The 144,179-nt window shown below is 35.1% G+C and overlaps 6 protein-coding genes, 1 long non-coding RNA gene and 1 pseudogene across 9 annotated transcripts; 4 read left to right on the forward strand and 4 right to left on the reverse strand.

The window, feature by feature from the left end:
- Nucleotides 1-363: 363 nt before the first annotated feature.
- LOC132642336 (uncharacterized) lies at nucleotides 364-2,857 on the reverse strand. The gene is made up of 3 exons (XR_009583110.1): nucleotides 2,656-2,857; nucleotides 1,697-1,762; nucleotides 364-763 (listed from the first exon to the last, which is right to left on the reverse strand). It is a non-coding gene; the product is annotated as an uncharacterized LOC132642336 (long non-coding RNA).
- Nucleotides 2,858-4,708: 1,851 nt separating this feature from the next.
- LOC132642337 (mitogen-activated protein kinase kinase kinase 18-like) lies at nucleotides 4,709-6,383 on the forward strand. Its single transcript, XM_060359570.1, has one exon. It carries the CDS (start codon nucleotides 4,831-4,833, stop codon nucleotides 6,034-6,036), a length of 1,206 nt encoding a protein of 401 aa, XP_060215553.1. The 5' UTR covers nucleotides 4,709-4,830; the 3' UTR covers nucleotides 6,037-6,383.
- Nucleotides 6,384-17,767: 11,384 nt separating this feature from the next.
- Nucleotides 17,768-19,236, forward strand: LOC132642339 (mitogen-activated protein kinase kinase kinase 17-like). The gene has a single exon (XM_060359571.1). The coding sequence runs from the start codon at nucleotides 17,800-17,802 to the stop codon at nucleotides 18,910-18,912; it is 1,113 nt and encodes a 370-aa protein (XP_060215554.1). The 5' UTR covers nucleotides 17,768-17,799; the 3' UTR covers nucleotides 18,913-19,236.
- Nucleotides 19,237-22,059: 2,823 nt separating this feature from the next.
- On the reverse strand, nucleotides 22,060-28,867 carry LOC132640572 (uncharacterized). The gene is made up of 2 exons (XM_060357201.1): nucleotides 28,449-28,867; nucleotides 22,060-22,951 (listed from the first exon to the last, which is right to left on the reverse strand). Exons 1-2 carry the CDS (start codon nucleotides 28,804-28,806, stop codon nucleotides 22,443-22,445), a joined length of 867 nt encoding a protein of 288 aa, XP_060213184.1. The 5' UTR covers nucleotides 28,807-28,867; the 3' UTR covers nucleotides 22,060-22,442.
- Nucleotides 28,868-37,772: 8,905 nt separating this feature from the next.
- On the reverse strand, nucleotides 37,773-49,558 carry LOC132640573 (DNA repair protein RAD16). 2 transcript variants are annotated; one of them, XM_060357203.1, is made up of 16 exons: nucleotides 49,275-49,558; nucleotides 47,714-47,809; nucleotides 46,389-47,566; nucleotides 45,391-45,513; nucleotides 45,228-45,301; nucleotides 44,939-44,999; nucleotides 44,692-44,838; nucleotides 44,521-44,606; nucleotides 43,955-44,024; nucleotides 40,980-41,105; nucleotides 40,235-40,462; nucleotides 39,599-39,703; nucleotides 39,352-39,504; nucleotides 39,020-39,108; nucleotides 38,870-38,950; nucleotides 37,773-38,074 (listed from the first exon to the last, which is right to left on the reverse strand). In XM_060357203.1, the coding sequence occupies exons 1-16, from the start codon at nucleotides 49,312-49,314 to the stop codon at nucleotides 38,002-38,004; spliced, it is 2,730 nt and encodes a 909-aa protein (XP_060213186.1). In that variant the 5' UTR covers nucleotides 49,315-49,558; the 3' UTR covers nucleotides 37,773-38,001. The 2 variants fall into 2 exon arrangements, with proteins under 2 accessions (XP_060213186.1, XP_060213187.1); XM_060357204.1 differs by having other exon boundaries at nucleotides 47,714-47,806; nucleotides 49,275-49,465.
- On the forward strand, nucleotides 43,289-43,629 carry LOC132640574 (large ribosomal subunit protein uL14x/uL14z/uL14y-like; annotated as a pseudogene).
- Nucleotides 49,559-55,051: 5,493 nt separating the features above from the next.
- On the forward strand, nucleotides 55,052-58,195 carry LOC132642340 (toMV resistance protein Tm-2(2)-like). Its single transcript, XM_060359572.1, has 2 exons — nucleotides 55,052-57,826; nucleotides 57,935-58,195. Exon 1 carries the CDS (start codon nucleotides 55,201-55,203, stop codon nucleotides 57,805-57,807), a length of 2,607 nt encoding a protein of 868 aa, XP_060215555.1. The 5' UTR covers nucleotides 55,052-55,200; the 3' UTR covers nucleotides 57,808-57,826; nucleotides 57,935-58,195.
- An 862-nt stretch (nucleotides 58,196-59,057) lies between these two features.
- Nucleotides 59,058-77,480, reverse strand: LOC132640575 (uncharacterized). 2 transcript variants are annotated; one of them, XM_060357206.1, is made up of 21 exons: nucleotides 77,305-77,480; nucleotides 75,080-75,150; nucleotides 73,058-74,594; nucleotides 72,437-72,748; nucleotides 72,193-72,351; nucleotides 71,968-72,058; nucleotides 71,715-71,875; nucleotides 70,956-71,589; nucleotides 70,117-70,181; nucleotides 69,864-69,965; nucleotides 69,495-69,637; nucleotides 69,230-69,285; nucleotides 67,572-68,233; nucleotides 67,294-67,484; nucleotides 66,838-67,138; nucleotides 63,823-64,092; nucleotides 63,632-63,741; nucleotides 61,373-61,679; nucleotides 60,076-60,483; nucleotides 59,386-59,626; nucleotides 59,058-59,299 (listed from the first exon to the last, which is right to left on the reverse strand). In XM_060357206.1, the coding sequence occupies exons 3-21, from the start codon at nucleotides 74,531-74,533 to the stop codon at nucleotides 59,274-59,276; spliced, it is 5,715 nt and encodes a 1,904-aa protein (XP_060213189.1). In that variant the 5' UTR covers nucleotides 74,534-74,594; nucleotides 75,080-75,150; nucleotides 77,305-77,480; the 3' UTR covers nucleotides 59,058-59,273. The 2 variants fall into 2 exon arrangements, with proteins under 2 accessions (XP_060213189.1, XP_060213188.1); XM_060357205.1 differs by lacking the exon at nucleotides 75,080-75,150 and having other exon boundaries at nucleotides 77,305-77,479.
- Nucleotides 77,481-144,179: the final 66,699 nt, after the last annotated feature.

Genomic DNA, 144,179 nt, shown 5'->3' on the forward strand with positions numbered 1-144,179 from the left:
TTATATTTTATGTGCTAAATTTTATAATTCCTCGATGGGATATAATAGGATTACAAAGAGCTATATTGTTCCGACTCTTCAGAAATATTACCACACTCATGTTGAGCCCTCCAGAAAATGTAATTGTTCTTGTTAAATTCTGGTTAATGCTAAATCTATGAGAAACTCATCAACTGACAGCCGCTGGCTGTTCATTGCAAACAGAATTAATAGGTAGGAAATGTCACGACCCAACCCCGTAGGCCGTGACTGGTGCCCTAATTGGGCACCCTGACATACCTATCCATATCGAATCACATACAAATAACATATACGGCCATAAATACTATCTGTCGTCTCAAATTATATCAAACTACTGCAAACACATTTTTAACATAACCATAGGCGTATACATATATCAAAAGTCGACAAGGCTATCAAATGGCACGACGACCCCAAAACATATACCAAGTGCACGCCGACAAGGCTGCCATAACCAAAACATATACAAAATGCACGCCGACGAGGCTGCCATAACGAATAGGCTCATACTAACACATTTGAGCAGAGGTAGGCACACACACCCACGAATACGTCTACAGACCTCTAAACAGACCAAACGAATCATATGGCGGGACAGGGCCCCGCCGTACCCCTGAATGAATAGATGCATACATAGCGAACAAAATATATACCGAAAGATATGCTCTGAAAGGAGAAGAGCACTCCAACAACAAAAAGGGGATGACCTAAACCGGTGGATCACCAAACTGTGCGTCTGTACCTGCGGGCATGAAACGCAGCCCCCCGAAGAAAGGGGGTCAGTACGAAATATGTACTGAGTATGCAAAGCAGAATGTACAGAAAGTAAATCTGAGACATAAACGAAATGGAAGTATCAAACATAAGTGCAAATCCAACATATCAAAATTTGTTTGCTTTCAGAAATATGCAAGTCATGCATCGGGTACAGAAGAATATGGTCACCCGCCCGTCGATGGCGCCATAACACAGCATAACACCAGAAAGTCTCAAATCTCCGTATCCCCTTCACATATCACATCACAACATAACGCCATACACAGCATAACACCAAGTATAGGTGGAACCCGACCCTCTTTTGCGAGTAGCTCGGTGAACCATAAACACAGCATAACTTCGGAGTATATAAAATGCGCACGATAACAGAACCGGCCCGGGACTCGGCGAAGGAAATAACAAGGTGCACGAATAGAGTCGTGAGTAGTCATATGCATAAAATCATTATCATAAATTCAAACATAAGTAAAATGATCATGTTTGAAAATCGAAATAATAGTCTTAACAAATTCTTTCAAAAGTTCCCGAATTACATAAAGGGAGTCGCGGGACCCACGGATGGGATTGTTTTACCCAAGTCGGGCCCGCTTATGGAAAAACATACTCGTTATGCGTAATGCAAACTTTTATAAAAATATATTGGAGCAATCCGAGCATTTTTGTGAAAGATATGACATTCGGATATTTCGAAGTTCTTTAAAGTGAAACCTTTTTGTGCAAAGTTCGAAAAGCGATTTTTCAAATACATAAAGGTTCATATTTCGTCAAATCATACATACGAGTGCCAAAGAACATATACGGATCATAACATGCTCGGATTTGGAAATTTTCCTTAAGGCTCTAATTTAGCCTATGAAAACTAAGACATGCCAAAAAGAAAGGAAGTTGCCTTACATACCTTGTACGCACTCCAAAATAGCCAATCTAAAGTAAATCTCAATCTACGCCTCGGGCTCCCCAAGGTCTACAAATATGCCAACGAATATCCAATATTAAACATAGGCACTTAAGCGATTTATTCCAAACTAACTCTAAATTATACAGAAAATTCGGCAGCATTTCCCCTGTAAATAGGCCAACCCGAGAATTTAACTCGCTCAAAATCAACAACAACAACCACAATAACCAACCTAGAAACATCGATAATCAATTCGAAAGGCAATATTACATTAATACTCTCTTTTTCATCATTCAATAACCTTCATAATAATTTATTCGACTGCTTACATTCAAGCCACATTATCGCTTATACATTCAATTATCAACCCGAATCCTTACCAACAATATTCAAGGACATTCTAAACAATTCACATAATATTTCCAATAATCCAACAACTTCTCCAAGTTGGCCGAAAACAGTCCCAACCGAGAACAGCCCCTTTTAACACATTCCTCATTTTCAATTCATGATTTGTATCGACAATTTACAATATAACGATATCATTTTCATGGATATACAAATTACGCCAAACGCACAATAAGCCTCAAATCAGCCCGCAACAATTCACCATATCACTTTGGGACATTAAACTTTCATTTCCAAACTAGAAGTCATCACAACAACCATTAAAACGCTATGCGACATTAGTGTGTTCTTGGGCATATAGCATGACCCATATTCATCTATCACTACACATATACATATATTGATGATTCTTGGCCATCCTACACACTACAACAATTTAACATGCTACAAGGAATTTATTCAATAACCCAATCACAATACCCATTTACACGGCTAGCACACCCATCACACAACCCACTTCCAACATACTATATCTCATGATTTTCATCCATATTAACATACTACAATGTGCACAAAACATTCACAACTCATAAAACAAGAGAAATTCTTACCTTTCTTCTTTACTCCACAATTAGGCTAGGGTTTGAAATCCACAAAATTGATGGCTTGATCGCTCCAACCACGCTTCCACGTTACTTAGGGACCTCAAAATAGTTGATTTATACCAAGGAAATAATTTTGGAAGGCTTGAAGTTGGATTTGATTTTCCATGGAGCTTGGCTGTGAGCTTCTTGGAGAAGCTCTTCAACTTGTGGCTTTATTTTGCTAAGTATAGAAATGAGGAAAGATGACTTGAAAGTCATCTTTTAGTCCCACAAAAATATCTCCACTTGTATATGGCCCACACATGTGTTGGACCAATTAAAATTGGCCACAACAATGTGTGGGACCATTCCAAGTCCACATGGCCAAGGGCCCATTTTGTGCAAGATTTTCAATTCCAAATTTAAGAATTGTGGTCCTAATTTTTCCTAAGTGTTCAATGCCAACAATTTCATGTATAACTTATGTCTCAAAATACAATCAAAGGTCAAAAGTCCCGACTTCAAATCCCGGAATGGTCTTGGCCTTAAATTATCATAGTTAATCCGGGTTGTCCCAATGTATAAAAATACGGGACATAACAGGAAATCAATGCAAAATTATTCTCATTTGAGTAAAATTCAGATACATTATGTTTGGTACATGCATTGAAATAAAGTTAGGTATATTCCGTTGTTAAAAATTGTAAATTGTAAAAGCAGAGAAATACAATGGTAGTGAAACTGACCAATCAGCTCTTTACTGCATACACCAACCCAATATATACATGAATCTGCAATTTGTAATAGTTCAAATACAAGGGATTATAATTATTAATGATGTGCCTCTTACTGACTTATAGAAGGGAAAAGGAAAAGAGAAGACAGCTGAAGTCACCATCTGGTAGATATATTAGTGAATAGGTGAAAAGACAGAAAACAATACAAGATGATTTTTTTTCCATTTGCATAAATTTTGATGAGCAAAATTATGAAGCATGTATTGATGAGAGATAACAGGTATTCGTTTGAACAGTCAGGTGCAATCAAGCAGAGGCGGACCTACACACATTACGAGTAAGGCAAAACCCACTACCTTCAGTCCAAATTTTTTATTTGCGTTAAAAACATCACTTCATAGGTGTAGATTATTTATCTCGAACCCAATTTTTATCACATTCTAGAATTCAAAACCCATAAACCTAAATTTATGAATCCGTATGTGTACCCAAATTGGATCGAACACGATTGTTATTAAAAAATAAAAGATATGAGGGTATGATTTGGAAGAACTTTTGCAAAACACTTTGCCACATTGAAGGATTTCCAGTCTTGATTTAGAAGTTATGGACCACTACTAAGAGTCCCTTTGTTCACTCTCTTGGAATGGTTTAAGCCTCAAGGTTTTCCAAGTATGATTCTTGCTTTGGCATGATGACAAGCAATTCTCATATTGGTTTGTTCTTTCTAGAAGGTAAGTAATTAAGGTGATCATGGATCTTGAATTAGCATTAACAAAGTAATTATCGTGTCATAATCAGCATTTTATCTTGTCATCTGATGCCTTTCTTTGTCTACACTTAAACCAAATAGACCTTGAACCATCTTCTTAATTGGAAAAAATAAATTGATTCTAAATATGCTCAAGATGAAAAATCTCTTCTTCTTTTGATAAAATTTCATTAGTAGCTTCTTGAATTCAGTGCCTACCAAAAAGTGAAATATACATGGGAAGAGAAAAAATAATTAGCAGTCATATTTTGTTGGGTCAAATATCAACCCACTCACTCACCTTCCCTAACTCCCAAATTTAATCTTCAAAAGTCGTTACCCCACCATACAAAACAAAGCATCCAAAACTTAATATACTCATCCAAAATTCCAACTTGTTTTTAAAAAATTCCATTGAAATTAAGTTACCGATTTTCACTTCCTCATTCTACAGTTTGCTACGTGGCAGCAATCCAATTCGCCAAGTAATTGATGTCCTCCGACCTCCAGCCTACTCAAAGCTGACAAAAGGCCCACAGGCATTTGTCCACGTTAAAGTGATCGTCAAACTTGTAAGTCTTTAAGAGAAAAAGAGGCCACCTAAGCCTTACCAAACTTATTTGGACATTCACTATATAAATTAAACATCTGTGTAACAGAACATGTCCAAAACTTTTTTCACTTACTAGCTAGCTCCTACCAAATTTCTCCAAAATGAACTGGACCAGAGGCCACAATATAGGCCACGGCTCTACAGCTGTCGTCTCAATCGCCATGTCACACTGCTCCGGTGAGATTTTTGCTGTCAAGTCCTCTGAGCTGTCTCGGTCCGGATTCTTGCAAAAGGAGCACAAAATTCTGTCAACATTGAACTCCCCTTACGTAGTTGACTACAAGGGGTACGATGTAACCAGAGAGAACAACAGCGTCATGTTCAATCTTATGATGGAGTACATGCCCGATGGGACACTCATCGATGAAATTCGTAAGCAAGGTGGTCGACTCAACGAGCAGTTGACCGGGTATTGCACGAAGCAAATTGTTCAAGGACTAGACTACCTACATTCGAAAGACATAGTGCATTGTGACATTAAGGGACATAACATTTTGTTAGGTAAAACTGGTGCTAAAATTGCAGATTTCGGCTGTTCTAAGCAGGTTGAGCCAGCAGAGTTGGATTCTTTCGCCGTGCCAATTGGTGGCACGCCTATGTACATGGCACCAGAAGTGGCTCGTGGCGTTGAACAGGAGTTTCCAGCTGATATATGGGCATTAGGATGCACAATTATAGAAATGGCCACTGGTGGCTCACCGTGGACTAGTGTTAACAACTCTGCTTCTTTGCTTTACTATATTGCATTTTCTAGCCAAACACCAGAAATTCCAAAGTTTTTATCATCACAAGCAAGAGATTTTTTAAGCAAATGCTTGATAAGAAATCCGAAACAGAGATGGTCTGCTAAACAGCTCCTTAATCATCCGTTTCTTGAGGAATTAGAATCATATGACAAGTCAAATGAAGAATTTATCACAAATTCACCAACAAGCATGCTTGATCAAGGCATTTGGAATTCAGTGGAGGAATCAGAAAGCATTGATGATTCAACACAAAATATTAGTTCAATGGATTTACCTCTTCAAAGGGTAAGAAATTTGGGTTTGCATTCAGGAAAGTCAGGTTGGAGATGGGATGAGAGTTGGATCACTGTTAGAAATTGCAATGATGATGGAAATGTAATTTGTGGGATGACAGATTTTAGTAGTACACATGGAATGGAGCTGGAAAGCTGTTTTGGTAGTGATATGGTTGACATAAATTGCAAAGATAACATTATTTCTTGTTGGATACAACATAGAGCTGTAACTAGCAATCTCAATTTTGACACACATATAAGAACCCCAGTAAATAAAGTTCATTGATCCAGTGCATATAAATGTCTCTGTGTTTCATCTTCGTTGACATACTTTTGCGTACTTCCTTTTTTTTTTTTTTTTTTAATTTTATTTTATTTGCTCGCTTTCACATACCGATCGAAAAACACAGGTAACAACTACACTATATCAAATCACATAAAACCTAATAACTACAATAGGTTAAAGTATGTAATAGCCCATAATTTTGTACATCATCAGTAAATACAAGTTAAATCATTTTCACGGGTTTGAGGTGGGTGCGGGAGGGTAGGGAAGGTTTGAAGAGAGAGGAGGAGATAATTCAAGTATTATGTGGAATTCTTTGAGTGTGAGAGTGTGAACCTTCATCTTTTACCACTAGTCTTGTGTTCAAGTCCTGCAAATTGAAAAAATTCTAGTATAAAGCATTTCTCCTTGGTCTTATGTGAAGTGACTCCAAATTAATTAAAATTCCAGATACCAGAAATAGGACGGCAAACAAAAAAAGTCTACTAATCACCAACTTTGTAAAGTGACGCATTTCTTCACGTGCTAATGCGATAGAGAGTGAAAAAGATAAATGTACAGTACTGTAAATATAATGGGATGACTTATATTTTGACGAATGCTTATGTAAGACTTTAAAAGTTAGACGCCATAATTTTGCTCAACTTATCAAAACTAACTTAAGATTGACATATATAATAATTTCAAACTCCCTGTAGTTGTAATAATTATAAGTTTGTTGGTTTGCACATTACGACTAAGCTCATCTATCTAATTGGATTGGATATTGTTGGTGGTGTTAGTAGAGTGAATTGGTGCAATTAGTTGCAGCTTCTTTTAACCACCTTTCACTTTTTCTTTTCAACTCCCTTATCTGAACTACTTTTTTAAACAAACTCCTTATGCTTGAATTCAGAGAAAAGGACCAAAATCATCCATAATCTTTAGGTTTGGATCAAAATCATGCATATTCTTTCACATGGAGTACTAATAGTACATTATGTTTGCATAAGCGGTGCACTTTTAGTCAAACTCCTAAATAAATTTAACGGAAAAGAACAAAAATGCCCCTGAACTTTTAGAAAAGGTATAAAAATACCCTTTATTCATCTATTTTGCTAAAACTACCCCTCAATTCAACTTTTTGGCTTATTTATTCCCCTTGACTAACGGACAACACTAATTTTTTTTAAAAAATAAATAAATTGCACATGACATTTTATTACTGAAAAATTGATTTATTCTTTTAAAAAGAAATCTGAAACCTTGGAATTTTTTTAAATTTGATTTTTTTTTAAATTTGGAAAAGTTTTTTTTATCGAGTAAAACCTTGACTAACGGACAACACTAATTTTTTTTTCTTTTCAAAATGTGAAAAATTGGATTTTTATAAAAATCTGAAAAAATTAAATTTTTTATGGAAAAACTGTGTTTAAAAAAAAAACCAGAAAATTATATTTTTTTTAAATCTAGAAGAAAATTATGGAGTATTAGTTTTGCACATTTTACTTAAAAAAAACTATCAGTTTTTCAGATTTAAAAATTGAATTTTCTAAAAAAAAAAATGGGGTTTCCACCCGTTAAAAAAAGTTTTCCAAACTTAAAAAAATTCCACATGTTTTAATGAAAATCCTTTATATATATATATATATATATAAGGCTTACTACATTTGTTTTTTAAATAAATGGATGTTGAAAAATTATTTTTCCTTATTCTACAAATAACGATTTTTCAGATTTCTTTTTAAAAGAATAAATTAATTTTTCAGTAATAAAATGTCATGTGCAATTTATTTATTTATTTTTAAAAAAATAGTGTTGTCCGTTAGTCAAGGAGAATAAATGAGCCAAAAAATTGAATTGAGGGGTAGTTTTAGCAAAATAGATGAATAAAGGGTATTTTTATACCTTTTCTAAAAGTTCAGGGGCATTTTTGTTCTTTTCTGTTAAATTTATTTGGGAGTTTGACTAAAAGTGCACCACTTATGCAAACATAATGTACTATTAGTGCTCCATGTGAAAGAATATGTATGGTTTTGATCCAAACCCAAAGATTATGGATGATTTTGGTCCTTTTCTCCTTGAATTCAACTATCTTAATATTTTTATTTTTTAACAATAAGAAACACTAACCGACAATTCCTGTTAAATAATTGACACTCTTTTGACTTTATAAAAGTATGCAACGCATGGTTGGCCTGCGTGTATTTGTGTGCTTTTTGAAAAAGAAAATCTTACACTTGCTCTAATTTATTATAGAAGCAACCTTGGAAAGAAAAAATCGAAGTTTTCACTTTACCTACGTATCAAATGTACAATTTGACGAACCATTAGGAAAAAGAGAATTGATTACTGCCCCTCAATGAACTGTGTGATTATTTCTCCAGCATCTCCAGCATGGCCGTTATTCTTTTCTTATACAGCTAATGGAATGAAGGATGATAAAATGACGTCAAATCACTTTTCCTTACAATTGAGACCCCAAGGGATTATAGAATATAATACTTCACTGTTGTCTAAGTCATACCCTTAGATTAATATTTTCTTCAAATATTATCACAACATTTCAACGCACCTCACTTCAATTAAACTATTAAAAAAGTTGCTTAGCTCATTGTGAGATAGTACTCCCGTCTATTTTTACTTATCCTTCATGCTAAAAATAATCGTCCTTTTACTTGTTCGGTTTATAAAATCAATATAGAGTTTAATACTCCCTTGTTCGGTTTATAAAATCAATACAGAGTTTAATATTTCCTCCGTTCACTTTTACTTATTCACTTTAGACTTTCACGCTGTTTAAGAAATAATAAATGGAGTACATAATTTATCAATGTACCCATATTAATTGATGCATATTTTTATTGGATTTGAAAAATGATTTAAAGTGAGTAATTAATACTATGGGTAAAACAAGAAAAAATAAAATGTCTTCTCTTAATATACTGAAAGTGACAAGTAAAAGTAAAAATCTATTTTTAGAATACTGGACAAGTAAAAGTGAACAGAGGAAGTACCTTGTTCCTAATTTACCCAAAATTGTTTTTTATAATCACTTATCAATGCATTTCTCAAAACACTGCATTTATTATATTCAAAGGATAATATAGTAAAATTGTCATTCTATTTTTGATTTCTTAATAGATGTGTGAAGTCAATACATGACAAGTAAAAATGGACATACTATGATATTTTATTTCTTTTAGGAAGAGTGTGGTGGTTTAATTATAATTTGGATTAGTGACGCGATAGAACTCCACGTTCCGTTTCTCTTCCCCCACACGCCCACCCACTGCATAATTATATATTCCATGTTGCTAAGTTAACTAAGAAAACGAAATAAAATATTCATAACGTGCCTTGCTCGTGGCCAAAGTCTGGCAATCTGTTGTGCTTCATCCATCTCGATTTTTATTTTAGTCAGTGACAAAACCAATGTCAATATTAGATAATTAACAATAGAAGATTGAAAGTCAAATTCAATTGTTTTCTTATGGTTATCGATCGGTTTATGTTCTTCACCGACTTTTTAACGTCAAACAAATCCAAAAAAGTAAGCGAATAATAGGTTCGCATTACTTTGGTCTTTGGACGATAACTTTGAAACATCCTATTACTCGGACTATTAGATATTTCTTCAAATCCAAATGGTCTTAGCGCTATGGTAAAATAACTACTACAGTACAGTCACGGTTAGAAACAAAAGTTTTTTCCACCGACATTCAGTGGAAAATGTATGCTATATAACATGATTTTTCCACCTCAACCGAACCACCTCACTGGAAAAACGCATGGTGCACTACTAAAAAACTGCCAAAAATCGACGGACAAAAAACCGACGCACTGCGTTGGTTTAAAAAACCGACGGATAACCGACTCCCTGCGTCGGTTTTTTACATTTCTATTTTTTTTAAATTATTTTAATTAGAAAACCGACGGACGACGTCGGCTTTTTTAGCAGAATTTTGAAAATATATATCCGCAAAAAAAAAAACCAACGTCGCACGTCGGTTTTATTTAATAATAATAATAATTAATATAAAACCGACGGACGACGTCGATTTTATTTTTTAAAATATTTTAAATAATATGCAATTCAATTTGTTTTTTTAAAAAAGAAATAATTTTTTTTAGGAAACCGACGGACAGGGTCGGTTTCCAATAACTTTTTTATTTTTATTTTTGTGTCAAATTTGATCAAATGTGCGGGAAAAACCGACGGACAGGGTCAGTTTTGTCCGTCGGTTTTTCTTTAAAAACATGACAGACGGGTTTCATTCCCCTCAAACCCTACCCGCCGCCCCCCTCCCCTCCGCCCAGCCCCACCGCCCAATGCCGCCGCCTACGCAGCCCATCCCCACCAACCCCAGACCCGTTTTGAAATTAATTAATTGAGGTTAGTTTCTCTTAAATTAGAGCTTTTAAAATTCTTTCAATTTTAGTTTTATTTGTAGATTTTAGGCCTAATGCTAATCTATTCTGCTTTGGTAAACATCATTTGCAATGTTATTAATGTTGAATTTGTGAAAAAAAATGTAAACTTTATTTGACTAGTTTACTTGTCTTTTTTTTTTTTTTTTTTTGCTTGAGATTGTGCTATATTTCATGCTCTTTGTCAATGTATTTGTGTTAGCTTAGTTATCATTCTTTATAATATTATTGATGTTGAATATGTGCAAAAATGTATACTTTAATTATTTGACTAGTTTTTTTTTTTTTTTTGGTTGGATTGTGCTTTTTGTTAGAATTTCATAAGTTATTAATTGTTATTGATCATTCCAAATTAGAATTAGTTGATATTGTGTTTTCCAAAGTTAGAATTGTTAAGTTATAGTATTTCTATAACCTTAATACTAAAATATAGATTTTATTTCTCTAGATTTACTTTTCAATTTTTAGAATTGGTTGAAATTGTGCTTTTCAAAGTTAGAATTATTAAGTTATGTTAGAATTATTAAGTTATAATATTTATATAACCTCAAAACTAAAATGTAGACTTTATTTGACTAGATTTACTTTTCAATTTTTAGAATTAAAGCTAGAATCCATAAGTTATTAAAGTTAGAATTGTTATTGATAATTCAAAGTTAGAATTGGTTGAGATAGTGCTTTTCAAAATTATATTAAAGTTAGAATTTGTAAATTATTAAAGTTAGAATTGTTATTGAGAATTCAAAGTTAGAAGTGGTTGGGATTGTGTTGTCTTAAGTTATATTTTAAATTAGAATTCTTAAGTTATAATATATTTCTATAACCTCAATAATTTATGGGTATATTTTTGTAGATGAATCGTATGTGGATGTATAATATGAATAATAGTAATCGTTTACTTGATAATAATACAATTCTATACTTGTTAAATTTTTAGCTACGATCAATATATCATTATTTAGTTATTAATTTTATGTATGCAGATGTCATCAGGTGGTAGTGATGAAGGTAGAGGTAGAGGTAGACGTAGAGCTGGAGGTACTAGTAAGAGAAAAGATAAGAGACCTATAGATCCTACAGCTACTAGTAGTCAGTCCATTCCGTCCGCTCCACATTTGTAGTCTACTCCGCCTTCTTTTTTTATGCCTGGCTCTTCTATACATGCCCAGTCTGGTCAGTGGGTCTTTCAGCCGGCACCACCTCAGCCAGCATCATTTACATATCCTACTTCTATACCTATACCTATGTATTGCCCACCACGTAGCAGATCTCCTAGCACATCGGCCACTTTGTCTCCTTCTCCTTCTCCTTCTCCTTCTCCAAATGGTACACCTCTAAGTGTATCTAATTTGCGCCTTAGAGATAGCAGCTCTGAGCCTGAGTCACTTCCATCCAAGCAGTCTCAGACCCATATTCGTCCTCCTGCACCTGCACCTGCTCCTACTCCTGCACATGCTCCTGCTCCTGCACCTGCACCTGCACTGGCTCCTATACAGGCACCGATATATCATGGTTTACATCCGGGAGATAGAGATGCGATGGGTCGAATTTTCATCGTGCCTGAGGGAGCTGGGTAATATTGTCTTTTATTAAGTTTTCCAAAAGTTTTTTTTCATCTTAATCTAATATGCATTAAATTCTTTAACTGCAGGTTCTATTCAGATCACGACACTACAAAAGTCTTGCTGGATGTTATTCAGAGGCTTTATGGCGATCATTTTTATACTTCATGGGGTGAAATCCCACATGATACTCGACAGACTATGTTGAGAGAGTTTAACGTATGCATCTTACTAAACATTTCATAACTTGAATTTACTTTTATATAAATCATCTAACATTAGCTATTTGATTTGCAGATGTATTGTACATGGGATCCAATGGACAATGATAGGGTTGCTGCAAACTTTGAGAGGAAGGGGAGTGCAAGGTTGTCTGATTGGTTTTCGAGGGCTAGAAGGTATATGAAGATGCCCCAATGGCTAAACGCTGAATAGCGGGAGAAACATAAGGCATATTGGCAAACTCCTAAGTTTATCGCCAAGTCTGAGCAGGCAAAGGCTGCCCGTGCATCCCAGAAAGGTGGCTCTTTGCACACTGCGGGTGCAAGAAATCAAGGGCACGTGGCTAGGACAATGGTAAGTAATTTTATACTTCTAAAGTTACCTACGATCAATATATCATTATTGAGTTATTAATTTATGTTTAACTTTTTTTTTTTTTTTTTTTGCAGAAAAAAGCTATGGGACAGATGCCAACTCAGGATCAGCTATTCCTAAAGACCCACACAAAAAAGAAGAAGCGGGAGTCGGATCCGACCGTATGGGTTGAGGAAAGGGCTCGTAATTCTTATGTAAGTGATAATTTTATTATTTAGGTAATTATATATAATTTTAATTATGATATATTTGTTATTTACTAAGTTTCATTTTTTAATATATAGACGCAATTTATGGATAATGTGAACCAGTACAGCCAAACTCAGCCTGAACATCCGAGCCGTCCTCCACTAGAATTAGAGATAGATTTTTGGTGTAGAGCAGTTGGGGGAGTACAAAAGGGTAGAGCGTACGGTCTAGGCCCAAGGAACAACTTAAGTCGCCTTCGGTCAGAATTGCGAGGTGAAGGGTCTTCTCGACAAGCCGAGGGAGTTGATAGTGTTCAAGTCGCAGCTGTGGCGCAGCAAATTGCTGAACTTAATAGGAAATTAGCTAAGACTGAGGCAAAAAGAATTGAGGAAGGTAACACCATAAATGCGAACTTTGAATCGCTCATGGCACAAGTTAAAAGCCACATTGCATGTGGACAATTTGGTGTGCCCCCTTCTCCCGCCCCCTCCGACCCAGAAGATGATGATGACGGTGATTACGTAGCCCGGACACCGGATGATCAGTTGTAGTAGTTTGGATTTAATAATGGACTTATGTTAAAACTAGTTAATGGTACTTTTGGTTGGACATTTAAATATTTCTGAATTTTGAAGGTCTATTTAGATCGTATTTGATGTGTTTAGATAGCGTTTGATGTGTTTTATTATTACTTGGGGTGATTTTATGTGTTGTAGCTCTTTTAGAATTGATTTGGAGCATTTTAATGCTAGTTTTGAGCAGCTTTTGGTACTGGTTTCTGTGCAAGTGTGGCTGCAGAAAATGCATGAATTGCATTCAGGAAATTTTCCAGAAAACCGACGAAAAACTGACTCAGTTCGTCGGTTTTCTGGAAATAAATTCTTAAATTTTATGAAAAAACCGACGCACTGTGTCAGTTTTTTATTTAAAATAAAAATAAAAAATCGACGCAGTGCGTCGGTTTTTTTCATAAAATATATATTGTTTTTTATATAAGATCAAAAATCAGAAATTAAAATACCGACTCAGTCCGTCGGTTTTTCTAATTTTTTTTTATTTTTTAAAATTATTGGATAAAACCTGACGGACCACGTAACCGACGCTGTCCGTCGGAAAAAATCGACGTTTTCCGTCGGTTTCCAAAAAGCGAGGCTATGTAAACCGACGGACCGTAAAGAGTCGGTTTCCTGTCGGTTTCATTAAAAAAAAACCGACGCGGTCCGTCAGTTTTCGTCATCGGTTTTTCCCCTTTTTTTAGTAGTGGTGGGAAACAGGTTCTCATTGAAACGCTGGGAAACTTCCTAATTTTTCCATGTGAAAACCCTACTATTTAAGTTTTTCCTACCGATATTCAGTGGGAAATAGCCACTAAACATTTTTCAGCGGAGGGAGTAGTCAACAAAATCCCAATCTATTGATACAATTGGATGCCGTAAATGATTTCAAGTTGTCAATAGATTTAGGTTGTTCGTTCGATAGAGGGTTGTTTCCGACCCCAATAGGTGTGTCACAATTTGAATTGTTCTTTGTATAGGAAATGATAGTTGTCTACATATATACAACTCTATTAGTGTCACTAGTGATGGACAAAACACGAAAATAAATGTTGGGCATTTTAAAGTCATGTGAGCTTAGTCTCAAAGAAAACATTATATGAGTTGTGTCACTTATGTACAATTAAAATACAAATTCAAGTGTAGAATTAAAAAGAAATTAATTGATGAAGGCATTAGCTCATTGGGTATATTTGAGTGATTAAGGTTTCGTGTTGTTCATCATTCTTTTTCTCATCAAGAAAAGATTACAAGGAGGCTAATTATTTAAACTAAAGTGGTTACATTGATTAAGAAAAAAAATATACATAACTCGTGGTTGGAGAGTCTGCCTTAACCATCAGCTGACTAAGCCACGCCTTAATTAATACTGTACATGGGTTGCATGGAAATAATGGAGTAAAATTAACTATACTCATTCTATTTATTTTTTAATAGTATACGCTTGTGTAATTTAGAGAAGCAGCATTTTGCACCCAACTAACTTTTGGTACTGCTACGATTTAAGTGATTAGGTAATCTTTAAATTTTTGGCTTTTACTTTGAAACTAAATCCCACTTAGCTTATACTTGGTCTGGATTGCATAATCTCATGAATCATCGAGTTGAACGCAAGATGCGCTCGAAGCCATTAGGCTAAAGGCACATCTATCTGGGCGTCACGCATCGCATCGCAAAAAAAAAAAAAAAAAATTCACTTATACATTTTTGTTATTTAAGTATTCTCTAAACAGACAACTTCTTTCTTTTTCCTAATTTTTATCCGTTTTTCAATTGTCCTTGATGGAACAACTCAAAATCCAAATGTAATATTATTAGTTTGAAGTCAACGGTCGTCACTGTTGCTCAGTTAAGGTTTTTTTTTTTTTAATTATTATTATTGTCTGTTTTAGCTCTGTTACTTTAAAGAACTAGTATAGTTTTTACACTTGACAGTTCCATTTTTCTTTTTCGAAAATTTATTATTTTGATTACTGCTAAATTTATTTAAAACACAAAGATCAGCCTGGCAGTCCATTGCAAGCAATTACTGAAATCTTTTTTTTTTTTTCGTTGGTTTCGAAAAGCCATCACCGAAAGCAAAGTTAGGTAAATTTGTCTAAGCAAGATTTTGTAATTTTTGATGGTTCAATTAAAAGTAAAAATTCAAGGGATTTTTCTAAATTATGTGCCTCTTATAAAAGGAAATTAGAAAAGGGAAATTAAAACAAAAATGTGAGCTAAGCAGCTGATGGAATATGAGGTATGATCTTGATGCAATTTTGCAAAAAGCCAAATCACTTTGCCACATTGGAGGATTGTCAAAGTCTTGATTTAGAAGTTACCAACCACTACTACCAGCCAATTTGGTCACTGCCTTGAAATGGTTAAAAATTAAACCTCAAGTTTTTCCAAGTACATAATCTTTGGCATGATGAAAAAGCAATTCCGTATATTAGTTCTAGAAGGTCATTAAGGTATTCATGGATCTTGAATAAACGTAATTTTAAGAAAGTAACTTTCATGTCATATCAGCAGTTAATTAATCCCTTCTATTGAATGCCTTCATTTCTACTTCACTAAATTGACCATTAATGCTTTTCTTAATTGATTTTGGGTCTAAATAGCATCAGGATGAACATTTTGATTGCTCATTCTTAAAGCATAATTCTCTCTTTTTTCTTGTGTCATTCAAAATCGTTAGTCAATATTGCAAGAAAAGTGCTATTTCTCTCTCAAACTATTGTTTATATCTCTCGTCATAGATAAAAATGCTTTTAAGGGGTAGAGAAGAGTGATTTTGCATGATATATAAGAAAATTTTCAATGCAGACCAAATAAACAGCATCACTTGATAATTATCATACTTGCTAGTTGTCCCCTTATATATATACTTAGTTATAAAACCCCGGTGTTGTGCACGGGCCCAAACACAAATAAAATGTTGAAATTGACAGATAGTTTGTTTTATTAATTTTGGATTGATAATATAAAGCTTTATTTAGCATCATAGAAGTACAAATCTTGAGTATGTGTTTTTAAATTTTTTTAGCTAACAGTCACTGTAAAAATATATTTTTAGATGTTTTTTGTTTTGGAACAATTTTTATGATTGTAGATTGTGATAAATTGCCTACACCTAAATAGAGGCTAATGGTTTCCCTATATTGAAATTTATCTCATCTTGTGTTGGAATTAGAAAGCATATGAACCGTAAACAATACTCCTTTATATGATGAAAAAGTACTACTATCAAGCAAATTCGAGGTTATGATATATTATCCCTCAAACAAATAAAGATCACTGAGAAAATAAAATTGTTGAGAAGTTGGAAAAAGATTAGGAGAAATAAGAGGGTTGATGATAAAAGCATAAGGGCAAATTGGTGAACGAGCCAAAATATTTGTATGGCAGCTACAGTTAGATTCATTCTCCACCAGTAGCAATGCTCCATTTTATGACATTTACGAAAATATCCTTCTGGGCCATTATAGAAAGGTAGGAGTCGGATGATTACTGTATCAAAAGTTGTCTAGCTTTATTGTCATTAGCTGTTCAAAATCAACCATTAAAACCAACAGTACAAGCAAAGTGATGCATAAAAACTACTGAAATGACCAAAAGCCCTCAAGGTGAAGTGAATGTCAACAAGCAGTCATATTGACGGAGAGGCGCCTGTATTCCCTCTTCTTAGATAGTAATATAATTATTACAGTATTGCTAATTTGATTGACTTTTTGGTTGTTTTTCTCTAAAAAGTTTTAGCATTTTATAGTAAATTTTGTTCAAAATACATGTGAACCGTAATCCACTTCAAATAAAGAAATTCAGAATGTTGTTTCCTATATTTCAATTGGTGAAATTCTAAATTCACTTAATTTAACTGTCTATCAAGAAATGGATAAAACTTGTAACCGATATTTACATCAATCAATGAATACATGACATATGTCTTCAAATACACTATTATCATTAATTCAACCATAATTAGTTAATACACATTTTCACCTTAATTTATCGGTTAATTATAATAAATTAGTATGGTTTAGATGTAAATACCGAATGCAAGTAAATCTTTATCCAAAAGTGGAATAATCCCAAGAAAGAAAAACCAATAGCACAGCCATTTTGTTGGTCCAATCCAATCTACCCCTCAAACTTGTTTCTGGAAGAAAATTGGAATTCAATTACCCATTTTCACTTCCACATTCCACAGTTTGCCACGTGGCACCAACCTAGTAGGCCACGTCATGATTGTCCTCCGGCCTACCCAAAGCTGCCTAAAAACCACAAGCAATTGGCCACATATTAAAAGAACCAAACTTTTCAAGTCGTTTAAGAGGAAAAAATGCAACCTAAACCTTACCAAACTAATTTAGATATTCACCATTATATAAACCTCTTTTGTAGCAGAACATGTCCTAAACTTGTTACACTTCCTAACTTGCTCCTACCAAATTCTTCTCCAATAAATGGACTGGATCAGAGGCCACACTATTGGCCATGGCTCTACAGCTGTCGTCTCGGTCGCCATGTCATGCTCCTCCGGTGAGATTTTTGCTGTCAAGACCACAGAGCTATCTCGGTCCGAATTCTTGCAAAAGGAGCACAAAATTCTATCAACATTGAACTCCCCTTACATAGTTGACTACAAGGGGTACGATGTAACCAGAGAGAACAACAAGGTCATGTTCAATCTTATGATGGAATACATGTCCGATGGGACCCTCACTGATGAAATCAGGAAACAAGGAGGCCGGTTAGATGAGCAGTTGATCGGATATTACACGAAGCAAATTGTTCAGGGACTAGACTACCTACATTCGAAAGGCATAGTGCATTGCGACATTAAGGGATGTAACATTTTGTTAGGTAAAACAGGTGCTAAAATTGGAGATTTTGGTTGTGCTAAGCTTGTTGATCAGGCTAAATGGAACGGTGGCACGCCTATGTACATGGCACCAGAAGTGGCTCGTGGTGAAGAACAAGGATTTCCAGCTGATATATGGGCATTAGGATGCACTATTACAGAAATGGCCACTGGTGGTTCACCATGGACTACCTTTGGCAACCCTGCTTCATTGCTTTACCATATTGCATTTTCTGGCCAAACACCAGAAATTCCAAAGTTTTTGTCATCACAAGCAAGAGATTTTTTAACCAAATGCTTGACAAGAAATCCAAAACAAAGATGGTCTGCTAAACAACTCCTTAATCATCCATTTCTTGAGGAGTCCAATTTATTATACAGAAATGCAAATCAAGATTTCATCACAAATTCTCCAACAAGCATTCTTGATCAAGACATTTGGAATTCAGAAACCAATGATGATTCAACACAAGAAATTAGTCCAATGGATTTAACTCTACAAAGGGTAAGAAAATTGTATATGCAATCAAGAAAACCAGACTGGAAATTGGATGAAGGTTGGATCACAGTCAGAGATTGCAATGAAGATTTGCCAGCTTGCCAAGATAACATTTTTTATTGCAGTAGTTGTAGTATACAACAGAGAACTATAATTAGCACTCTCAATTTTGTCACACATAAAAGAGATTCACCAAATAAAATTATATGTTCATAAATCTGTCTCCTCTCTCAGAGGAGCGGACCCACTAGCAAATTTTGGGTGCTCCAGCACCCGTTGAACTCAGTCACGGAGTGTATAGTTGTATAGAAAATATAAAAGAAACAGATATAAATAGTTAATAGAGCACCCATGAAGTGATAATTTTACTTCTCTATTATTATCAAGCACCCCCGAACTCAAAATCCTGGGTCCGCTGCTCTCTCTTTTACCTTCCTTGGCTTACTTTTCTTATTTTGCATTTTGCATTTTCTCATTTGCACTTGTAGCAGAAGATATTAGCACACAGAATTAAAATTCAACATCCAAAATTGTATAAAATCTCTAACCTTTGTGTTACCTTTCCTAGTTTACCACCTCAAAATTTTTAAGAGCTAAATTCAGTGGCAGAGCCATCCTTGTCGAAGAGGTGTCAAATTGCACCCCTTAGGTGAAAAATTACACTGTATAGATAGGTATATTTTTTAATGTATATATAGTATATGTTGCATCATATTGACTTCTTCTTCTTGTATTTACTTTTATATTTGACTCACTTTAGTGAAAATAAGGTTATGCCATTAGCTCTGTTGTTTTCTCACCTGTCCACTCTCTAACTCATTATCCAGTTATGCCATTTTTTAATTTCTTTCTCATTTTGATTTAAATTTTCTTAAATAGTATAATTTTTACTTACAACTACCCTTTATTTATATTTAAAACAAAATATGTGTCTGTTGGGCACAAATCTTTAATATACCATATATAATAAAAGTAGTCACCAGAATAAAAGAAATCAAAGCATGAGACATGCTTCATAAATTCCAGACAGGATGATGAGTCGGTCATGTCCTATGTATACTTACCCAAAGCTTGCAAAGATTTTTATATTATTTGACATTTTAGAAAGCAACAAGTCATTTATAAAAGAAATTCAAATCTACCCTTATTATTTTAATTAGTGAAGTACAAATTTATATGCAAGGAAAATAAGCAATAGTTTAGTGTTTAAACAAATAGTCTCTGATTAAGACTGTGAAATATATTTTCCAGAAATGTGAAAAAAGAATAAAGACAAATAAGATGAACCAGAATTACTGCATTATTAAGTTCTCCCACCCTTTGTGCTGGGTGAATGTTTACTTTTTGCATTTATTATTTGTGTAGGGGAGAGTCTGCTGTTTATGTCAAGCCACTCATAGTGTTTTAATTAATAGTTTAATTAGTATTAGTATCTTTTCGGCATATGCTTCCAAATGCATTTATTTTTAGTCGTTCATTATCTCTGCATAAGCAAAACGTGAACAAATAGAACTGGCGATCCAACTACATATTTTATTGTCAATGCTTCCATGGTCATGCCAAAAGAAAAATAAAAGCCTTAATTGAATAAAAATTTGACAAAATATCCAACCTAACGATATTTGCCCTGCCTAATCTTTTTTTGGTACCATTACAAAGTCATAATATACACGTCACAAATAATATGCAATTATCTTGAGAGATTTGGTTTTGGAGTCTATTGCAAATGTTAATTAATTATATGACCCTTCTCATCAAAAGAGATCAGTAAAAGATTTAGCACACGAGATGTATAAATAAAATATAAGAGATCTTGGTATGACTATTTTCTTCTATTCAAATAGTGAGTAAACATAGAAGATCGTTTCCTCCGGAAGAGTAGATTTTTTATTTTTATTTTTAAAAGAGGATTTACTTCTGCCAAAAGATATACATGATCACATTTTGTTGGGCTAATGCTATCTCAACCTCTCCACCTACTTATGGGAAAAGTAGAAAATATAATAGAGACCAGCCAAAGGGTTGGTACAGAAGTACAGTAGTTTATTTGAGTGAACTAATAGTAATAAGGTTAAACTCCTTGTGAGAACATCGATAAAATTGAAACGATACAAAAACAAATTACATTGTGTTCATGGTTCGGTTTGGGTCGATTATTGGTTAAAATCATAACCAAACCAATTTAGTCGGTTTTTAAATATCTAAAACCATAACCAAACCAAGTAAAATAATAACCACCGGTTTGGTTATTGTCGGTTTGGTTCGGTTTGGTTCGGTTTTTTCGGGTTATGACTAGCCGTGATAATTCAAATATTCTCTCTCTACATTCTTCAAATTTCTTACGAAACTCTTTTTTCCTCATAGCCCACAAGGGTGAACTTTGCTGCATATGGAAAGATACGCTGTTGGCAAATCAGGTGGACCAAACTTGCAACGCAGTTTAGATTCAAAAGAACAAGTCAAACAGAGGTTTCAAAATACAAACAACCCTTATGCTTACGACTTATTAGAGTTGGGCTTGGATTGTTGGACATATTCTTTTAAGACATGGGCCTTAAAAATAAGTAGACCAAAATTAAATTAATAATTAAAAGGTATAAACTATCTTTAATTTTTTATGAAAAGCTAATATTATACATATAAATAATTATAAATTTTATGTATATAATTATCGGTTTGGTTCGGTTATTTTTTACTATAACCATAACCAAACCAAATATTATCGGTTTTTCAAATTTAAAACCAAACCAAACCAAACTAAACCAAATGTCGGTTATTTTATTCGATTTGGTTAAATTTTCGGTTTGGTTTTGGTTTTAACCAAAACTGTGAACAGCCCTAACGGTAACCTTCAAAGCTGAAGTCACACAGGCCCTTATAAACTCAGCTTAGCTTCCTTTCAAAACCTTCTATATTGAATCATTTGTGTTTAGAAAACAGATCTAAACTGCGGGTGTGTTTGCTACAGAAAATGTTTTTCAATTTTTCCATGTTTGGTTGGTCAATATATTTTGAAAAACATTTTGTCTAGAAAAACAAGGTCCTTAAAAATGAGGAAAAGGACTTCCCTAATGAAAGTAGGGAAAACAAGTTTCATATATTATATTCCAAGTTCATTTTCTCCTTCCCACCCACCCAACGTCCCCAACCCTCATCCCTTGACCATCCCACCCCCTAGCACCTCTCGAACCCCCACTCCTCATCCCATTCCACCTTTAGTGTTTAGCTAGGTTGCATACAAATGTTTTTGAGATAATATTTGTTTGTTTACTTACCAAACACTAGAAAATAAGTAAGAAAATCACTTATTTTCCAAGAAAACATTTTCCCTGAAAATATCTTCCTTCCATACCCAACACACCCTTAACAAAGTTCAGAGGCCCTTCAATAAGCCCTGTTATTTCTTGGACTTCAGTGGCATTTACCAATAAATGTGATGCTTGTTTCTTTAAGCTGGACAAGTTCAGCCTGTGAGTATTCATAGCAACAAGGAAAATGAAGGATGCTTAATTGAGCTTGATGACAGAGACAAATAATAAATGACTCTACAGGAAAGAAGCAAGGTGAAAACGCCTATTTTATTCACCTTTGGAGTAACCAAAAAACAAAAAAAAAAAAAATGAAGAAATAAAAGCTCAAGTCTATGCACGTCCAACTTTCGGTCATCGGTTCTCTTGGGAGAATTTACAAAAGTTATACTTACATAGAAAAGCATCTTTCAGCGGAAGCAAGTTGGTTAGTTGTCGTCAACACTGATAAATTGGCCTACGGTGTCTGGGCGAGGACGATGATTGAGTGGCAGAGGAAAGGTACTCACCACAATCTGCTGCTGTCTCCGTTACATTCTCAAAATCTACACATTTTCCACTATTCTCAAAATTAGACCATCCATTTGACTCGTCAATTTTCTGGACCTCGTGGCTTATTGACTGCAACTGGTTCCGAAGTGTTTGATTGTAATCAAACAAACGATCATATTTACGACGAAATTCATCAAACTGGTTCTTTAATTCCGATACAATAGCTCCTGCAGTCTGAGCCCTATTAGCTTCCATCTGGAAATCCATTTTCATTTTCTTCATTTTAGCTGTCAGGTCTGCAACCTCGTCCTGTAAAATCCTACGATGATCCTCCATATGCAATCTCCTTTCCTGGAGCATTATTTCTTCAGTCTTGATAATCTTCCCAACAGAGATGTTCTCCATTATTACAGGGTGTAATATGTCCAACACCATCCATGCAAATAGTGAAAATCCTGCAAATTGCAGGTTTAGCGTTAAAACCAAAGAAATTTGCAGAACATGTCTGATACGGATCAGTTGCTCGAGTATATGCATCTGCACAACCTAGATATATGTTAGGGCTTTTTCATTTTTGGCCAGTCAGCCAAAATTAATTACGGGTGCTAGCTAATAGATACAAAACATATACAATGACATGTATATATTGCGCATACAATATGTATATTATATGTACATATTTATACTTAATATATGAAACCTATACATTTGCTTGCTATTATTCGTTTGAGTGGTCCAAAAATGTAATTATCCCTATATGTTACTCCTATTAGCAAACTCCAGCTTCAGGTTTAGGTAATCTTTTTCTGGAGGGACAGAAAAAAACTCAGCTACTATTTGCTTGGTTAATCAATGAGAAAATCAGCAATTAATGGATCAATGTTTCTGTATGTATAAGACTGAACAATGAGAATCACATGCATTACTGGTGGATATGCGAGAAGCTACCTATAAGCTTCAAAGGTAATTTAGTAACTCATAGTACAAAAGGATACGACATGATTTCATTAAGAAACAAACTTTGGTGGACTTATTTGAAGAGAGATCTAGGGATAGTCAATAAACAAGAACCATATAAATGGCATCTGTTATGGTTAGGAGCTCAGTAGTTAAAGTAGTCGTGATATGCTCCCAATCCCGCAAGACATTGGAGAAACGTTCAAAGAAATGGAGAAACCATCTATATGAGGAAGAGGAATAGTTACCAAAGGGATGACAAAGCTAAATGCTAGTTCCAAATGCTTGTGGAAGATGAAACACCACATCCCCCTGTGGGAATTTCATGTGCTCAAAGGTAGTTGATATGATTATAACTTGTAAATACTCGTAATAAATTTGGTGGCATTTGACCAGTTGAATGACAGGCTTCCAATAATTGTGAAGTTCATGGGCGCCTTGTTATTTATTAAGGACCTAGTCACTTGAATCAAGTACAACAAACTTTATATTCAAAAGTAGTAAGATTTTAATCACATATATAGTTCGAAATTATGTTTGAAATTATGAAATCGAAATGACAGAATGCAAAGTGTCACATATACATGGTAGCATGTGTGCACAAGTGCATGTTACTTCCTTTTAATTTTCTCGACATTAAAATATTCTCTTTTGGTAAATATGCATCTCCAATTTTTGACTACTTATTCAAGGATGCGTAAAAATATACAGGAAGATTAGCAGCAATAATATGATACTAGATAATTAACAATTATAACTGTTGGAATATGGCAATACAATGGAACAGCAGAAGTTCGAAACCTGTGTTCTGAAATGCAGGATGGATGTATTGGCTAATGAATCGAATTACCTACTCAAAAAAAAAAAAAAAAAAAAGAAGGAAAAAACTAATCATGAAATAATGAACAAAAATGCACACGTCTATGTTATAAAATATATATCAATCGTGTGAAAGGTGGAGAGACAAATATACAGACGAATTCTGGAATAAGAGACATCGTCAATGTTAGAGTGAGATCTATTGAACCAAACTCTCCTTCTGTGAGCTACTTCTACATCACCAAATAATAGAGATTACAGAAATGCAAATTAATTGCCAATGGAGTAAAAGCAAACAATTTATATTGTACAATTGATTGAAAGAGTGAGGGGTCCAGCTAAGAAAACCGAACGATCAGCTCATGTAATTATTAAGATTCAATGAGTGAATATGGATGTCTTTGTCATTGGAGTTATTAGTATTTAAATACAAGTTTAATATGTAATTAAATAAAGAATGTTTGAAAAGGCGAAGACTCCAGGTATCACTTTTCCAGACCTTTGTTTATAACCATAGTGTTTGGGCCAGCTTGCACGCATCTCAACTAATTATACGGAGTACCTGCTACGTCCCACCATCACAAAGTACCAATTAACTCTGTCCACCAAGGCTTGCACAGGGGGAAGAAATCATCTAGTGCTTTTGCACTTTTCAAGACTTTGAATGCGTGGAAAATCTAATAAAACTTAAAAATGGCAACACAAACTACCATTACATAATGCATTATGAGTAATGAAGAATCCATTGCTTTTTTTTTTTCAGAATGGTAACATAAAGAATCCATAGTTTTATTAAAGAATATTCTAGTCCATCAACTTTAGGGAGGTATTTTGGTCTCTTAAGATTTTAATTTACGGCTTCCCACTTTAATAATAGTTTAGATGATGAAGGAAAGATTGAGGAGCCTGGTCAAGTCGGATAGAATAGAGTAATATAGCAGAAACAAAAGATAGTTGTTCGGAGCTTTGCCGACAGTGTTGTTAAAAGCCATGGTTTCGTCGCTTAAAGCGATAAAGTGATGCAAAGGGAGGAATAATTGCTTCATCGGTGAAGCCATGCACTGCATAGTAATATGGGCTTCAAACAATGACCCACAAAGTGATCGGACAAGATGCAGTCGGTTCTTTGAATCTCAACATTGAAGAGTTGGACTAGTATCGGCATCATTCTATATTTGATGCTGAAATTTGTTAGTTTAATTGCAACTCGATAATTATTATAGCACTAAATTCATAGGAGTGGTACTTTTAATTTCTAATAAATTGTGTACTTCACCTCAGAGATGTGCTTCACTCCAACCTCATAGAGAAAAGCATTGTTTGTTGAAATTACTTTTTGCACTTTTCGCTTTAGAGAACACTATTTTCCGCGAATGTAAAGAGATGTTCAGTTAACTATGATAAAAGAAGGGGAAAGTCAGAATACGCATGAGGCTTGAGTTGTTAATCACGCTAGATGGTGGAAAACCTTACTTGGGTGTATATGGTAGACTATTTGGAAGGAAAGGAGCACAAGATGCTTTTAAGGAATTAACACCCCCATGCAGAGACTCAGGATGAATTGCCTACTCTTGTTTTATTTTTGGTGAAGAGAATTTTATAAATGACATGAATCTCTACTGGGCATTATAGAATTTTGGGAGAAGAACAAAGATTTATTCTAGGCGCTTTTTTCTTTCCTGTAAGCTGTTTTACAAAAAAAGATAGCTCTCAGCATAACCTTTGTGCTGAATATTTGTATAACAATGTTACCTTTCCCAAACAATGTTCTATGCATTGTTTGCATCCTTTCTGCTCTACTCAGGTAATTAGAGAATTCACATATAGACTACTTTTTTTAAGCTAGATGTCAACAGTCAACCTAATGTAACTCTCAATAATTCAGGTTCGGGACTAACTTTGCTTTAGCGAAGCTCAGATAGGTAAAGTTAGCAATGAGTATTAAACCATGTTGTGTTAAGTAATTCTTTTTCTGAAAAGTAAATCTGGCTTCTTCTTTGAAGCATTTAGTTAGCAATAAGATTACTGTAGTTGAGAATTTATATGGTTCCCCAGACTCGGGGAAGAGAAAGAGAGAAAAAGAGCCAGAGAGACAGACAAAGCGACCAAATGCTTACTATTGATATACTGTAGAAGTAGAGAAGAGAGATTTGGGAAAGAAGTAAAGGAACTAATTTGATTGCAAAAAGACAGCATATTGACCCCATTTGTTACTCGTCATAATATACCAACCATGCTTGAGCAGGGACTCATTTCTACTTATTTATTAGATACTGATTTGATAGGGAGTTCACAATCTGCATGAAACTTCTAAGGTTGAAATCATGTTAAACAAGTTACGTTCATTTTTTCTTAATAAAAAAAGCGGATCAAGTTTGGGAGAAGACTAAAGAAGAACAGAGTAAATTTTCAGAAATATCATGTTTATTATTGTGGAATGCAACTAATGTAAGGTGAAAGTTAATAGTTCGACAAGATCATGGATGATAAAAAGAATAACGGTAGTATAAATGGTAATCATACTGCATTCTTAGAAGGTAAAATATGTGTTGGGAGCATTTCATTAAGCAGCTTATTGAGTCCTGAGGGTCATTTCCAGGCCTGAGGAGACGAAGGAAACTGAAGCTCAAAGATGGCTTCTAAGGTCCTTGCCCCAAAAGAATAAAGAAAAGAGAAGAAGATGCAAACTACTCCTACAACAAATAAAAACTACGCCTCAGTTTCAAATAAGTTGGGGTCGACTATATGTATTTTCACTAACTATATTTCTACATTTACATTCATTTCGGACCAATATTATACAATAAAAATGAAAAGGACAATTAGTTCCCCATAATTTCTACTGGAGTGAAAATCTCTAATAGGGCTAAAAGAATTCTAGAAAACCAATACCTAAAGTACACGTACAAACATGACTAAAATATTTCCAACTAATTAGCATTGTCTATAAAACTCTTTCTTTCATTGTTTCCTATCTTTCGCTAAATTTACCTGAATTCCAACAAATTGTAAGTCTTTCAAGACAACTTCCTTCCATGTGAACTACCATATTTCACAGCCACAGACCAGTGCATCTAAAGGTCGACGCGATACATGGCCAAACCATCTCAAATGATCTTCTGTCATTATATCCCCTCCTTTTATGGTCCTTACTCCTTCTCTCATTTTATCCTCAATACGTGCTACTTGCACCTTCTGGAAAATGTGGTCATTTTATGTCTTACCTAATCTTATATGACCGCACATCCACTTTAGCATCCGTATTTCTGTGACACTCATCTTGTTGATGTGGTGGACTTTTCTAGCCCACCATTCACTCTCATATAACATTGTTGGTCTTACCTTTCACTTTACAAGGCATCCTTCTATCAGATAACACTTCTCCATATCAACCACCCTTATAACTATACCAATCATTCAAATATATATGAATTCTATATATTAGTGCCTCTCCATTATCTCATTCTAATACTAAAAATTATTACTTCTAAAAAGAAAACACATTAGGGGTTCTGTAAAACTAGAGCAGTTCTCTAAATCTCACTTATCCCTACATATACAATATACAGTTACAGGTACTCAATATATATATATATATATTCCAAAAGCTGTTAATCAAGACATAAACTCTATATGCATTATGGAGCAGTACATTCAACAAGGCTTGTGCTCTCAATATGTACTTTCTTCACTGTTCCTTAACTTTTAGGGATCGTTTGGTATGAAGACAAGTTATACTGAGATTAGTTATATTAGGATTAGTTGTCCTCGGATTATTTCTTAGTGACTGTTTGGTTTGTTGTATTAAAATTAACATGCACTGCATAATTTCTAAGAAGTTGTTTGTTTACAAAAAAAAAAAAAAAAAAATACCCCCCACCTTATTTAGTAGAGAAAGGGGTTGAGGGACCTTAGAGTATTTTTGTCATTTTCATTATTTTATCCAGAAATTACTAATCGCTGTACTATTATTCCCCCATCTGGCAGGGATAACTTATCCCGGTACTATTTCTATTCCCGGTACAAATTATCTCATGATTAGTAACCAAACAAGGGATAAGGTAATACTAAATTTTTATCTCATAACTATTTATGTTTGTCTAAACATACCAAACAACCCTTAGTTATAAAGAAATAGTAATATTGAACAGAGAGAAAAAAAAAATCAAGAATTACCCATGAGAGAAGCTTGAAGAATTAGGAAATTGAGAGCAACCCCATCACTCCAATTGATTGGTACATGAAAAATCCTGCAGCTATATATAATGGAAATAATGTTGTATATCCACAACACCAAACAGGTGAACATTAATATCCTTATACATATAATCAAAGGGCCATTTTTTTTGTTTAAGCGAGATAAAGCAAGAATAATTGGTTCTTGAAATAGGGTATGGAAGCATATCAGAAAGTAAACAAGTACTATGCCTAAAAATAGTGAGGCAAGTAGGAATAGTATAAGGTATGTGAAGAAGAACATGTTTTGTGCTATATTGTGATGTAGAAAAGAATTGTTTTGATTAAAAGGTACCATGGTGTTTGTTATTAGTGAACTAGATGAAGGAATAGCACGCCAACAATCTCAATTTCAATATGATTCATTTATGTTTTGGGAAAAGGCTAAAAAATACCACCTCCTCCATTAAAACTTGGATAAAAAATACTTTTTCCGTTATTAAAGTTTTCAAATATAGTCTTGTCTTAACAAAAATTCTCAACATAACTCGATTTTATTTTTAAACCTGCTTCATTTAAATTCGACCCAACTAAATAAAAAACTCATATGGATTACTCGCTCCTATGCCCAGTGGCTCCAGATGTAATACTCGGGAACAAGTTGATAACATATGGGTTTTTTTATGTAGTTGGGTCAGATTTAAATGGAACGGATTAAAAATTAAATCGAATTATGTTGGAGATTTCCATTAAGACAGGGGTATATTTGAAAACTTTAATGACGGAAGGGGTATTTTTTATTCAAATTTATAATGGAGAATATTTTTAGCCCTATTCCCAAAGTAGAGAGGTATTTTTGACCTTTTTCCCTTTATGTTTTGACTACTAATGCAGTTCCTAATATTTTTCTTATGTTAATTAAAGTCAATTTTGTTTTTGCTTATTTCAATTTTTTTGTTGCATGCATTCAACGGGAACCGTAAAAGCAACTAATATTTCCATTTTCTTTTGTATTTTTTCCCCTTATTTTGTTAGCATATGTAATATCCTTTTTTCTTTGTTGTTTTTTTTTTCTAATGGAATGTATATTATGACAAATTATAAGCCCCAAATAGAGCTCAACGATTAATTGAACAAAATTTTGGCAAAAATGAATACAATTTAATTTCGAATATAGCTTGTTTGTGCTTTGTCTAAACTGCAATATAAACTTTTATTATTTTAAGATTAATAGAATCTTATACTCTTCAAAATTTATAATTATTTTAATTTATTACCCAAAATCATTAACATAGATTAAACTATTATATTTAGGGCCTGTTTGGAAAGCCACCTGGTAATTGGAATTGGTGTAATTACTAGGGTAGTAATTACACGGCCTAGTAATTACACAGTAGTATAATTACAACGACCTGTTTGTTTGTCGTAACATAATTACAGTGTAATTACAAGCGTATTGTTTGGTTGCACAAGTGTAATTACACAGTTAGTTTAATTTAAAAATAAAATTTAAAATTAATATTTAAAAAATATTGTCTTTATAAATGATATTAAATTAGTTATTTAATAACACGTTGTTTCTTGAAAATATATTAATTAATACTCATATATTTGTAAATAATATTGTAACAAAAATAATTGATATACATTTTTCAAATTAATATTTAATTTTAATTAATTATAAAATTTAAAAGAAGACTTTTTTGGTGAGAACGTCATGGATTGGATGTTTGACAAAAAAATAATATTAATAAATATAATGCCATAACATTATTTAATGTTTGACACAAAAAATCCATCAAATATAAGTGAAAAATAAACAACATGCAATGTGAAAGCAAATAATTTAAAATTGGAAATATAACCTAAATTCAAAATCCAAAAGAAAAAGTTTAACATAATACTCTTATGTCAAATTCCAACATTATATAAGTAAGTTCAACGTAACTTAAGTAAATAATTCAAAAGAAAGAAAAAATATAAGTCTATAATCTCATTCACAATGAAATTCTACTTTTATAACGTCACTCGTTATATGCCAAGTTTGTTAATGACTCATTCTTTCCAATATTAAGAGGTGTAGTTGTAATATTAGAATAATAACACAGTTATGCTAAATGAATAAAATAAAAAAAATAAAAAAATACGAGCAATTACATGGAACCACAAGAAGTAAAGGTTGGGAATGAGAAGAAAGAAAATGAACAATAAATAATATAAAAAGAAAAATACATTTTAAAAAATAAAAATAAAAAATAAATTAAAATAATAGAAATAAAAATAAATTAAAAATAAAAAGAAATTAAAGTAAAAAAAAAAAAAACTAAAAAGTAACCCTGTAATTACAGGATGTAATTACACCCAATTCTCAGCCCTCCCTTGAGAATTGGAGAGTGTAATTACACCCTGTTAATTACACCCAATTCTCAGCCCTCCCTTGAGAATTGGAAAGTGTAATTACACCCTGTTAATTACACTCAATTCCCACCTAACTGTGTAATTCCAAACAGGCCCTTAATATCGTCCTTAATATTCGTTTGGGGCGTCAAATGTTTTGAATAAATTCATTATATTGGTTTTTGTGAATTTTAAATGTAAAGCTAGTCTTGTTAAACTTATTACTCCTATAATAATAATACTATAAAAAGAAAAAAGAAGCAAAGGAAAAGTGAAATAAATTCCTGGTCAGTGAAAGGTGTAATTATGTGGAGTTTAGAGTATACAGTACAAAAGAAAACATCTTCCAAATTCATGTCACGTAGCACCGAAAAGACAGGTATGACTTTTGAATGTCTAGTGAATGATAGCCAGCAAAAGGACAATTTAGTCAGCTCACTCAAAATTTAATATAGCAGCTACAGTATAATTCGTTTTCAACCAATCATATTCTTTCATTTTATTTTAACTAAAACGAACAAATTACCATCAAAATGTCAAAGCAGGCATGTTGACCTGCTGTGTGCTTATTCGCATTTATAGTATAGTAGAAATCGGAGTCCAGGACTTTTCTAATTCAAAAATAAATTTTTGGAACCAAAATAACCCATTAAAAAAAGAGAACCTAAATAGGCTTTACGTACAGATTATGTGCGTAAAAGGACCAAAGTGTAGTTTTACGCTTTAAGTCCTTTTACGCACAGATAAAATAGGTCGAGCCCCCCACCCCAGCCTTTATTATTTGGAAATCAAGCTCAAAATTAAGCTTTTTTCCATACTTTGACCGAAAATTAGTCACGTTTTAAAACACCGAAATATAAATATTTTATATAGAACTTAATATCTTTTTTAGCGTACAATAATGTCGGCTCATTACATCAGGTATATATATATATATGTTTGGATCGTCGTTTTAGGGGTTGTAAAGTGCTCCGAAGTAGGTTTGGAAACTTGTTATCTTTAAGTTTTTTTTGACACTTTGACCGAAGATTAGTCATGTTTCAAAACGTCGGAATATAAATATTTTATATAGAACTTAATATTTTTTTTAGCGTACAATAATGTCGTCTCATTACATCAAGTATACATATATGTTTGGATCGCCGTTTTAGGGGTTGTAAAGTGCTCCGAAGTAAGTTTGGAAACTTGTTATCTATAGGTTTAATTGTCATATTTTATAGGGTTTTAATTAATCTAGGACGTCGCATGAGTTATTATTAATCGACAATAAATACTAAAATAACTAATTATCATTAAAAAAAATAATACCCAAAAATATATATAATATTAACATAAAATGTACATTTTATTTACAAATACACAATCTCCTAACGCCTAAGGCCAACCCCACCACCCTCATTATCATCAGGATCCTCTCTCCTCCTCTTAATGACAGGATGATCTATGTCATGATCATCCTTTCTTCCCTTCTTTAGGCCCTGGGTGAAAATATGCTTCCTGTAGGCGATGACGACGGTCGAAACCTCAGTAGCCTCAGTAGATGCCTCAGGAGATGACTCAATCGGAGAAGACCGGACCACAAGAGCAGAAGAATGAACCTGAAATAACATATAAACAATTTAATGTTTCATAAACTAAACATGAAATAACAAGTGCCCCAATTATTTAATAAATTATTTCTTTGTAAAAAAAACAAACCTGTGTGTCGACGGCCTCCTGAGATGGCTGGTCAGAGGGCTCCTTAGCTGGCTCCTCAACGTTCTCCTGAGCGCTACCCGGAGCTGTAGCTGGAGGTGGAGACGAGTCAATCTGGATAGGCGGAGACGAGTCCACAGGCGCAGAAGAATGAACCTATAATACATGTATTCAATTTAGTTTAGATAATAAAATAATCAATTAATACATTATTTTATTGTAAAAAAACAAACCTGTGTGTCGACGGGCTCCTGAGATGGCATATGAGAGGACTCCTGAGCGGCCCGCGGAGCCGGAGATGCAGATAGTGCCGTAGGTCCGGCTGTAGAACGAAGAAAGTAGTCATCGAAAATAATATCCAAGTCCTCATCTCCGTCTCCCATATGTAGATCACCAACTGGCACCTGTGGAAATGATGACCAAGGATCATAATGTGGGAACATCTCTGGCGTATATCCAGGTCTCTGTGAAGTCGATGGCCTGGAAGAAGAAGGGGTATTTGTAGCCGACGGAGCCTGACGGGCTATATCGTCAGGCTCATCTGCTAGACCTCTGCCAGCCCGACCACCTCTATCAGCCAGCTCACCTTTGTCAGCCCTACCACCCTAAAGAACACCCTCTGGTACATCCTCATCGACACGATGTCACTCCTGTGCCTGTGTCATACCAGTGTCGGTAAAATAAACTATTCATGCTGCATATGCCGCTATCCCGAGGTGGGTGGACTCCGTAAGAGGAATGCTCTCATGGCGTATCATCAGAGTCATCCGTAGCTGCATATATTTGCAAATTTTAAGAATTGAATAAATTCGTAAAGTAATACATAATAAGACGACGATTGAATAAACTTACCAACGCCTCATACGCTTCTGAGAGTGATGCATATCCTCGGCCATCAGGACGCGGCGTCGAGGGGTTGGCAATCAAGGAGCGAGTGATATGCATGTACCAAGTCATGTACTCATGGACCGGAGTGTCATGTCCGACCGCCGCTAAAGTTATCATCCTCACGTTCCATGCATTGACTTCCTGGTGCATACGCGCCCGCCATGCCGCACTGTCGATCGAACGCTCGTCCCTGGTGTAGTGGTAGTGCTCCCAATGTGTAGCCGCAGGTATGTTCTGCACATGCCCAAACTGTCGTAATACGCGATCGGGTGCGTGATGCTCAACGATGTCCATATGGATCAATGGACACCGTGCAGTCCACATGTGCTCACCAGCCCAACAAAATGTCGGCAGCTGACCCAAAATCTGATCATACGGGGTCCATATGAAAGCCTATAAAGGAATTCAACTAGTTAACAATAAAAGACTAACAAAAATAACAAACTAATGTTAAATAAAAAAAAACTTACCTCGGGCGCCGTCATGCGGTCTAACTGATCCCTAAACGGGAGAATGACATGGTGCGTCTCCACACTTCTGGTACGGCCTCACGACTATCTCCGCGCGTATGGCATATCCTCAGCAACATAGTCATCGGGAGGGTGAGCAGCTATGGGCTGAAAAGGTCTCAACCTAGTCCACACCCATATCTGTCATAGTCATCAAAAAAATTATTTATCAGTCGTCGTTTCGAAAAAATATATTTAGTGTTTTATCTACATACACTTAAATATATTACCTAAAGAAGAGGGCTAAATGCAGCGACCTCAACCCTCTCGCCCATAGAGGCTCGATCAAATCCTCTGTACATGTAAGCTAGGAGCGGCGCCCCAACTATAACATCCCAGTTGGTCTAGGTCCTCAATAAAGAGCAGATACCTAATGCTCATATCCACACCCGATTTGTTCGGGAACATGATGCCCCCGAATATGATGAGAAGATATAAGCGAGCACGTCGGTCAACATCAGCCTAAGGCGTCGCCTCGCCAATCGGATGCTGCAGATCTACGAGGCGTAAGTGAGCATGGAGGGAGGACCGCAACATCCGACTCTGTCCACGCATATCCCTCCGCAGAGGCTCAAAACCAGTAAGCCTAGCCATCTCCTAGCGATACGGCAGCATCTCCGGAGGCTCCACTCTATACAATGCATGTCCATCAATCTGTAGACCATAAATCACCTCGACATCCTGCAGGGTGATGGTAGCTTCGCCAATGCGGAGATGAAATGTATAGGTCTCCGGTCGCCAGCGCTCAATCATAGCCGTCACTAGAGCCCTATCGTGCATAAGCCGACCAACCTCGATGCACCGATAGATACCGCCCCGACGTAGTATATCTATGACACGGGGATGTGGGGGAATAACCTCTAGAATATCCCATTCTGACTCCCCCAAACGGGTATGGACCACTCTACTAGAGGATACCGATGCATCCCATACATACTGGGACCTATGCTCATGCTGTAGATAAAATACCTCTCTGTTGTCGAAGGGTCCCGGCTCCATGGTGGTGTCCTATCTATTTTAGGCATTTTAAATTAATCATTAATACATGAAGTGAGGATTAAAGTGGTATATTTTTTACGAATTTTAAATTAATCATTATTTTTTTAGTTAATCTCTAATACGTAGTATTAGCTATGTAATCTTTTACCGAGAAATTATACAAATCATTGAATCCTAAACTAAGGATTTTCAATTTCTAATTAGAAAATAAATAAATTAACAATTAAAGATATAAAGATTAATAATTAACAAATCAAAAAATTAACAATTAGCTAGCAAACAATTAGCATATAATTAATAAATAAACAATTAACTAACTAATCAAATAATAAAAAATTAATTAGCATATAATTATTAAATAAAGCTAGAAACTAACTAATCAAATAATTAACAAATAAACAATTGGCTTAACAAAAACTAAATAAATAATTAGCTAGTCTAACAATTGAAATAACTAATCTAACAATTACCAAATACTAAATAAGCAACTAAAAACAATTAACAAATTAACAACAACTAAAAAAATTAAAAAAATTAAAAAAGGGGCGGAAAACAACCCTTTTGCGCACAAAAAAGTGCGTGATTTTGTTTTGTCCATATTCACACAATAGTAATGCTTAGGTTAATAATTAAACAATTAACAACAAATGAAGAAAAAAAAATGAAAAACGGGCTGAAAACAGCCCTTTTGCGCACAAAAAAAGTGCGTAAAAGTATTTTTTTTGTCCACATTCCCACAATAGTAATGCTTAGGTTAATAATGTAATAGAAAAAATCGTAGTGAAATACTTAGATTGAAGCTTTGATTTTGAGTTTTTGAATTGAATTATACGCCGCTTTATTGCGAAGAAACTTATTCCTAGACTTCAATATACCACTTTTGGGTTGGAAATCAACAAGAAAACGATGTTTTTGATCGCGTGGGACCTCGGAAAGGGACCTTTAATGGCTGATTTTCATTTTTTTTTTCGAATTCGGGGGGACCAGTGGGGAAGACGAAGGGCCCGATATATTTGGCTCTTTTACGCACATATTCTGTGGGTAAAAGGACTTTAGTGTAAAACTACACTTTGGTCCTTTTACGCACATAATCTGTGCGTAAAGCCTATTTAAGTTTTTTTTTTTTAATGGGTTATTTTGGTTTCAAAAATTTATTTTTGGGTTACAAAAGTCTTGGGCTCTAGAAATCAAGAAGTGGTATTTGATAATTGACAATTGGTCATCCAAAGATTACCGTCTTTTTTTTTTTTTTTTGTCCTTTTTTTGTTTAGATTCCCTACTCTCCGAGGGGGAACTTTTTCCATCTTTTATTATTTTTTTTTTTTAATTTTTTTTTTAACTTTTACCTGTTGCAAGGTGTTTGTTTTAAAAAATTAATGAAGCTTTATTTCTGAAAATCATTTAGAGCTTTTTCCAAAAAAAAATAAAAAATCATCCAAATACCATTAGAGAAAAATTACAAAAGTTGAAAGACACTTTTTTCATCCTTCCCTCTTGCTTCCGTGGTGACTTTGGTGACTCGAACTCATATTAAAAGATACATTTTAAATAGTTATTTTACCAAAAAAAAAAAAAAATTCTCTAATTGCATTCGTGTTTTAAACAAACACATTATTATTTTCAATTAGAGTAAGAAGTAATTTCTTACATTCTTTTGGCACGGATTGCCCTTCAAAGGCGCTGGTCTCTAAATTTTTCCCCTCAAATTGCTGGTCTTTAATTTTTGCCCTTCGCTTAAAAAAATGGTCGAAATATCACGAGGTTCTGAGTTCGAATCCCTGCTTTGTTAAAATAAAAAATTTCGCGAAAAGTTTGTCTTATAAGCAGAATTTGCCTTAAACTTAAGGCAGAGGTTAATTCTTAAGACAGAATTTTTGCCTTAAGGTAGAGATTTGACTTAAGGCAAAAAAATAATTATCTTTTTCTCTTTTGCCTTAAAGCAGAGGTTTGTATAAGGCAAATTTTTTTTTTCTACTCTGCTGGATTTCTATAAAAGTTAGGCCGCCCGAATAGGCTAATTTTCCAATGAAACTCTACCTTGCGAAACTTTTTCTTTTTGACTAAATCGGAGTTCGAAACCAGAATCCTAGGATATTTTAGGTGAAGGACGAAAATTAAAGACCACCCCCGAATAAGGGCAATCGCAATCGTGCAAATTGCCCAATTTCTTATCCCACAATACTCGATTATTTAAGGTTCGTTCATCTTATATAATATATTTTTGACTATCTATAAGAGTCAAAGCATATTATACCTCAAAAAAATTATATTTAATGGAGAAGAAATGAATGCATATCATATTAATTATACGAATGTTATAATTTATAAAGGATATGTACGAAGGAACTGTCCATAGTGTAAAAACAATGGTAGAGACTAAAGGAGGACTTCAAAACTATGATTCACCCGAGACTTACTTATTCTAGTTATGGATGGGCTAAGTCAGCTAACTAACACTATACAAAATGAAGTCTCATATGTATGCTATTTATAATATTGTGTTGAATGACGAAACGTACGAGGGTGCCAACTAAAGGCTTTGGACTACGATAAAACACTAGCACTCCAAGTTTACACAACGTAAGAAGAATGAAAATGATGTAGGAGTAATGCCGGACTGCTTTGCCTAAATGCAAACAATTCAAATACCTAAGCTCCTTGTTCTATGAGAATATACATGGAGATATTAAAGAGAGAATCAAAATAAGACAATTGAAATGAAAAAAATGATACCGGGGTATTATGTGATCAAATGGAACCTAACAAAGTAAAAGGCAAGTTCTACAAAAATTTACAATTCAACATATCTGCAAGATGAGTGATGAGAACACGAATCTAAGATGCATGTATCATCACACCTGATTAAACAAGAATAATTTACAATTCCAGCAGGTGATGACAAAGTTAAGGTGATGCAAAAACAACAGCAGTTCTCTGGATAGATAAAAAACAGTCGCCTTTCCTACTTCGCAAAAGCAAAAACACTAAGTACAAGATTCAAGCAAGAAACTAAACAAGATCAAATGATCTTTCTTGCTGAACCAAGTAAGAGAACATAATCTAATTTAGGTTACAAACAAGAATTTCAAGTCTGCCTCTGTTAGTTTCCCCAAGGCCTCAGAACAGCCACCGACCGTCCTGCACAAAACATCAATATTGGACAATCAGCACATCAGAGAGTAAATGGAGTAGTGGCCGAGAAAGAAGCCAAGTGTCAAACAGAATAAGAGCCCGTTTGGATTGGCTTATAAGTTGGCTTATAAGCTGTTTTCAGCTTTTTTGAGTGTTTGGCTGGCCAGCTTAAAGTCATTTTATGCTTAAAATAAGCTCAAAAAAATAATTGAACCCATTTGACTTAGTTTATCTAAAGCAGCTTATAAGCTGAAAACAGCTTATAAGCCAAAAAAAATAAGTTGGACTACCCCAACTTATTTTTTTCAGCTTATAAGCTGCAAACAGCTTTAAGCTGTAAGCCAATCCAAACGGGCTCTAAGCCAATAGTATCTATCCAAATGAAATTTGAGGGGAGAAGCATTTAAGTGTTTATCGTTGCAACTTATATGAACGAGAAACCCTAAACAACCTATTTGACCTCTCCATGTATGACCCTATTCCATTTATAAAAATAAAAAGATAAAACAGTGTAGGACCCTATTTCAATCCCTAGCCCAACTGTCTTAATTATTAGTTGTAAGCATCTAGACAACAACAACAACTAAGCCTCTGACCATGTCACTCCATATAAAGCTCATCTCAGCCTATAATCTAGAGAAGAAAATAATACTTGATTCTCTGAATTTATCCTGAAATCATTTGTGAAGGGAACATGTCAAAATCACTCAACAGCCCATTTGAAGGGCAAACCGTGCAATTTCTACAATTATTTTCTCTGAATACACATAAAACTAGCACAATGAAGTTGGGGAAACTTACCCTTCAAAAACTAGTTCCTTCTTCTCTTGCAACTTTAAGATCCTCTCCTCAATGGTATTCTCAATCACAAATCTCACAACCCTAGAAACGAGAAAACAACAATAAGTTCCTTTCATTAGTATAGCTGGTTGAAGAAATACAAACACGCACCTGATTGGTTTATACTGCCCTATTCGATGGATTCTATCTTGGGCTTGCCGCTCCACAGCAGGATTCCACCAAGGATCCATCAAGAAAACCTAGTAAAGTTCAGGAAAAGAGCGACACGTCAAGCAAAGTAGTCTAGGTCATTCAACGGAAAATTACAAGTCCAAATAGGATCTCTATTCCTTAGGTGCACAGAGAAGAAGTTAAAATATCCCAAACAAAATAAATATTTGAAACCTGATGAGCAGAAGGAATTCAACAATAGATCAAAACACCTGGTATTTGACAAGAAATGAAGAATCTGCATTGACAGAGAAAGGAAAGAAAAACCTTACATGTGATGCCACTGTAAGATTGAGGGCAACACCACCGGCTTTCAAGCTCATAAGGAATATCCTGCAATCTGGATCCTCAGTAAATCTTGTAATTGCATTATCTCTTGCAGCCATAGTCATGGATCCATCTAACTGAACACAACTGATGCCCGACTGCCAAATGCACACAGGACATGTTTTTTTCGCTGTAACTACTGATGGCAAAAAGAGGGGTAGGTGAGAAGGGGATAAAGATAACATGTCTTACCTTCTGTAAAGAATAGTGTATCAGATCCAAAAACGATGTGAATTGGCTGAAGACTATTGCTTTTGCAGAACCATCTCTTTCAACCATGAACCTTATTTCTTCTCTCTAGAACCAATAAACCAAACAATGAGAACGAAGCATAGGCACACTTCACCTTAGCACTTCAAATAGGGGTCTTACTACCAAAAGGAGGTACAGCGGATATTAACAATAATAAGATTGGAATAGTTTAAGCCATAATGTCAAAGGATATAAATAAGAATGAGACCACAATTTATTCCTCAATTAATTTCACTCAAAGTGGGGGGGTGGTATTTGATGCAACATTCCAATGGTAAGCAAAACTTCAATTAACCTCATTTATTCCCCGTTTGCACAAAACCAAACTTGACAAATTAATTTTCTAGGTGCATGTAAGGCAAATTCACCAAGATACAACACCTAGAAAGACTGAAACCATCCTCTGAACTATTGCATGCATAAAATCATCTTGGTCCTATATCTGGTAAAGTTAGATGGCATAGGATATTTAGTGCCTGCAAATGATGCAGTATTGCAGCCCCTTGCACAAAAACCATAAAGCAAAATATAAAGGCAAGATAAGTTATAGTTATTGATTGAAAAGTAATTGAATACCAAAGCATCTATTTTTGTGCTTGTCTGGAAATCATCAAGACAAATTCTGTTCAGTATACTTGAAGACCTAAACCCTTTGATAGTCGCTTTAGATTTCTGATCCCCCTTATCATTTGCGGTGAAATCCACTGTAAGTGGTTTAGAACATGAAGGGCATGAAACTTGTCCCACACTTGCAGAAAAACTTATCAGACATGACTTGCAAAAGACATGTGTGCAAGAAGTAACCTGCAATAATCAAAAGAGGTGCACAGTTGTATAAGAAAGTCTGATCAAACAACAGAATAATAGTTAAGGAATTCATAGCATCTTTCTTAGGTTGTCAAGAAATGAGGTACAAGAATTTAAATCAAGAAGTCCATAAGTTTTAAGGAAGTCCTTGTAGGTGTTAAAAGGCATTCCTAAAAGCATTTCTAGTAAAAAATTGAGGTCTTTCGTATGGTGTTGGAAAAGAATTTGCAGAAGCTTGGGCACTTAAAGAAGGCTAGAAAAGCTATTCAGAATACTTTTGAAAAGACATAGTTGCGAAGGAATACGGCCACATTAAGATTTGAAATATCCATCATAAAATATACAAAATATTAATTTAGTGCGAGTTGGAACTCCATAAAATTCAACATTGGTGAAGTATCAAGTTTCTTGATGAGCATGTTCCTTTCCTTTTCCCCGTTTTTTTTTCTTTTTTTTGTTTCTTTTATACTTTTTACTTCTTTTTTTTATGGAAGGGGGAGGGGATGCAACTCACAACTGGATCTTCTACTGGATCATGGCATAAACCACATGGTTGTTCAACATAGCCTGCATCATTTATGTGTCCATTTCTAGCCAAAGCAGTACTTGAGTATACCACAAGATAAGGATGATCAACTGCCTGTGGTCAGATCCCACAAAAAATAAAGTAAAAATAAAATCAATCAAATATAAGCAAAATTTTGCTAAGTTATCACTTTTTGAGATAGAAGCATGCATGCATATATCATAGAAAGTCAAATTGTGTGCTTTAGTACATGAAGTTTGAGCTTTTATTTCTTAAACGGCCTAAAATATTACGGAAGTTCAGAAGATGCAACAGGAGGAGGCAAGGTTTGTATATAAGGTCATATAGTGGAGGATAACATTCCAAATACAGAAAATCGTAGCCAAGGCATACTAAAAAACAAAAAAATAATCAGAGCAATCAATTGCAATAACAAAGGAGAGTAATGAAGTGAAAACTCGTTCTTGTTCTTGTGTGGCACTTCTTCATTCAAGGAATTAAAAAATAAGAAATATAAAATAGGCACTTCAATATGAGAAGAGTTTCAGAAGACAGTAATTTTACATATATGCATTTTTGACACATTCAATGCCATTGCTTAAGGACCATATAATTAAACTGGATAATTGGGATTGTATCCTTCAAACTTAAATTACTAGCAAGGGGATAGTAGGCTAGATTGCAATCCTTGTCAACATTTTGCCACACTGGATTACACATCAGGTTGGGTTTTTATGATCCAAACCAACGGTGGGTTTAGCATCTTAAATTTTGTCTCACATAATGTTTTTTTAATTGATTTGGCGTCCAAATGTTGCATCCACTTACGTGAACCTAAATTCAATAAGATATCGTGATGTAATTATTACAAAAAACGGATGGATAACCTAGTAGGAAACTCAGTCCACCTCCAAATCATATGGATGAGGATTCACTTGACCAAGTAAACATAATAAGAAAGGATCACTGCGGACTCCTCGCTAGGGCGTTCTCATGGGTGGAGTTGACACTTCATCATATAGAAAGAATAGTAATGAATATTACAAGACGAAAGAATTAAATAGTACAGAAAAAAAATGAAGGAAAAAAGGATTAATTAAATTGAAAAGTGCATGCTAGCACAAAATCTAAAAAAGGAAAAAAGTATTGACGGAAAAAATTAAGTGGTGACTGGAAAACTTATAATGAAAATAGTTGCAGGAAAAATGGCTTAAGGGAGGAATATAAACGCCACGAGATGGGGAATGGATGTCAACACTGATCTAGGCACAAGCAGCAGCGGCAGGTGAAGACCAAACTGCGACTGATGTTGCGGGAATGGAGGAAAATACCCAGGCAGAGACAATAGTGGGAGAGGAGCAGAGTAGCATTTAAAGTTGCTTTGGTTCATCTTTTCGGAAGACAAGGTTTTACACTTGTTGCTTGTTTGAAGAAGGCCATCTTCCAATAACAGAGAATTGGTTTTGAGAGCCTGTTTGGCTGGCTTAAAAAAAGCAGCTTATAAGCTGGAAACAGCTTATAAGCTAAAAAAAAAAAAAAAAAAAAAAAAATTGGGGTAGGCCAACTTATTTTTTTTGGCTTATAAGCTGTTTCCAACTTATAAGCTGCTTTAGATAAGCTAACCAAACGGGCCCAATTAATTTTTTAGGCTTATTTCAAGCACAAAATGACTTTAAGCTAGCCAGCCAAACACTCAAAAAAGCTGAAAACAGCTTATAAGCAACTTATAAGCCAATCCAAACGGGCTCTGAATCTAGAAAGCAAAACTAATTAGATTTTTCAAAACTGACTTTGAGTTTGTTTCTATTTGGGGAACCAACATTTGGTTTCTTGTATACTTGTTTAGTTTACTAAATCAAAAGATAAGGAAGTGATTAGAACGGAAGAAGGAAGCAAAGAGGAGAAAAATATCACAAGAAATTGTATATCTCTATTCAAAATTGTGGAGCATTACTTTTCACCTCGATTCACAGGTGACTAGCATTACTGAAATATAATCCCACACCTCCCCAGCTTAGTTTATTTGGTGATTACGGAAAATTTGTAATGAACAGCAGACAACTCTATCCAACCTAATTCAGAGGCTAATTCTACAAGCCAAGTGATCTTAATAAATGACGTTATCAAAAAGTTATCCTAATAAATAAACTGTAAACTATATCTCTAGTATTTGCCCCAATAATATGATTCTAATCAGTAAAAACGCATTAGATCCACTCTTCAGTTTTTGAGAGATAAGAGAGGGACCGCGAAGATCAATGCCGTCCACAATGTCAAATTGAGGACAAGGATTCAGCATGTCGCTGGGTTTGCCAGCAGTGGTGACGGTGAACTGCACTAATAACACCGATGCAGAGAATCTGCCCATCATTTCCATGAAAGGGATCAAGCTTAACAGGTTAACTTGCCCACTGTCAACAAGGGTAAGTCAGATCTTAAGAAGAAGGTTATGCCTGCTGTCATTGGTCGCAAGCCATGGCATAGGTAGGATGCTGTTAACATGTACTTCGAAGATAATACTGGGGTGATTGTGAGTCCAAAGGGTGAAACAGAAGGGTCTGCAGTCTCTTGCCCAATTGGGAAAGAGTGTGCTGATCTTTAACCTAGGATCGCTAGTGCTGCCAATGATATTGTGTAGAAGTAGAATTTCCGAGTAGTTTGCAATTCCTGTTTTGATCGTTTATCTAAGTTAAGGGTTTTGTCTTGGTAAGAATTATTTTCTCTGAGTTCTGCAATACTAAAAGATTTCTCATCAAGTATTTCATTTCCATGGCTTAGTGCTTTTACCACAATAGATGTAGAAGTATAGATATGTTTCTTCGTAAATAAAATGCATTAGATCCATTGTTTGAAGGTTAACAATGAACCTATAGTAGCAACACTTTCACAACTAAAACCAAATACATGCAGGTACCAAAACACATTATACAGAACAGTTAAGATTGAAAGCACGATCTCCGTACCTGTCGCAGGCGAGTGAGTAGATCAAAAATGTGAGCATAGTTATTCATCAAAGTACCAGCTTGAATGTATCTGCACCAAAATACATCAGGAAGAAACAATATAGTGATAATAAGAAAAAAAATACACTGTTTATTCTGGCTCTCAATATTTACTTTCACAAGGTGAAAGTAGCTAGTATTGAGCATTTTCCATGAGAAACGATGTAAAATGATTCTTTTTCGGGATTTCCAAGAAAGAAACGGCAGTGTGTTTTCAGGATGACTTAACAGATAGCAATCAGATGAAACATATACCATGCAAGCACTCGATCGAAATACCAAAAAAGATAACACACAAGAAAAAGACCATGAGCTGTCCCATTTATACAAATTGAATGAGAACATTACCAAAGAAAGATGATATGCAAACAAGAAAGCATTACCCGTGGTGCACTTGCGGGAAACTCCTTGCCGAGGGCCTGTGCACCCCCGGGATTAGTCGGGGCTCAAAGAGACCCGGACACCGGTGCTTAATCAAAAAAGAAAGCATCTAGTTGCATAAGTACTGACTAAAATAGATGACATACGTATTAAACTGTGCCTGGCTTTCATTGTATAGTGATGTGTAGTAGTCTTCTTCTTTCACATCCAAAGAATCTTTGCGCAAGGTAACCTGAATGCAAAAGTAAGCAACAGGCTAAAGTGGACAGAAAACCATTATCAACTCAAGCAACGCATTAATGTGAACCAAAACTTACAATCCTCGGAGGAAGTGCAAGATCAGCAGCCCTTCCCTTTTTAGTACGTCTTAGCAATATGCTTTTCAAAATTTTGTGTTTCAACAAAACCATCGCATCTCTACCAGTCCTGTGATTCCCTTGAGCTTGTATGGGTGAGGCAATATACTAGAAACAGAAGATGTATCAACCTCTCCATGTCAGCAACAATTTTTTTGTCAGAATCAACAGGAAACACCAAAATAAGTATATCAATTTGATAACTTACTCTATTCCACCAGCAAAAATGCCGAACAGATTTGTGGGGGCAATGTGGGCACTCGGATGAGCTACAATAAATACAAATATGAAAGGAACAGAATACAAGAGTTTTCAAAATGGTGCAAAATAAAGAAAGATTCAAGGAAGAACGATTTCAACAGTCATTGAAACATTCAACGACAAATTCGGTAAAAATGAAAACTTGTAACAGAGTAAATATAAAATAAATCTTGAGCAATAAATTTGTTTCTCCATCCAAGTTAGGTGCAAAGATCAGAAAGAAACTTCAAGTATACCTATAGTCCAGAACTCTGCAATCACAATCTTTGCAGAAGTAGTAAGAGTAAGGAATCATTTGCAGGAAACGGACCTGTCCAAAAGTAAGGATGTGTTTAATTTCAAAAAATGAAGTTGTGAATTACGTTAACCACTAGAGAACATTAATCCCAATAAACTTACAAGTGAGTACAACTCTCCTACACGGTTCTGGAGGGGAGTACCACTTAAGGCCCACTTATAAGAAGATTCTAGCGCAAGAATAGCTCTTGTAGTGTTGGAGCGTCTATCTTTCACATAATGGGCCTATGCCACAAAAGTGCAATCAGTTAGAAAACTGCACATGAAGGGTTTGTATCACACACATATATATAGCTGCAGATGAAGGCTTTGTATCACACGTAAAGAAACTTTTAGATGCAGCTGCAAACAGTTTATGCCCTATGTATAGTATAATCATATAGTTGGAAGGAACAGGCACAAGTTAATTATTAGTTAGTTTTCTATATAACAGAGAGAACAGACATGCTTCACTATGAAGACCAAAATCAACATTACCTTGTTAAAAATGATAAAACAAGGTGTGAAGACCAAACAAGAATGCACATAAAAGTTTCATGTCATAAGCAATTGAGTATTGCAATGTGCTTTAGGACAAAGACAAACTTCTTTCAAGCTATCATTTTTTTGAAAGGCAGATCACGTAAAGCGTCGAATCATATGTGCAAGCTTTCGCCCATTGTGTTAAATCAGTTAGCTAAATCAGTTCCATATGCACCATAAGAATCTTCATTCTCTAGCTCCAAAAGAAATCACCATTCCACATTCCAGCTTTACATATTTTATGAATAGCTTGATTGTCTGGAAGAAAACTGATGCTTGAGCTACAACATAACAAAAGGAGGATAAGACGTTTACAGGAAGAAAGTGCAAGAAAAGCAGATGGGAACCATATCTAGAAAACCAACAAATTTCACAAACGTCAGACAAAACCTATAAATGTGAACTTTGAGAAGATGCCAGTCAAAAATAAAGCAACAACATCTAAATGTATATGCAAGTAGAGGGGCGGGCCCATCATCCCCGAGTTCCGAAGGTTGTGGTTGGCCCAAAGGGATGGCCCCAGACGGACTTCTCGGTCAGACAAAACAAATATGTGGGTCTAGTTATGCAATGATTACCTCATCCAAAATGATACGATTCCATTTCACAGAGTGCAAAATTGACTTCTTCGTGGACATATCTTGACCGACACTGGCTGAATCATCAATAGAACCAGCATCAGTCTCGCTCTTGCGCTCCTTTACCTTCCCACGACCTCTTTTGCCCATATCAATTTCTGAATCACTGTAGTCTTTTTTCAGCTTTGAGGTTTTTCCTACTGGCTTTGACTTCTTGCTCTGCTGCTTTGATTGGTTAGCAGTTTTAACAGCATCTGGTCCACAAAAGTACTTCTGGTGAACAGACAACTTTTGTTCGTAAAAAGGTTTTCCACACCACTGGCATTTTTGTTTTGGTGGCATCACATTTTTCCTATACTCAGCCTCCACTGTGGAGTATGTAGTGATAACAAAATCATATTCCGCGAATTTGTCAATATTTTTCTCCCTGTTGGCACCATGATAAACAAGAATTTTGTTGCTTCCTTTAGTGGTGAAGCGGTCAATCTCACTGACCCACTGAATCACAGCAACAACAGGACATATAACAAGGGTTCCTTTCACTGCTGGGAGCTCCTGGGAAGTACAAGGGGCAGGTGAAAGCAAACGGGAATCAGAAATTGCTTGCCCTAATTCGCGTTGAGCAAGCACAAGAGCTATGGCTTGAACAGTCTTTCCCATCCCCATTTCATCAGCAAGAATACCGCCTCTAGCGGTAGATTCTTCTTGCTTCAATGCCCAAGCCAACCACTCTTTCTGGTACCTCAGCAAGGGCATGATCAAGTCAGATGGTGGCTCAACAGTTTCAGTCACCAACTCGTTCTGACCATTCAAGTCTAGATCATTTGTATAGTTTTCAGCCATCCACCTATCGTTCTCTTCTTCCCAGATCTCCCACATCAAAGTGGCTCCTCTCTTCTTTTTACTCTTGTCACGGTTCTTCTTCCTATCCTCTATCCTCCCCATCAATAGACGATAGCCAGTATCTACTTCACCACCCCCTCCTACTTCATTCATCCAATCTGCGTGCTCCTCTTCTTCTACCTGCTCTTCTTTTATTTTGATACTCTTTTGGCCCTTTTTTCTATAGGATCCCAATTTCCTTCTTTTTGTTATCTCGGACCAAACTTCCTCTGTTACATAATCACTATCAAGAACTCCACTAGTTTGGCCTTCGTTCAACAAATTAATTACTTCATCTGCATAGATAATTAATCAATTAGTACAAAGTCCCAGCACGCTATAAAAATGTCACTGTAGTTTCAACAATCAGAAAAGACCAAATTGAGGGCATGTTACTCATAAGCAGATAATATTTGCATCAAAATCAAAGTTATAGGGAATACCTTCATCACTGCTTCCATAGTCATCAGAATCCAAAGACATAGCAAGAACATCATCCTCATCAGAACTGTCCTGATATTGGCGGCTTGATTCTCCTACTTTCACAATTCACATGCAAGTCCAACCACATCATTCACTTATATATACAACACATACTGGATATAGATATGTATGACACATGCCATGTCCGAGAAATACTTCATCACACACAAAAAATTTAAGAAAATGAAAAATATAATTTTTGAAACAAATAGGCTCATTTTTTTCTAATGATGGGGACAAACTTTTTGAAAAAATGACAGAGAGGATAACCATTTCGGTTCAATCAATCAACCCCTTAACTCCTTAACCAAAACAATCAGTTAGGGTAAAACATTTTTTATTATAACAGTGGTATCGCTCACATCTTGACTATCTCCGGATACCTATTATCTCCAATCAACACAAGTACCAGAAAAATCTATCACGATCATTCACCTAGTGTCATTTCAGTTGTGATTCGAACCAAGGATGTCACTCCAATTCATCGACAGCCAGGTCACCCCACTTGGGATTGGATAGACGAACTCCCAAAGGGAGGTCATTTTCCTGATTCTTAAGTCTCCCTCTGTTTCGATTTGTTTGTCTTACTTTCCTTTTTAGTTCGTTTAAAAACGAATGTCTCTTCCCTTTTTTCTCAACTCTTTAATTCTAACTTTCAACATGGCATATTCAAGACCACATATTAAAGGACATTTTGGTACATTCTACAAATCTTTAATTTAATACCACAAGATTCAAAAGACTTATTTACTTTCTTAAACCCCGTGTCAGGTCAAAACCAGACAAACAAATTGAAACGGCGGGAGTAACTTGTTTTTTTCTAGAGAAAATATCTTTTTTACCAACCAAAACATGGGAAAACTGAAAATCCCACCATACCAACACACCCTAAACAATTCCATTTTACTCACACAATCAGTAAAAACTCAACCAAAAAACTATTAAAATAATGCAAAAATTCACACCCAAAAAAAAAAAAAAAGTAAAGAAAGAATTTTTCCAACCCATTCTGACCAACAAAAACATGGGAAAGTTGAAAATTCCTCTAAACCAAACACACCCTAAACAACTTCAATATTACTCGTACAATCAGTAAAATCCAACTTAAAAAAATTGCAAATTCACACCAAAAGAAAAAAAGACATATAATCGCACATAATTCATCCATACCAAAAAAGAAACACACACACCCTAAATAATTTTCATTTTACTCGAGCAATCAGTAAATATTCAACAACAAAAAAAAAAAAAAAAAATGTAAAGTCACACCAAAAGATTTAAAGACATATAATCGCACATGTATACAGCAACAGAAACAACCAAAAAACAAAAGAAGGATTTTTCCAAACACACCCTCAACAATTTCCATTTTACACGCGGAATCAGTAAAATTCAAGCAAAACATTTTTCAAAAATGCAAATTCATACCAATTTTGTTTTCTTTTTTAAAAAGGACATATGATCGCACATGTATAAAGCACCAGATTAAAAAAAAAAGAGTAAAAGAAATTATTTTTTTACCTTTAGTTGAAGAGGATGAAGGACGAGAACGGAGCTTCATGTTAAGATTAGGGTTTTTTTTGCAGAGCAAAGATAGAAAAGGGACTAAACACTCAAAACACTTGTGACTATTCACTGTGTCTCTGTGTGTGTGTAGAGAGAGAGAGGACAATGTGCGGCGGGAAAGCTATTTATATAGTGGGGAGGAAAAATATGATAATGACTAATTAAGTAGTTTAATCAAACTACTTTGTCTTCTAACTATATATTCTTAGATTCTAGCAATCAAACATTTGACCAACCTACTACTTGTATAAGTTATGCCAAAAGTAATTTAAAGATAAAAAAGAGAGAAAATTTCATAAATGTTAGCGTAATTGCGAAACATATGTACAGTTCTGCGTATTTAGAAATGTAGTTATAGTTGTTGTATGAGACAGAAGGCGGGTATCGAGCGTATCAGTTGAAAGAGCTATATTAGACGGAAGCAGGTATCAGGTAGCAGTCGGAAGATTTGTATCAGGCGGAAGGCAGATATCTGATGTATCAACGGAAGAGTTATATCGGGTGTATCAACTGTGTGTATTAGCGTGTAACTGTATAGAAAGAAAGATGGAAGAAAGGAAATGAAAGAAGAAGTTTAAATTTGTGTGATAAGGACCACTAGGGGCTCGGTTTGTCCTTCTTCCCTTATCAACTGAAATCGTGCAAAATAGTTAAGTCAACGCATATAGCACGAAAGAGATGTATCAGCGTGCGTTGCGTATTTGCTATAAAATTCAAAATTTAACTACTTTTCATAAATATAGTTTTAGTATTTATCACGTATCGCATAATTTTTCCATAAAAAGAAAGGACCAAGGATTGTATATTATGGACACATATAAAGAATTTTAAGTTTGTGAAAGCAAAATATTATGATACTTATTATCTTTGGCGACAAACACAATATATATATATTAAATCATAATTAAGTTGCTACACTTACATTACCTTTAATGTTTGTTAATTTTTAAAATTTATTTAAAAGTTTGTAATAATAAAAATATCGACAGCCTGTGATATTAGAGAACAAGACTATCATGCTACTGGCATGTTAATGAGACTTTATATTAACTTTAACTATTGTAATGAATTAGGTCCAATTGAGGCGTACTAACTAGCTTGACTTGTTTATATTATAATTGTTACATATAATTCAAAAAAAGTTCTTATACTAAAATGTCAAAAATTTAGCAATATTGAAACACAAGAAACCCATGTAAATGTAAATCTAAATCTAAATATGTAACAGACACTAATTAATTAGAATAACAACATAATTATTATTATTATCATATATATGGTGTAGTTTGAATTAAAAAAAGGGAAAATACATTAAAACCCCCAACGTATAGCCAGATTAATTATGACGCACCAAACCTTTGCGGGCGACCTATTATCCCCAGTCTTAATTTTTCAGTATTTTAGTACCATTTTCGACTGACGTGGCAAAAAAAAAAAATTATGGCGAGTGAAAATGGTCCAAACGAGATATTTTAACAAAAAATAATTTTTAAAAATTTATTTATATTTTATCCTCTCACCCACCCCCACCCTCCCTCTCTTTCACATTTCAATCGTTAAATGCAATTTATTTTTCTCGTTCTTCTTCTTTCTCCTCAACCACCGCCGCTGCCGCCGTCACACCGCAGCAGCAGCAACAACAACAACAATGCAGCAGCAGCAGCAACCACCGCCGCCTCCCCCGCCACACCGCCGCCGCCGCCACACCGCAGCAGTAGCAACAACACCGCAGCAGCAGCAACCGGCGCCGCCGCCACACCGCAGCAGCAGCAGCAACAACGCAGCAGCAGCAACTACCGCTGCCGTCACACCGCAGCAGCAGCAGCAACGCAGCAGTGACGTGGCAGCAGAAAAATCAAATGAAAAAAAAAAGTGACAGTGACGTGGCAGCAGCGTGGCACCAATGTGGCGGAGAGTGTGCAACAGTTTCCACTGTGCAACTGGGCTTCAATTTGTTTTTGCCATGTCAGTCAAAAAAGGTCATTAAAATACTGAAAAATTAAGACTGGGGGTAATAAGTCGCCCGCAAAGATTGGATGCGTCATAATTAATCTGGCTATACGTTAGGGGGTTTTAATGTATTTTCCCTTTAAAAAAGAAAAACATGTACTCGGTATCAATAATGGACAAATCCTTTTCTTGGGTTTCCACGAAGTGTGGCTCCTTCTTTGGGACATGAGTCAAGAATATCGTAATCAAGAAGTTTGGCAATGCAACACTAATAGTGAAAAATATTGGGTGTAGGTAAGGCTGTTTGTAGTTCGGTTTAGGTCATGTTTTATCTAAAAAATAAAATAAAATAAAAAGACTTCATATCAATTAAGTCGGATTTGTCAAATGTTAGAATCAAATCGATTCGACGTTTTATCGATTAGCTGATCTTTTTGGGGTTTGATCATTTTTTTTTTTAAATATATGACGATATAATTCCAAACTTGTATTAGAGATAGTATATTCTCGCACAACACAACCAAGTCAATTACCCTTTAAAAAAAAAACTATATATATTATCAAGTAGCTTCCTCCAGAAATCATATACATTATCCAAAAATTTAATCATTTTCAAGGAACCTACCAAAATTTTTAACAATGAATTTTCTGTGCAAAAAGTCCAAAGAGTTTGTGATTTTATGTAGATATCTTGAGTACTTATGAGATAGTATAATGCGGAAATACAAATTTAAAAAAAAAAGGCCTATGAAATGAAAATCTCACGTATTGTTTAGGAACAAAAATTCTTTGAATTGAATGATGACCCAACAGATGTTCGCTCAAAATTATTTCGCGAAAGCTTCACAGGATTGTTACGAAGTTATGTGACTAGGTTGGTTATTACCACTTGTTTTTTCCATCAACTGCAGCTCAATATTATACTCTTTACACAATTAAATACTGCCATTACTAATGACACCGACCAAAATAATGAACCCCCATTCTTGACCATAACATGCATCAAACATTTACTATGACTATTAATCTCTAAGGCTTAATACATAGCCCTCAAACTTGACTCCAACTAACAAGTATGCCCTCACTTGATTTCAACTAACAAGTATGCCCTCTAACTTTAAATATTCATAGATAGGCACCTTAATTCGTATAAAATTGAATACGTAAACACAAGTGTCCTACATGGCATTTCAAGTGATGTACACCCAACCTCACACGAGTTAGAGCTCACATTTGTTTTACTTTGTTTTAAATGAATTACTCCTATATTTATCATTTTTCCAATGCTGCTTCTTCTTCATTTTTGCATTAATTTTTGGAGCAAAATTTTTGGAAACTCCATTAACGGGTGAGGAAGCTTTTAACTGAAGATTTATATTATTGATTTTCACCATTTAGTTTTACTTTGTTTATTTTTAAATTCTCAATTCTTATATTAATACACGTGTAAAATAGTTGCCAATCTCTGAAAGGGTCACTAATCCACGTAGGAGCGAGTGTAATTCATGCATATGAGCAGGGGGGGATTTAGAGGGGTCCGAGGGTGTTCACCCGAATACCCTCAGCAAAAAATTATAGTGTATATATAGGGTAGATTTTCTGTATTTATGTACATATATTAACTTTTGAACACACTGAACAAATGTAAAAGGTTAGCTCAAGCGGTCCAGGGTGTTCAAAATTATCTCAAGTGTCCTGGGTTCAATTCCCATTGACAACATTATTTTTTTATATTTAGCTTTTGTTGTTTTTTCCGAACCCCCGAGTGAAAATTCTGAATCTGCCACTGCATATGACCTGCCGGAAACATGTATTGACGGGTTCAACTTTATACAAGTTGAGGTGTCTACTTGTGTACACTCAAAGCTGGAGGACTTACTTGTCACCTGAGGGCAAATTTAAAGACCTATTTATGTATTATGCTAATCTCAAACTAACATCCAAAATAAGAAAAAAAAAAAGTTCCAACAAATAAGTCACACAAGGGTTTTTGCGCGGATTGTCCTTCATTTGGGGTGGTCTTTCATTTTTGTCCTTCAAATTGGTGGTTTTAAGTTTTGTCCTTCGCCTAATACCCCAAGGTTGTGGGTTCAAACCCCAGCTTAGTTAAAAAAAAAAATCGCAAGTCAAATGTTTGGATTCGCAAGGCAGAAATTTGAAAATTCTGTCCATGCAAATTTTGCCTTGCGAATTCAAACTCTACCTTGCGAATTTTTTTAAATTTTTAATTGAGTGGGGGTTCGAAGATTTTAGCGAAAGGCAAAAGTTAAAGATCACGAATTTGAGGGACAAAAATTAAAGACCTCCCCAGCGAATGGTGATCCTGCAAATTGCCCTATTATCATCCTTATTTTTTGGAAATCGTTTACGTTTCAGGGGAAGTATATGTATCATCTTTCAGTGATGATACTTTATTTTGACCAATCTAACATACAAGTCAAATATAATTAATAATCTTAATTCTTTTCCCGCAAAATTAGTTCATATTATATCCTCCCACTTGTCTTTCGTTCGCTTCCAAAATTCATCTATGCCACTTCATTAATTTTTAACACTAGATAAGAATTTATACTACTAATTAACTTTGTGTTAATTTTAAAGGCTCATAGAAGGAGCTTAATAAAGTTCGAGAACTGGGTTCAGTTTCAATTCATTTGTACAGCCCAACATAAAGTATTGCGTCACGTAGCCATATTTTCAATTTATACAATATTATACTGGGAAAGCATTATACATAATGTATCAACTTTGTATAAAAGTGTATAATAGTATATAAAAGATGTTTATACACACAAATATGGGCTAAACCGGGTAACAAACTCAAAATATGGGCTAAAAGAGTAGAAATAGAATGTTATTTTCCCAATACAAAATGGGGGACATATGTACCAAAATGCACAGCAGAAACATCCTAAATTTCTAACCTTATGTACTAGCCACATTTTGTCCCTCTCGCGAAATCAATTTCTGCTATAATATTACATGCCTTATGTTTAATATTCTCAATAATTTACCTTGATATATATATATGTATCAGTCTCAACATTCATATTTTTTGGAGTGTAATTATGCCATTAAGATTTAAAAAAGAAAGGGGAGAAACTTCTCCAGTCAGCTACTGAAGAATTTTCTTGCTAAAAGAGGCTAGGCCTAAATATGAAGAATTGATGCAGGAAACCAAATAAGTCAAGATATAGTATTTCAAAACACGTGGATTTTTATCGTTCGTCATCGATAGACATAACTCGTGTGATAATGAAGGTTGAGAATATTTGGGTGTGAGATTGCTTTGTGTCTTTGTGATGCTTAAAATATAGAAGTATGATTTCAGAGAGTATCACCTATTTCCATGTGAATATATTAAGAGAATTCAATAGTTTATATTGAATTATAAAAATTTATTATAGCCATTTTGCACAATATAATATTTGAACAAAGGAGATTCTATTGAACTACTTTTCTTCGCTTTAGCTATGCCAATATTCCAAAAGCTTCGGTGTGAACTCATCTTTACCGTTGGATTTTACTCAATCATCTGACTATTAACATTTTTCTATTCATGCATGAAAGTGGTATACCACCTAATATGACAAGTAAAGACTAATTTATGTGTTTAATATGCACAAGGCATTTGCCAATAATATATCATTTCAAATACTTATCATATTACTAAATCTAAAGCAATAACGGATAAAAGTCTCAAGACATTAGTAGAATATTTGAGGTTTGTTGACTCTATATTTCTTAATTCTCCAAATTTTCAACTTTTGTGCTTAGTCATTTAGAATCTAAAGCAATCTTTCTTTTCCTTTACCAATTGATCATCTTTTTATTTATTCATCCTCACGGTTTAACACTGTTTTCTTGTTTAGTGACAAAATATCAACAAATTTTCCTAGCTAGTGAAAAAGCAAGGTGAAAAAAAGGAGAGATGGCTGAAATTCTTCTTACAGCAGTCATCAACAAATGTGCAGAAATAGCTGGATATCTACTTATTCAAGAAGGGCCATGCTTATATTGGTTGAAAGAGGACGTTGAATGGCTCCAACGAGAAGCGAGACACATTCAATCTTACCTAGGAGATGCAAATGGAAAGTTAGTTGGAGGAGATTTGAGGGTGAAAAACTTGATAAAGGATATTGAAGAACTTGCAGGTGATATGGAGGATATCTTAGATGAGTTCCTTCCCAAAATTGAATCGCATAAGAGAGAAGGAGCACTTGGTTGTCTTAAAGAGTTAGCTTGTGTTCTTTGTCATACTCGCTTTTCCAATAAGTTTTCTATGGAGATTGAGAAGATAAAAAGAAGGGTTAATGAGATTAATCGTGTGAGGACAACTTTTGGTATCACCGATACAAGTAACAAGAATGATCGATGTGATTACATTCCATTGGATCGTGGAAGATTATTTCTTCATACTGACGAGACAGAGGTGATTGGTTTGGATGATGACTTTAATATGCTACAAGTCAAACTACTTGATCAAGATTCGCGATATGAAGTAATTTCGATCATTGGCATGCCTGGTGTGGGCAAAACAACTCTTGCCAAGAAACTTTATAAACATGTCTATAATCAATTCGAGTGTTCAGCACTGGTCTATGTTTCACAACAGCCAAGATTGGGAGAAATCTTTCTTGACATAGGCAAACAAGTTGGACTGACGGAAGAGGAAAGGAAAGATAACTTGGAGGACAACCTGCGATCACTTTTGAAAAGAAAAAGGTATGTTCTACTCTTGGATGATATTTGGAATGTTGAAATTTGGGATGACCTGAAACTTGTCGTTTCTGAATGTCATTCAAGAACAAACAGTAAAATAATTATAACATCTCGGAATAGCGATGTAGGCAGATATATAGGAGGGAATAACTCGCTTCACATGTTGCAACCCCTAGATTCAAAGAAAAGCATTGAACTCTTTACCAATAGGATTTTCACTTTTGATAATAATTATTGGGAGAATGTTTCATCAGATTTGGAAAACATCGGTAAAGAGATAGTTGAGAGATGTGATGGTATGCCACTAGCCATTGTGTTGATTGCAGGCATGTTAAGGGCAAGGGAGAGAACTGAACATGCATGGAATAGCGTACTTGAGACTATGGGTCAAAATATTCAAGATCAATGTGCTAATATATTGGCTCTAAGTTATAATGATTTGCCCACTGCATTAAGGCCATGTTTTTTGTATTGCGGTCTTTTTCCCGAGGACCACGAAATTCCTGCATTTGATCTTATAAATATGTGGATTGCTGAGAAGTTCATAGTAGTGGGTACGAGCAATAGGAGAGAAGTTGAGGATATAGCAGAGGATTTCTTAAATAATTTGGTTTCAAGAAATCTTATTCAAGTTTCAAGGAGAACATTTCAGGGAAGAATTGCGAGTTGTCGCATACATGATTTGCTACATAGTTTGTGTGTCACATTGGCCCGGAAAATTAACTTCTTTCTCACCAAGGACAATCCACAAGATGATCTTGGTAGTGTCACTAGGTTGCGAAGGCTTGCATTCTACTCTGGTGGTGTTGATGAATTCTTCTCTTCATATGCCAAGCCTAAGAAGCTTCGCGCCCTCTTGTATTTCAGTGAAGACAATTACCCATCTTCTCTTAAAACTCATCTTAACATGAAGTTATTGCGAGTGTTGTCTATGCATATTCCTGAGAGTAATTCCCGGAGGCCTGTCAGTATCCCGGAAGGAATTGGGAATTTGAGTTGCTTAGGCTATCTCAAATTATGGGGTCCAAACTTCGTTGGTAACATACCACGTAGTATTGTCAAATTCAAACATTTATTGACCCTAGATATTGAATGGACCAATCTACGCATTGCTTTTGATGTTATGGAGATGAAACAATTGAGACATCTTCGTATTTCACAATTTGTTCAGCCAATGTACATGTCAAGCACAATATTCTCCTCAGTCAATGCGTTATTGCCTAATCTACAAACTCTAATGGGCATGGATGTTTGCTACATGAAATCAGGATGGTTGCACCAATTGACCAATCTAAGAAAATTGAGCTTAAATGTAAATAACGATTCCATTGTTGAGGTACTTTCAACTCAGCGTATGGCAATACTGCCAAAGCTAGAGGTTCTGAAGCTGAAGAGTTTGTTGCAAGGCTACCAACATGACCAACAAATCAACTTGTCTTCCTATGATAAACTTCGTAAGCTGAGTTTGTTATATACGGACTTGAAAATTGTGGATTTTGAAGCATTGCCTGCAAAACTCGCCAAGCTTTCTCTTAGGTATGTTCAACTAGATACGAATCATATATCGATGATCAAAAGACTGCCCAAATTAAAGATACTCAAATCGAGGAATTGTTGGCTTCCATATGGAGAGAGTACATTAGACCTTTCTGGTGTCGATAGATTTATGCAACTTGAAGTTCTGCACATTATTGGGCAGAACTCGTGGGACGTGGTAACCGTGGATGAGTTGGCTGTGCCAAAATTGAAGAAAGTAATAGTTTCTCATGCACCAAATATCAGGCTCTCTGAACGGCTGGCCAGGCTGAGAATATAAAGACGCTGTGAATGGAACGGTAGGTTGGTAATTTCCTTCATATTAATCAAGCATCTTATAATTCTCAGTAATTTTTTATACTCTAATTATGGTCTATATTTCATTTAATCTATCTAATAAATTGCAGGGATGCAAGTTTAAAATGTGTGGAAATTTTAGTGATATCTCAAAACAAAGTGCATGGAGTAGTCTTGGTTCTGTTCTTTCTGATGATGATGAGATTCCTGTTGGCATTGTGATAAAAAGGTTTGATTGATAATGGAGTTTTTGTAGCTGTGATTTTCAAAGACATTTGTTATTTGTAACTTCATTTTGTTTATTGCACTTTCATTTTGTTTATTGCACTACTAAAAGTGAGAATAATTTTTACATCCGTGAGAAATCTATTATCGACCTACCAATTTCTGATAAGACTGTCTGTCGGGAGTTTATGTTTCTTTTAGTAGTACCCTTTTGTGACATATGACTAGGTTGTATTAAGTATTAACTATGGTGTCATGTGATTTGTAATGACATAGATTCAAAGAAAAGTGATAATTAATATTTTTTTATCGTCAGCAAATTATTCAGTTTAGGAATTTTGTTCGACTTTCGGGTAAGTAATGTAGTTCTTTATATACACGAAGCAATAACGAGGGGAAACAAACGAAAGAACAGGGCAAAGAGGAGAAGATAAATTTTATGTACTGAAATGAAATGGATTATGTTGGGTGATATGGATAGTGAGAATTTATATAATCGATTCCCACTAGTTTTTCATAGAAGCCAACCACTTTGAAGGTGAGTGACATCTCATAATGTAATAGATAATGCATTTGGTGCCACCTTGAGATTGTTTCTAAAGTTCATGCTTAAATATATAAGCAAACCATTTTATTAGAAAAAGTACAAGAAAGTTTGACCAAATTTACTTGCAGAATTTCTAGTTTTCAAGTAGCACACCGAATGAAACAATATAATGATGAACTCGTCCTATATTAGCACAGTAACATATTAAAGGAGTCAAAGCTGCCTGATTGTTTTATACGGTTGATAAAAAAACTCATTTGCCTCGATATGTACACTAATTTAAAGAACACGCGATTATACATGCATTGCATCACTTTAACTTTCGTTTTCGCAATATTAGTTGATGTTACTTACTCCATTTGTCTTTCGTTTGCTTCCAAAATTTAATCGACCACTTCATTAGATAAATTTCATAATTAACTTTTGAGTTAATTTTAATCTCATTGAAGGAGAACTGGTGATTCAGTTTCAATTCATTTGTAACCTTATCTCATAAATAAAATCGGGGAAGATACCAAATGTACAGAGCAGAAACATCCTAAATCTATAACCTCAGGCTCAATACTAGCCATACTTTGTCCTTATCGCGAATTCAGTTTCTGCTATAATATACAAGCTAATGAAGATAACAGCTTCCAGCTAGAAAATATCGCCTAACCTTAACCGTCCAAGAGCTGTCACAGCTTAATGCTCTTCTCTTTACCTACAAAACACATGTAAACAAGCTTTAGAAATATGAGGTACACGTCTAAGAATCAAGCATGTGTACAACAGAACAGACAATCTCACCAAATATATTTGTTTTTAAAGGGAACCGTAGTGATGATCCCTTCAGTTTTACATCTCTGAGATGCTTGCTCCTGTTTGGTTTCTCCGGTTTTGCCAGACTGTTGCTGCTTTCTCCAGCTGACTGAACATTTCTTTTCTTAACCTTTTCATGGTACACAGCAGGTGGTGCAAGCCTCAACTGAGGGATATTCTCTATTTGCATCGACTGATGGCTTTTTTGAAGATTGAGGAGGAGGTCAAACTGTAATAATTTCGCATGTGATTAGTCGAGCCTAGGTTTTCGGAGTGAGGACAGGGAAGTAGGGGTGGCAAAATTAGCCCATTTATTAGCTCAGCCCATTTCAGTCCAACACATTTCAGCCCATCAAAGAATTGGGCTGATATGTAGCCCAAATTGATTCTCCATAAATCTTGTCAAGATATTTTCAAAAAGACATTTTCTACATTTGATAATATTTAGACATAATAAAGAAAAAAAATAGTTTTATTAGGTACTAAAAAGATTATAAATGAACAAACAATTAAAACTTGGTAAGAATTGGGTGGGTTAGGTTATGACCCGCTATTTAGCCCTTTTGGGTGGGTCAATAACCAGTCCATTTATTAGCTCAGTTCATTTTGACCCGCCCAATTGACACCCCTACCTGGGAGTATCAAGCATAGAATTATTATAAGTGAGAACTTGCATACCCTTGAAATGGACTGAAGTCCATAGGAGTTGTCGAAACCATCATTCTCATGGGGATATAGAGCAGTCATCCCATTTGTTTGATGGGATTTTGATATAGACTTCACCAATCCATTCTCCACAAGCACAGATTTACTTCTCAACTTCTCGGTATTCTTTCTTGGCAGACAAATAGGACATCCAGCTGAGTTGCCCCTGAATGATGCTTCACTTTCCTGAGGTTCGCATTGGAGATGCGTTGCATGACCACAACTAAAAATTTGAATGCTAGAGGCTGAGAAATCTTTTGTGAGGGGACAGTTACAAATGCAACAGAGGAGGCTTCGCGGTGCATATCCATGAGAAGCTCCTCTCTTCAGTAAGCTCAAGGAGGAATATGTATCATCTTCAATCAATGATTTAGCGGTATCCTGTAACAGTGTGGAAGAAAAGTCTCTATAAGAATACTCGTCAGAGATTGGTAAAGTTACTTTAGTAGTCCAGATCTAAATCCTTATCGAGCCATGAAGAGCTAGAACCTATCAACCAAAAAAAAAAAAAAACCCTGAAAACCTAGAAGGCCTTTACAGGATAAAATGACAAGTTTTAACACACTGATATTACTTTGCTGATATGAACTTCATTGCACCTAATTCCAATGGTAGTTCCCATTTTTTAAATTTCTTTTTCTTTTTCCCAATTAGCTGTTCTGGTTAGAAGTCAAGAATGATGATTGTGCTGCATCTCCAGCTACTCAAACAAGATAAATCAAGTACGTCGTAAAGGAGTTGCAAAATCAACTTCCACATTGAGGTTCCTACATAAAAGTTGAGATATTTTGAAATTGGGATTCATGCGACAGAAAGACTTACTTCCAAAGGATGTCACTGATGCAAGAATGCTACGTTTAAAAAGAAAAATAGAAAAGAAGAAAAAGAAGTTCGACTCATGCACAGGAGACATTTATTATTTTTTCACTTTTTCATATTTTCATCAATTAATCAAAGGTTTCCTAGTGAGAACTCCACAGACATAAAGGGTTTAACACATTGATTAGCCAGGTATGGGAATTCTTTCTACAACCTTATAAAGAAAAAGGTGCAGGCCAAAAGATATACGTTCAGACACAAAACAACAAGGAAAAACTTATTTAAGTAAATGTTCACAAGCAATTTACAATTTTACATACAGTGAATGGACGATGTCCAATGATATACAATTTCACATACAGTGAATGGACGATGTTCAATGATAATCTTTATTGACACGCCATACTCAAAAGATAGGAGAGATGAAGAAGAAACATAAAAGCAAACCTACCAAAATCCGCCTCTCAAAATCATATGTTCCAAGCATCCCCAGTATAGTAGGTTTGAAATCACCAAATTCTTGTGTCTCATTATCTGAAAGAAGCTTTAATATGATCCTCGGGAGGCTTACATATCCAATCATTCCTTCAACAATCTCTTTGATAAACACAGAGAGCAGTTTCCTGAGGATGTGAGCATTTCTATGAGATTTTGACACCTTCCACTGAATTATGCAAGCCTGCTCACCTTCTTGCACACATTCTTCTTCTTTACTTATTTTACTATGGTCATGTGAATCCATCAAAGGCTCACAAAAACTGTACAAGGAATAAAAAGAGGGAATCAATAAGCAGGTGTGCAGATGATGTAAGGATCCATTTCAATCCTCGGTGATTTGAAATCCATCGAGTACATAGAAAAGAATATTACGGACAGAAAATAGTTAGAAGTCATGTTTTTATTTGTGCCTGAAAAAAGAAAAACTCTTTTTACCTCTCAAACAAAGCTACCTTTTTACCTCTCAAACAAAGCTACTTTTCAGGTACATCTTACCCTCCCCAGACCCCACTTTTGGGACCACACTGGGTATGTTGTTGTTACAACTAGGGGTGCTCATGGTTCGATTTGGATCGGTTTTTATGTAAAAAATAACCAAACCAAAAGTCGGTTATTCAATTATTAAACCAAACGTCTGTTTTTATGATTCGGTTTTTGTCAGTTTTTTAAAATACATTGTTTACTCAATCGGTGAGCCTTGGCGTAACAGGTAAAGTTGCTGCCATGTGACCAGGAGGTCACGGGTTCGAGCCGTGGAAACAGCCTCTTGCAGAAATGCAAGGTAAGGCTGCGTACAATAGACCCTTGTGGTCCGGCCCTTCCCCGGACCCCGTGCATAGCGAGAGCTTAGTGCACCGGGCTGCCCCTTTATTGTTTACTCAATCGGTGATGGGACCCTTATATACAGTGAAAGGCTAGCAGCAATTATAAGTTTTACTCCTGCTTCTTAACACTTAAATCTATATCCATTCATCACAGTATATATCTTGTGGCACAAAAGGGCAACCAAGTGGTTTTCAATATACTAAGCATGCCTGGTCTTCAATGCTCGGATTTCAATTCAAAAGAATGGTTAAGCCTAACCTGGTTCAATTCAAAAGAATGGCCCAAAGAGTACAAAAAGATAATATACATTTTGATTTATTCAAAAAAATAGACACATATATAAATAAATATAATTTTTAAATATGTATATATAAAGTCAGTTTGGTTCGGGTTTTTCTTTCGACTTGAAACCAAAACCAAACCAGCTCCAATCTCAAGGCCAGATGCCTGACTACTCTTTTTAGCTGGATTAATCTTACCCCTGCATATAACCCAAACTCTTTTTTGGATTTTATTAGCTCCTTAGTCTTATGATAGATTCTTGGATTTGTCAGCTCTCTAGACCTATGATAGGTTTTTTGTTATCTTTGTATGAGCTGATATTTCCTCCTCTTTTGTAACTATGCATCCCCTTGATGCCTTTGTGATTATAAAACACTTACTTCATCAAAAAGAAGAAAAGGAGCATACTTATTGTGATGAGAAATAATACTTGTATATGGAAAGCTACATAATTTGGGAATACGTGGAACTTTGAAAAATGTAAGCATTCCAACTCTACAAGTTTTATTGGATTGAATTTCTATTATATGCAGAACATGAAGTAGTTAGATATGTTAAAGAACTTGTTCTATTTCACTTAAATGGCTATACAGCGAGATTCCTAATTAAGGATCTTGTGAACTCATTAACCTACAGAGATGCAACAGTTGATTATGGAAACTAAGACCAGAACGATTATTGACACCTAAATGTTAGTATTCATAAGATATTTAGACAATTTTCTCATTCCATTCAGTAAAAATCTGTTGGCTGCTATCTCCAGTAGTCATGTTGGCTGCAGTCACCAGTAGATGTTGATTTCTAGACTAGAGGAAAGCACAGAAAATTCATTGCAGTTTCTTAATGATAATAACACCAGTCTATATTAACATGTCGATATTTTCACATGAAGTTTGACATCATAGTTCAGGCTTCAGGAGGTGTATAATCCGATACCAACAGGAATTCAAACCTATCGAAGTAAGTGAAATATGGAACTAAAGTTTTCAAGTGACCTGAAGGGAAGCAGTTGCCACTATCATTTGAAGTCTCGCTATTGTGAAACTGGGCGAACACAAGTAGTAAAGGTAAGTAAACAATAAGCAAATAAAGGGCATTGGCTTACGAATCAAGCAATTGAAACCACAGACTCTCGGCTTCATCGGGGTCCAATCGGGGGCTATTCCTCTGGCACAGTCCAATACAAGTGCGCAAAATATCTAGTATGTCAGTAACCTGCAATAAAATACGATGTTGAAAGACTAGACCTAATAAGACAAATCTTACCATAAAAGAGGAGTATTAGAGGAAAAAAACCTCGTTCTTGCTTAAAATAGCTTTGAAATGCTCAGGAGCCGTATCACAGTGTTCACTTTCAACAGCAGCAGCAAGCAGGATGAATTTTTCATTGAGTGAAGATATAACAAGTAAAAGGGCACTTCCGATGTCACCAACCCTTTCTAACAAGAAAGCAGCTGCATCTATAACTCCATACTCCTGGCATAAATGCAAGCAGCGTTCCACCCTATAGCTTTCGAAAGTCTCCAAGAATCTGAGAACTGACTTACGCTCGTACCTACATAATAGCTACACACAAAAAAAATGTATAAGGAAGACGTTGAACTTAGATGGCAGTATAAGACTAAATTGCATCTGCAGGACCCAGGTCAGGATTCACAACTAAGGCCTAAATGGAAGTGGCTTCTGAAGCAGACTTTTAAGCAAAAGCTCTATATTCAGGTCTATACGGCACATATTCTGGTAGTTATAGTCACTAACAGCAGACTATTGTACTAAAAATTGCCTGATTACTTCATTTAGATGCAATAAAACACCGAGTGAGAAAACAAAACTAATATAGCTCTTTAAAAACAAGCTGACAAGTAGTCAATCCTATAGGCTGGAGGCAAAAGAGAGGGTCCATGAAAATACATCAGTAAGTTGAACTAATATAGCTCTTTAAAAACAAGCTGACAAGTAGTCAATCCTATAGGCTGGAGGCAAAAGAGAGGGTCCATGAAAATACATCAGTAAGTTGTCGGATGAACAAAGACAACACTCATTTCAAGATAGGTAACGGTAAATACATCAGGTTTTGGAAAGATAAACGGCTTGGAATAACACCCTAAAGGAGGAATTCCAGCAGCTATACCTTTTGACCTCATCTCCACATGCTTATGTAAGTCAATGTGAAGTAGAAGGCAACAGGAACTTACTTCTCAGAAGAAACATTCAAGACCTGGAACTGGAATTAGTAGTAATCTTCTGTCAGGTCTAGAAGAAGTAACAGTCAACCCCCTCATGATGGACAAGTTGGTGAAGGGCTGTAGCAACAATGGTACTTTTACAGTGAAATCATGCTACTTTAATATGTTCCGCAGCAGCAGAATCATAGAAGATTGGCCATGGAAGATAGTGTGGAAGGTCAAAATTCCTACAGAGGTTGGTTGCTTAGTTGGAAAGCAACACGTGAAAATTCGATAACGACCCCCTCACTCAACAGTAGGTGCTATATGTGCCTAAGCACTCTGAAGAAACATGCCACCTCCCTACTGCATTGTCAATAGCGAGATAGATATGGAGTATGTTATTCTATCTTTTGGGGTACACAGGGTAATACCCTTTCAAGACACAGAATCCTACAGAGGTTGGGGGCAACGGAAAGTCAGTAAGTGCATCCGGAAGATATGGCAGATGGTACCAGCTTGCACTTTTTGGTGCTTATGGACAGAAAGAAATCGCAAATTCTTTGATGAAGTACTAACTCCCACAATATCCTAAAAGCTAGATGCCTTGTAAACCTTTTTTGCTGTTGTAGGCTCCATGCTGTAAACATATTTTTATCAGTTTTTTTTACTTTTTAAGCTCCTTTGCCACATAGAGGAAGGCACTGCACAGGATCTGACTCTCTTTTGCTCTCTGCTGTAATTTTCAGTATCCTCTTGATTCATTTTCAATGAAACTCCAATTACTTGATTTGAAAAAAAAAATAGTAGATAAGAGCAGGTATTTCCATCGATACAGGGCATATCAAGAGAAAATTCATGCTCAATAAGCTGAAACAACATTAAAGGAAAAGAAAGTGAACTAGAAAGGATTTCCCACCTATATAAATTAAAAGGTAGACCTCTAACATGGAGCACTTTTAACAATGTATGAATTAGGTTCTAGAAATATTTTTGGCTGGGTGATGGAAGATTAAAGATAAATTTCCTGTTTGCATAGCTTCAGGGTGGCATTTGAATTTCCGGAGGAATTTTAACGATTGGGAAATGGATGAAGTCAGCCAGTTGCTAAATTTGTTGAACCTGTAACCCTTGATGTGAACAAGTTGGACTCCCAGATCCGGAGAGCTAATAAGGATGCCAGATTTTCTCTTAATAGCTGTTATATTCTTCTGCAAAAGCAAGCAGGACAGTGAGATATGACCTGGCCTTGCAAAATGTTGCGGAAAACAAAAGAACCCTCTAAGATTGCTTGTTTTGGTTGGACTGCTGCATTGAATGCATGTTTAACTCATGACATTTTGCACAAAAAAGGCTTCTCCCTAAATAGTAGATGCCGTTTTGCGAAGAAGCCCAGGAAACTACTAGCCACTTGTTCTTACATTGCAGGCAATCAACATGGATTTGCGATCTCTTCCTTAATATTTGTGGTATGCAGCGGGTGATGCCTCAGAGTGTGAAAGATTTTCTGGTGTGTTGGCAGGAAAAAAGTGTTGGTAGAGACTAACCAGACCCGGAGAACCAGTGACAGCAATGTTGTAACTTTCTGTTTTTTTTTTTTTTTTTTTTTTTTGCAGTACCTCTTTGGTACTCTAATAATGAACTTTCTTATCTTCTAAGAAAAAAACGCAGAAGAAAAAGAAATAGATTTAGTGCTCGGTTCCATTGTTCATTATATGGTAACCTGATTAGAAAGAAACAATAATATATTTTTTATAAGGAAAGAAACAATAGATGTTCTGAAGCAAAAAAAGAACAAATCTTCAATGTAAAATACAGACGTCTTTAATACTTGTATTTTGGAATTGAGGGGATATAGTGAATGAACTTGGTAAAATATCAGACTTAATTGATTCATTAACTCTAGAACAGGAACCTGAGTCCATTTCTTGAACATAATCTGCACCTTCTTGCTACTTTTAGTTACATTCCTTTACAACAGACCCAGTGTAACAGCATTTTAGAAAATAATAATTTTAATTAAATTACTTTACTTTACTCTATCAAAAAAAGAAAACATGAAGTGGAAGCAAATCATGCAATGGAGGAAAAAATACCCCTAAACAAACTTATACAAAGTCACTACCCAGTTGAGAACAATATTCACCTCAATATAAAGCTCCGTCATTTCATCAGTTATGTGAATTGGATAATTCTGCAGGAGCTTAGGTAAGTCAGACAAGGTTTCCAGGTACACTTCAGAGGACATATGTTTCTTCTTTTTTCCACAGGGCAAGTCTGAAGCATTATCTTTTCTTAAAGAAGAGAAGTTTAGGGTGCCCGTTGAATGAACTTCAATGAGTGTCTTCAGATAAAGGAAAAGACTTTCTGGATTAGACCGCAGCTGAGACAAAATGTAATCTCTCTCCTCTCCAAAATGATTGACAATCAGAAAAAAAGCTCCTTCCCTGCAGAATCCCAAAATTAGCAAAGATTTTTCAGCACTCTGTGATTCTCCTCTAGAATATTGGTTAAACAGCTTGATGCTGGCATAGAATGAACTTCATTTCATGAAAATCCAGCTTGGATATAAATGACAAACTTTGTGGAATTGTATTGTAACCTGTTCAACTTGAGTAGATCTGGGATTCGAGAAATGACTGCTGATCTGAAAGTATCAGATTCTTTTCCTCTCAGTTGCCGCAACATGTCATCAACAAATATGAAAGCAAGAATAGGCTCATCAACAGCTTTCATATAACTGTCCAAAGCAGAAAGATACTGATGCGTGATGGCATGAATTAAGCCGCAGACCTAAAATAATTAGCATGGCCTCTTAAATAATTGAATTCTTTGATACTTGACAGAAGAGAAAGGAACAGAAACAGTTAGGAAAAGTACCTGATGCTGCTGAGCTCTCTCACATAAATTCAGTAAGTAATGTGCATCCCAGTCCTCCTCTGGCAATACTTCTAAAAGTGCAGTCAGTTGCTTCTGTTTTCTATTGAAGGTTTCAACTATCCGCCCAGAAACATTAGGGTAAGATTCGTTACCCAGTGTCAGGTATTGAAAAATTTGATGAAGGGTATCTTTTGAAACCTTAGCTTTTTCAGAGGCAATAAAAAAGGAAATAAAATCTAATATGTACTCGGTATCTTTCCTTGTCGGCCAAATGTCAGTACATCCTTCATCTTTATTGTTAAAAGAACCACCAGTTTGGAAATAACTCAGATTAAGAATGACCGCAAGGACATCTACTACTTTCTGAACTAAGTTTCCGCCTTCAATAGTTGAAATGTCTACTTCAGTTGTTTCCGTCTTTGAATTGACTGGATTCCATGCAGGACTGTAACTTTCATTTTCACCTTCTACAAATGCATATTGCAAAACATTTAAGGTGGCCTCTGTGTCGAGCTCTAACAGAGAGAGCAGGTTTGGGTGCGGTCCACTGTAATCTAAGCACATTGCTGTCGAAGAATTTGGAGAACTCGCTTCCTCCAACAAAATCTGCACAAGCTCTCTTTTAAGAGACGACACACGTGTGGGAGGGAGACTTCCACGCCCTGAAATACAGTTCATCATCAATTGCTTGCGGCAAAACACCAAAAGCACAACTAAGTAAAAGATAGTGTGAGAAAATACCACAGTAAGGTCCACACAAGAAGCAAAATTGCAGAATAGCTAAAAATATTTTTTAAAAATCAGTTCATTTCCTTCAGTAGTTCTTCAGCATAACCCCCCCATCCCAGTCCTTGTTGTTTCTCTCCTGGACAAGATACCGAGGTGCATATATGATTAGGATATCAACTGTGTCGTTCTTCAAAGACTAAATCCGGAAAAACAACAGGATATAGGCAATGCAACATGTCATGATAGATATTAATGTGGGAAAAATATGTATGGGGATCGCAAAACTACAGAACGATTTTGAGGAATAACCGTATTTGTGAGAGAATATTACTCTGATCTACTAACTTTCTCAAGATCTTCTAGCACCTTTTTTATCCCATCTTCCACATCCCCAAAGTCTCTTGTTCCTGTCCTTCAACTTCTCCTTGAACTACACTATCTATCTAAAAACTTTTCCTTGAAGTATTTCATCTTCTTCAAACAAAAGAAACCAGTGTAACCATACAACCAAAGTACTTGTCTCCTTGAGACTCTGATGCTAACAAAAACAAGGCAAATGTCAAGTTCTCTCAATTGCCCTCAAGGTACATGAAGCTGAATGCTGTAACACTACATGGGCTTAAAATAATTGACAATTCTATATTTCCTTTAATCTGGATTGTTCCTCATTTGATCCGTCAAACCTTTCAAATTTAACTGATATTACAAGAATCAACCACGCTAGAGAATAAAATAGTCGCAAGGATAAAGTATGAGCAAAGTGCAAGCCAAAATATATCCCTTTTGCTTCTGTTCTCAAGCTTATGAAAGACAGACTAATTAATGACAGTTTACCGTTCAAGCATGCATAGAAAAGAAAGTTATCAAATGCAGAAAATCATCCTAAATTTACTCGTATGTAAGTTATAAATAGCATATTGCAGACCAACCTGGAGGAAAAGCAAAACCTTCGAAGCAGTACTTGAGGTAAACAAGCATCTTATACCTGTATCCACGAGGAAAGTGATGTTTATTTACTTGAAACACAAGTGTACATTACAAAAATGTCAAAAGACGAAGCATGACACTTTAGGAATTGGATCACCAACTTTAGGCAGAGAATTTACATTATATGGGGGTATCAAACTTGTACACGTTATGAGTCATGTTCATTAAATAATTTATATATACAATTATACACGTATATCAATTTACCCAAGAGCAGTAGCACTTTCTATTTTGCTATCCCGCAAAATTAAAAAGAGCTCTTCCAAAGGAGTCCTAAAATCATCGAGACCTTTGTTAAACAAGTAGATCAATGCACCATGCAACCTATGCTCCCTGCATAGGCGAACAACCTACAAAATAGATTAAAAATTTAACAGCTAAGTCCGACAACTTCACTGGGAAGAGAGAAAAAAAATTCAAATCAAGCTTTATTTCATTCATGCAACTCTTTCCATGCCATTTTTCTCCTGTTTGAGGACAACTGTCCTTTGCACTCCCGTCTTATTAACGAAAACCTTCATGTGCGGTCATAAAAAGGTAATCATAAATTTCGACACATAAAACGTGCAACAATACCTGATTGAAATCCAAGGACAACATGTCCATGTGGAGAACACACTGTTCAACACGCTGTAACCAACCTTTAGTGCTATAGTGCTCCACTAGTGCTTGCATTATCTTCAGCAATAACAGATGACAGTAGATCAACAGACATATCATAAGCTTTTATAATTGAATCACAAAGCAAGTGCCCGATAGTGAGTAAAGTAATGTGAGGCGTAAACACCCCCAATTCAAAGCTTGTCACAAACCAAAACCGCAGATATACCTCAGGTGGTAAAGATCCTAGCATGTCTTTCAATATATATGGCTCCAGAAGCTCCAAGAATGTATCTGTACATGGAAACATATAATTTGGCCTTTAATTTCAACGCAATATAAGTTGAAAACTGGAGTAAATGAGAACCGAAAAGGCCCAAAATCCCACAGTGGGAACACAAATGAATTTAAAAGATCAGCTAACGGTCTGCTAGACGTTTCTATTCTGTTCCCTTTTTTGATATCAAAGGTTTCCAGGCTAGCTTGAACACGCCTCAATTAATCTTCTTGGTATCTGCTACCTCCTACCAGCGCGGGAACCAGTAACTTTGCCTGTTAAGTCTTAGAAAGACGAGAAGAATTCACTTAGTGTCGCCTCTGTCGGAATTTGAATTTTCAAGGTTGTCAATCCAGCAACTACTAGGCCATTCCCTTGGGGGCTCCATTAGACATCAGTTTTACTATTGTTCTTATCTACATATAACAAGTTTTTGGACTTTGTTATACGGCAAAAAAAATGGATACTGAAGGTTTTCTAACATATAAGTCAGTTACTGCAGAAAGTTGAGTTCCAGAGGTCAGTGAAATAAGAACTGAAATAATTCTTCATTCAGACTACGTTTTGTCCATTTGATTAAAACTCTGCTTGATAATATGTTCACCCTATTATCTTCAATTCCTCATAAATCGTTAACCTCGTTAATTCACTCTGGTACTTGGAGGCACTCACTAAGTTTGTATAAGCAATTTTCTTTTTCATCAAGGAGGCATCAAACATAGAAACAATATTCAAATAGTTGACATGGGACATAATGCAGGAAGTTGAAGTATAAACACATTGCAACATACCCTTGTGATTCACAGCAACATACTTTGGAAAAATTTCATCAAAGAGAACATCAAGTCTCTTGATATGAAGACAGAATTCAACAGAAACACCACCAACCAGAGTATACTGCTCCTTAATATCAGGATTCACAAAGTCAGTGTCATACTTTGATTCATTTGATTGGCCCGACTGCCCATGTTGGTTGCCAGATGTCACTGCTATGTAGGAGAATACCTCATCTACATATGACAACAGTAACTGTACAAGATATGGCATAAGAGTCTTCTGCACATCATCCAAATTCCTTGGAAGGTCAATAACTGCATGTGCTTGACCATCATAAAGAGACATTGCCATGTTCAGTGCACTCATCCAGTCACCTGCTTTATGTAAAACTTCTATTCGTTCTTTCCAGGAAAGAAGGCGTGAAACAACAAGCTGGGATGGCCGAAGAATGTACAAAGTTGCCCCCCTGACACCTAAACAATTGTGATGAGCTTTCTCAGGATTTCCAAAGACATTGCTGAAGTAGGCATGGTATGACATGAGATCCACTCCACAAGATCCATCCATAGCAAAACTTCTCTGGTGGATCAAATTCCCATCTTTCGAAAACAAACAAAGCTGTCCAGTTGCCGTGAGAATTACCAAAATCTGGACAAGTAAAAGACCTCTGTAATCTTTGTACTTTTGTCCAAAACGGAATGCAAGTATTCCACATATTGCAGATTAATGATGAGAAAACGAAGTTCCTGATAAACACCAAGAAATTTATGTACCTGTTCATCCAACCATGCCAGCCCAACTGCTGAGCTATCCGTAGTCCATCTCCAACAAACTTTTAGCTCTGATTTCACCAGCTTAGCAACCTGAACTCTTCGATCCCAAGCAATTGCAAGCAGTGAAACTTTTTCTGATGTTTCAATGGACATACTTTCTGCTGCAACAAAAACAATCTTAGCAAGCCCGAATGCAACGTATCGACGGGCAAAATCATACAGACCAAAACTGAAGAAATATGCGATTCCATACATTTCCAAGCAGCATATGGCATTGAACCCTCCCTAACACCATCAGGACGTGGGATTTTAGCATAAACTTTAAATGTGGGGTAAAGTTTTGCCTGCAAAAGACAGTGAAACAGATGTCTTAACCAACAAGCAGGAATGAAGGTTAAACTGATCATTTACAAAGAGTTTGGGTTCGGGGAGATTGTGAAATCCTTCCAAGGCAATGAATCTTCTAAAAACTTCATACCACTAGAGCAGATTGGTGTGTGCCAAGTACGACCACACCTTCCTCAATCAAAGAAGGGCTGCCTCCCTCTGGAGAAGCCACCATAGCACCTCCATAACTTTCACCAGATAGTAGGGATACAGCACATAATGTAGTGCTGTTGCTTTCATTTAGCAGTTCCTGTTTAAATGTTAATGTATATTATTCAACCTAGAGATGCATGTATATTCATGTCAACAGAGAAGCATGAAAAGGATATTTTTACCTGTGACTTCGAAAGGGAGATTCTATTGAACAAGGGATACACTGTAAACCTGTCTAAGTTAACTACACCTTTAGTATCACCGCTGAGCACAGTGAACTGGCGAGTAACTTGAGAGTCTTGCCCTAAATACAAAAGGTGCACAACTGGAGCTTTATGTTCAGTGACAACTTTGAGCACAGAGGCCCTTTGCACATCCCATACAGTATAGTGCCCATCACCATATCCTGCAAAGAGCAAATCCCCTTGCTGATTAAAGCTCAAGGAAGTTACAGGGACATGAGATCTATCTCCCGGTAATCCAAATGTCAACATCTGAAACATATACACATTTCTGCCATCAGAAAGTAAAATATTTAATAATTCAGTTGAATCTAAAAGCTTTAATGCAAGTAACAAAAAAATATACAGAATACAGATATAGGGATTCTGCAACTAGCAATTTCCTTTTCGACAGTGACTATACACGAAGATATTTGTTAAATTACGATCATATAAGTTCAAAGAGGAGAGAATGAATAATATTTCTTGGAATAGAACAATACTTTTTGTTGAAATCTAATTCACAATGTGGTCAATCACTGTAATAAGGTACTGGTGCACAAAGCTAATTAGCACAAAAACCTTAGCGTCCATGTTATCAGCATGATGTGGAGAGTATCTGCTTGGCATCACAAGAATTGATCCTTTGGACATTCCTACCGCAATGTATTTGAGGTGAACAGCCAGGACCTGCGAAGATCCATGTTCACGCCTGAAAGCTTGAGATAACAGGGTTTGGGTGATGGTATTGTTGTCATCTACATCAAAGTAGCCCAAGACATTAGAACTCCTATGAACACCATCAAGTCTCATTGGTTGAGCAGAAGCACCCACTTCTAAGTGCATAGCCGCGAAGGCCTGCTTTTTTTCAGCTTCCTCAGCCAATTCTAGGGGCTTCAAGGCACACTGGTAATTTTTCTGAGGCTTTGTACTATCCTTCATACTTTCCTGCTGTAGAACTAACTCCTCAATGATACTTGCAGTATCGTTTAAAGAATCGGTTTTATCTCCATTGGAACTGACCTCTCCTTTAGATTGTGGAATTACATTCTCATGCTCATGTTCTGCACCATCCTTTTTAGTTGAATCTTCGTCAGAAAGAGTTTCATAAACTGGAGAAGAGAGTATCTCCTTTGTAGCAGGTTCTTCGCTGCTATCCGCACTTACAACATTATCTTCACCTCCAAATAAAGATTGAACTTGTCTATCTTCAATCTCATCCAACCCAGAGCTATCATGAAAAATAGAGTCTTTTTCAGTTCTACTAGGAGATTCCCCTTGAGTTCCAGTATAACTTAGAGCATCCTTCAAGTTACTTTTATTTGAAAAATCATCCACCACAGAAACATCATCTGCATCAGCGACATTCATATTGTCCTGACCTGCATCCACTGTAGAAACCTCCCTACTGCCATTATCTGTATCACTTAGTTGAACTTGAGCAGCTTGAAACTGATCCTTTCTGTTACCTCCCAAGCCAATAATCTCAGAACCAATCTCGTGTAAAGACCCTGAGTACCCAAAAGTATCAAGATTTTTGTCAGAAACGTCAGTATCAATAGGAGCTGGAGGAGCTATGGGAGCCGATTCATCACTTTCCAAAGCCCTTTGCAGCACTCCAGAGCTTGCTTTTCTGGATTTGATGGCTGCTGCACGAGGTGCAGGAATGGAGCGTGATGCAGCGACAGCCGCAGCCAAGGCATCTCCGGGTTTTGAATTTGATCTGATGACCCCACTGAAAAACGGTGGCAACACATTCTGGCTAGCCGGTGGTGAAGAAAACTCACTTGATTGTTTGCTACTACTTGACTCTGCTCTTGGCTCCGTCGGGTGCAACTCTAAAGGAAGTCTTAGGGATTGAAAAGACGAGTCTACCGAGCGATTACGACGATCTAGATAATTGTGTCCATCTGAAGCTGATGGAGAAGAAGGTGGAGAAGGCGAAGAAGAAGAAGTGTGGTTTAGGAGAATTTCATCAACAGTGCGATGATGCAGTAAGTGATCATCATCATCGTCGTCGGTATGTGTTTCTAAAAATGAATCGAGGTCAAGCTCCATTCAAGTCTTCACTCACTACTGTTTTTATCTATGGCTCGCAAAAACAGTTAATTCTTTGACCCTGAAAACACAGTCGAGCAAAATTAGTTTATGATCAAGGAGATAAATACTAAGTAGAAGGTCTAGATGGCTATCGTGTATCTAGGGTCTGAATAACTGAAGACCTCCATTCTCAGCCGGGGCATCATTAGCTAATACTCCCTCCGGTTCAGAATAAGTGTCCACTTAGCCTTTTTATTTTGGTTCAAAATAAGTGTCCACTTACATAATCCTTTTTTTTTTTTTTTTTTTTGACCAGGAGAGATCAGAAGAGTAAAAGTGTCCATTTACTCTTCAAAATTTACCCCTATTTAGATAAGTGAGTTTTATGTAATCAAGAAACTATATTAATTAGGTAGTATTTAATTGAGGATAGTTTAGTCAAAATACCAATTTTATTCTAGGAGTTAGTATTTTCTTAAAGAATGTGCTAAAGGCTAAGTGGAAACTTATTTTGAACCGGAGGGAGTAGTTCAGAAACAAAAAGTGTTCAATTATGTGCATTACATGAACTCTGAGAGAACATAAATCCAAAGGATCTTTGACTAACAGTTGCGAAATTGTAAGTTGCTTCGTAGCTGGAAAAATTAAAACAAAAGAAATCTTGATAAAAAAAACCGCAAAGAGAAACCCAAATCTACAATCTAAAAAATTTCAGCTCAGAACGACAAACCCAACACGAGAAACACATCAAACCACAATCAAATGCCGATGACAGCTAATTCATTCTATATATCTTTAATTTAACACCACAAGATTCAAAAGTCTTCTTTACTTTCTTAAACTCCGTGTCAAGTCAGAACCAGACAAACAAATTGAAACGGAGGGAGTAATTCATTTCTAACTTCCGTATTTCAACAAACCAAATAGTACTAGTAGGAAGCAGAACAAAATAACAAGAGGGCTTAATAAAGGTAGCAATTAGCACTTGGAATAAATAGGAAACACCAAAAATAACATTTTGACAAGCAGGAAACACAAAATTAAACAGATCAAAACTCAAATTATCCATACATTAGTTAAAATCTGTAGTAATCTTTAGGCAATGAGACAAGTTCAGTTAAAATAGTACTAGAACACAGATTAACAATCAGAAATTATGTAAAGACAACAACTTTAATTTTATATATATGCTCAGGGACTGGATCTCTTAAGTAGTAATACAAAGCTAAAACCATTTCAAATCATATACAAAACACACATACACAAAAAAGCATTCCAAAATAACAAGAGGGATTAATAAAGATAGCAATTAGCACTTGGAATAAAAACGAAACACCAAATACAACATTTTGACAAGTAGGAAACACAAAATTAAACAGATCAAAACTCAAATTATCCACACATTAGTTACAAAAAGACAACAACTTTATTTTTATATATGCTGAAGGACTGGATCTCTTAAGTAGTAATACAAAGCTAAAACAATTTACAATCATATACAAACACATATACACAAAAGAGCATTACAATTGGGACACAAAATTCTTTTCTTTTTACCCCATATATACAAAGTCTTCTATCAAGTAGATAACCCAAAATTTCTCTCCTCAATACGGTTAACAAGTACCAAATCAATTCTAACAAACCCCAATTCAGTATATTCTTATATGCCCTACCAAACAACCCCTTAAAAGCACTGTAATCTTTATGCAATCAGAAAAACTCAGTTAAAATAGTACTAGAACACACATTAACAATCACAGACAATCAGAAATTATGTAAAGACAACCACTTTAAGTTTAAATATACTGAAGGACTGGATCTCTCAAGTATAGTACAAAGCTATAACAATTTACAATCATATACAAACAGACACACACAAAAGAGCATTCCAAAATAACAAGAGGGCTTAATAACACTTGGAATAAAAAGGAAACACCAAAAATAACATTTGACAAGTGGTAAACACAAAATTAACCAGATCAAAACTCAAATTATCCATACATTAGTTCAAATCTGTAGTAAACTTTAGGCAATGAGACAAGTTCAATTTGAATAGTACTAGAACACACATTAACAATCACAAACAATCAGAAATTACAAAAAGACAGCAACTTTACTTTTATATATGGTTAAGGACTAGATCTCTTAAGTAGTAATACAAAGCTAAAACAATTTACAATCATGTACAAACACACATACACAAAAGAGCATTACAATTGGGACACAAAATTCCTTTCTTTTTACCTCATCATATCAAAAGATAAGAACAAGACCACAATTTCCATGATAAATCTAACAAGTACCAAATCAATTCTTAAAAGCCCAATTCAGTATTATTCTTATACGTCCTACCAAAACAACCCCTTAAAAGCACTGTAATCTTTATGCAATCAGCCAAGCTCAGTTAACATAGTACAAGAACAACCATTAACAATCAAAAATTACAAAAAGACAACAACTTTAATTCTACATATGCTAAAGGATTGGATCTTAAGGATAATACAAAGCTAATACCATTTAAAATCATGTACAAACACACATACACAAAAGAATATTACAATTGGGACACAATTTTTTTTTTTTTTTACCACATATATACAAAGTCTTCTATCAAGAAAAAAAAAAACCCAAAATTTCTCTTCTCAATACAGTTAAAAAGTACCAAATCAATTATTAACAAACTCAATTCAAAAGATTAAAATTCTTTAATTAAAATACCCCCATCAAGATTTAAGTCCTAAACAAAATCGTTAATTAAAGCTAAGAACTTGAAGCATAAAGATTACCTTGATTGGAAAACAGGAATTGGAGAGTGGGGTTGTCCAAAATTTGAAATTTATTCACTTGAGTGATTACTTGACGAAATAAAAATTACTGTTGGGATGATTTTACCGCAAAAAGTTTTATAAGAACTAAAAACAAAGCAAGAAAATATCAAACTTGTTTATACGTATGTGAGTCTGTGTTTCAAAAAGGATGAGTAAAGGGTCAAAAATGCCCTTAAATTATGTCAAGTTGAATAAAAATGTCCTCTGTTTATACTTTAGTTTAAAATACCCTTAAACTATATGAAATTGAACAACTATGCCCCTACTATTATTTAATTGGGTCAAACATGTGTTTTCCTAATAAACATATTATTTCTTTTCTTTTTAAATACATTTTATATAAAGATGAAATTGTATTCTTTAACATATAATATGAGAATGACTTATTAGAGTAGTAATGTTTTTTTTTTTTTTTTTGGTGAGAATGGCTTATTTTGGGGGAACATTGCATGTGAATAATAATAATGGAAAAATTCAGTAATGTATAATCCAGCATAAGAAATATCCACATAGCCATATTTTTAATTTGCATTCGAATAGACAATTTTTCACGGTATACAATATTATACATCAATATACAAACTTATACACCTATTGTAAACAATGTATCAACCTTCTATAAAAGTGTATAAGAGATGTTTATACACACTTTTACACTGTTATACAAAATTATACAAAAATTGTTTTTTTTTTTTAATTTTAAAATTATTTTTATTACATAGGGGGTTAGGGGAAGGGGAAATGGGGAAGGGGATTACAATGTGGGGATTCGAACCCTCATCTAGTGAGGTTCAGGTAGCCAACCAACTAAGCTACTAGATCCCTATAAAAAAATGATTTTTAACCCTATGAACTGCAACTAATGTTTCCCTCCTCCACCTTCATACCAACAACTACAATAGGCATCACCTACTCCCCGCAGCCAACTTCCTACCGCCAGAGCATCCTACTCCCCCATCGCTAACTCCCCCCACCGGAGCATGTCGTCACTGCTCTTTAATACGGGTATTTTCCTACTCCAACATCTTCCTCCTCCTTACCGTACCCAATTACCTCATCGATTCCTTGGCCTTCATCGCTCTTCTGCCACCGATCCAACTTTATGGCTAACTCGGATAATAAAATCAAAATGTGCTAAAAAAAGTAATTATTTTGCCCTAATTGTCATAGAATGTAAAAATCTCAATAATGTCTTTGGGTAATAATTTGGAGCATTATATTTTGAAATTTTTACACAATATAACCATTCACCAAAATAATAAAATAAACATATTTTTAACATATAAAAATTAATATATTTTTTATTTATTTGGCTAACAATTGTAATTATTTTGATCGAGTGGTCGAGTACGTTTAGAACTCTTATAAAGATTAAGAGGTTTAGAATTAATTAGTACACAGATTAATAATATTGTTGACATTAAACCTTTTGTGGAATGCAAAGAATAAAGAAATTTTGTTAAGTTTTTTTTTCCCCTGTATTTATTAGTTTTTGTGGATCTTTTTTCTTCTGACTTACTTGTCTTGCGTAAAAGACAAATGTCGCTCATTGGTTAAGAAGATAACTTTTTTTCTTCGTATATTGAATTGTCCTTTATTGGGATTGTCTCGTGCACAGAAATGGACTTGAACAATGAAACGGGTCAATCTGTTCTCCCTACGCGCAAAATATGTGAGGTCCAATCCAAATTTTGTTTTGCAAAGAATATTTTAATATATTATAGCCTACTAGAAAAGTGTCCAAATACAAGCTTGCAAGAATGTGTCCAGACACGTTCCAGAATTATAGCCTGCTTGTCCGAGCTTCAAAAATTAATTTGAAAAATACTTTATCACAAAGTATTTTTAGTAAGAAACAGTTTGTATTTGTCTAATTAATTTGAAAATCACTTCTGAGCGACATTTAGGGTTTGACCAAGCTCTTGAAAATGTTTTGAAGTATATTTTTATAAAGTGCTTTTCAAATAAAGTATTTATGGGGAAAAGCTTTTCTTTAGCTTCTGCTTCTGCTTCTACTTTAAAGCATTTTTCTTCTCCTAAAAGTTTGATGAAACCTGAACTTTGAAAAAGAAATACTGTTTTTTTTTTTTTTTTGGAAAAATTAAAAGAAAAGCTTTTCGGTAGAGAAGCTTGGTCAAACATGTTATTAGACTCCTATAACATCTGATTCATTTTATGCAAAAACTACTTGAATTTTGTAACATCGAAGTCACTAGTGTAAGTCGTTAATTTTCCTTTTATAACAGCTTCTGTCCTTGACTTATATACGTAGTTTCAAGTCACTGGGGTAACTCCTCGTTAATTTCCCTTTTGTAACGGCTTATGTCCTTGACTTACATAAGCAGTTTCAAGTCATTAGTGTAACTCCTCGTTAATTTCTCTTTTGTAACGACTTTTGTCCTTGTTAAACCGGTACGCGATGTATGAAAATGCAAGCTTGGGGGTTTTTTAAGCCTCCGCATAGTTTATGTGTACAATGAATAAAAAGTTACAAGTTCAAGGGGGGTCACGAGCCCTTTTGCCTAAAATCTAATGTTGTTTTTTTACGATAGTTATTTTGCATTAGATTTTAGGCAAAAGGGCTCGGGACCCCCGAACTTGCAACTTTTTATTCGTTGTACACCTAAACTATGCGGAGGCTTAAAAACCCCCTCTGAACTTGCATTGTCATGCGCCGCGCACCCATTTAACATCCAAAGCCCTCAACAATGTATACACACGCTATACATAGTGAAAATTATGATGATGTGGATATTCACATAGATAAATGTTGTCCGACCCAATTTACCCATTTTAACTCCAGTTATACACCCAAAATTAATCCTCAACGCTCAAAATTAACCCTAACTCATAACCGATCGACCCCCCCTAACTTCAGTTATAAACCCAAAACTAGTGCCCCTAACTCAAAATTAATGTTAAGGGGTAAGCGATGCATGAAAATGCAAGTTCGGGGAGTCGAGGGGGAGGGGGGGTTATTAAAGCCTCCGCATAATTTAGGTGTACAATGAAGAAAAATTGCAAGTTCAGGGGAGTCCCGAGCCCTTTTTCCTAGATTTTATGATAAATTAATAAATGGATTATTCTAGTTATAATGTTAATGAAATTAAATAAAAATCTATAAATAACCTAGGTTAATAATATAAAAAATATAGGAATATTACATATATGAAGGATTGAAAATGTTAAAAGGTAGATAATGTAAGGGGTGAGATAGACATAAAATTAAGGGGATAAAATTACAATAACTAAAAGTTTAAGAGGGATTTTACTCTTAAAAGTAAAAATTTGGGGAGGGGTAAATTGTTTTTTACAATTTTACTATTCATCGCACTGAGGGTTTTACCTTCAATCGCACTGAGTGCTTAACAGTTGAATCGCGAACTGAGGGTTTTACCAATCCGATCGCTGGTATGACTATGGCGGTGAAGTTTTCGCTCATGCGGTTGATTTCTTTTCCACTCGCATCCCGCATTTCCCTTTTCTACCATACTATACGCCATGTAGGGTAAAATCATTTGTTGCTACCTTTGATTTCTATTATTTTTTAGTTGTTAAAATACAATAAGGCCCTCACTTCGGGATTGCATGTATTGATTCTTATCGCTGATAGGATCGCGTATGTGCAATCCCTCACAGAAGAGGTTATTTCAATACAGTGTATTATTAACAAGGGTGAAACCCCATTGTGGTTTAAGCCCTTATTTATTTCAAGGTTCGACATATTAGAACTTTGTTATTGCTTAGTATCAGAACGTTTTACTGTTGTTAGTAGACTCTTGGTAATGTACTTATTATATTTTTTTGTTTACTTTAAGTGTAGGTTGTGGACCCTCTTTTGGTTTCATAGGCCATTGAGGATCCAGTAAAGAAATTAATCCAACTTGCTCAACAAATTACTCGCAGGGAGGTGCATAAAAGGACACTCGACAAGGTTGATGAAAGCCACAAGTTGAAAGAAAAAATAGTGTTAAGCCACCCCTTTGAATACTTTAGGGTTTTAGTGTGAGTTAATTAGCTTCAGACCGTTAATTTAGAAAGCGTTCTGCGAATGGTTTCCTTTTAATTCTGGAACCTTTGATGCTTGAGTTTGATCCCTCTGATGCATGTTTTTATTGTAGATGGCTATCAACGATACTGCAAAAGGTTGGAGCTTGAAATGCCTTCGATGTGAAATAGGTATGTGGGCTAGTCTTCAAATTTTATATCATAACAAAAAAGGTTGTAATAGATTTTTTCAATGCATGTCTCCATATCATCTACACGCTTTAGTATACGGTACTAATTAAAATCTCATGTTACATTCATTTCACACTTACCTTCGATAATTTTTTACAAATGATAAAGCTCTTCCTAAATGGATTTGAATATGCACTACATAGTTCAATCCTGATCTCTCACTGACATTGATGTATAGGTCCTTAAGGATAACGTTTTTTGGTGTTCTTGTTAAAATTACCTAGAGTAATCCTTTCAGCCAGCTGCAATTTAAAGATAATTGAACAGATGGCTGATGTGGATGTCCACCTAGATAAATATTATCTGACCCAATTTACCCATTTTAACTTCAACTATAAACCCAAGATTTATCCCCCAACACTCAAAATTAACCCTAACTCATAACCAATCGACTCCCTCACACAAATGGTCTCATTAACTATCGATGTTGTACTTTTTCATTCTTCAACAATAACGGAATTTCATATGTGATATTTGTATGAGTATTCGAACCATGCATGTACTGCAACATACATATAGTTATGTGCATGTATACCTGGACTATGCACATATTATATCACTCATATACTACATAAAGTAAGAACACCATATACAATATGTACCTAACAATATACTAGAGTATACAATATTCACATATATCTAGTTAAGCAAAATGCTATTAGACCCGAGCTTGTATTACTTTAGTTTGACATAGACTTGAATCTGGTGCTGTATGTTCCAATGAATATTTTAATGAAATTTGATTTACATTATATATGTTCTTTAACAAAATTATATCTACATATTCTTATGCAAGCTTATTTAATCCGAATCCACCTATTAATTTCTTAAAATATGCACTGTTTTCGTCAGTTGTAAGCAACCATAAAGGGAATTGGACTTGGGAAATGATTTTTTGATCAATTGGTTCTGAATATTTTTTGATTCATAAAATCTTTTACATAGAAAATATATCTATAGACATACTTTATTGAAAATAATCTAACAATACAAATAAACATAAATGTAAAAGACTTTATTTTCCAAGTTAGTAAATATTTAATTTCTCTTTAATTCAGCAACATATGATATTTGTGAGCATAAAAACTAATATGAATATAACCCTTTAATGTCAAACTTCCTCAACAGTATATACACGCGTTGTACACGATGGAAATTATGCTAATGTGGATCCATGTAAATAAATATTATATGACCCAATTTACCCATTTTAACTTCATCTGTAAACCCAAAATTAATCACCCAACACTCAAAATTAACCCTAACATATAACCGATCGACTCTCTCACACAAATGGTCTATTAAAGGGGTACGCGACGCATGAAAATCCAAATTCTAGGGATTTTTAAGCCTCCGCGTAGTTTAGGTGTACAATGAATAAAAGTTTGCAAGTTCAGGGGGTCGCAAGCCCTTTTACCTAGATTTTATGATAAATTAATAGATGGATTATTCTAGCTATAATGTTAATGAACTTAAATAAAAATATATAAATAACCTAGGTTAATAATATAAGAAAGATAGAAATATTACATGTATGAAAGGATTGAAAATGTTAAAAGGTAGATAATGTAAGGGGTGAGATAGACATTAAACTAAGAGGGCAGAATGACAATAACTAAAAGTTTAGGAGGGATTTTAATCTTGAAAGTAAAAATTTGGGGAGGGGTAAATTGAGGGTTTTACTGTTCAATCGCACTGAGTGTTTAACGGTTGAATCGCAAACTGAGGGTTTTGCCATTCTGATCGCCGGTATGACTATGGCGGTGAAGTTGTCGCTCATGCGGTTGATTTCTTCTCCACTCGCACCCCGCATTTCCCCTTTCTACCATACTGTACACCATCTAGGGTAAAATCATTTGTTCCTAACTTTGAATTTCTATTATTTTTTAGTTGTTAATACTAGTATTATTTTTTATGTAGGTATATAATTCCTCCACCCATAAATTGGGGATGAGGGGAGGGGGGTTTGAGAGTGGTACCGGAGAGGAGTATTTTTTTCGTCTAGCGGGTCAGCAAATACAGTAAAGCCCTCACTCCGAGATTGTATGTATTGATTCCTATCGCTAATAGGATCACGTATGTGCAATCCCTCAAGGAGGAAGTTATTTCAATACAGTGTATTATTAACAAGGGTGAAACCCCCGTTGTGGTTGAAGCCCTTATTTATTTCAAGGTTAGACATATTAGAACTTTGTTAATGCTTAGTATCAGGACGTTTTATTGTTGTTAGTAGACTCTTGGTAATGTACTTATTATATTTTTTGTTTGCTTTAACTGTAGGTTGTGGACCATCTTTTGGTTTCATAGGCCATTGAGGATCCAGTGAAGAAATTAACCCAGCTTGCTCAACAAATTGCTAGCAGGGAGGTGCATAAAAGGACACTCGACAAGGTTGATGAAAGCCACAAGTTGAAAGAAAAAATAGTTTTAAGCCACCCCTTTGAATTCTTTAGGGTTTTAGTGTGAGTTAATTAGCTTCAGACCGTTGATTTAGAAAGCGTTATGAGAATGGTTTCCTTTTAATTCTGGAACCTTTGATGCTTGAGCTTGATCCCTCTGATGCACGCTTTTATTGTAGATGGTTATCAATGATACTGCAAAAGGTTGGGGCTTGAAATGCCTTCGATGTGAAATAGGTATGTGGGCTAGTCTTCAAATTTTTATATCATAACAAAAAAGGTTGTGATAGATTTTTTCAATGCATGTCTCCATATCGTCTACACGCTTCAGTATACGGTACTAATTAAAATCTCATATTACATTCAGTTCACATTTACCTCCGATTTTTCTTACAAATGATAAAGCTCTTCCTAAATGGATTTGAATATGCACTATATAGTTCAATCCTGATCTCTCACTGACATTGATGTATAGGTCCTTAAGGATAACTTTTTTTTGGGTGTTTTTGTTAAAATTAGATAGAGTAATCCTTTCAGGCAGCTGCAATTTAAAAATATTTGAACAGATGGGTGATGTGGATGTCCACCTAGATAAATATTATCTGACCCAGTATAAACCCAAGATTTATCCCCAACACTCAAAATTAACCCTAACTCATAACCGATGGACTCATACTCCCTCACACAAATGGTCTCATTAACCACCGACGTGGTACTTTTTCATTCTTCAACAATAACAAAATTTCATATGTGATATTTGTATGAGTATTCGAACCATGCATGTACTGCAACATACATATAGCTATGTGCATGTATACCTAGACTATGCATATATTATATCACTCATATGCTACATAAAGTTAGAACACCATATATAATATAGAACACCATATATAATATGTACCTAACAATATACTAGAGCATACAATGTTCACATATATCTAGTTAAGCAAAATGCTATTATACGCGAGCTTGTATTACTTTAGTTTGACATGAACTGTTTTCGTCGGTTGTAAGCAACCACAAAGGGAATTGGACTTGGGCTACGATTTTTTGATTCATAAAATATTTCACATAGAAAATATATCTGTAAACATACTTTATTGAAAATAGTCTAACAATACAAATAAACATAAATGTAAAATATTTTACTATCCAAGTTAGTCAATATTTAATTTATCTTTAATTCAGCAACAAATGATATTTATGATCATCAAAACTAATATAAATATAACCCTTTAATGTCCAAATCCCTCAACAGTGTATACACGCGTTGTACACGGTGGAAATTATGCTGAAATGGATCCATGTAACAACTAGTTTTAGAGAAATGGTTTCGTTATAAAGTGTTGAGGGTCAAAAATTAAAGACCACCCCCAAAGTAGGGCATTTGTGCGAATGATCCCCAAATAACTCAGCTCCTAGCACGACCCCTTAGGGGCAGCCCAATTTGGCCTATAATTTAGACTTGTATGGTCGATCTTTATGGGGCCAGATTGGGCTCGATCTGATCGATAGGGATATCCTCAATTAGCCCAATTTTTTGTAGACAAACATAATGAATTTCAATAAGTCTACAGATGGGGCCGGATATCGTCATATCTAGCTATTCATGCCCTTTTTAGTGAAATTCAATGATAAGCAAATAATTTAATAAGATATCATGAGTACTTTCATGAGTATGATTTAGTACTTTGTTGAGTTACCGAGTTAGCTAAGTAATGCTATCATCCATCAATTTCAGGCTCTTGAATATTTTTTTTATAAGTCAAATAATATTGTCAATGCTATTTTTAGTTTTAAAATAATTTTGTACTTATTGATAACGAGTACACATGCAACGAGCATGTCCAGAGACTAATGCGGATGAATGTATTAAGACGTACATACTAATATAATATCAATCGAGACATATCTTGAAAGACTATTGAGATTGCTAGAGCTAAAGAAATATATTTCTACCTGATATTATTTTCTGATATTATTGTGTCGAACATTTAACTTTAGGTAACATGTCAATGATATTCACACTAATGTCCAATAAAAATTGTAGAAACTATACAATCTTAACTTGTTCTATTCATTCACCAAGAGAGAATATATCTAGGATACAATCTTGAACTCTAGTGAAACAAGGAAACTAAGATCCTAGTGAAACAAGGAAACTAAGATCGTAGTGAAACAAGGAAACTAACTAATATATGGTAATTAGTGAAACAAGGAAACTAACTAATATATGGTAATTATCTCCTTACAAATATGCTACCAAATAATATCAAATAATATAAAGATATTATACCGCAATACCCCCCTCAAGTTGGAGCATGGGAATAAAAAATGTCCAACTTGGAAAGCAAGAAGTCAAACTGAGTTTTGCCGAGAGCTTTGGTGAAAATGTCTGCCAATTGTGAAGATGTTGAAACGTGTGACGGAGAAATCAAACCTTCATTAATTGCATCACGAACAAAGTGACAATCTACCTCAATGTGCTTTGTTCGTTCATGGAAAACCGGTTTTTTTGCGATGTTCAAAGCGGACTGACTATCACAAAACAATTTGATCGCCTTGGGATGTTGTATACCTAAACTCAACAACAGACCTCTCAACCACTTTAACTCACAAGTGACGCAGCCATGGACCTATATTCAGCCTCTGTAGAAGATCTAGAAACTTTGTGCTGCTTCTTTGTCTTCCAAGAGATCGGAGATTGACCTAGAAATACTAGCCAACCTGTCAACGAACGACGAGTAAGCGGACAAGCCGCCCAATCAGAATCACACCATCCCTGCAAAGTCAACTCACTGTCGGCACGTAACAAAATACCCTGTCCTGGTGTGCCTTTCAAATAACAGACCACTCGTAAGGCCGCTTCCCAATGTTCAATCCGGGGTTCTTGCATGAATTGAGACAAAATATGAACAGAATATGACGAGTCCGGTCGAGTGACCCCCAAATAAATCAAACGCCCGACTAATCAACGGTAGACCTCCGGATCCGACAATAAATCTCCATTTGCAAGGCCAAGTTTATGATTTTGCTCAATAGGGAACCCACTTGGCTTTGCACCTAATAATCCTGCTTCAGAGATAATATCAAGAGTATACTTGCGTTGAAACAAAAACAACCCTGATGAACTACGAGCTACTTCAATACCCAAAAAATATTTGAGAGACCCAAGGTCTTTCATTTTGAAACAATCACTCAAATAGGCTTTGAAAGTTGCAAGTGCAGCGGAATCATTCCCAGAAATAATAAGATCATCAACATAAACCAAGATATTAATTTGAATATTCCCTCTAGTAAATGTAAAAAGAGAATAATCAGAATAAGATTGAAGGAAACCGTACCCTTTCAAAGCAGTCACCAATTTTGCAAACCAACATGGAGGGGCCTGTTTCAACCCATACAGCGATTTGCGCAAACGACACACCAACGTAGGATCTGGACTTTCAAACCCGGGAGGGAGCTTCATAAACACCTCCTCATCAAGGTCACCATGTAAAAAGGCATTATGAACATCCATTTGGTGAAGTTTCCAATTTTTTGATGCTGCAATGGCTAGGAAGGCTCGAACAGTAGTCATCTTGGCGACCGGAGCAAAAGTTTCATTGTAGTCAATCCCCGCTTGTTGATGATTTCCAACACAACCAAGCGCGATTTGAGCCGTTCCACATCTCCATTTGACAAAAACTTGGTCTTGTACACCCACTGATTACCAAGTTCTTTCTTACCCGGAGGAAGATGTTCCAAAGTCCATGTACCATTGTCTTTCAATGCACGTATCTCTTCTTTCATTGGATGTCTCCAACCTTCGTGTTTCATGGCTTCTTTGAAGGTCTTAGGATCCTTACCCGAAATAATAGCTGCAGGAAACTTACGATAATTTACAAAAAAATGGTCACAATTAATATAGTGTGCCAACAGATAGGGAGTACCTGAGGATTGATTGTTAAAAGGAGTTGTAGGGGACGGACTATTAGCAAAAACTGAGTGTGTCACATAATCACGAAGCACAACAGAGGGAAATTTCTCCCGAAAACCACGCCCCAAGCCACCTTCCACATTCGTGACTGGGGTATGGTGTTGCTGCCCCCCCCCCCCCCTTGCTGCCAGCGGGCTGTGCAGTGGCTGTTGGCAGCCGTTCAGCCTCGCTGCCAGCTGGCGCTGGGTTCCCAGCGGGCTGGACAGTGGCCGTTGGCTGCAGCTCGGCCTAGCTGCCAGCAGGCGCTGGTTGGGCAGTGGTTTGCGGCTGCTGCTCGGCAGCCTCTGAACTATCAACTTTTCCCCCTAATTCATCCCCGTACACCATAAAATCACGATCAATTTCAGCACCCTCATCAAAAAAACTAGACGAAATATTAACATCTTTCGGACAAGCAAAAGGAAACACATCCTCCACAAAATTTACATCACGAGAGACAAAAATTCCTTCGTATCAAGATCAAACAACCGCCACCCCTTCTTACCAAATGGATATCCCACAAACAAACACTTTCTGCTCCGACTAGCAAATTTGTCACCCTGAGTTTTTTTATTATGAGCAAAGCACAAACACCCAAAAGTACGAATAACATCAAAAGAAGGAGGTTTATTGAATAAAATTTCAAAAGGTGTTTTATTTTCTAATTTGGGGGTAGGGATACGATTTATGAGATGAGATGCAGCAAGAACACATTCACCCGAGAAAAAAATAGGCAAATTGGCCTGAAATCTGAGAGCCCTCGCAACATTCAACACATGTTTATGCTTCCTCTCTACCCTCTCATTCTGTTGCGGAGTACCCACACAAGAGGTTTGAAATAAAATACCAGTGGCGGAAAAATAATTGATCAAACAATTAAATTCTGTACCATTATCACTTTGTACAACTTTAATTGTTTGATTAAATTGTCAATCAACCATAGCAACAAAAGCCATAAACATCGGAAACACTTTTGTTTTATCAACCAACAAGTAAATCCAAACAGCTCGGGAAAAATCATCAACAATTGTTAAAAAATAACGAACTCCACACGACGAAACATGGTGATATGGGCCCCATAAATCACAATGTATTTTCTCAAATATTCTAGATGCATTATTATCACTTAAAGGAAATTTGTCTCTAGGATGCTTAGCACGTAAACACACTTCACAATCCTTTGCTAAACTACTCTTATCACTACTGACATGAGGAAGCAACTTAACTACTCTCTCGGAAGGATGCCTCAATCGTCGATGCCACAATTTCAATGCGGACGTTGCCACGACAGTAGACACATGTTGCACCACGTCCGGTTTGCTAAAATAGTATAGTCCGTCCCTCCTAACTCCCGTTCCAATCAGCTCCTTCAGTGGGTCATGAATAGCACACATATAAGAATTAAAAGAGACAATAATATGTAAATTATCAGTAAGTTGGGGGATGGAGAGTAAGTTGCAACGTAAATAAGGCACATAAAGGACATGATGTAAGGTGATTTTATCTGACAGTCGAACAGAACCTTCCAAAGAAGCAAGCATCTTTTCACCATTAGGAAAACCAATAGGACAATCAACAGTATGGACATCAAACAACCAAGATTTCTGACCGATAACATGATGAGTATCACCAGTGTCAATAATCCAAGAAAAAACATCAAACTTACCATTCAAGTGATTTTCGGGAATTGTAGCATTACCAAAAAATTCCGTAATAGCCTTCCATTGATCGGAAGTAAAGTGCTGACCGACGACAACGTTATTTGATGCGCCCTTGAAATGAGTAGACGTGATATAGTCCCCAGGTCGGTCTTGAGGACCGAGAAAATAGGGAGAATTAGACTCAATTTTGGGTGGTGGTGGAGGAGGTACAGCGTCACCGACCATGGAAATTTACGATGAAGAGAAGAAAAAAAAACGTGTGGCCTGATACCATATAGAAACTATACAATCTTTACTTGTTCCATTCATTCACCAAGAGAGATTATATATAGGATACAATCTTGAACCCTAGTGAAACAAGGAAATTAAGATCCTAGTGAAACAAGGAAACTAACTAATATATGGTAATTAGTGAAATAAGGAAACTAACTAATATATGGTAATTATCTCCTTACAAATATGCTACCAAATAATATCAAATAATATAAAGATATTATACAGCACTAAAAATCCATATATATAATTGGAGATGTACACTTTTGTATGTTTGTCGGCCAGAGGGTTCGGCAAAGTTGCATAGCCACAAAAAATGAATGATGGTTAGTCGAACATTCTTTTTGAGAAAATGATATTGCGCACGCGCAATATATATATATATATATATATATATAATGTTAACGTATTAACTTTATATATATATATATATATATATATATATATAAAGTTAATACGTTAACATTGTACCAATTTTTTAGTTCACCAAAACGCCCTTACTTTTTTTTTTTTATGTCAAACACATTAACTTTTAATCTTTTACCAAATAATTTCAATTCCTCTCGCTGTCGTTTTGCTCGTATAGAATACTCCTTCAAGTTCTGACGTAGCAAAGAAACTTTAAAAAAGATGAAGATCACGTTTGAGGAAATCCATTTTAGAGATGCAAAAAGCTTGAAATGAAGTCCATAAATTTATCTGAGCACTCATATCAGACGGGTAACTTGCGCAACGCTTTTTTCATTGCCGCAATATTCCCCTAAAACTTCGTTTCTCCCACAGAATATGCAAAAATGGTCGAAATCGATTATGAGAATTTGCCTGAACAATGACCAAAAATATTTGGTGTGTTTACTCTTTCCATCACTGTCTTCATGTTAATGCTCTTGCCTTGCACTACGCCAAACATAAGCTGTGGAAATTACATACATGTCTCTTGTGCTATTAGATGAAGCATGAATTGGGACTTCGACAGTTGTTCATTTGTTCTTCCAGAGACACAGTCATACTGTTGCTATGAACAAATAAAATTATGCATGGATATTTTAACTCATAAAGACCATAGTGTGTATTCTCTAGAAAGAACTGCACTTGGGTTGTGATTACTGGAATCTTTTGCATAATCTGAGAGTTTGTTGACTATAGCTACAACTGTTAGGTTTTTGGGTTTTCCCTTCCTATGTGGAATTGGATTAATAAAACCCAGTCCAATTAGGTTTTTGGATTTTCCCTTCCTATGTGGAATTGGATTAATAAAACCCAATTCAATTTGGACCAGACCAGTTTTACCCAAAATTTCCTTTATATATAGGATCAATTTAGGTCTTATTTTCAGAACACAAGAGTGAATTCATAGCAACCATATAGAGAGAAAAACGTGAGAGAGAAAACAGATTTTCGTCCAAAAACTTTCTGTTACAGCAGTCCGCTTTAAATTGCGTTTCCTGATTCTTTAACCATTGGATCGTGCTGAAATTTTAACTGGGGGTTCTAACATCTGGTTCTTCGATTTCAACGGTTAAGATCGGATTTTGTGGTTTTTAGCTCCAGATTTCGAGTACGAATAGTAGCTCATTTTTGGGGGTGATTTCTCTCCTTTCTTCGATAGTTTTGGTGCTATCTTTTATGTATTGTTGCTCCGTGCTTGGCTTTGTTGTTGTAGCCATTTGGAGAACATTGTTGTAACTCTTGTTGTTTATAGTGGAGCTTTTGTGGGCCGGAGGTCCCGTGGATGTTTCCTCTTCACATTAAAGGGGTTTTACCACGTAAATTTGGCGTCTCTTCCATTCGATTTATTTTTGTTTGCTTTGCTATCTTATTGTTGGTATAGCTGCTACCTAGATTTCCATTTGTGCTAGTGTTTATTGTCTTCTCTTGGTTCAAATAGCGTGGGAAGCTTCGACTTGGGTATTTCTTCCGCTGTTACCTCGTCGTGCAATTTGATTATTGCTTGTTTCTTCCCAACAACAACACATCATGAAGAACTTAAAACCCTTAACTATAAGTGCTCAATGCTAAGATGGAACTTTTATATGAGACAGAAGACTTACGTCCTCTAACATCATGGTGCTACGGTTTGCTTGACAACAATCATGCTTTTGAAAATGCATTAATACTGTCAAAAGTATTTATATAATCAGATAAGTTAAAAGGTAATCGCAAATAAGTCTATTAAATAACATTAATAAGACCAAAATAAATGATAACATGCTATAACAAATTAAATTGCAATGTATATGACTTAAGTACAATAAACTATAATAGATAAGAAGAAGAAAATGGATAAAATGATGTCAAGAAGAGATAGATTTTTAAAGACCCCATCTTTTACTTATAATTTAGACCACTTCAAAAAAGCATACACAAATTTAATTGACAAAGATGCGGCAACACTTGAGCCTAAAGATCACTTTTCTTCATGCAAGCAAAGCTGAAGGGAGAGTTTAATTTTCAATGTAAAAATTGGGGAGGGGCAAATAATTTTTACCTTATTAAAGAACAGCCAAGACTTGTATAGCGTAGCGGTAAATTTTTTTTCCTGCATTATTTTAGTTCGTTTTCGAATTTTACTCGCTAATTTAGAATCGGACTCCATTTGTTAGCTTCTTGTTTCATATCCTTTTGTCAAATTACTTTGATTTGACAAAAGAAAAAAGTATAAACCCAACACTTGCAATATGCAGGATTGTCCTTCGCTGGGGTGGCCTTTAATTTTTACCCCCTCAAAATGGTGGTCTTTCAATTTTGCCCTTCAAACAGAAATCCTGCCTTCAGGCAGAATTTACATGGCACAAGCAGAATTTCTGCCCATCCAAATTCTGCCGGTGCGGCCCAAATTCTGCCTTAAGGCAGAATTTCCCTGGATAGATTTGCAAAATTCTGCATTACGATTTTTTTTTACTGAGTTGGGGTTCGAATCCACAACATCGGAATGTTAGGCGAGGGGTAAAACTTAAAGACCACCAATTTGAAGGACAAAAAATAAAGACTACCCCAAATGAAGGGCAATCCACGCAAAAATACACTTATGTAATATGGGATAACCCATAACCAATCCACCAATTTATCAGCCAATCCATATTTTATCCACTTGAAATATAGGCGGGTTGAAACCCAACCCGTTTTTATTCAACTCATGTTGGAGCTTTCCATCGGTGCTTCCATTTTTCTTGTTGTCAATCTCCTCCACCTTCACGGAGGTCCCCTTGCCTCTTTTTTCTTTCTTCATTTTAACTTATATAGAAGCATGAGTTTGGAGGTGGTATCATCGTCCACCTACTACTCATGTAATTTAAAAAAAAAAATAGATCTCATATTAAAAAATCAAGCAATATAAAAAAACATGAACCCCATATTAAAAAATCAACCAATATTCATGTAACTCCCAAAATATCCCCATTAAGTCAATAATGGTGGATTAATTGCCACATGCGTATCAACCCATTAGTGGGAGTAAATGAAATTATTGTACCGTAAAAAATGTGGACCCCATATTATTGCTTTCCTTCAAAAGGTTAAGTAGTCAAACTATACAATTTCCTTTCTTTTCTTATATTAGCCTGAAATCTAATCTAGATATTTAACTGTTGTATTCGTTATTCCGCCATGCCATTTATTTGTTATGTTTAATTATCTATTCAAATGGTTATCCAAAAACATTATGATATGCTAATTTGAATTAATTATCTATTCAAATACTTTATCGGAAGTAAATCTATCAGCAACAGACTACAAAATTACTCATTCCTTGAGGTATGATATGATTATCCACGCAATATTCTAGGTGCAACATATTGAGGTGTGCGAAGGATTTACATTAAAAATACGAAACGATTCCATCTTTTAAGATTTCTAAGTGCTTGAGGTCTATTTTAAAATCATTAGCATCATGAGGAGTTAAAACTACATAACAATTTCTTGAAAAACAAGTTAGCTTCTACATTTTTGTGTGACCAAAGATAAATGTCAAAACAAATGGAAGACATCGAGCACATATTTATGGACTTTCGAAATAGACATGGAATATAAAAAGAAACTATAAGCAAGTCACAAGGTATCTAAAAACTTGAAACATGGTAATCAGGATTCAAATAAGATTCCAACGTAAGGGCTATTTTAATTAATACAACTTACCAAACGAGTCCTAAGTACAAGATGCAAGAACACCACCAAGGTATGAAATGAAAGGTTATATAAAATTATTATACGAAGACATCTATATTTAATAACTACTTCGCTATTCGGTAAATACCGAATTACCGAATACCGAATACAGAAACCGAATACCCTTTTTTTTATTTTATTACCGAAAATCGAACCGAAATACCGATGACTGATGACCGCAAACCCGCATCCTAAACAATAAGCACACTTTTATAATGTTTCAATCACTTGGAGTTCTCCTCTTCCTCTTCATTTCCAGCTCTTGACGATTCAAACTAGCGCTGATGAGACAAATACCAAAAGTGAATTAATACTCCCTTGAAACAATGAGTAGTCCGATAAAGAATATACACTTGTCCCAAGGACTCAATAAGAATAAATTTTGATGACCAGAAATAAAACCTTATTGCAAACAGATCATAAGATGTAATGAAATGCTTCTTCTTAAGCAAAAAAAACAATCACAATATTAGTATATATAATAATACGGAAGGGACTATAAACTAGTACTCCTTTTTTTTAGGGTTAGATTAGAGTCTCTTTTTCTTAATCTCTGCAAGGCGTTATGGCTTTTCTAGGACTTGGTCGTGCAGGAACACAAATACGGCAGTGCAAATAACCTATTCACAGTACTCTTCTTTTCTTGTTTTTCTACTCTTCTTTTCTTGTTTTTTTTTTTTTTGTTTTGTTTTTTTGTTTTTTTTTGTTTTGATTGATTTTTTGATTGAATCTGTAGGAGATCCTACTCCCAGCAAGTCTGCCCGCGATGTTGCGCTCACTATGTTGTTAATGATTTTAAAGAACCCAAATTTTTTAATGATGGTAAATTTATCAACCCCATTTGCTTTATTAATGTTAGAAAAATTGGAATACGGAATTGAAGAAGAAAGGCTTTGACGTGATACTACCCTCCTTAAAGAGATATTGTCCATATATTTTTTAAGGGGTTACAAGCTATTAGTTTTAGGATTTAACAAAATCCTGGTATACTGCAGATTTTTCTCACGCTACTTTAGGAGTGTCCTTATATTTATAGAACTAGAGAGATTACTTTTCAAAAAAGTCATGATCTTTCAGGATCAGATGTGTATTTTCAATTTAAGACCTCCTAATATTACAAACTAATTCAACAATTAATTCATTGCTTCAAAATTTAATAACTCATCTCATTTCCTTAATTGCAGTTAGATGTTTTTGGGCGGGTTGGCTCTCAGCTGGTATTCCCTACATGATATGGTGCGTGCCTCAAACTCCACTCCACACACTACTGGACCAATTGATTTCCAGCAACTTATTTCGAAATTTTTTTGGCAGGCTTTTATATCAATTAGAGAAATCTGACGACAAAAGTTGGCTCTTTGTTTACCTGAATTAATTATACTCTTCATAGGCTGTAGCATTAGTCTAATGTTTATTATGCTATAGGCTCCATAAACATTTCCTTGACAGGGTGAGGAGCTGGGTAACGTTATGTCATTGTTTTGATAAGTGTTAGGTTTAGAGAATCGAATTCCCAAATTATCTAAAGGAAAGTATTGAGTATTGAAACAAAAGAGAATGTAGTTAATGTAGAGGATTCATATAGTCGACTAGAACTAATTTGGGATTGAGGCCTGTATACTTTGTGCTTGCTGTTACAAAGATAGCTTTAATGTAGGATTCATGAAAAGTAAAACCATTAGTTTAATGCGGAAAAGTCGGGGTGTTGTGTGCAAGATCAGGGGCAGATCCATGTAGAAAGACGGGGATGTCACGGCACCCGAACCCCTCGGTTGAAACTCTGTATATATATATATATATATGTGTGTGTGTGTGTTTGTGTGTATATGTATAAGAAAAACGCTATATAGCAATTTTGCCACACGGACTAACAAATAAATGAAAAGTGCCACTGGCGGCAGGCTTAACCTGCCACCCGCGCTACCCAGGTACAAACCTCTGGGTGCAATACTTTTTTGCTTGCAACATGTTCAGCTCTATTCTTTTTCATTTCTGGTCTTTTTTCTTTACTTCATCTTTACTTGCTATTCTTTATTGATCTAAAATTAACTCTTTTTGGCTTTAATTAGTTCTTCTTCTTTACTTGCTATTCTTTATTGATCTAAAATTAACTCTTTTTTTTTTTGCTTTAATTAATTCTTTGCTCTTTTACTTCCTCTTTCTTTAAGTATGATCTTTATATACACCCGTTGCGTGCATATCATCTATCAATAAGCACTACATTTTAAAATGTTACATAAATATTAACAAAGATATATTTAAATAGTAATTTAAAATTCTAAAAGAATATTTTAAGTTTTAAAATGATAAATGTTACTGTGTTAAGAGTTTTACAAATTTAGAGGTTACTTTGATCTTTCACCAACGTTCGCGCTAAGTGAAGATGAGTGGTTTAAGCTACAATTCTTGATTCTTTTTGAACTATATATATGCAATAACACGCAAGGGCAATAGAGAATGAATATATTGAGGTAACAATATTAGATGGTTTATACCGGTTCAGATTTTTAACGTGGGGAATCTTTTTCTTTCCCATAGTTTTAGAGAATACGGCCTCTTATTCCTACAAAAAAAACTTGGGCCGCTTAGGTATGTTTAATCTCAGAATATCTATCTAAAAGAGGTCTATATAAATTGAAAAGATAAATGACCCAAACCATAACTCAAATTTGAAGAAACCGACCCGTTTATCCTATTTGAACGGCATGGCACCCGGAATCTCCGAATTTTGGATCCGCCTCTGTGCAAGATGAACATTGCTATCTGATAAACCAGCGACAACGAGCATTGTTGTAATAGCAACTAGCTGCAAACAGGTTGTCTGGCTAAGATGTGGATTCAAATGCAAGTGTACTTGAGGAGTTAAGAAAATAACAAACAAGCACCGATATAAAAGAGAAACTATAGTGATTCCAGACAGAGTTACTTGGTATAGGCCCTCTGTGCTTACGCTTCTTCCACATGGGGAAGGAAAGGAGCTAAAAGCCACTCTTCAGTAGGGTTCGACTTTTTCCATTACCCCAAAGAAAAAAAGAATCGAAAGAAACATGTTTTTTCTGTCCTTTAGAGAATTAATTTTACTCTTAGAAGGCGAATGCTAGTTTTATGTGATGACAAAAACTAACCAAAGAAATCAGGATTAAACCCACTTTTTGTCCGATGGGAAGTTAGCAGGTATCTATTGGAACATTCTACGCTAAAACAATTGGTATGGATCCCACTGTTATAAAAACTGAAAGAACAATTAGTTTAATATATTAAGTAGAATCATGTAAATCAAGTTCAAAGCATTACAAAGAAAAAAAGAAGCAAGCAACTCTCAAGTCAGGTGTTGCTGCTCTCTTCGGGATAGAGCCCATGAGCAATAAGGCACACACTTTAGTGACTAGTTACCACATTAAAACACCAATTAAGTGAGGCAAAATGCCCAACTTCCGTGTAGATTTAGTGTTAACGCCTCATCTAAACTCTTAACAACACTAGTACGAACACTAAGATGTCAGACCGAACAAGTCATGATTTCCCTTTCTGTACAATCCCAATCCCATTTTGATCCTTGCATTTAAGTGGATGTTGTAAATAATGGTTAGTATTCTTCATGTTTCCCCTTTTGTTTGGTAGCTTCAAATAAGTTTGCAAGTTTTCACCGCAACTTGAATTCCTTTTATTCACTTTAAATACTTAGTGGGCATTTGGACATAAGAATTGTGAGGAAAAAAAACTAGTACTATTTATTTTCAAGTTGATAATTGTCTTTGGAAATTGGAGTTGTGTTTGGATGTAAATACATACTGGAGTTGCTTTTGAATTTTTTGATTGATTTGGAGTGAAAATTGAGAAAACAACTTTTTGGAGGTTTTCGAATTCTAAAAAATATCGGAATTGAACCTGAACATTGTAACAGTTCTATGTCCAAACAGTTTTCCGGAATAATATTCCGGGAAAAAGTGAAAATTATCCATTGGTATCCTACTACTCCCTCTGTCCCAAAAAGATTGACACTTTTCGCTTTTCGAGAGTCAAATTTGACCGTGTGTTTGAACATAGAATCTTTAATTTTTTCGAAATAGAATTTATATATTTGGAAAATACGTAAAAAGTACTATAAGTCACCATAATTAACAATTTAAAATATTTAAAAGACATAAAAAAATTACGGTCAAAGAACAACTCGTTTGACTCTTGAAAAGCGAAAAGTGTCAACCATCATGTCTTGCGGCATAGTAATATTGTGCATCCTTAGAAACCAGAGGAAGAGGCTACCAACAAAATGCATATGTACCAAGATTCAAAATCCCCTCGATCATGCGATCTTAAAACACACCTCGGTCCTGCTTCCTGCACCTTCCTAAACAATTGCCTCCTAAACACTAACTCCATTCATAAATTTAACAGAATGAGATCCTGAAATTTAAATTAAAAACCACAATAGAATGAGCTAACGAGGAGATCAAGCAGGACACACTTGTAACAATAGTAAGACTTTGATCTTCTACAATTTGATACTTTGTGGTAAACCTTATAGGCTCAATTATATACAACTCAAAGCGTTTTAATCCAAAAGAAAGTGAAAGCTGTTCACATCAAACAAAGTTCCAAAAGTTTCAATATTTAATCTGTAATTTATTACAAAAAGAACATCTATTCCGATCCAAATAAATGAGTCCAACCCAATTTGTGGTATCTATTATTCTTTACTTATTTTAAAAACAATTCAGCTGCATAAGTTTTATTGTCTTGTGGTACCTGGAGAATCCTTGGTAAACACAAATGGATTGTGAAAATTGCAAGCTAATTAACATAGGAAAAGCAAAAAAGAAAGCTAAGAAAAAACATAAGCACACACGTATGTATATGTGTGTTTGTATGTGTGTGTGTCTGTGTATATACACATATATATATGTAATATATATATAATCATAGAAAGTGACATGGTTGTGTTCAATTTTAAGTTTCAATTCCCTAATTAAAAGGCACAAATACATCATTACATTTTCTCTTCTGCTCAACTAGACATAGTTTGCATAAGTTTTATTGTCTTGTGGTACCTGGAGAATCCTAGGTAAACACAAATGGATTGTGAAAATTGCAAGCTAATTAAGACTGGAAAAACAAAAAAGAAAGCTAAGAAAAAACATAAGCACAAACATTTTCTCTTCTGCTCAACTAGACATAGTTTAAGAACGAAACTAATAAAAATGTGATAGTTTAGGGGAGTTTTTGTCCATTGTCTCTTAAATAAATTGAATAATATTTTTGGATAAATATATAGCAATACCCAATTTCTAATTTTCAAAAAGATATACAATACGGTAGGCCAAATACGGTATTCACACAACTTTTTTTTTTAATTGATTTTCTTGATTGAATCTGTAGGGGATGCTCCCAGCAACACAAATTTGCTCGCGATGTTGTTAATTATTTTAAAGAACCCAAATTTTAATGATGGTAAATTTATCAACCCTATTTGCTTAATTAATATTTTGCTCCAAATTTGTCTTATTTAATACTTTTTACGTCCCGATTTATATGATACTTTTCACGTTTCGATAGTCAATTTGACCAAACTTTGAAGTTAAATTGAAATAGATTAATTCAATATTATAAAGTTAAAATTTATATATTTGAAATTACTTGAAAAGTGCTATAAGTTGCAATTTTTCTCGTATCAATTCAGTACATGTTATGGTGTGTACCTCAAACTCCACTCCACATACTAGTATACTACTGATTGGCTAATTGATTTTGCACCAACTTATTTTTAAATTGTCACGACTCGACTAGGGCCGCGACGGGTACCCGAGGCTAACCACCGAGCACCACTAGTTCTATTACTCGTTATACTCATTTACGCCCTTTCATCAATTATATTCAAATCATAATCATTAGACAATCGTTTTTCATTTGAAAACATAATTGATTTTATATACATACGCCTTTCGGCTATCAAAATAATAACATATACACCTTAGTAATATTGTGAGACCATATTACCCACACGTACGTATCTATGAGCCTCTACTAGAGTACTAGACATATGGACGGGACAAGATATATATATACAGAAGTTTAAACCCGATTAGCACCTCCGAAATAATGGAGTGCTCCTGAAAATCTGCTGATGGCTCCTATAGGTCTGCGCGGTCTTCCTGTCTACCTGTGGGCATGAACACAGCGTCTAAAGAAAACGGATGTCAGTACGAATATTGTACTGAGTATGTAAGACATAAATGAAATAAACATGATAGAGAGTCATAAGTCATGAGGTGAAGGCAAAACCTGCGCGACCTTTAAGGATGAATGCATTTCATACATATACCACATATACATAATCGTCGTACATGAATCATCATAGTGTATACATCATCATTTCATATAATTCATAATCGTAATGCCATATTTGCTCATACACATATAACATTATCCGTATTCGGCCACGTAGGGCTCGACAATATCCGTATTCGGCCACGTAGTGGCTCGACTGTATCACACACACAATATCCGTATTCGGCCACATAGTGGCTCGACAGTATCCATATTCGGCCACGTAGTGGCTCGACAAGTTCACATACACATCTTCCATATTCGGCCACGTAGTGGCTCGACCATATTACATACATCATAACATAGATCAATATATGTCATAATTATCATTGTCATCACATACATCTCATAAGCGTATCGTAACCTTTCATTAATGCACACATTTAAATTCAAAGACAATCTATGAAAATCACATCATATTCGTAGCACGAATTTCGTATAAATATCGTATGACAGTCTTTATAATCTTTTCGGCTTAAACTCATCATTACCATTATCGTTTCTATAGCATATCTCTCACCTTTATCTTATATGAAATCTTCTATGAACATAGACTCGTAACTTTGCGGAACATTGGTCATAGGACATGCATTAAGGCTCATGAACAATCTATAACAATGTCGGGGTGGCATAAGGTCTAGAACCCCCGAGGCCATTATGGAGCATTCATAAGCATCATGCCTCACCTTGAAGGAATTAGCATATAAGGTGAGTGTAGTCAATGAACAATATCAATGGATTGTAATATGGACCACTAGCCTTGTCGAACCGTGATATTATAGGCCTTAGTATCCTTAGACTTAGACTCATCATCATCGTTACTACATTCGTAACATACCTCTTATTTGATCCCATATGGCTATTCATGAACATAGGCTCTTAGTTTTCCGGAAAGTAGGAAAGTCATGGAGAGGTAAGGAAAATACTATCATAGGAATCATATAAGGATCATTAACTTCGTAGGAATATCATATCATGAGCTTTATGACTTCTAGACTTGGGTTCATCATCAACATCGTCATGCTCATAACGTGTCTCTTTTCTTTATCTTGTGATGCTCTTTATAATCGTAGACTCATAGTTTTGGATACTTAGGAAAATCATGAAGAAGGAAGGAATATCACATCATAGGATTCATGCCTTAGAAATAAGGGACTAGCCTTACATATCTTTGTCGTTTAGCTATTCTATTGCTTGCTTGTTCTCCTTCAATGCTCATGTCTCTACCTTCAAGAGAATTCACCTGAACGTTAGCTAATCAACTACAAGAACGTGTTACTATTCCTAGGGAAAATTGAGCAACACTTTCTTTGTTTATACAACTTTTCCCACGTTTCATTTCAACTCCCAAACGTTCACAACAGTACTCACAATATCGTATCAACAATCGTCATTTATCCACATTTACTACATTCCACCATTTTTCTCCAATTTCCCTACATTTTTTGGTTTTAGCTCATCATCATGTTTTATCATACATAATACTTATTTCATGGTCTAAACGTCATTTATAACATATTTATACTCACAACACACTAACACTTATAATTCAATCCAACTATCATCCAACTATGGCACTATTCACATTTTATGACCCACTTACTACACTCTTCTATAATCCAAGTGTTACAACATATAAATACTTCAACATCATGAGAAAGTCATAAAACTTACCTTAGATAGTGGTTGAACAAGCTTTGAGTGGAGTTACTCCTCTAGTACCAAAATCCTACTTCACCTTCCTTGGGCTTTTCTTGATTAGATGAACTTTGGCTAGATTTCATACACTTAGGTTCATGGATTTGGTGTTATTGATCATGAATTTCCCTTGAATTTTCTTGTGGATGAATGTTAGAGCGGGTTCTAGAGGTTTCTATGTCAAAAATGGTGAAAAATATGATTTTTGGTCGAGCATGATCTATTTGAAGTGGTCCAGAAAATTTTGGACTACACAACACGCGGCACGCTTTGCGAGATGCAAATCATGCTCTGCGAGCCGCATATTGTGTCGCAAAGCTTGCCAGTTGATCAACTCTCACTGGCACACTTTGCGGTGGAACTGCGTGGCCGCATGTCGTGTTTGCGGCCCGCATGTTGCGCCGCAAAGTGCGCCAAACTGTCTGTCGTAGAATGACCATAACTTTTGATCCCGATATACTGTGAGGGCCCATGACCTATGGTTAGAAAGATATTTAAATTATCTACAACTTTCATTATTGGTGTTTTTCCCAATTCAAACTTTATAATAACGATTTGGCCCCTCCAAATCAAATCATCCGAAAAAGTTTCCTTAACTCGCTCTTTTGGTTGGCTTATGCCCATATTTGGTTCATGGGTCCTTCTTGAAACTTACTTGACACTTCATTACCAAAATTAGGGACATTATAATTCTTCTCCAAAATGTCATTAAGACATCATTAATTCAATACTCGTAATTCTTGCCTGACACACAACATATACCTTGCTTTCCTTAACAACTTTCGTCTCCTACCTCAAATGTCCTTGAAACTCATTTAGAATCATTAAATATTATTTCTTACTAGTCAAAACATCGTATGCATCATGCCCTTGATCGGTCAATTCACTGTGCATGAACTAAAAACTTTCCAAGGTGTAACATAAATTTATTTTGGCAGGTTTTTATATCAATTAGAGAAATCTGACAACGAAAGCAAGTTTATTCTTTTTTTACCTACTTATTAGTAGGGGTGTTCATGGTTCAGTTTGGGTTGGTTTTAGATTAAAACCAAAACCAAATCATTCTAGTCGGTTTTTAAAATTCTTCAAACCAAATCAAATACATATCCATCGATTTGGTTGTAGTAGGTTTAGTTCGGTTTGGGTCAATTTTTCGATTTTAAGGAAAACTAATGTTATTTCCCTCTTACATGTTTTTTTCATACAATTAGGAGAGAATTTTCTATCATTTTTCAACTTATAATTCGTTATTACCTTTTATTGTGATAGCTATAATATTTTTGAATTATGGAGAAAATGTCTTAGGATTTTTAAGTTTTAATTAAGTGAATAAAGTTTATAAGAAATACAAAAAATAAATATAGGTAAACTTCACAGTTGTTTCTTTGAACAAACGAGTTTGAATTCATGGATTTGTTTTTAGAAATGGATTTAAGGTATACAGTTCTTTAACCTATTAGAGATAAATAAGTTTTTTTATTGCAAAAGAATACAAATTATTTAAAAGTATTTATAAAGAATAATATATTGTATCTATATAATCATAAAAATTATGTTTAAAATTTATCGGTTTGGTTCGTTTTTTCTTCGGTTTGCTTTTAGTAAAACCAAAACCAAACCAAATATGATCGGTTTTTTAAAATTTAAAACCAAACCCAAATAATTATCGGTTTATTTAGTCAGTTTGGTTTGGTTTTCGGTTTGGATGGTTTTTAACCAAACCGTGAACCCCCCTACTTATTAGTATGCCCTAGCAAATTTCATTTTTTTATTGTATCGTTTAGGTTCTTTCGATGTTGTTCATGACGTCGGATGCCGGTCACGTCTAGGGTGGGTTTTGGGGCGTGACAGTGATGTGGATGTCCACCTAGATAAATATTATCTGACCTAATTTACCCATTTTAACTTCAACTATAAACCCAAGATTTATCCCCAACACTCAAAATTAACCCTAACTCATAACCAATCGACTCCCTCACACAAATGGTCTCATTAACCATCGATGTAGTACTTTTTCATTCTTCAACAATAACAGAATTTCATATGTGATATTTGTATGAGTATTCGAACCATGCATGTACAACAACATACATATAGTTATGTGCATGTATACCTGGGCTATGCACATATTATATCACTCATATACTACATAAAGTTAAAACACCATATACAATATGTACCTAACAATATACAAGAGTATACAATATTCACATATATCTAGTTAAGCAAAATGCTATTAGACACGAGCTTGTATTACTTTAGTTTGACATAGACTTGAATCTGGTGCCGTATGTTCTAATGAATATTTTAATGAAATTTGATTTACATTATATATGTTCTTTAACAAAATTATATCTACATATTCTTATGCAAGCTTATTTAATCCGAATCCACCGATTAATTTCTTAAAATATGCACTGTTTTCGTCTGTTGTAAGCAAGCACAAATGGAATTGGACTTGGGCAATGATTTTTTGATCAATTGGTTCTGAATATTTTTTGATTTATAAAATCTTTTACATAGAAAATATATCTATAGACATACTTTATTGAAAATAATCTAACAATACAAATAAACATAAATGTAAAAGATTTTATTATCCAAGTTAGTCAATATTTAATTTCTCTTTAATTCAGCAACATATGATATTTGTGAGAATCAAAACTAATATGAATATAACCCTTTAATGTCAAACTTCCTCAACTGTGTATACACGCGTTGTACACGGTGGAAATTATGCTGATGTGAATCCATGTAAATAAATATTATCTGACCCAATTTACTCATCTTAACTTCATCTGTTAACCCAAAATTAATCACCCAACACTCAAAATTAACCCTAACTCATAACCGATCGACTCTCTCACACAAATGGTCTGTTAAAGGGGTACGCGACGCATGAAAATCCAAATTCTGGGGATTTTTAAGCCTCCGCGTAGTTTAGGTGTACAATGAATAAAAAGTTGCAAGTTCAGGGGGTCGCGAGCCCTTTTACCTAGATTTTATGATAAATTAATAGATGGATTATTCTAGTTATAATGTTAATCAACTTAAATAAAAATATATAAATAACCTAGGTTAATAATATAAAAAAGATAGGAATATTACATGTATGAAGGATTGAAAATGTTAAAACGTAGAGAATATAAGGGGTGAGATAGACATTAAACTAAGAGGGTAAAATTACAATAACTAAAAGTTTAGGATGGATTTTAATCTTGAAAGTAAAAATTTGGGGAGGGGTAAATTGTTTTTTACAATTTTACTGTTCATCGCACTGAGGGTTTTACTGTTCAATCGCACTGAGTGTTTAACGGTTGAATCGCGAATTGAGGGTTTTACCATTCCGATTGCCGGTATGATTATGACGGTGAAGTTGTCGCTCATGCGGTTCATTTCTTCTCCACTCGCACCCTGCATTTCCCCTTTCTACCATACTGTACGCCATCTAGGGTAAAATCATTTGTTGCTACCTTTGATTTCTATTATTTTTTAGTTGTTAATACTAGTATTATTTTTGATGTAGGTATAGAATTCCTCCACCCATAAATTGGGGGGGGGGGGGGGGGGAGGGTGGGGAGTGGTACCGGAGGGGAGTGTTTTTATTGTCGAGCGGTTCGGCAAATACAGTAAGGCCCTCACTTCGGGATTGCATGTATTAATTCTTATCGCTGATAGGATCGCGTATGTGCAATCCCTCAAGGAAGAGGTTATTTCAATACAGTGTATTATTAACAAGGGTGAAACCCCGTTGTGGTTTAAGCCCTTATTTATTTCAAGGTTAGACATATTAGAACTTTGTTATTGCTTGGTATCAGAACGTTTTACTGTTGTTAGTAGACTCTTGGTAATGTACTTATTATATTTTTTGTTTGCTTTAACTGTAGGTTGTGGACCCTCTTTTGGTTTCATAGGCCATTGAGGATCCAGTGAAGAAATTAACCCAGCTTGCTCAACAAATTACTCGCAGGGAGGTGCATAAAAGGACACTCGACAAGGTTGATGAAAGCCACAAGTTGAAAGAAAAAATAGTGTTAAGCCACCCCTTTGAATTCTTTAGGGTTTTAGTGTGAGTTAATTAGCTTCAGACCGTTGATTTAGAAAGCGTTCCGAGAATGGTTTCCTTTTAATTCTGGAACATTTGATGCTTGAGCTTGATCCCTTTGATGCACGCTTTTATTATGGATGGCTATCAACGATACTGCAAAAGGTTGGGGCTTGAAATGCCTTCGATGTGAAATAGGTATGTGGGCTAGTCTTCAAATTTTTATATCATAACAAAAAAGGTTGTGATAGATTTTTTCAATGCATGTCTCCATATTGTCTACACGCTTCAGTATACGGTAGTAATTAAAATCTCAGATTACATTCAGTTCACATTTACCTCCGGCAATTTCTTACAAATGATAAAGCTCTTCCTAAATGGATTTGAATATGCACTACATAGTTCAATCATGATCTCTCACTGACATTGATGTATAGGTCCTTAAGGATAAATTTTTTTTGGTGTTTTTGTTAAAATTAGATTGAGTAATTCTTTCAGCCAGCTGCAATTTAAAAATATTTGAACAGACGGGTGATGTGGATGTCCACCTAGATAAATATTATCTAACCCAGTATAAACCCAAGATTTATCCCAACACTCAAAATTAACCCTAACTCATAACCGATGGACTCATACTCCCTCACACAAATGGTCTCATTAACCACCAACGTGGTACTTTTTAATTCTGCAACAATAACAAAATTTCATATGTGATATTTGTATGAGTATTCGAACCGTGCATATACTGCAACATACATATAGCTATGTGCATGTATACCTAGACTATGCATAAATTATATCACTCATATACTACATAAAGTTAGAACACCATATATAATATAGAACACCATATATAATATGTACCTAACAATATACTAGAGCATACAATGTTCACATATATCTAGTTAAGCAAAATGCTATTATACGCGAGCTTGTGTTACTTTAGTTTGGCATGAACTGTTTTCGTCGGTTGTAAGCAACCACAAAGGGAATTGGACTTGGGCTATGATTTTTTGATTCATAAAATATTTCACATAGAAAATATATCTGTAAACATACTTTACTGAACATAGTCTAACAATACAAATAAACATAAATGTAAAAGATTTTACTATCCAAGTTAGTCAATATTTAATTTATCTTTAATTCAGCAACAAATGATATTTGTGATCATCAAAACTAATATGAATATAACCCTTTAATGTCCAAATCCCTCAACAGTGTATACACGCATTGTACACGGTCGAAATTATGCTGAAGTGGATCCACGTAACAGCTAGTTTTAGAGAAATGATTTCGTTATAAAGTGGCGAGGGTCAAAAATTAACGAACACCCCCAAAGTAGGGCATTTGTGCGAATGACCCCCAGTCAACTCAGCTCCTAGCACGGCCCCTTAAGGGCAGCCCAATTTGGCCTAGAATTTAGACTTGTATGGTCGATCTCTATGGGGGCCAGATTGGGCTCAATCCGGTCGATAAGCATATCCTCAATTAGCCCAATTTTTTGTAGACAAACATAATGAATTTCAAGAAGTCTACATATGGGGCCAGATATCGTCATATCTAGATGTTCATGCCCTTTTTAGTGAAATTCAATGATAAGCAAATAATTTAATAAGATATCATTAGCCTAAAGATCACTTTTCTTCATGCAAGCAAAGTTGAGGGGAGAGTTTAATTTTCAATGTAAAAATTGGGGAGGGGCAAATAATTTTTACCTTTTTACACTGTGGATTCAACGAGTAGCGTTACCACTTGCATTTCTTGTCTCCCTCTCCACTGTCGTGGGTATGAATATGATTTGCCGACTCAATGCAGCGAAATGGTCTGTCCAACTGTTTCAAGCTCTGCCCTTACTCTCCACTCGCACCACGCCACATTTCTCCTTTCGTCAACATTGTATGCCATTTGGGGTAAAAGCCTTCGTTCCTGCCATTGTATTACTATGATTTTTAGTTGTTAATTTCATTTTATTTTGTTTTATTTTATTTTACTAAGTTGTCTTTTTTAATGAAGGTATAAAATACTTCCACCCATAAACTCAGGTATAAGAGTGGTACTCGAGAGAAAGACTTTTGTGGTGGAGTGCTTCGAGAAATACACCAAGACACTCACTCCTGGATTGCACGTATTGATCCCTATCGTAGATAGGATCGCTTACTTGCATTCTCTCGAGGAAGATGTCGTTTCTATACAATCTACTAATACCAAGGGTGATGCACACACTGTGATTGAAGTTGTTCTATATTTCAAAGTTAGACATATTAGAATGTTGTTACTACTTAGTCTATTACTGTTACTATTTTATTTTACTGCATAGGTTGTTAAGTTTGTTTCCACTATTTTAGGATTTTATTATTTTATTAATCTCCTTAATTTCTGGTTTAGTTTTCATCGTATGAGGAGATTTTGTTATTTTACTTGTGTATATGTTTCACTTTATCATCTATTAATGAAAGTGTCTTTTGCTGCATCTTGCTCAAGTTATTATAAGATACTCCAACATTAGATTGAAACATTATTGATTGTAAACTCTTTGTAATGTACTGATAATATTTTTTGTTTGCTTTTAAATGGAGGTTCTGGACCCTATTTTGGTTTCATATGCGATTGAGGATCCAGTGAATGCATTAATCCAGCTTGCTCAAACAATTATGGGCAGCGAGGTGCGTAAAGTCGCACTCGACAAGCTCAAACAATTAGGGAGGTCTGAAGTACCTAAAATTGAAAACTCCGTCATATATATTGAATTTTAAACTTTAAATATTAAGGGGGATATTACAAATCGGTTATGCTTTTAGGTAGGAGTTTTGAGAACACATCAGATATGCTTCGTTTGACTGGAGTATCAAGTTTGACAACATTCTTTGCATTGCTTCTTAAGAATATGAAAGTTAATTGATCTTAGGTAAAAAAATTATGCGTGTTATGACTTAATTAAGTACTTGATCAAAAATTTCAATGAATATTGTAGATACAAATTAACATGGCATAAATATGCTTTAGCCTGAGAATGCTACAATACTTTTGCGATCTGTCTGTACCTACAATATCCATTAGCGCCTTATACCCTTTCCAACGGCATATTCATATAAATATTTATCCTGCTTTGGTCTTCTAAAGCTAGGAAGGCACACAATGAGGTTTATCTGAAGATACAAATGGTTGTTATTAATGCTAGAAGTATTTCAAAGTTCTTACAGTAGAAAATAGTTTTAAGAGTTTTTATCTGGATATGTTGCTGTTAAGAAACAAGGAGAGTTTGGTATAGGCACATTGGAGGTTCTGCCATAATTTCTACTAAGAATCATCTTTAGTTGAGCATAAGAGAAAATGTAATGATCCATTTGTGCCTTTTAAATTTAAAAATTGTGTCACTTTTTATAATATATATATATATATATACATTTGTGCTTTTATTTTTTCTTAGCTTTCTTTTTGATTTTTCCAAACTTAGCTTGCAATTTTCGCTTTGGTTTTCAGTACAATTCATTTGTGTTTACCAAGGATTGTCAAGGTACCACGATACAATAAAACTTATGCAGCTGAATTATTTTTAAAATGTGAGTAAAGAATAATAGATACCACAAATTTGGTCGGACTCATTTATTTGGAAAAAAAGATGTTCTTTTGTAGTAAATTACACATTAAATATTAAACACCTCCGGAACTTTGTTTGATGTAAATAGCTTACAATCTCTTTTTTATCATAACGGTTTGTGTTGTACGTATATAATTGAGCCTATAAGGTTACAAAAGTTTTAAATCATATAAGATCAAAGTCTTACTATTATTACAAGTGTACGTGTCCTGCTTGATCTATTCGTTAACTCATTCTTTTGTGGTCTTTAACTTAATTAATTGCAGGATCCCATTATGTTAAATTTATGAATGGTGTTATTTGGGCATTGCTTGAAATGTTTAGGAGGCAATTGTTTGGGAAGGTGGAGGAAGCAGGGCAGAACGGGAATATATTTAATTGGTTCGTTTACTTCTAATACTCCTTTTTCATGTGTGAATAAAAATGTGAAAAAAAAAAACGAATAGTAGTGTAATGAAGAGCTTGTAAAAAGTTGGAATATATATATTTTTAAACATATTTATGAATTAGACAGTGTTCTAGCTAGAATTTGGGATTGTGAAATATTTTGAGAGTAAATAAAGAAAGTATTTGTTATTGTAACCATAGTTAGGATCTTGCTTTGGGTAATCAAATCTCAATAACTTTATTAATGAACAGCCAAGACTTGTATAGCGTATAGATAGCGTAGCGGCATTTTTTTTTCCTGCATTTCTGTTAGTTTTCGAATTTTACATAAAAAATTTAACCTTACACTTGAAATAACACTAGACTTATGTAATATGGGCTAATCGATAACCAATCCACCAATTTATCGCCCAATCCATATTTTATCCACATGAAATATAGGCGGGTTGAAACTCAACCCGTTTTTATTCAACCCATTTTCAACCTGCTCAAATCCAACCAAACCCACCTATTTGCCACAACTATTCGTCACAATAAAGCTCATGTCGGAGCTTTCCTTTGGTGCTTCCATTTTTCTTGTTGTCAATCTCCTCCACCTTCACGGAGGTCCCCTCGTCTCTTTTTTCTTTCTTCATTTTTAATTATAAAATCATCATTTTCATTAACTTTAAAGTATTTAAACGTAGCGATAAGATGTTGAAATTTATTTAGAATGATTCAAAATTTAATGTGTCTTTAAAACGATGCATATCCAATTTTTGTAAGAGGACACATCCCTTTTATTAAAAGTCATGTTACTTATATTTCACCCTCTATGAATATATCTATTCCATAGCACAACATAATCACTTCAAAAATTTCATATTGTACCTCTTCATCTTTTCAACAGTCGCTTTTATATTCACTCTCAATTTCTATAAAAGTTGTCGATGAGATTTGAGAGTACTTTTACGTAACTGCCATTGGAATACATATTAAAAGATTTCTGCATGGTTAGTTCCTTGTATCATGGGAGTAGGACGAGACTTTACCATTTGCACCTAAGTAGCAAAAAAATATTCTAATAACACCTTCCAGAGCTTGTCTCGGACATTTCGCATACAAAATTATGTTTCCTCTTTTACTTTAAACTGTTGTACTTTGTTGAATAAGGCATCTCTAATATTTTTCCAACAAAGGCAAGGCATAAACGTCTTTAGGAGATATTCATCAAACAGAGAAATAAGTCAACCCAGTGCACAACTTATATAACTAAACTAGTGTTTGCCGTTTTTGTGGTTAGTCTACATAAATATTGGTTAGTATGTACATGGGTCGTGGTAGAAAAATCAGTTTCTGCGAGTAGAGATACATGGACATTGCTGTGCAATATATGCTACCTAATAATAACACTAAGGGATCGTTTGGTACGAATAAAACTTAGGCAGACTTATTTTAATTATTTTGACTTAAAAGCACTTTTACCCTAACACTACAAAAGTGCTTAAAAGTACTTAAATAAGCCAATCCAAACAGGCTCTAATACAAGGATTGTAGTGCTGGAATAATTTTTTTATCTAAATGTTTGGGTCATTGTATTAAAATTAGATATACAATGTATACCCTAAGCTTGTGTTTGATTTAATACTGTATAAAATCTTCTATATAATTATACTTTAGAACTATACAAAATTTTCTTTATAATTATACCGTTGAATTTTTTTTTAAAAAAATTTAAAGCCACCTTCATGGTGGGGGGTTAGGTGACCCCTGTCTTGTATATTAAAATCCAAAATGAGAATAGATGAACTCAAGGTACATGCTGCCTAACCTTTTCGAGTCTACTTAAGCCACTGGACATGCCCATTGTGCTACAATGTTTCTTCCAAGACAATGTCTTGTTAAACATGCAGAACTTAACGCCCGAAGGCTCTTTACAGTTGATGAGAGTAGTGCTCTCATATCTTCCTTTGGACTCACAAAAAAGTAGGTACCAACTATACATCATGTACCACATCACTGAGATTGATTTCTTTAGCCTTTTTGTTCCTTACCCGAAAGTTTGGAAAACCTGCTTTGTCTAGATTGATCAGACCTTTGACCTTTAGGGGGAGATCATCAAAATTGTTGTAAAGCTTGTTGGTCTGGGACGAGTGGCTCAATGAAGCAAGAGTGTCCGCCACCTTGTTAGCCTCTCTAAAACAGTGTTGAATCGATCAAGAAGTGCCAATCAAAGTTCTTTTAATTGGGGGATGTTCTCTATCATTTAATTGGGTTAAAGGTATGAGCTAGTTGACTACTCTACAAAAATTGTACTAGCATTATCTTTTTGTGGGATCTTCTATTTCATGTAACTAGCTTGGAGAAGAACAAATTTCTCACCATGCATGTTAGTTTTTTAAAATCGTAATTGAAGACAAAAGTACTGAACCTAAGTACTTCAGTGTGCATATACTGCTCTCTACTGAACCTTAGCTTCCTTCATCATGTTATAAACCTGTTTAAGCTGCATGTGTGGTAAAATATACTACAAGGCTATATATGAGGTCAGCTAACGTGCCTGGAACATAAAGCCATAACACTTGATATACTGTGCATTTCAGAAATTTAGGAGAAGGGGTTGAGGGGTAGTTTAGTCATTTTAGTTATCTTAAACCTGGTATAAGTTCTCCCATGGTCTCCTCGGTGTAAGATAAGACAGCCTATGGTGTATAAGTTATCCATATCTTAGGTGTGATTAAGTTGAACGGAGTAACCAAACAATGTATTGGCTGAACTAAATTTTAATGCAAGAGCTATTTTAGTTAATACAGCTTACCAAATGAGTCCTAAGTACAAGATGCAAGAACACCACCAAGGTATGAACTGAAAGGTTACATAAAATTATTATACGAAGACATCTTCATGATGACTGATGACCACAAACCTGCATCCTAAACAATCAGCACACTTTTATAATGTTTCAATCACTTGGAGTTCTCCTCTTGACGATTCAAACTAGCGCTAATGAGAAACATACCAAAAGTGAATTAATACTCCCTTGAAACAATGAGTAGTCCGATAAAGAATATACACTTGTCCCAAGGAATCAATAAAAATAAATTTTGATGACCAGAAATAAAACCTTATTGCAAACAGATCATAAGATGTAATGAAATGCTCCTTCTTAAGCAAAACAAGTAAATAATTGCTCGATGAAACACAAGCCACGACACACAAAGTCAATGAATGAAACATTCCTGGATGAAACCAAACACTCACCTACAAACACAACTTCCTCACATACGGATACCATATTCCCATGAAAGCAGCAAGAATGGAGGACCAACTAAATTATCCCCCAAAAAACTTGTCATTCTAAATTTTCATTATCCATCACTACACAAGATACATGCTCAATTTTACGAAGAAAAACAGATGGGAAAATCCATAGGGGGTAGGGGTCAAGCCAATTACTTGCAAGCAAAATAGAAACACCTAATTGAAGTACAAGAAAGCCATCTTTTGGCAGGATGGCTATCAATTGAAGTACAAGAAAGATCATCTACTAATATGTATATTCTGTATGTTAATATATGTTTTGATATGGTACTTCGGCATCTCTGTAATTATTTTTCTAAATACCGAAGAACACCTAATATTTTTAAAAACTTAAACCAAATGCAATATCGAATACCGAAAATAAATTCAGTTTCAATTTGTTAATTCGGTATATACATAAAATTATGCACATACTAGGTGAGACCATCAATTTTGGGACAAAAGTTTGCTCGGAGGTTTTTAAATTCATTTTTAAGAAATTCAAACGATAGTAACTCCAGAAACTAGTGCAAATCATTTAAGAACAAGAAAGATAGTTTATGCAACTCCACCCCCCAATAAAAAATAAAAATAAACCAAGAAGGTACTACAACTTACGTGGTTTCCCTGAGTCTATCCAATCCAGGTCCTAACCTACAAAAATAAAATAAGAAGTAAGCTGCTAGAGGAAAGGGCGAAAAATCCAATTTTGAATATCACTTAAACCTGTTTATTGATTTTTCCTCTGACCCTATGTTTCTCTCTGCTTATTTTGTTCTTACGCTTATAAAAAGAAGGATATTTTTTTCAAGAATAGAAGTAAGAACTAAGGTACACAGACGTGTTTGAGGAAATAAGTTGAAGCTCCTGTCCCATAAACAATTAATATAACAGCAAGGACCAGACATGACCGAGTTGAGTTTATAATAATAATAATAATAATAATAATAATAATAATAATACTTATTAATAACAACAACATTATACCCATTATATTGGGTTTGGGGAGGACAGAGTGTACGCTGACCTCACCTAACCTGTTCTAAAAAATCATTTTCAGAACATGTTTTGCAAAAGAAGAAGAAAAAAGCAGAATTGGCGTTGGGTGGGCGTTCGGTATTCAGTTCGGTATTTCAAAGTTCGGGTTCGGTAATTCGGTAATCAGTAATTGAAAGTAGATACTAAATACTGAACTTTCAAACTTGGTTCGATAATTCGGTAATCGGTAAATCAAACTTTAGTTTAGTACGGTATTCGGTAGTACCATAAGTCGAGTTCACTGTATTATATCAATGGTTAGATAACAAGCACAAATAGATGATATGCTAGAAGAAAAATGACACAACGGAAAGCCATATCACCCCTTAGCAGAGATTAAGAAAAGAGACCGTCTCTTATTATGTAACTCTACACTAGATAAGAGTAGTAGTACTATTTGACTTTTAATATGCATTGACGGAAAAGTCCTTCATTTTTCCTGCTTATTTGCAGGCTTTGACACTTTTTCAAATACTCCATCCAGTTCACAAAGAGTGTTTATTTAGCCTTTTTTTAGAGCAAAGATGCAAATATATTCCTCAACTTTGTGATTTAGAGCATATATGTCCCTTGTTAAAAAAGTCGTGCATATATACACATGCCGTTACACAAATAGTACAAATATACTGTGAAATCGGAGAGGTTCATTGCATATGTTCAAATACTGTTAGATATAATATATATATATATATATATATATATATATATATATACACGTTTGTGCTTCTATTTTTTCTTAGCTTTCTTTTTCATTTGTCCAATCTTGCTTGCAATTTTCACAATCCATCTGTGGTTACCATGGATTGTCAATTTACCCCATTACAATAGAACTTATGCAGCTGAATTATTTTTAAAATGTGAGTCAAGAAGGATAGATACCATAAATTGGGTCGGAATTAAAAAAACAACCTTCTCTCTAGAGTATTAACAACCGCTTGACAAAATTCATCTTTGTTACCACCGCCTCCGTTAGCACCAGCTGGAGCAGCTTGGAGCTGGCTCTCAATAGGGCTTAGGGAAGTGAGTCTTCAGAGCTTTCCGAAGTGAGTATTATACTATGCAATTTCAGCTATATAGCCAAAGCACTTTATATGTTATGCATTTCAAAAATTTAGGGAGAAGGGGTTGAGGGGTAGTTTAGTCATTTTAGCAGGTATAGTTAAACTTGGTACAAGTTTTCCCATGATTCTCTCGGTATAAGATAAGACAAGACAAGCTATGGTGTATAAGTTATTCATGTCTTAGGTGTGATTAAGTTGAACGGAGTAACCAAACAATTCATTGGCTGAACTAAATTTTAATACAAGGACTATTTTAATTAGTACAACCTACCAAACTAGTCCTAAGTACAAGATGCATGAACACCACCAAGGTATGAAATGAAAGGTTACATAAAATAATTATACGAAGACATCTTCATGATGACTGATGATCACAAACCCGCATCCTAAACAATAAGCACACTTTTATAATGTTTCAATCACTTGGAGTTCTCCTCTTCCTCTTCATTTCCAGCTCTTGACGATTCAAACTAGCGCTGATGAGACAAATACCAAAAGTGAATTAATACTCCCTTGAAACAATGAGTAGTCCGATAAAGAATATACACTTGTCCCAAGGACTCAATAAGAATAAATTTTGATGACCAGGAATAAAACCTTATTGCAAACAGATCATAGGATGTAATGAAATGCTCCTTCTTAAGCAAAACAAGTAAATAATTGCTCTATGAAACACAAGCCACGACACACAAAGTCAATGAATGAAACATTCCTGGATGAAACCAAACACTCACCTACAAATAACTTCCTCACATACGGATACCAAATTCCCATGAAAGGAGCAAGAATGGAGGACCAACTAAATTACCCCCCAAAAAGTTTGTCATTCTAAATTTTCATTATCCATCACTACACAAGATACATGCTCAATTTCACGAAGAAAAGCAGATGAGGAAATCCATAGGGGGTAGGGATCGAGACAGGTACTTGCAAACAAAAAAGAAACTCATGGACAATGAAAAATATCCTTTGAGGATGTGTCTTTTGGCAGAATGGGTATCAAATGAAGTACAAGACTACGTGTATTGTGTATGTTAATATATGTTTTGATACGCTACTTCGGCATCTCTGTAATTAATTTTGTAAATACAGAATAACAACTAATTTTTTGAAATAACTTACCAAATATCCAAATGCAAAAGCGAATACCAAAAATTAAAAAAAGAATCAGTTTCAATTTGTTAATACGATATATACAATATTATGCACATACTAGGTGAGACCATCAATTTTGGGACATGGAAGTTTGAGTGGGAGGTTTTTAAAATTCATTTTTAAGAAATAGAACAGATAGTAACTCCAGAAACTACTGCAAATCATTTAAGAGCAAGAAAGATAGTTTATGCAATGCCCCAACCCCAATAAAAAAACACAAGAAGGTACAACTTACGCGCTTTCCCTGACTCTATCCAAACCAGGACCTAACCTGCAAAAATAAAATAAGAAGTAAGCTGTAAGAGGAAATGCGAAAACACAAGTAAGAAGTGTAAGGTACACACACGCGATTGAGGAAATAAGTTGAAGCTCCTGCCCCGCAAACAAATAATATAACTGCAAGGACCAGACATGACTGAGTTGAGTTTATTATAATAATAATAAGAGAAATTTATCGGAAAAGAGTAAAAAATGCCCTTAAATATATAGCAATACACAATTTCTATTTTTCTGATATGCAATTTCTAATTTTCCAAAAAATAACAACAGTAATTTATATTTTTATAAATGTTGAAGGAATATACAAATTAGTTCTCCTAGTAGTAGTTTATTATAAAAAAACAATCACAATAGTAGTATATATAATAATACGGAAGGGACTATAAACTAGTACTCTTTTTTTTAGGGTTAGATTAGAGTCTCTTTTTCTTAATCTCTGCAGGGCGTTATGGCTTTTCTAGGACTTGGTCGTGCAGGAACACAAATACGGCAGTGCAAATAACCTATTCACAGTACTCTTCTTTTCTTGTTTTTTTTTTTTTTTTTTTTGATTGATTTTTTGATTGAATCTGTAGGAGATCCTACTCCCAGCAAGTCTGCCCGCGATGTTCCGCTCACTATGTTGTTAATAATTTTAAAGAACCCAAATTTTTTAATGATGGTAAATTTATCAACCCCATTTGCTTTATTAATGTTAGAAAAATTGGAATACCGAATTGAAGAAGAAAGGCTTTGACGTGATACTACTCTCATTAAAGATATATTGTCCGTATATTCTTTAAGGGGTTACAAGCTATTAGTTTTAGGATTCAACAAAGTCCTGGTATACTGCAGATTTTTCTCACGCTACTTTAGGAGTGTCCTTATATTTATAGAACTAGAGAAATTACTTTTCAAAAAAGTCATGATCTTTCAGGATCAGATGTGTATTTTCAATTTAAGACCTCCTAATATTACAAACTAATTCAACAATTAATTCATTGCTTCAAAATTTAATAACTCATCTCATTTCCTTAATTGCGGTTAGATGTTTTTGGGCGGGTTGGCTCTCAGCTGGTATTCCCTACATGATATGGTGCGTGCCTCAAACTCCACTCCACACACTACTGGACCAATTGATTTCCAGCAACTTATTTCGAAATTTTTTTGGCAGGCTTTTATATCAATTAGAGAATTCTGACGATAAAAGTTGGCTCTTTGTTTACCTGAATTAATTATACTCTTCATAGGCTGTAGCATTAGTCTAATGTTTATTATGCTATAGGCTCCATAAACATTTCCTTGACAGGGTGAGGAGCTGGGTAACGTTATGGCATTGTTTTGATAAGTGTTAGGTTAGAGAATCGAATTCCCAAATTATCTAAAGGAAAGTATTGACAAAAGAGAATGGAGTTAATGTAGAGGATTCATATAGTCGACTAGAACTAATTTGGGATTGAGGCATATATATACTTTGTGCTTGTTGTTACAAAGATAGCTTTAATGTAGGATTCATGAAAAGTAAAACCATTAGTTTAATGCAGAAAAGTCGGGGTGTTGTGTGCAAGATCAGGGGCAGATCCATGTAGAAAGACGGGGATGTCACAGCACCCGAACCCCTCGGTTAAAACTTTGTATATATAGCAATTTTGCCACACGGACTAACAAATAAATGAAAAGTGCCACTGGCGGCAGGCTTAACCTGCCACCCGCGCTACCCAGGTTCAAACCTCTAGGTGCAGTACTTTTTTTCTTGCAACATGTTCAGCTCTATTCTTTTTCATTTCTGGTCTTTTTTCTTTACTTCATCTTTACTTGCTATTCTTTATTGATCTAAAATTAACTCTTTTTGGCTTTAATTAGTTCTTCTTCTTTACTTGCTATTCTTTATTGATCTAAAATTAACTGTTTTTTTGCTTTAATTAATTCTTTGCTCTTTTACTTCCTTTTTCTTTAAGTATGATCTTTATATACACCCGTTGCGTGCGTATCATATATCAATAAGCACTACATTTTGAAACGTTACATAAATATTAACAAAGATATATTTAAATAGTAATTTAAAATTCTAAAAGAACATTTTAAGTTTTAAAATGATGAATGTTACTGTGTTAAGAGTTTTACAAATTTAGAGGTTACTTTGATCTTTCACCAACGTTCGCGCTAAGTGAAGATGAGTGGCTTAAGCTACAATTCTTGATTTTTTCTGAACTATATATATGCAATAACACGCAAGGGCAATAGAGAATGAATATATTGAGGTAACAATATTAGATGGTTTATACGGTTCAGATTTTTAACGTGGGGAATCTTTTTCTTTCCCATAGTTTTAGAGAATACGACCTCTTATTCCTACAAAAAAAAAACTTGGGCCGCTTAGGTATGTTTAATCTCAGAATATCTATCTAAAAGAGGTCTATATAAATTGAAAAGATAAATGACCCAAACCATAACTCAAATTTGAAGAAACCGACCCGTTTATCCTATTTGCACCCGGAATCTCCGAATTCTGGATCCGCCTCTGTGCAAGATGAACATTGCTATCTGATAAACCAGCGACAGCGAGCATTGTTGTAATAGCAACTAGCTGCAAACAGGTTGTCTGGCTAAGATGTGGATTCAAATGCAAGTGTACTTGAGGAGTTGAGAAAATAACAAACAAGCACCGATATAAAAGAGAAACTATAGTGATTCCAGACAGAGTTACCTGGTATAGGCCCTCTGTGCTTACGCTTCTTCCACATGGGGAAGGAAAGGAGCTAAAAGCCACTCTTCAGTAGGGTTCGACTTTTTCCATTACTCCAAAGAAAAAAAAGAATCGAAAGAAAGAAGTTTTTTCTGTCCTTTAGAGAATTGATTTTACTCTTAGAAGGCGAATGCTAGTTTTATGTGATGACAAAAACTAACCAAAGAAATCAGGATTAACCCCACTTTTTTGTCCTGATGGGAAGTTAGCAGGTATCTATTGTAACATTCTACGCTAAAACAATTGGTATGGATCCCACTGTTATAAAAACAAAAAGAACAATTAGTTTAATATATGAAGTAGAATCATGTAAATCAAGTTCAAAGCATTACAAAGAAAAAAAAAGAAGCAAGCAGCTCTCAAGTCATGTGTTGCTGCTCTCTTCGGGATAGAGCCCATGAGCAATAAGGCACACACTTTAGTGACTAGTTACCTACGTTAAAACACCAATTAAGTGAGGAAAAATGCCCAACTTCCGTGTAGATTTAGTGTTAACGAACACTAAGATGTCAGACCGAACAAGTCATGATTTCCCTTTCTGTACAATCCCAATCCCATTTTGATCCTTGCATTTAAGTGGATGTTGTAAATAATGGTTAGTATTCTTCACGTTTCCCCTTTTGTTTGGTAGCTTCTAATAAGTTGCAAGTTTTCATCGCAACTTGAATTCCTTTTATTCACTTTAAATACTAAGTGGGCGTTTGGACATAAGAATTGTGAGAAAAAAAAAACTAGTACTATTTATTTTCATGTTGATAATTATCTTTGGAAATTGGAGTTGTGTTTGGATATAAATACATACTGGAGTTGCTTTTGAATTTTTTGATTGATTTGGAGTGAAAATTGAGATAACAACTTTTTGGAAGTTTTCGAATTCTGAAAAATTTCGGAATTCAACCTGAACATTGTAACAATTCTATGTCCAAACAGTTTTCCGGAATAATATTCCGGGAAAAAGTGAAAATTATCCATTGGTATCCTACTACTCCCTCTGTCTCAAAAAGATTGACAATTTTCTCTTTTCGAAAGTCAAATTTGACCGTGTGTTTGAACATAGAATCTTTAATTTTTTCGAAATAGAATTTATATATTTGGAAAATACGTAAAAAGTACTATAAGTCACCATAATTAATAATTTAAAATATTTAAAAGACATAAAAAAATTACGGTCAAAGAACAACTCGTTTGACTCTCGAAAAGCGAAAAGTGTCAACCATCGTGTCTTGCGGCATAGTAATATTGTGGATCCTTAGAAACTAGAGGAAGAGGCTACCAACAAAATGCATATGTACCAAGATTCAAAATCCCCTCGATCATGCGATCTTAAAACACACCTCTGTCCTGCTTCCTGCACCTTCCTAAACAATTGCCTCCTAAACACTAACTCCATTCATAAATTTAACAGAATGAGATCCTGAAATTTAAATTAAAAACCACAATAGAATGAGCTAACGAGGAGATCAAGCAGGACACACTTGTAACAATAGTAAGACTTTGATCTTCTACAATTTGATACTTTGTGGTTAACCTTATAGGCTCAATTATATACAACTCAAAGCGTTTTAATCCAAAAGAAAGTGAAAGCTGTTCACATCAAACAAAGTTCCAAAAGTTTTAATAATTAATCTGTAATTTATTACAAAAAGAACATCTATTCCGATCCAAATAAATGAGTCCAACCCAATTTGTGGTATCTATTATTCTTTACTTATTTTAAAAACAATTCAGCTGCATAAGTTTTATTGTCTTGTGGTACCTGGAGAATCCTTGGTAAACACAAATGGATTGTGAAAATTGCAAGCTAATTAAGATTGGAAAAACAAAAAAGAAACCTAAGAAAAAACATAAGCACACACGTATGTATATGTGTGCTTGTATGTGTGTGTGTCTATATATATATATATATATATATAATCATAGAAAGTGACATGGTTGTGTTCAATTTTAAGTTTCAATTCCCTAATTAAAAGGCACAAATACATCATTACATTTTCTCTTCTGCTCAACTAGACATAGTTTGCATAAGTTTTATTGTCTTGTGGTACCTGGAGAATCCTAGGTAAACACAAATGGATTGTGAAAATTGCAAGCTAATTAAGATTGGAAAAACAAAAAAGAAAGCTAATAAAAAACATAAGCACACACGTATGTATATGTGTATTTGTATGTGTGTGTGTCTTTTTATATATATATATATATATATATATATATATATATATATATATATATAGAAAGTGACATGGTTGTGTTCAATTTTTAAGTTTCAATTCCCTAATTAAAAGGCACAAATACATCATTACATTTTCTCTTCTGCTCAAGTAGACATAGTTTAAGAACGAAACTAATAAAAATGTGATAGTTTAGGGGAGTTTTTGTCCATTGTCTCTTAAATAAATTGAATAATATTTCTAGATAAATATATAGCAATACCCAATTTCTAATTTTCAAAAATATATACAATACGGTAGGCCAAATATGGTATTCACACAACTTTTTTTTTTTTAAATTGATTTTCTTGATTGAATCTGTAGGGGATGCTCCCAGCAACACAAATTTGCTCGGGATGTTGTTAATTATTTTAAAGAACCCAAATTTTAATGATGGTAAATTTATCAACCTATTTGCTTAATTAATAATTTGCTTCAAATTTGTCTTATTTAATACTTTCTACGTCCCGATTTATATGATACTTTTCACGTTTCGATAGTCAATTTGACCAAACTTTGAAGTTAAATTGAAATAGATTAATTCAATATTATAAAGTTAAAATTTATATATTTGAAATTACTTGAAAAGTGCTATAAGTTGCAATTTTTCTCGTATCAATTCAGTACATGTTATGGTGTGTACCTCAAACTCCACTCCACATACAAGTATACTACTGATTGGCTAATTGATTTTGCACCAACTTATTTTTAAATTTTCACGACCCGACTAGGGCCGCGATGGGTACCCGAGACTAATCACCGAGCACCGCTAGTTCTATTACTTGTCATACTCATTTACGCTCTTTCATCAATTATATTCAAATCATAATCATTAGACAATCGTTTTTCATTTGAAAACATAATTTATTTTATATACATACGCCCTTCGGCTATCAAAATAATAACATATACACCATAGTAATATCGTGAGACCATATTACCCACACGTACGTATCTACTAGCCTCTACTAGAGTACTAGACATATGGACGGGAGAAGACCTGTGTGTGTGTGTGTGTGTGTATATGTATATGTATATGTATATGTATATATATATATATATATATATATATATATATATATATATATACAGAAGTATAAACCCGATTAGCACCTCCGGAATAATGGAGTGCTCCTGAAAATCTAATGATGGCTCCTATAGGTCTGCGCCGTCTTCCTGTCTACCTGTGGGCATGAATACAGCGTCCAAAGAAAACGGACGTCAGTACAAATATTGTACTGAGTATGTAACGCATAAATGAAATAAACATGATAGAGAGTCATAAGTCATGAGGTAAAGGCAAAACCTACGCGACCTTTAAGGATGAATGCATTTCATACATGTACCACATATACACAGTCGTCGTACATGAATCATCATAGTGTATACATCATCATTTCATATAATTCATCATCGTAATACCATATCTGCTCATACACATATAACATTATCTGTATTCGGCCACGTAGGGCTCGACAATATCCGTATTCGGCCACGTAGTGGCTCGACTGTATCACACACACAATATCCATATTCGGCCACATAGTGGGTTGACAGTATCCATATTCGGCCACGTAGTGGCTCGGCAAGTTCACATACACATCTTCCATATTCGGCCACGTAGTGGCTCGACCATATTACATACATCATAACATAGATCAATATATTTCATCATTATCATTGTCATCACATACATCTCATAAGCGTATCGTAACCTTTCATTAATGCACACATTTAAATTCAAAGACAATATATGAAAATCACATCATATTCGTAGCACGAATTTCATATAAATATCGTATGATAGTCTTTATAATCTTTTCGGCTTAAGCTCATCATTACCATTATCGTTTCTATAGCATATCTCTCACTTTTATCTCATATGAAATCTTCTATGAACATAGACTCGTAACTTTGCGGAACATTGGTCATAGGACATGCATTAAGGCTCATGGACAATCTATAACAATGTCGGGGTGACATAAGGTCGAGAACCCCCGAGGCCATTATGGAGCATTCATAAGCATCATGCCTCACCTTGAAGGAATTAGCATATAAGGTGAGTGTAGTCAATGAACAATATCAATGGATTGTAATATGGACCACTAGCCTTGTCGAACCGTGATATTATAGGCCTTAGTATCTTTAGACTTAGACTCATCATCATCGTTACTACATTTGTAACATACCTCTTATTTTATCCCATATGGCTATTCATGAACATAGGCTCTTAGTTTTCCGGAAAGTAGGAAAGTCATGGAGAGGTAAGGAAAATACTATCATAGGAATCATATAAGGATCATTAACTTCGTAGGAATATCATATCATGAGCTTTATGACTTCTAGACTTGGATTCATCATCAACATTGTCATGCTCATAACGTGTCTCTTTTCTTTATCTTGTGATGCTCTTTATAATCGTAGACTCATAGTTTTGGATACTTAGGAAAATCATGAAGAAGGAAGGAATATCACATCATAGGATTCATGCCTTAGAAATAAGGGACTAGCCTTACATACCTTTGTCGTTTGGCTATTCTATTGCTTGCTCGTTCTCCTTCAATGCTCACGTCTCTACCTTCAAGATAATTCTCCTGAACGTTAGCTAATCAACTACAAGAACGTGTTACTATTCCTAGGGAAAATTGAGCAGCACTTCCTTTGTTTATACTACTTTTCCCACGTTTCATTTCAACTCCCAAACGTTCACAACAGTACTCACAATATCGTATCAACAATCGTCATTTATCCACATTTACTACATTCCACCATTTTTCTCCAATTTCCCTACATTTATTGGTTTTAGCTCATCATCACGTTTTTTCATACATAATACTTATTTCATGGTCTAAACGTCATTTATAACATATTTATACTCACAACACACTAACACTTATAATTCAATCCAACTATCATCCAACTATGGCACTATTCATATTTTATGACCCACTTACTACACTCTTCTATAATCCAAGTGTTACAATGTATAAATACTTCAATCATCATGATAAAGTCATAAAACTTACCTTAGATAGTGGTTGAACAAGCTTTGATTGGCGTTACTCCTCTAGTACCAAAACCCTACTTCACCTTCCTTGGACTTTTCTTGATTAGATGAACTTTGGCTAGGTTTCATACACTTAGGTTCATGGATTTGGTGTTATTGATCATGTATTTCCCTTGAATTTTCTTGTGGATGAATGTTAGAGAGGGTTCTAGAGGTTTCAATGTCAAAAATGGTGAAAAATATGATTTTTGGTCGAGCATAGTCTATTTAAAGTGGTCCAGAAAATGCTGGACCGACACAACATGCGGCACGCTTTGCAAGACTCAAAGCATGCTCTGCGAGCCGCATGTTGTGTCGCAAAGCTTGCCAGTTGACCAACTCTCACTGGCACACTTTGCGGTGGAACTGTGTGGCCGCATGTCGTGTTTCGGGCCGCAAAGTGCGCCAAACTGTCTATCGTAGAATGTCCATAACTTTTGATCCCGACATGATGTGAGGGCCCACGACCTATGGCTGGAAATATCTTTCAATTATCTACAAATTTCATTCTTGGTGTTTTTCCCAATTCAAACTTTATAATAACGTTTTGGCCCCTCCAAATCAGATCATTCGAAAAAGTTTCCTGAACTCGCTCTTTTGGATGGCTTATGCCCATATTTGGTGCATGGGTCCGTCTTGAAACTTACTTGACACTTCATTACCAATATAAGGGACATTATAATTCTTCTCCAAAATTTCATTAAGACATCATTAATTCGATACTCGTAATTCTTGCCCGACACACAACATATACCTTGCTTTCCTTAACAACTTTCGTCTCCTACCTCAAATGTCCTTGAAATCTCATTTAGAATCATTAAATATTATTTCTTACTAGTCAAAACATTGAATGCATCATTCCCCTCGTCGGTCAATTCACTGTGCATGAACGAAATTTTTTCCAAGGTATAACATTCTTCCCCCCTTGGGAACATTTGTCCTCGAATGTTAAACTATTCGGGATTCAACGAAAATTTCGCCAGAGTTTCCCCTGTAATATGACACTACTACCCTGTCACATCAACCCACAATATCACTGCCTCACAGGGCCACAACATAATAGCAAGATATCTATGGCCACACACGACCCATAAGCATGAAAAGTAGGCGTACATACCTTATATTGTTGGTGTTTCACCTTGAATCCCTCCTGAGGGTTGAAAATAAATGCGGGTACGTGGATTTCATACTCTCATCTTCATAAAACATATTGACGGTATAGTTTATATGATAAGGGAGCTTTCATTCACAACTAACTTACTCGGCAACATATGTCACTCCCTTAACTAACTCTATCTTTTCTCTTTATCGACTACTATCTTGGGAGTTCTACTCCTCACATCTCGCTTCCTTAGGACTTAAGTAGCATCGTTTCTTACAATCCCCTTCAAGTCCCATGGGTAGTACTCTTTAGAAAGGCATTTCATAAAGATCACGGGTGGTGGATCAATACTATCCCTTAGGATGTATATATATATACATATATGCATTGTTAATACCCCATATCATACTTTACTGATTTCCATCATACATAACATAAATTCTATCAATTCATACTTATTTAATAGTACAAACACATTTCTCTTTTTACATATCATCAAAGGTGCAGATATACATGTGACGACATCGGGGAATGATTCTGGATCCTGTTGCCCAGCTAAAGAATATATACGGGGCTGAGTGACACTGGAAGTAGATGCTCCCCCTCTGCCTCTACCTCAACCTGCTGGAATTGGAAGAGTCTGCCCTCCCGGGTGCACCGAAGAAGAACCAGCCACTGATCCTGCGGGCTGAACTGCATGCCTACCGCCTCAAAATGGGCACTCTCTCATAATATGACCTGACTGGACGCAAACATAACAAACATCCGAACCCAATCGGCACGGTCCCCATGTAGCTTACCGCACTGGGTACATTGTGGTATAGATGATCTCCTCTGGCTTGAATCACTCCTATACCGAGAGCCCGACTCTGTGAAACTCTGATCCGGTCTGGGATGACTAAAGAAGTCGGATCCCTGGTCTGCAACTCGTAGAGGTACACTAGTCACTGACTGACCTAAGTGTCTAGAATGTGACTGCCTCGATCCCCCTCTATAGTCGATATCAGCACCTATGGATTTGGCCCTCTTACTTTGCCCCTGACCCATATCACGCTCATCCCTTTGCGGACGTTGTTGCTCTTCTAGATTTTGAGTATGGGCTTGAATTCGAGAAATATCCATCCCGTCTTGCAATGAAGCCGTTAAGCAATATCTGAACAAATGTGGCCCTAGGCCACTCACAAACCTATGCACTCTATCTCCCATATCAGCCACCGTAGCCGGGGCGTATCTATCCAATGAATTGAATATGAGACTATACTCTCGGGCACTCATGTCCCCTTGCCTTAGATTTAAGAACCTATCCGCTCTAGCTCGGCGGACCTCGGGTGGCAAATAGTGGCGGATGAAGGCATCTATAAATTCTTGCCAAACCGGGGGAGGTGCATTCTCTCCTCTTGATAATACCCAGTTATTATACCATAAAACTGCCACATCCCGGAGTCTATAAGATGCTAGCTCTACAGATTCAGTCACGGAGGCATGAATAATTTTCAATGTGCTCAACATTTCATCAATGAAGCCTTGTGGATCTTCATCCGGCTTTGACCCAAAGAACTCCGAAGGGTTTAAAGTCATGAAATCACGAGCTCTTGTACTAACAGCCTCGGTCACTTGGTGACCCGAAGCAGCCGGTGGAGGAATCGGAGCTGGAGCTCCTCCTTGTTCTTCCACATTAGGCGGGGTGGAGAAGGTACTAGATGGAGTCTCATTTTGTGACTCACCCTCTCCAATATTCATCGGAGGCTCTCTTTCCACCCGCCTCTTTGTCATAGTCTTGCCCTTTTGGGCGACTATAGCTTTTCCCTTAGGCGGTATTCTGAAATCACAACACACTATTAGGGAGCAAAAATCTTATATACGGCTCTATCACACGATCTCATAAGAAGAAATATGGTCACTTTACTATCGCGCAACACACCATAAACAAGACTCTACTAGACACGGCTCGTAGACACTTCCTAGGACTGAACTGTTCTGATACCACTTTGTCACGACCTGACTAGGACCGCGACGGGTACCCGAGGCTAACCACTGGGCACCGCTAGTTCTATTACTCGTCATACTCATTTACGCTCTTTCATCAATTATATTCAAATCATAATCATTAGACACTCGTTTTTCATTAGAAAACATAATTGATTTTATATACATACGCCCTTCGGCTATCAAAATAATAACATATACACCATAGTAATATCGTGAGACCATATTACCCACACGTACGTATCTACGAGCCTCTACTAGAGTAATAGACATATGGACGGGACAAGATCCCGTCGTGCCCAAAATACATATATACATATATATATATATATATATATACAGAAGTATAAACCCGATTAGCACCTCTGGAATAATGGAGTGCTACTGAAAATCTGCTGATGGCTCCTATAGGTCTGCGCCGTCTTCCTGTCTACCTGTGGGCATGAATACAACGTCCAAAGAAAACGGACGTCAGTACAAATATTGTACTGAGTATGTAACGCATAAATGAAATAAACATGATAGAGAGTCATAAGTCATGAGGTGAAGGCAAAACCTGCGTGACCTTTAAGGATGAATGCATTTCATACATATACCACATATACATAATCGTCGTACATGAATCATCATAGTGTATACATCATCATTTCATACAATTCATCATCGTAATACCATATCTGCTCATACACATATAACATTATCCGTATTCGGCCACGTAGGGCTCGACAATATCCGTATTCGGCCACGTAGTGGATCGACTGTATCACACACACAATATTCGTATTCGGCCACATAGTGGCTCGATACAATCCATATTCGGCCACGTAGTGGCTCGACAAGTTCACATACACATCTTCCATATTCAGCCACGTAGTGGCTCGACCATATTCCATACATCACAACATAGATCAATATATTTCATCATTATCATTGTCATCACATACATGTCATAAGCGTATCGCAACCTTTCATTAATGCACACATTTAAATTCAAAGACAATGTATGAAAATCACATCATATTCGTAGAACGAATTTCGTATAAATATCGTATGATAGTCTTTATAATCTTTTCGGCTTAAGCTCATCATTACCATTATCGTTTCTATAGCATATCTCTCACTTTTATCTCATATGAAATCTTCTATGAACGTAGACTCATAACTTTGCGGAACATTGGTCATAGGACATGCATTAAGGCTCATGGACAATCTATAACAATGTCGGGGTGACATAAGGTCGAGAACCCCCGAGGCCATTATGGAGCATTCATAAGCATTATGCTTCACCTTGAAGGAATTAGCATATAAGGTGAGTGTAGTCAATGAACAACATCAATGGATTGTAATATGGACCACTAGCCTTGTCGAACCGTGATATTATAGGCCTTAGTATCTTTAGACTTAGACTCATCATCATATGGCTATTCATGAACATAGGCTCTTAGTTTTCCGGAAAGTAGGAAAGTCATGGAGAGGTAAGGAAAATACTATCATAGGAATCATATAAGGATCATTAACTTCGTAGGAATATCATATCATGAGCTTTATGACTTCTAGACTTGGATTCATCATCAACATCGTCATGCTCATAACGTGTCTCTTTTCTTTATCTTGTGATGCTCTTTATAATCGTAGACTCATAGTTTTGGATACTTAGGAAAATCATGAAGAAGGAAGGAATATCACATCATAGGATTCATGCCTTAGAAATAAGGGACTAGCCTTACATACCTTTGTCGTTTAGCTATTCTATTGCTTGTTCGTTCTCTTTCAATGCTCACGTCTCTACCTTCAAGATAATTCACCTGAACGTTAGCTAATCAACTACAAGAACGTGTTACTATTCCTAGACACGGCTCGTAGTATATTTAAAGTGGTCCAGAAAATGCTGGACCGACACAACATGCGGCGCGCTTTGCAAGACGCAAAGCATGCTCTGCGAGCCGCATGTTGTGTCGCAAAGCTTGCCAGTTGACCAACTCTCACTGGCACACTTTACGGTGGAACTGTGTGGCCGCATGTCGTGTTTCGGGCCGCATGTTGCGCCGCATGTTGCGCCGCAAAGTGCGCCAAACTGTCTGTCGTAGAATGACCATAACTTTTGATCCCGACATGCTGTGAGGGCCCACTACCTATGGTTGGAAAGCTATTTCAATTATCTACAACTTTAATTATTGGTGTTTTTCCCAATTCAAACTTTATAATAACGGTTTTTCCCCTCCAAATCAGATCATCCGAAAAAGTTTCCTTAACTCGCTCTTCTGGTTGGCTTATGCGCATATTTGGTTCATGGGTCCTTCTTGAAACTTACTTGACACTTCATTACCAAAATAAGGGACATTATAATTCTTCTCCAAAATGTCATTAAGACATCATTAATTCAATACTCGTAATTCTTGCCCGACACACAACATATACCTTGCTTTCCTTAACAACTTTCGTCTCCTACCTCAAATGTCCTTGAAATCTCATTTAGAATCATTAAATATTATTTCTTACTAGTCAAAACATCGTATGCATCATGCTCTTCGTCGGTCAATTTACTGTGCATGAACGAAAAACTTTCCAAGGTGTAACGTAAATTTATTTTGGCAGGTTTTTATATCAATTAGAGAAATCTGACAACGAAAGCAAGTTTATTCTTTTTTTACCTACTTATTAGTAGGGGTGTTCATGGTTCAGTTTGGGTTTGTTTTAGATTAAAACCAAAACCAAATCATTCTAGTCGGTTTTTAAAATTCTTCAAACCAAATCAAATACATATCCATCGATTTGGTTGTAGTAGATTTAGTTCGGTTTGGGTCAATTTTTCGGTTTTAAGGAAAACTAATGTTATTTCCCTCTTACATGTTTTTTTCCTACAATTAGGAGAGAATTTTCTATCATTTTTCAACTTATAATTCGTTATTACCTTTTATTGTGATAGCTATAATATTTTTGAATTATGGAGAAAATGTCTTAGGATTTTTAAGTTTAATTAAGTGAATAAATTTTATAAGAAATACAAAAAATAAATATAGGTAAACTTCACAGTTGTTTCTTTGAACAAACGAGTTTGAATTCATGGATTTGTTTTTAGAAATGGATTTAAGGTATACAGTTCTTTAACCTATTAGAGATAAATAAGTTTTTTTATTGCAAAAGAATACAAATTATTTAAAAGTATTTATAAAGAATAATATATTGTATCTATATAATCATAAAAATTATGTTTAAAATTTATCGGTTTGGTTCGTTTTTTCTTCGGTTTGCTTTTAGTAAAACCAAAACCAAACCAAATATGATCGGTTTTTTAAAATTTAAAACAAAACCCAAATAAATATTGGTTTATTTAATGAGTTTGGTTTGGTTTTCGTTTTGGATGGTTTTTAACCAAACCGTGAACCCCCCTACTTATTAGTATGCTCTAGCAAATTTCATTTTTTTATTGTATCGTTTAGGTTCTTTCGATGTTGTTCATGACATCGGATGCCGGTCACATCTAGGTTGGGTTTTGGGGCGTGACAGTGATGTGGATGTCCACCTAGATAAATATTATCTGACCTAATTTACCCATTTTAACTTCAACTATAAACCCAAGATTTATCCCCAACACTTAAAATTAACCCTAACTCATAACCAATCGACTCTCTCACACAAATGGTCTCATTAACCATCGATGTGGTACTTTTTCATTCTTCAACAATAACGGAATTTCATATGTGATATTTGTATGAGTATTCGAACCATGCATGTACTGCAACATACATATAGTTATGTGCATGTATACCTGGGCTATGCACATATTATATCACTCATATGCTACATAAAGTTAAAACACCATATACAATATGTACCTAACAATATACTAGAGTATACAATATTCACATATATCTAGTTAAGCAAAATGCTATTAGACACGAGCTTGTATTACTTTAGTTTGACATAGACTTGAATCTGCTGCTGTATGTTCTAATGACTATTTTAATGAAATTTGATTTACATTATATATGTGCTTTAACAAAATTATATCTACATATTCTTATGCAAGCTTATTTAATCCGAATCCACCGATTAATTTCTTAAAATATGCACTGTTTTCGTCAGTTGTAAGCAACCACAAATGGAATTGGACTTGGGCAATGATTTTTTGATCAATTGGTTCTGAATATTTTTTGATTTATAAAATCTTTTACATAGAAAATATATCTATAGACATACTTTATTGAAAATAATCTAACAATACAAATAAACATAAATGTAAAAGATTTTATTATCCAAGTTAGTCAATATTTAATTTCTCTTTAATTCAACAACATATGATATTTGTGAGCATCAAAACTAATATGAATATAACCCTTTAATGTCAAACTTCCTCAACAGTGTATACACGCGTTGTACACGGTGGAAATTATGCTGATGTGGATCCATGTAAATAAATATTATCTGACCCAATTTACTCATTTTAACTTCATCTGTAAACCCAAAATTAATCACCCAACACTCAAAATTAACCCTAACTCATAACCGATCGACTCTCTCACACAAATGGTCTGTTAAAGGGGTACGCGACGCATGAAAATCCAAATTCTGGGTATTTTTAAGCCTCCGCGTAGTTTAGGTGTACAATGAATAAAAAGTTGCAAGTTCAGGGGGTCGCGAGCCCTTTTACCTAGATTTTATGATAAATTAATAGATGGATTATTCTAGTTATAATGTTAATGAACTTAAATAAAAATATATAAATAACCTAGGTTAATAATATAAAAAGATAGGAATATTACATGTATGAAGGATTGAAAATGATAAAAGGTAGATAATATAAGGGGTGAGATAGACATTAAACTAAGAGCGTAAAATTACAATAACTAAAAGTTTAGGAGGGATTTTAATCTTGAAAGTAAAAATTTGGGGAGGGGTAAATTGTTTTTTACAATTTTACTGTTCATCGCATTGAGGGTTTTACTGTTCAATCGCACTGAGTGTTTAACGGTTGAATCGCGAACTGAGGGTTTTACTATTCCGATCGCCGGTATGACTATGGCGGTGAAGTTGTCGCTCATGCGGTTGATTTCTTCTCCACTCGCACCCTACATTTCTCCTTTCTACCATACTGTACGCCATCTAGGGTAAAATCATTTGTTGCTACCTTTGATTTCTATTATTTTTTAGTTGTTAATACTAGTATTATTTTTGATGTAGGTATACAATTCCTCCACCCATAAATTGGGGGGAGGGGGGAGGGTGGGGAGTGGTACTGGAGGGGAGTGTTTTTATTGTCGAGCGGTTCGGCAAATACAGTAAGGCCCTCACTTCGGGATTGCATGTATTAATTCTTATCGCTGATAGGATCGCGTATGTGCAATCCCTCAAGGAAGAGGTTATTTCAATACAGTGTATTATTAACAAGGGTGAAACCCCGTTGTGGTTTAAGCCCTTATTTATTTCAAGGTTAGACATATTAGAATTTTGTTATTGCTTAGTATCAGAACGTTTTACTATTGTTAGTAGACTCTTGGTAATGTACTTATTATATTCTTTGTTTGCTTTAACTGTAGGTTGTGGACCCTCTTTTGGTTTCATAGGCCATTGAGGATCCGGTGAAGAAATTAACCCAGCTTTCTCAACAAATTACTCGCAGGGAGGTGCATAAAAGGAAACTCGACAAGGTTGATAAAAGCCACAAGTTGAAAGAAAAAATATTGTTAAGCCACCCCTTTGAATTCTTTAGGGTTTTAGTGTGAGTTAATTAGCTTCAGACCGTTGATTTAGAAAGCGTTCCGAGAATGGTTTCCTTTTAATTCTAGAACCTTTGATGCTTGAGCTTGATCCCTCTGATGCACTCTTTTATTATGGATGGCTATCAACGATACTGCAAAAGGTTGGGGCTTGAAATGCCTTCGATGTGAAATAGGTATGTGGGCTAGTCTTCAAATTTTTATATCATAACAAAAAAGGCTGTGATAGATTTTTTCAATGCATGTCTCCATATCGTCTACACGTTTCAGTATACGGTAGTAATTAAAATCTCAGATTACATTCAGTTCACATTTACCTCCGACAATTTCTTACAAATGATAAAGCTCTTCCTAAATGGATTTGAATATGCACTACATAGTTCAATCATGATCTCTCACTGACATTGACATATAGGTCCTTAAGGATAAATTTTTTTTGGTGTTTTTGTTAAAATTAGATAGAGTAATCCTTTCAGCCAGCTGCAATTTAAAAACATTTGAACAGATGGGTGATGTGGATGTCCATCTAGATAAATATTATCTGACCCAGTATAAACCCAAGATTTATCCCCAACACTCAAAATTAACCCTAACTCATAACCGATGGACTCATACTCCCTCACACAAATGGTCTCATTAACCACCGACGTGGTACTTTTTAATTCTTCAACAATAACAAAATTTCATATGTGATATTTGTATGAGTATTCGAACCATGCATATACTGCAACATACATATAGCTATGTGCATGTGTACCTAGACTATGCATAAATTATATCACTTATATACTACATAAAGTTAGAACACCATATATAATATAGAACACCATAGATAATATGTACCTAACAATATACTAGAGCATACAATGTTCACATATATCTAGTTAAGCAAAATGCTATTATACGCGAGCTTGTGTTACTTTAGTTTGACATGAACTGTTTTCGTCGGTTGTAAGCAACCACAAAGGGAATTGGACTTGGGCTATGATTTTTTTATTCATAAAATATTTCACATAGAAAATATTTCTGTAAACATACTTTACTGAACATAGTCTAACAATACAAATAAACATAAATGTAAAAGATTTTACTATCCAAGTTAGTCAATATTTAATTTATCTTTAATTCAACAACAAATGATATTTGTGATCATCAAAACTAATATGAATATAACCCTTTAATGTCCAAATCCCTCAACAGTGTATACACGCGTTGTACACGGTGGAAATTATGCTGAAGTGGATCCACGTAACAACTAGTTTTAGAGAAATGATTTCGTTATAAAGTGTCGAGGGTCAAAAATTAAAGACCACCCCCAAAGTAGTGCATTTGTGCGAATGACCCCCAATCAACTCAGCTCCTAGCACGGCCCCTTAAGGGCAGCCTAATTTGGCCTAGAATTTAGACTTGTATGGTCGATCTTTATGGGGGCCAGATTGGGCTCAATCCGGTCGATAGGCATATCCTCAATTAGCCCAATTTTTTGTAGACAAACATAATGAATTTCAAGAAGTCTACATATGGGGCCGGATATCGTCATATCTAGATGTTCATGCCCTTTTTAGTGAAATTCAATGATAAGCAAATAATTTAATAAGATATCATGAGTACTTTCATGAGTACGATTTATTACTTTGTTTAGCTACCGAGTTAGCTAAGTAATGCTATCATCCATCAATTTCAGGCTCTTGAATTTTTTTTTTTATAAGTCAAATAATATTGTCAATGCTATTTTTAGTTTTAAAATAATTTTGTACTTATTGATAACGGGTACACATGCAACGAGCATGTCCAGAGACTAATGCGGATGAACGTATTAAGACGTACATACTAATATAATATCAATCGAGATATATCTTGAAAGACTATTGAGTTTGCTAGAGCTAAATAAATATATTTCTACCTCATACTATTTTCTGATTTTATTGTGTCAAACATTTAACTTTAGGTAACATGTCAACGATATTCACACTTATATCCGATAAAAATCCATATATATAATTGGAGATGTACACTTTTGCATGTTTGTCGGCTTCGGCAAAGTTGCATAGCCACAAAAAATGAATGATGGTTAGTCGAACATTCTTTTTGAGAAAATGATATGCGCTATATATATATATATATATTTGTTAGTACGTTAGCATTGTACCAATTTTTTAGTTCACCAAAACGCCCTTACTTTTTTTTTTATGCCACACACATTAACTTTTAATCTTTTACCAAACAATTTCAATTCCTCTCGCTGTCGTTTTGCTCGTACAGAATACTCCCTCAAGTTCTGACATTGCAAAGAAACTTTAAAAAAGATGAAGATCACGTTTGAGGAAATCCATTTTAGAGATGCAAAAAACTTGAAATGAAGTCCATAAATTTCTCTGAGCACTCATATCAGACGGTTAACTTGCGCAACATTTTTTTCATTGCCACAATATTCCCCTAAAACCTCGTTTCTCCTACGGAATATGCAAAAATGGTCGAAATTGATTATGAGAATTTTCCTGAACAATGGCCGAAAATATTTGGTGTGTTTACTGTTTCCATCACTGTCTTCATGTTAATGCTCTTGCCTTGCACTACGCCAAACATAAGATGTGGAAATTACACTATTAGATGAAGCATGAATTGGGACTTCGGCAGTTGTTCATTTGTTCTTCCAGAGACACAGTCATACTGTTGCTATGAACAAATAAATTTATGCATGGATATTTTAACTCATAAAGACCATAGTGTGTATTCTCTAGAAAGAACTGCACTTGGGTTGTGATGACTGGAATCTTTTAAATAATCTGAGAGTTTGTTGACTATAGCTACAACACATCATGAAGAACTTAAAACCCTTAACTATAAGTGCTCAATGCTAAGATGGAACTTTTATATGAGACAGAAGACTTACGTCCTCTAACATCATGGTGCTACGATTTACTTTATAGCAATCATGCTTTTGAAAATGCATTAACACTATCAAAAGTATTTATATAATCAGATAAGTTAAAAGGTAATCGCAAATAAGTTTATTAAATAACATTAATAAGACTAAAATAAATGATAACATGCTATAACAAATTAAATTGCAATGTATATGAATTAAGTACAATTGGGGAGGGGCATTCTGAAATCACAACACACTATTAGGGAGGAAAAATCTTATATACGGCTCTATCGCACGATCTCATAAGAAGAAATAAGGTCACTTTCCTAGATGCCCGGTAGCCTCTTGTTTATTATTGTGGCGCGCAACACACCATAAACAAGACTCTACTAGACACGGCTCGTAGACACTTCCTAGGACTGAACTGCTCTGATACCACTTTGTCACGACCTGACTAGGGCCGCGACGGGTACCCGAGGCTAACCAATGAGCACCGCTAGTTCTATTACTCGTCATACTCATTTACGCTCTTTTATCAATTATATTCAAATCATAATCATTAGACACTCGTTTTTCATTTGAAAACATAATTGATTTTATATACATACGCCCTTCGGCTATCAAAATAATAACATATACACCATAGTAATATCGTGAGACCATATTACCCACACGTACGTATCTACGAGCCTCTACTAGAGTAATAGACATATGGACGGGACAAGATCCCGTCGTGCCCAAAATACATATATACATATATATATATATATATATATACACACATAAGTATAAACCTGAAAATCTGCTGATGGCTCTTATAGGTCTGCGCCGTCTTCCTGTCTACCTGTGGGCATGAATACAGCGTCCAAAGAAAACAGACGTCAGTACGAATATTGTACTGAGTATGTAACGTATAAATGAAATAAACATGATAGAGAGTCATAAGTCATGAGGTGAAGGCAAAACCTGCGTGACCTTTAAGGATGAATGCATTTCATACATATACCACATATACATAATCGTCGTACATGAATCATCATAGTGTATACATCATCATTTCATACAATTCATCATCGTAATACCATATCTGCTCATACACATATAACATTATCCGTATTCGGCCACGTAGGGCTCGACAATATCCGTATTCGGCCATGTAGTGGATCGACTGTATCACACACACAATATTCGTATTCGGCCACATAGTGGCTCGAAACAATCCATATTCGGCCACGTAGTGGCTCGACAAGTTCACATACACATCTTCCATATTCGGCCACGTAGTGGCTCGACCATATTACATACATCATAACATAGATCAATATATTTCATCATTATCATTGTCATCACATACATGTCATAAGAGTATCATAACCTTTCATTAATGCACACATTTAAATTCAAAGACAATCTATGAAAATCACATCATATTCGTAGAACGAATTTCGTACAAATATCGTATGATAGTCTTTATAATCTTTTCGGCTTAAGCTCATCATTACCATTATCGTTTCTATAGCATATCTCTCACTTTTATCTCATATGAAATCTTCTATGAACGTAGACTCGTAACTTTGCGGAACATTGGTCATAGGACATGCATTAATGCTCATGGACAATCTATAACAATGTCGGGGTGACATAAGGTCGAGAACCCCCGAGGCCATTATGGAGCATTCATAAGAATTATGCTTCACCTTGAAGGAATTAACATATAAGGTGAGTGTAGTCAATGAACAATAGCAATGGATTGTAATATCGACCACTAGCCTTGTCGAACCGTGATATTATAGGCCTTAGTATCTTTAGACTTAGACTCATCATCATCGTTACAACATTCGTAACATACCTCTTATTTTATCCCATATGGCTATTCATGAACATAGGCTCTTAGTTTTCCGGAAAGTAGGAAAGTCATGGAGAGGTAAGGAAAATACTATCATAGGAATCATATAAGGATCATTAACTTCGTAGGAATATCATATCATGAGCTTTATTACTTCTAGACTTGGATTCATCATCAACATCGTCATGATCATAACGTGTCTCTTTTCTTTATCTTGTGATGCTCTTTATAATCGTAGACTCATAGTTTTGGATACTTAGGAAAATCATGAAGAAGGAAGGAATATCACATCATAGGATTCATGCCTTAGAAATAAGGGACTAGCCTTACATACCTTTGTCGTTTAGCTATTCTATTGCTTGTTCGTTCTCTTTCAATGCTCACGTCTCTACCTTCAAGATAATTCACCTGAACGTTAGCTAATCAACTACAAGAACGTGTTACTATTCCTAGGGAAAATTGAGCAGCACTTCCTTTGTTTATACTACTTTTCCCACGTTTCATTTCAACTCCCAAACGTTCACAACAGTACTCACAATATCGTATCAACAATCGTCATTTATCCACATTTACTACATTCCACCATTTTTCTCCAATTTCCCTACATTTATTGGTTTTAGCTCATCATCACGTTTTCTCATACATAATACTTATTTCATGGTCTAAACGTCATTTATAACATATTTATACTCACAACACACCAACACTTATAATTCAATCCAACTATCATCCAACTATGGCACTATTCACATTTTATGACCCGCTTACTACACTCTTCTATAATCTAAGTGTTACAACGTATAAATACTTCAATCATCATGAGAAAGTCATAAAACATACCTTAGATATGGGTTGAACAAGCTTTGAGTGGAGTTACTCCTCTTGTACAAAAACCCTACTTCACCTTCCTTGGGCTTTTCTTGATTAGATGAGCTTTGACTAGGTTCATACACTTAGGTTCATGGATTTGGTGTTATTGATCGTGGATTTCCCTTGAATTATCTTGTGGATGAATGTTAGAGAGGGTTCTAGAGGTTTCTATGTCAAAAATGGTGAAAATATGATTTTTGGTCGAGCATGGTCTATTTAAAGTGGTCCAGAAAATTCTGGATCGACACAATATGCGGCACGCTTTGCGAGCCGCATGTTGTGTCGCAAAGATTTCCAGTTGACCAACTCTCACTGGTACACTTTGCAGTGGATCTGCGTGGCCGCATGTCGTGTTTGCGGCCCGCATGTTGCGCCGCAAAGTGCGCGAAACTGTCTGTCGTAGAATGACCATAACCTTTGATCCCGACATGCTGTGAGGGCCCACTACCTATGGTTGGAAAGCTATTTTAATTATCTACAACTTTCATTATTGGTGTTTTTCCCAATTCAAACTTTATAATAACGGTTTTGCCCCTCCAAATCAGATCATCCGAAAAAGTTTCCTTAACTCGCTCTTTTGGTTGGCTTATGCCCATATTTGGTTCATGGGTCCTTCTTGAAACTTACTTGACACTTCATTACCAAAATAAGGGACATTATAATTCTTCTCCAAAATGTCATTAAGACATCATTAATTCAATACTCGTAATTCTTGCCCGACACACAACATATACCTTGCTTTCCTTAACAACTTTCGTCTCCTACCTTAAATGTCCTTGAAATCTCATTTAGAATCATTAAATATTATTTCTTACTAGTCAAAACATCGTATGCATCATGCCCTTCGTCGGTCAATTCACTGTGCATGAACGAAAAACTTTCCAAGGTGTAACATAAATTTATTTTGGCAGGTTTTTATATCAATTAGAGAAATCTGACAACGAAAGCAAGTTTATTCTTTTTTTACCTACTTATTAGTAGGGGTGTTCATGGTTCAGTTTGGGTTGGTTTTAGATTAAAACCAAAACCAAATCATTCTAGTCGATTTTTAAAATTCTTCAAACCAAATCAAATACATATCCATCGATTTGGTTGTAGTACGTTTAGTTTGGTTTGGGTCAATTTTTTGGTTTTAAGGAAAACTAATGTTATTTCCCTCTTACATGTTTTTTTCCTACAATTAGGAGAGAATTTTCTATCATTTTTCAACTTATAATTCGTTATTACCTTTTATTGTGATAGCTATAATATTTTTGAATTATGGAGAAAATGTCTTAGGATTTTTAAGTTTTTAATTAAGTGAATAAATTTTATAAGAAATACAAAAAATAAATATAGGTAAACTTCACAGTTGTTTCTTTGAACAAACGAGTTTGAATTCATGGATTTGTTTTTAGAAATGGATTTAAGGTATACAGTTCTTTAACCTATTAGAGATAAATAAGTTTTTTTATTGCAAAAGAATACAAATTATTTAAAAGTATTTATAAAGAATAATATATGTATCTATATAATCATAAAAATTATGTTTAAAATTTATCGGTTTGGTTCGTTTTTTCTTCGGTTTGCTTTTAGTAAAACCAAAATCAAACCAAATATGATCGGTTTTTTAAAATTTAAAACCAAACCCAAATAATTATCGGTTTATTTAATCAGTTTGGTTTGGTTTTCGGTTTGGATGGTTTTTAACCAAACCGTGAACCCCCCTACTTATTAGTATGCTCTAGCAAATTTCATTTTTTTATTGTATCGTTTAGGTTCTTTCGATGTTGTTCATGACGTCGGATGCCGGTCACGTCTAGGGTGGGTTTTGGGGCGTGACAATGATGTGGATATCCACCTAGATAAATATTATCTGACCTAATTTACCCATTTTAACTTCAACTATAAACCAAAAATTTATCCCCAACACTCAAAATTAACCCTAACTCATAACCAATCGACTCCCTCACACAAATGGTCACATTAACCATCAATGTGGTACTTTTTCATTCTTCAACAATAACGGAATTTCATATGTGATATTTGTATGAGTATTCGAACCATGCATGTACTGCAACATACATATAGTTATGTGCATGTATACCTGGGCTATGCATATATTATATCACTCATATGCTACATAAAGTTAAAACAGCATATACAATATGTACCTAACAATATACTAGAGTATACAATATTCACATATATCTAGTTAAGCAAAATGCTATTAGACACGAGCTTGTATTACTTTAGTTTGACATAGACTTGAATCTGCTGCTGTATGTTCTAATGAATATTTTAATGAAATTTGATTTACATTATATATGTTCTTTAACAAAATTATATCTACACATTCTTATGCAAGCTTATTTAATCCGAATCCACCGATTAATTTCTTAAAATATGCACTGTTTTCGTCAGTTGTAAGCAACCACAAATGGAATTGGACTTGGGCAATGATTTTTTGATCAATTGGTTCTGAATATTTTTTGATTTATAAAATCTTTTACATAGAAAATATATCTATAGACATACTTTATTGAAAATAATCTAACAATACAAATAAACATAAATGTAAAAGATTTTATTATCCAAGTTAGTCAATATTTAATTTCTCTTTAATTCAGCAACATATGATATTTGTGAGCATCAAAACTAATATGAATATAACCATTTAATGTCAAACTTCCTCAATAGTGTATACACGCGTTGTACACGGTGGAAATTATGCTGATGTGGATCCATGTAAATAAATATTATCTGACCCAATTTACTCATTTTAACTTCATTTGTAAACCTAAAATTAATCACCCAACACTCAAAATTAACCCTAACTCATAACCGATCGACTCTCTCACACAAATGGTCTGTTAAAGGGGTACGCGACGCATGAAAATCCAAATTCTGGGTATTTTTAAGCCTACGCGTAGTTTAGGTGTACAATGAATAAAAAGTTGCAAGTTCAGGGGGTCGCGAGCCCTTTTACCTAGATTTTATGATACATTAATAGATGGATTATTCTAGTTATAATGTTAATGAACTTAAATAAAAATATATAAATAACCTAGGTTAATAATATAAAAAGATAGGAATATTACATGTATGAAGGATTGAAAATGATAAAAGGTAGATAATATAAGGGGTGAGATAGACATTAAACCAAGAGGGTAAAATTACAATAACTAAAAGTTTAGGAGGGATTTTAATCTTGAAAGTAAAAATTTGGGGAGGGGTAAATTGTTTTTTACAATTTTACTGTTCATCGCATTGAGGGTTTTACTGTTCAATCGCACTGAGTGTTTAACGGTTGAATCGCGAACTGAGGGTTTTACTATTCCGATCGCCGGTATGACTATGGCGGTGAAGTTGTCGCTCATGCGGTTGATTTCTTCTCCACTCGCACCCTACATTTCTCCTTTCTACCATACTGTACGCCATCTAGGGTAAAATCATTTGTTGCTACCTTTGATTTCTATTATTTTTTAGTTGTTAATACTAGTATTATTTTTGATGTAGGTATACAATTCCTCCACCCATAAATTGGGGGGAGGGGGGGAGGGTGGGGAGTGGTACTGGAGGGGAGTGTTTTTATTGTCGAGCGGTTCGGCAAATACAGTAAGGCCCTCACTTCGAGATTACATGTATTAATTCTTATCGCTGATAGGATCGCGTATGTGCAATCCCTCAAGGAAGAGGTTATTTCAATACAGTGTATTATTAACAAGGGTGAAACCTCGTTGTGGTTTAAGCCCTTATTTATTTCAAGGTTAGACATATTAGAATTTTGTTATTGCTTAGTATCAGAACGTTTTACTATTGTTAGTAGACTCTTGGTAATGTACTTATTATATTCTTTGTTTGCTTTAACTGTAGGTTGTGGACCCTCTTTTGGTTTCATAGGCCATTGAGGATCCGGTGAAGAAATTAACCCAGCTTGCTCAACAAATTACTCGCTGGGAGATGCATAAAAGGACACTCGACAAGGTTGATAAAAGCCACAAGTTGAAAGAAAAAATAGTGTTAAGCCACCCCTTTGAATTCTTTAGGGTTTTAGTGTGAGTTAATTAGCTTCAGACCGTTGATTTAGAAAGCGTTCCGAGAATGGTTTCCTTTTAATTCTGGAACCTTTGATGCTTGAGCTTGATCCCTCTGATGCACTCTTTTATTATGGATGGCTATCAACGATACTGCAAAAGGTTGGGGCTTGAAATGCCTTCGATGTGAAATAGGTATGTGGGCTAGTCTTCAAATTTTTATATCATAACAAAAAAGGCTGTGATAAATTTTTTCAATGCATGTCTCCATATCGTCTACACGCTTCAGTATACGGTAGTAATTAAAATCTCAGATTACATTCAGTTCACATTTACCTCCGACAATTTCTTACAAATGATAAAGCTCTTCCTAAATGGATTTGAATATGCACTACATAGTTCAATCATGATCTCTCACTGACATTGACATATAGGTCCTTAAGGATAAATTTTTTTTGGTGTTTTTGTTAAAATTAGATAGAGTAATCCTTTCAGCCAGCTGCAATTTAAAAACATTTGAACAGACGGGTGATGTGGATGTCCACCTAGATAAATATTATCTGACCCAGTATAAACCCAAGATTTATCCCCAACACTCAAAATTAACCCTAACTCATAACCGATGGACTCATACTCCCTCACACAAATGGTCTCATTAACCACCGACGTGGTACTTTTTAATTCTTCAACAATAACAAAATTTCATATGTGATATTTGTATGAGTATTCGAACCATGCATATACTGCAACATACATATAGCTATGTGCATGTATACCTAGACTATGCATAAATTATATCACTCATATACTACATAAAGTTAGAACACCATATATAATATAGAACACCATAGATAATATGTACCTAACAATATACTAGAGCATACA

The sequence above is a fragment of the Lycium barbarum genome, chromosome 5 (genome assembly GCF_019175385.1).
Source record: "Lycium barbarum isolate Lr01 chromosome 5, ASM1917538v2, whole genome shotgun sequence".
Lineage (NCBI taxonomy): Eukaryota > Viridiplantae > Streptophyta > Magnoliopsida > Solanales > Solanaceae > Lycium > Lycium barbarum.

Excerpts from the sequence above, each read along its gene's own strand:
- LOC132640572 (XM_060357201.1), bottom strand. The coding sequence starts at position 28,806 with ATGGTACCTTTTAATCAAAACAATTCTTTTCTACATCACAATATAGCA. Across the intron at positions 22,952-28,448 it reads TCTTCAAGCTTCTCTCATGG|GATTTTCACTATTTGCATGG; the intron begins GTAATTCTTGAT and ends TGCAATTTGCAG.
- LOC132642337 (XM_060359570.1), top strand. The coding sequence starts at position 4,831 with ATGAACTGGACCAGAGGCCACAATATAGGCCACGGCTCTACAGCTGTC.
- LOC132642339 (XM_060359571.1), top strand. The coding sequence starts at position 17,800 with ATGGACTGGATCAGAGGCCACACTATTGGCCATGGCTCTACAGCTGTC.
- LOC132640573 (XM_060357203.1), bottom strand. The coding sequence starts at position 49,314 with ATGAAGCTCCGTTCTCGTCCTTCATCCTCTTCAACTAAAG. Across the intron at positions 47,810-49,274 it reads TTCATCCTCTTCAACTAAAG|TAGGAGAATCAAGCCGCCAA; the intron begins GTAAAAAAATAA and ends GAATTGTGAAAG. Across the intron at positions 45,302-45,390 it reads TAGGAGAGTTGTACTCACTT|GTCCGTTTCCTGCAAATGAT; the intron begins GTAAGTTTATTG and ends ACTTTTGGACAG.
- LOC132640575 (XM_060357206.1), bottom strand. The coding sequence starts at position 74,533 with ATGGAGCTTGACCTCGATTCATTTTTAGAAACACATACCGACGACGAT. Across the intron at positions 72,352-72,436 it reads TCTCCCTTTCGAAGTCACAG|GAACTGCTAAATGAAAGCAA; the intron begins GTAAAAATATCC and ends ACATTTAAACAG. Across the intron at positions 63,742-63,822 it reads CTATTTTAAGCAAGAACGAG|GTTACTGACATACTAGATAT; the intron begins GTTTTTTTCCTC and ends ATTTTATTGCAG.
- LOC132642340 (XM_060359572.1), top strand. The coding sequence starts at position 55,201 with ATGGCTGAAATTCTTCTTACAGCAGTCATCAACAAATGTGCAGAAATA.